The sequence below is a fragment of the Talpa occidentalis genome, unplaced genomic scaffold, assembly GCF_014898055.3.
Source record: "Talpa occidentalis isolate TD23 unplaced genomic scaffold, MPIMG_talOcc4v2.1 talOcc4.3, whole genome shotgun sequence".
In the NCBI taxonomy this organism is placed as follows: Eukaryota; Metazoa; Chordata; class Mammalia; order Eulipotyphla; family Talpidae; genus Talpa; species Talpa occidentalis.
In genome coordinates, this window is record NW_023603184.1 from 110,404,600 (window position 1) to 110,522,425 (window position 117,826).

Here is a 117,826-nt window from a genome sequence, read left to right on the forward strand (position 1 = left end):
CTCCCTACATCACAGATGCTCTCCGGTCAGTCTTACCAAACCAGAACGCACAGATAAATATAGCTGATGTTATTGGTTGTGGCTTACCTTCCATGGTCATTCATCTCTTTGGTGGCTGAATGTGAAATAGCTAAGGTGTCTGCCTTATAAGTTATTACAAGAGAAACGAAATGACTCCATACCCATACCCTGCCCCCAACTCTAAAAACTTCCTGTTCTGTGTTCATCAATAATGAATGGTCCATCCCTGCAATGCTCAGAGGTAGCTTACATTGCACTTTTAAGCAGCTGGTTAGTAATGTACAGTGGATAGAGCCTTTCTTTCAAATCCCAGGGCAGTGGGTCCTTCAAGGCTAGCATCGCATTTTCAATTAGCTGCTGAGTGAATGCTTGGCATGTGTATTAGAGAAGAGGCACACAATCAGCTTATTGTTCTTTTCTGTATTGTGCTGAGAGGATCAAGGGATTGGTAGGAGAACCGGCAAGCCAGGCATCACGGTGGATGTTGAAGAAGGTTACTCGGATCCCAGCATCTTCACTTGCTTGCTCTGGAATTACAGCTATTTATTACAAAGCACTTTCTGTGGCTGGGTGGAGTGCGGCTAAGGAAACACATCCCAGACACCACTTGGGGTTAGTCTTTCTGAGCCTTTCACGTCTCTGACTAATTCTCATCATTATCATGGAGCCCAACAGTCCCAAAAAGATACAATTTGCTGTGCCTTTATTCCAGAGTCAGATTGCACCCGAAGCAGCAGAGCAGGTAAGTGGAATTGGGTGGGGACCAGTTCCTATACATAAAAAATACAAACATGAATTTTTGCTATTGACTTCTCTATCTCGTGAATTTGCCTAACTTTGGAACTTTCCAGGATATGTGGCTAAGAAATTAGTCAGTTTGCATATGCACTTATATTTGAGTTGTGTTGGGGAAATATTGGCTAAAATGCAGCACTTTAGGTAATAAAAACTAGCACCTATTAAAGAAAAATGGTTATATTACTAATTCACAGTTGGATCCAAAAATCTATTTGCTTTTGTTTATTAAACAGGTGCAATTTAGAAAAACATTTAAAAAATTAAAATTAGCAACTTTTAGTTTATTATTTATAAAAAATGATTGAGTTAGCAATGAAAGTATTAAATCCTAGAATAATTTCAGGATATAGATTTAATATTTTATTTTAATGTTTTTCATTACATTCAAAGCAATAATTATATATGAAACATAATTGATAGGATTTATAGATATAGGCATAATTTAAGAAGCATTTTATCCAAAGATTAATATTTGACATTTCCTGAATTCCTTTTCCATGTCTACCATGTCTACTTTTCTGTATTTCTCCTCTCTTTCTCTCACATATGACTGGTTTATATCTATATCACCTCTAATACTCATTTACTTAGGCTCCATACAATGAAACCACTTAAAAAAATCATATGTGAAGAAACTACAACAATGTAAGCAAAAGCAAGGAAATATACTAGGTCACCAAGCTAATTCATTTATTTCTTAAAGCTTTAATTATCCATGAATCCTTTCCCAAACATTATATACAAAATCTTAAATATAATTATTGAGTCTGAGACTCATATCTTTCTAGGTTTTTCGATTACCTTGAAGTAAATCTACCCAGGTTTAGGCCAAATTAATGCAATCTTGAACATGTATCTATATTGATTTTATCCTTGAGAAGATATTACTGGTAAATTTTGTGTTCTCCCTTATTGACTTATACTTTAGGAATTTATCTATTTAAGTAGTTATGGATATATTAGAGATTCTAATCATAATATGTTCCTTTATCTTTAAAAATGAGAAAAACCCACAACAAACTAGTAGTTTTAAGTTGATTACAAACTCCCATAAAATCCATATTCATTCTTTGTCAATTTGTTCGAAATATTATGCTAGGAAAAACAACTAATGCTGTTTAATTTAACCTGGAAGTTTGAGTTTTCTAAGCTTCTCTTATCAGGTTTAGAAATAGAGATAATGGATCTTAAAAGCATCACCAGTATTATGAGTTTCCAGGAGAGTCAATAAAATGAGCAAGTCATCCTCATACCCTCATTGCATAATAACTTTCAGTGATGTGATTTGGTGATAAATAACTATGTCTTCTCTATTAAAATGTACTTTTCTCCAACAGAGAATGTGATACTAATATATGATAGTTCTCCTGTCTGGCTTTCTATTATTCAAAATAAAATTAATGAGCACCTACTGCGTCTCCTCCAGAAATTTGCTTTTGTTTTGGAAAAGATAAGAGAGTAGGATATATTTTATACTTTTTTAAAGTAGAGCAGCATCCGACTCTCACTGATGTTCATGGGGGTCTTTGTTTTTCACAGATCAGGAAAAGAAGACCGACTCCAGCATCACTTGTGATACTCAATGAACATAATCCCCCAGGTAAAGCATGATGTCTTTTGCACTGATGGCGCAGACTAATTGTTTGAAGAACATCACAGAGTATGTTCTTGCCATTTCAGTTGTCAATAATCTAACAAGCTAGTGTAGAAAAAGGCTCATAAACAAACAAAAATAATATTATAGAAACTGTCTCAATTGTCTGCCTGCTTTTCCTGTAGAATGACACATTGGTGATGATATGCTATCAAATATTTTGTTACTGTTTGTTGTCTTGTGTACAGGTGTTTGTAATCTGGTTCAGTGTTTTTTAATTAAATTGGGTAGAAAGTTGTTTAATTAGGTTTCAAAGCTCAAATTACAGGTCTGGAGATGCTTATATCTTTACAGAATAGGATTTTTTGGTTATGAAAGGCTGCCATGGGGTAGGAAATGAGCCAGCAATGGCTTTAGCTTTGCTGCTGATGTCATCTCTGAATAATGCAATTGACAAGTAACCAGATCAATTTTCAGCACTGCCCATTTGAAAGCCATTCTGAAGGGTTGCATCCATTTCTTGAGGTTTTATTTTCCATTTCCTGTAAAAACTAAAGCTGCATTATTATTCCTGATAATACACAAACATTTACTTATTGAATGGGGATGGTTTTAATCTTACATTTAAGTGCTGCTTCTAGGAATATAAGAAAGACAGCAAAGGTCATGGCATTAATTTGTAACCAGACAGGAATTGGTGCTGCATTTTTTTTTGCAGGTATAAACAATAAGCATGGACAGAAGGAATATGAACAGTGGAAACATAATAAGCCTAAGTATAGGGTGTGGCAATGATCCATTTAAGAATAAAAGGGCAAATAGTCTTTGACTTTCAGATTTCTTACAAGTTGGAGAAATACACATATATTAAGTAAAGTTCTAGTAAAATTTTGATCATAACCCAAATATAGGAAGGTATTCAAATGATGGGAAATAAGTAAACTAATTTATTCCTACTGAAAACAAAAAGTTATAACTTGATCCTATATCATTAAGGTCCTAAGGCATTTTAAATAATCATTACACTTAATGTTAATTTGCTTTTATTTGATTAAATAAGATATACAATTGATGTAGAATTACAGTTTGCTAATAAATACAACTTAATAAACTTAATAATGAAATCTTTTCGGTTTGGAGATAATAATAAAGCAATCTTCCACCGATGACTTACTAATAATGTCACATCTTTCCATGGCATCCTACTACTTACCTTCCTATGACAACCTTCCTATGACAGTCCTGCCCAGTTTGAATTTTAGGTCTCCTCTGCCTCCTAAGGACAACTTTCAGATTCTATGGGCTTTGTTACTGTTTTTTCATGTGTCCCCCAAACAGTAATTTCTGGTCCTTGAATGCCAAATATATGTCATTTTACAATGTGGTAAGTGAATATCAGAAATGTGAGTAATTTTTGCAGGATTTATTCCATCATAACAGAAAAAATTCAGACAACTCTGATTCTAAAGCCAATGTATTTTGGAATACAATCTTTGTATGTGATATATTGATATGATAATTAAGATATAACAAGAACAGAGTCTTCATAATCTCACCTGTACCAAATGTTTCTGCCCTATCCCAAAATTCTTTATGGTCCAGGTATTATCTAAACACTTTCTATCAAATACAGCAAAACAAATAACAGCAACAACAAAAGAGTCTTATGACTATTAGATGACTTTTTCTGAGCAATTCCTTCTTCTAGCTTTTAAAAGCAATACATTTATGACAAACAGAAATTGAGTTCAGCTTTAAATCTTGGTAAATTAATAACTCTTCAATTTATTAAAATTGCCCAGGAAACAATTAAGTATTCTTGGGTCACCTGTCATTAACACTGCTTGAAATTCAAATCCCTGAAAATCTTTCTTTATTGCTAATTAATGAAGCAAAGAAAATTAAATTTTCCATTGTAGAGACATAATTAACAGACCCTTCCAATTCATATGATGGTGTGTCGTGATTATTGTTAAATGAATTAGACATAACTTTCTTCTTTTTTTTTAACCGTTTCAGAAGTTTGCAGAAATAGTCAATTAAAAAAGAGTACTTGAAAGATGATTTAATTTTATATTTAGAAATTCATATCCATTCTGGGGAAATAGAGCAGAAGTGGGGAAATAGAATAGAAAGAGATCTCATCATATAAATCTAATTTGTTTGCTTGCTAGTTTATCTATGTTGGTCTAAACATTTAGACGATTGAGGCACCTGATTGGTAGGATTTCAGAAGCAACCCAGTGTCCCTTTAGTCTCTTTCTAAGAACTGGACTAAAATTCTCAGCAGTAGAAGCACTATGGAAATAGATTATACTTGCTAAGTATATATCACCCTCTGACAGAGATTAATGTTTTGCTCAAAAAAGTGGGAACCAGGATTCAACATTTTAATTTGAAGGCATCATGCCTGGGAAAATTTAATAGCGAAGTGTGTATTTTTATGGTGGAGAGGGAAGAAACTATATTTGCTGCTAGGAATGACATGAAATAACCAGATGTCAGTAAAATAGCCTGCAAGACTATAAAGTGGGTGTAGGGAAACACCAAAGGCAAGGGTTATTATTTGCAAATGATAACCAGATAGGGCAATGCTTCAAATAAATCCTCTCCATAGACATAAATGGCAGTACCCATTTTTCTGCATTTTATTTCATCACATTCTGGATTTACTTAAACTTTACTTGTCTTTATTTATTTTTAAAGATCTATTTATTTATGCAAACAAGAGCTGGGGTACATGGCAGAGATGCGGGGGGGTGAGAGGATTCACCAGAGACAGAGTGGGGAACAGAGCAGGCAGACTGACCGAAACACACTGCTGAGGGGATTAGCGGGCAATTTGGGTCTGCCTTGCCATGTGGGTTTCTCCATGGCCGACCGGGGATTGAACCCGTGCCGCAGAGGCTACGGATTTCCTCATAGTGCGGTTCTCAACCCCTTGCGCCACCAGGGAGGCCCTTTATTTGTCTTTAAGTAGACTAATCAGAAGGCTGTGTATTTGGTTACCAGTACTAGCAAAGTAGAATTGAACAGATATTCAGAAAATACCGACTCTAACCACACATCTTCAAGAAAGATGCACTAATCAACCCAAGTAACTGAGACTTGCTCCTCTTTTTCAAATCTCGAAGAATTCCATACTTACTAGTTCTTAATTGGAATTAAGCACCAATAACTTCAAATGTTAGAATATACAGCTTCTTATACTCAACTAAAATAATGCCCCATTGGAGTCTAAAAAACTTTTACTGTAGACAATTAAAATTCATTTATTAAACTTTTCGAACACAAGTTTCCCCTACTATTTGAAAGTGCAGGGCAGCAAGAGGCACTAAAACTGGCCAAGGACAGTGACCAAATAGTTTAACGGTCACTGTCTGAGTTCTTTACCCATGAGCACAATTGCAGGACTAAGGTTCAGAGAACAACAATAATGGTATTTATTTCACAAACCAGGGTAAAACAAAGAGTCACTGAGGCCACAAATGGCTGTTTACCTCACCCGAAGCAAAGCAGTGTCAGGTGTTTTATAGTCCTCAACACTCCCAAGATGGTATGTCACTACCTGTGGGGGCCTAGAGCATGCATCAGCCAGACTAGAGCCCGGGATCCAACTCACAAAGACAGCAAAAGACACAACAGGAGATGCTCACAGAGCTGCTGAGATGCCCCAGCCCAGCACCAGACAAGCGCCTCTCAAAACAACAGGTATGGCAGCCTAGTGACCCAACAAATAGGCACACTCACACAGCTCAGCAAGGTGCCCAGCTCTGGGCCTTCACCTTTCCTTCCAGGCTGTAACAGCAGCAAAGCTGGGAACAGTTTCAGTCACATGGCTATCTGCAAAGCCTCTGAACTTTTTTTTCTCTGAGGTTGACTGTTGGAAGTTTCTCCTCGTCTTTCAGAGGCCCACAACAGCCTTCTGGAAGATCAGCATGGTAGGGGTAGAAATGGATGACCCTGGAATTTCTGAGGATCCAAAAGTGCTGAAATCCCAAACACTCAAATCCTGAACCCTGAATTTTAGGGGATGCTTCTGCAGTCCCTTACATTTCTTGTGAGGGTCTCCACCCACTACCAATACTTTGTTAGCATTTCACCTGGGGCTACCCATCCTCACTGGCAGCCCGCTCCAGGGGCACCACCTGTTACAGTCTGGCTTCAGATGCATTACAAAACCTTTTGAAAGCTGAAATGTTCTTAAGCAAAGAAGCAATTACCATTAATTTATATGGAAAACATTTTATTATTCCCAGAAATAGCCTACTATATCGTACCAAATAACACATAAACCCTAAAATAATGCTAACGTAGTTAAAGCAGGAATGATTGGATAAATACACAGGCTATATAAAGGAGTTTGACAGTAACTCTCTTTCTTGCTGCTCAGGGTGGGCACTGCCTCCCCCAGGCTGCTGCTAAAGAAATACTGAGTGTTATTTTAGCATTTTGACTTTTGTTATAAAAGGCATGTACTTTTTGTTGTTAAAGTGAAACTCTTCATCAGATTTATTTTGATTAGTGGAAAAAGGTACAAATGTACATCTTTTGTAAAAGCCAAGTGGTGTAATGTGAAATTTTGAGAAGTGGGGGATATGTGTACATAAAGGAATTCTTCATTATTTTCTTCTCTGGATTGAATAGCTCTAGTGTCTCCTAAGGGCCTTAATGAACTTTATTCAAATTTTCCTTGTCTCTTGACCTTTGGGGCTCAGAAGTGGATACAGCCTTCCAGTAAAATGCTAGCCTAGACCAGGCTTTGTGAATATTAAAGTTTGCGGCGTCCATTCTTTTCCATTTACTGTTAAGCAGAGACAATATGGTTACAATTAAATTTAATGGCCTTGATGCCTATTAAACATGAGTGAACTGTAAAAGGTCTGGAGCAAAGTGAATATTTGGGCAAGTACCCAGAAGTTTGGCGTCAGTTAAAAGCCTGTGGTACATCTAAAACGTGGGACCAAAAATATAATGTAAAATGGTTTGGGAGGGATATTTATTGAACTTCCTATCACAGTTTGATTTAGGTGAGAAGGGCTTTCTTTTTGACACTTTCAGCTCCAAATATTATTAAATGTTAGGGAAAAAAGCAAAAAGCTTTTTCACAAATGACTCAAAATCCTAAAAATTAGTTACTGTGAGACATATGAATTAAATAACACCCTATGTTCTTTCAAATTTGCAAGTAGATCTAGTTAGTAGAAAGAGGATTTCCAATCTATTAGTCTATTTGACTCTACAGATTGGAAAAGAAGCCATAGTCCGTCCTGGATGAAGCAGTTAACTTTCAAAATGAGGTTTGTACTTTTGAGCTGTGACTCTAAATTAAATAAAGAGATTTTGAAATCTCTGGATTTATAATCCTTGCAGATTGGATAATAGAGAATAATGTTGTGCTTTGAGTTGGTCAAAATATAAAAACTCCAGGAATTTCTGTTGATGGGAGGTTTTGTAGGGTCAACATAGTTAATGCGCAGATTATTTCCAGTGTTAGGACATTCATACACATAAAATCTTTTTTTCATGAAGACCCTCTATTTTTAAAAAAATGAATGATTGTTTGGTCAAAATTTCATATGAACCTTAAGTGAAAGGTTCAGGATTCATACTGACAAATTTCTTGGACTCTTAAAGATGATTAAGACATTATCAGTCCCAGACCTGGAGGTTCCCATTTATCTGGGGATCTCCAGTCAAATGTTTTCCAGTCAAAGGGTGTGCTGGATTCATTGTCACATAATTTTGTTTTATTCTAAGTTTTCTTACCTTCTTTGGGAATGTGGTTGTAATTCATTCTGACCCACGATCCTTGCTGATTGTTCCACATTTCTTTAGCCCTAACAGGATTAATGAAAGCATAAAACAGAGAAAGGTCCAATAGTTTTAGACCATTCAAGAGGTAAGTGGTATTAATTTTAAGGATTTGTCAGGAAAGTCTATTTTTCCCTTATATTTATTTCTGAGTTTTTGAATGCCAAACCATGCTGAATGATTTAAAGATTTAAAGTGACGCATGTGGTTTTCAGAGATTCATGTTCTGTACAATTGACTTATTTTCCCATAACTGTTCAGTCTGTGCAGCCAAGTAGCCCAATCAATTGGAATAATATGAGCCAAAGATGAAATTCCGGTTTTTTGTACTGTCAAGATTTGCTATACTGTAAGAAGTCAAAGGAACCAGTGTAATCTTCAAATTAAACGAAAGAAAAATAAAATGGCAAATTATAAATCTATGAAATAGCTCTTTTTAATTTCAGCAATATTTCTACTTTTATTTATTTTGAATAATAGCACATATGGATCACTTTTTATGGTGATTTTGGTTAGAAAAATATCAATCAGTTAGAATAGCAATCAGGTAAATTCATTCATTTTTCCTGATCTCAACTTCTCTACTCATGACGTACACAGGAAATAAAAATAATTTTATTTATTTTCTTTAAGATTTATTTATTTATTTATATAAGAACTGGGGTACAGGTCAGAAGCATGGGAGGGTGAGAGAATTCACCAGAGCCAGAGCGGGGAGCAGAACTGGCAGATAGACCGAAGACACTGCTGAGGGGAGCAGCGGGCGAGGCAGGAGAGGTCTGCTGCGCCATGTGGAGTTCTCCCTGGCCTCCAGAGAATCAAACCGGTGCTGCAGAGGCTGCAGACAGCTTCGCAGGGCGGCGTTCAACCGCTGTGCCACCAGGGAGGCCCCGGAAATAAAAATAATTTGAAGATACGTTTTCATGATATAGAAGGGCAGTGTTTGTAGTGGGTAAAACACTGTTTTTGGAGTAAAAGCTGGGTTTGAATTCCATCTTTGCCATTTGCTGGTGATTAGACATTGGATCTGTATTTAACCCTTATGGACTTGGTTTCTTCCTTTTTAAACAGCCATTGAGGTGTGAGAAAATTCATAGCCCAGTTTCTGCAACCAATTAGATGTTAAAGACATGTGACTCTCTGTGCCATTATATCCATGCTAAGAATAGCTAGTTGGCTTAAAACTTGCACTTCTTAGCATAAGATTTTTCACCATTTGTTTCTGACTCTATTAGGCACTGTCAAACAGTGTCCCCAAAAGATGGAGGTAATGATAAGAGAAAAGATGGCCAATACACAATTCATCAGGAAAAGAACAAAGAATTATGGAATTGTTATAATCTAAACTCTGGTGTTTGTTTAATTGAGCATGTCTTATTTACAAATGTCATTTTCTTGGGCCTCCCCGGTGGCGCAGCGGTTGAGCGCTGGGTTGTGAAGCTGCCCGCAGCCTCTGCGGTGCCTGTTCGATCCCGGGCTGCTCCCTGGCCACTGGAGGAGGGTCCCACATGGTGCGCAGACCTCTCCTGCCGCCCGCTGCTCCCCTCAGCAGTGTACTTCCGTTCTTCTGCCTGCTCTGCTCCCTGCTCTGGCTCTGGTGAATTCTCTCACCCTCCCGTGTTCTGACTGTACCCAGTGCATGTATAAACAAAAAACAAACAAACAAACAAATAAATAAATAAAACAAAAACATGCGTCTATTAAAAAAAATAAATAAATAAAACAAATGTCATTTTCTTGGAACAAGAGTCCTTTAGAATTTTCTCTTTTTATTAAAGATTTTTTTAAATTTATTTTATTTATTTTGCATAAGAGAACTGATGTGTATGCCAGAGGTGCAGGGGATGAAATGATTCAGAGACAGAGTGGGGAGCAGAACAGGTAGATATATTGAAATACACTGCTGAGGGGAACAGTGGGCAAAACGGGTGAAGTCTGCTGTGCCATGGTGGTTAGCTCCCTGGCTGGAGATCGAACTCAGGTTATAGCAGTGATGGCACTGAAATTTAACCCATAGGCCACCAGGAATGCCCTTGACTTAAAGGTTTTTAAGGATTAAGGTAAGAATTAAAATTTTCCTATCTATTCCAAACTGCTGGTAGAGTACATATAGATGTCCATGGATTACTAAATTTCAATGCATTAAAAAAAAAATCCTCGTTAGAAATCCATCAAACTTTGGGTTTGATTAAGCTGTAGAATTAGCTACTGGGTATGCAATAGTTAAGTCAACATCCCTAGTCATATGGAGAAACCTCTGTGAGATATTTACAATTTGATACATGTATATTGATAGTAAAACCAATAGCATACGCCAAAAATATTAAATATATTTCAATACCAGTACAGAAATATTTACCACAGGACATATTTGGGGTTTAGATTATAATGCTGCAAAAATATAATGCACAGATGAAATGCTTGATGAAAGCTAGGTTCTAACCCACATATGGTGCAGCAGACCTCTCCTGTCTCGCCTGCTGTTCCCCTTAGCAGTGTATTTCAGTAGATCTGCCTGTTCTGCTCCCCTCTCTGTCTCTGGTGAATACTCTCACCACACTTCCCTCTCCACACCTCTGGCCTATACACCAGTTCTTGTATGAATAAATAAATAGACAAATAAATAAATAAATACATACATACATAATATTAAAAAATAAATTTAAGATAGAAACAGTTACTTTGTTTTTTGGGGCCTCCCCAGTGGTGCAGCGGTGGAGCGCTGGCTTGCGAAGCTGCCCGCAGCCTCTGCAGCTCCGGTTGGATCCCTGGCCACCAGACGAGGGTCCCACATGGCGCGCAGCCTTGTCCTGCCGCCCGCTGCTCCTCTCAGCAGTGTACTTCATCACTCTGCCTGTTCTACTCTCCACTTTGGCTCTGGTGAATTCGCTCACCCTCCCATGCCTCTGACTGTACTCAATGCCTGTATAAATAAATAAATAAATCTTTAAAAAAAAAAAAAAAGAGGTATCTTAAAAAAATAAAGAAACAATTACTTTGTTTTTTTTACAATTACAAAAGTATTTTCTAATTGCTTCCAATTGATAGCCCTATTCAAGAAAAACAGCAAATTAGTGGTATTTGTTGACCTTCAGAAAAAAATATAGTCATGCTATGTAAATGAAGAACTGCTCTGAAGTTCTGCTTTAGAACTGCTCTGAAGAAAGCTCTTAAACCTTGGGATTTTCTACTCTTTCTTAACATTTTCTAGTCATGACTTTAATCCAGAAAGTAATATGACACTCTTCTAGTAATTCCAGGCACAATTCAGCAGCAGAATTTATCAGGGGCTTATATTGAAATGCCCTGGGGCCTGGACAGGTCATGTAGAAAAGGTCCTAAGCCCCTGTAGAGAGCAAATTGTGATGAGGACAATGGTCTACTTAGAAGGGGCAGTTTCCATTCCAGGATTTCAAATTAAACAAACAAGAAAAACTACAAAGAAAAGGGTGCTGGAAAACACTGTGTGAGACGGGGGTACCTAAATGGTAAGATTGTAGAGATGCTAGAAAATCTCTCCCTGAATCAGTTTCTATATATCTGAAATGCATTCTGAAGTTGTTGTTACTATCATTATATTCTATTTTCCAGAATGCAAGTACTTTGACCACATGTGATATACTGTCCTTGACCTTTAGAAAAATAGCTACCCAAAGCTCAGATGAATCTGTGAAAACCAGAAGTAGAGGAAGAGGAATGTCCTGGAGCAAACGAACCAGTTCCAAAGATTTAGAGACATTAGAATTCATCTCCTCCCTCCCAGGCTGCTGCTGTCACTGCCTTCTCCACAATCTGTCCTTTTATAGCTTCCATAGTATTTTAGGGTCCCCTAACACATGTTGGGAAATGTTACCTCTGTATCTGTTATTTTCTGTGCTCTGCGCAGATTATCTTAGAATTTAATTTTGACTTTGACTTTGTATCACAGAGTAATTTGATATAGTGACAATTATAGTGCTTAACAAAGCTATTTGTGAAATAAGTTGCTAAAATCTGCATCACCAAAGAGAGATAAATTGACAGTCTGGCTAGAACACAATTACAGTTTGACCTTGGGAATAATGCTGAGGAAAGAGTACTATGTAAACTAAAACTAAAAAAAAAAAAGCTAAAAAATACCCCAGGAAACTAAAGCTATGTGAAAAAGAAAAAGCTAGGAAATTTGTCATAGTCCTTTTTTTTATTCTCTAGAAGTTTTCCATTATTATGGGACAATTTTCAGAACCACAATGTTTACGTGTAAATACATAATGATCTGCTTGTGAAAACAGAACTGAAGTCACAAAATGGAAGAATGAAAACAATAGTTATTTTTAGAATTTGATTTTAGAATGATTTGCCTCAATGCAGCATCATTTTATACTTTTTTTTCCTGTCTGAAAAATATTAGAAAACATATACACAGAATTCTACATGTACAAACACATTTCATGTGCACATATTGTTACAGGGCAGAGAGAGGGGCACAAACCCCGCAAACCTGCTCCACCCTCCTTTTCGGTGGGGCAGAAAACCTGGAACCTCCCCCTTTCCTGGGGACCACCCTGTTACAATATAAGTCAGATGCCCAAATACATTCAAAAATATCATTTAGGGCCTCCCTGGTGGCGCAAGCGGTTGAATGCCGCACTGTGAAGCTGTCCATAGCTTCTGCAGTGCGGGTTCTATCCCGGTTGGCCGGCGAGAATCCCACTGCTCCCCTCAGCAGTGTATTTCAGTCAGTCTGCCTGTTCTGTTCCCCACTCTGTCTCTGGTGAATCCTCTCACCCTTCCGCGCATCTGGTCTGTACCCCGGATCTTGCATAAATAAATAAATATTTTTAAAAAAAAATTTAAAAAATATCATTTAGTCAAAATATCCATGTAATCAAATCCATCTCCCTAAGTGATTTTGATGGGGGAAAGGATGTCCTGAGCAAACTCCATACAGGCTTTGTGGACTCCACTCTTATGACACTGGGAACTACAAATCCCATGATCACCGAGGGAAGATTGCAAGGACCTGAGGACGATTTAAGCAACTAGGCTCCTGGTTTGGGTATTTAACTGGCCATGTGGTGGGGGTGGGGGTGGGGGTGGGGGTGGGGGTGGGGGGGGTGTGGGGGGGGTGTCACTCTCTTGGCCACAAGGCGTGCTAGGTTTTTGCCAGCTTGGTGGGTCATTGGGATTCCAGGTCAGCGGAACGGGTAGGATGCATTTACGAACTTATCTCCCTCTTTTTCTCCCTGAGTTATTCATTTCCCAGTTCCCCTTCCCTTGTAAATAAACCTTTTATCAACCTTTTGTGTATGTCTGCAGTTTTGCATTAATAAGTCCCCTTGAAGTGTGCTGGTGAGGACCCACAGTCAGGCAACCCCATTTTATATAGGGGTTTGCCCTGTAACAATCTGACTTAGAAAAAATACTTTGGCATCAGCCAAAATATCTAGAAAAGCTGTTTAAATTAAAGTTTTTAATGGAATAATGCTAATAATAATTGTTTAAGTTTCTAATCCTTCGATTAGATCAAAAACTAATCACATTATTTGAAAATTCATGAATAAAAGGCATTGAAATTACTGGCATTGAGTCAAATGGTAAGGTTTAATAACTTATTTTTTAATTCAGAAGAATATTTTTAAAAAGAAGTAATATTTGTTGAATATTAATTGCTTAAAAACGGTCTTTTCCTTTGGGTAGATTTCCCATGTCCATATTTATAATTCTTGAATACAAAGAAACATTATAGTTTGATACAGAAAGTGAGATCCTTCTTTAACCACTGGTAAGTTAATGTCTAAGTGAAATGTATCATCCAATTTGAAATTAACTTTTCAACTTCGACCTCAGCATTTCTGATAATGGTATCCCCATTTTTCTAATTGTCAACCCACACAACTTTGGAATCATCACTCACTCTTCTCTCTTTACCTTGCCCCTGTATCTACTTCTTTTAAATATTTTTTTAATTTATGTATACAAGAACTAGGGTACAGGCCAGACGTGTGGGGGGTGAGAGGATTCACCAGAGACAGAGTGGGGAGCAGAACAGGCAGACTGACTGAAATACACTGCTGAGAGTAGCAACAGGCGAGTCAGGAGAGGTCTGCTGCATCATGTGGGCAGCTTGAACTTGTGCTGCAGTGGCTGCAGATAGCTTCATAGGTTGCATGTTAACCCCTTGCACCACCAGGGAGGCCCATTGTCCCTGTATCTATCAGTGTCATTTCTGTTGGTTCTTTGTACAGGTATATTTTTAAATATTTAGTTTCTCTGCTCAGGAGAAATACTTGTTGCTTTATTCCAAGTCATATCATAGCTTCCACAATGGTTTTCCATGACTTTAGGTGGTTTTTGTAGCACCAAGTGCCCTGACCTTAGAGTCAGTGAACATGGTATGTTTGTGAATCTCTGAGTCTTGATTTCCAAACCGTGAGGCAGAGAGCATGGTAACTCCATCACAGGTTGTGCTCTTAGAATCAAATAACTTGATGTTTGCTAGCAACTTTATTGATGGTACATTTATTCTGTCCCCTGTCTGGTTTCTGTGAGAGGCTTTTGGCAGACTTAATGGTGATTGACTGGACTGATTTATATTTTATAGTTTATTTGTTATGAGCTCTAATGTGTATCCTGTAATTTACCTGTCCTTGCTTTTAATTATCTATGATAAGGAACATAAAGTCTTCTCATGAAGAACTCAGATATTTCATCCTAATCTGCCCAACATTTCTTTTTCTTCCTTTAAATAAGTCAGCAATTTCCTCCTTGCTGTAGTGAAAACAATCTTTATTACACAATTTGTTAATAATTGTATTAAAGCTGAGATTTAGTTTAAGGAAAGAGAGGAAAGGAAAATAACTGTGCTATATTATAGTTAGCGTTTCTGCTTTATGATTTCTTTCCTATTTCATTCTTTATTTTTCACTAAGGGATCATAAAGCAGAACAAAGAAACCTTGTTCATTTGCCCTCAGTACCTGCATATTGAAAATAACTTCAGTGAGTACAGGGTTTCAGAACACGCAGTACTGACTCAGACTACACTTGTTTTCCAAAGCACCCTAAGAATTATCTTCTCTTCCTTCATGAATCCTAAGTGCTGTCCATTTGCTTCCAATGAGTGAAAGGTTTTCAAGAAATAATGCCAGAGACCAAGTCACTATCACATTTTACTCAAATAAAACATCCCAAAGGACTATGCTAAAATGGCCATCTTAAATTCGACTGCAGGTTTTTTCACTTGATGAATAGCTCAGAATTCCTGCTTTGCTCAGTGAATGAAGAGCACATTTTTGCTTAAGTTCTTGGAGACGGTCAAAGATATTTTCATACCCTAGCTCTACAGGTTGCTGTTATTGTTGGAAACCAGGCAAATGCCAGCAATATTGTGTATATGGACAGTTAAAGTGTAAGTTACAGTTTAAGTATACATTAAAAGTATTTTTAGGTACATATGGTACATAAAAGACAAGAAATCCCTCTAAGCTAAATAATGCTAAGTGAAATAAGTCAGAAAGGTTATAAGGAAGCTGCTCAAAATAAAGGAAGTTAATTAGCTGAAAGGGCTAAAATTTAAGCTAAATTGTCTATCCAAAATCAGTCTACTTTTCCTCATGTTAATAACATTTTTATTTCTACAAATAAACAACATCACTCTGCTGCGATTTTATTTTTATTTTTCTCATGAAATGAACTGTAAGAAAGTTCCTCATTGTCAGTTGGCCCAGAGGGATGCTATCCGATGTATCTCAGGATGCATCTTTCTGCTCAAATATAAGTGATTTTGTTTTGGAGTGGTGATTCTATAGCTTTTTTCCTTTTCTTTGATAATTGGTTAGAGGAGACTTTAGATTTGTTAATGCTAATTTTTTATTATATAACAAAATAAAAAATGACACGTCCAGAAAAATAAATCTAAGGGCCTCCCCTGGCGGTGCAGGTGGTTGAGCACAGCGCTGTGAAGCTGTCCGCAGCCTCTGTAGCGCCAATTCAATCCTGGCCGGCTGGCGAGGATCCCACATGGCACAGCAGACCTCTCCTGTGGCTCCCGCTGCTCCCCTCAGCAGTGTATTTCGTCAGTCTGCCTGTTCCCGCTCTGTCTCTGGTGAATCCTCTCACCCTCCTGCGCATCTGGCCTATACCCCGGTTCTTGTATAAATAAATAAATAAATCTTAAAAAAAATAAATCTAAAATTCCATTCTTGGAGTTAGGCCCCCTTTTTGTATCTTTCTTTGCCTATCTTTATAGCTACTCTGATTTGAAAAAAAATATATTATTCTGACTGAAAATATTAGTTGGAAGCTGACAATTTACATTTGGATTCTAACTGACCTAAAACATAACTGACTTGTATTCACTCCGGGGCTGCAGTGGCTCCTTGCTACCTATGCTAATTCTTCTTAGCCCTCTTAGACTTAGATCAAATCACTCTCCCTCTATGAAACCCTAGTTTAACACCCAGGTGGAAGACTTTTCTCTAAGAGAACAAATGAATTACTCTGGATCCTTTACTCATTTGCTTCAACTAATTCTAGAAGATTTCCGTGACCTAGTAATGCCCTGAAATGGATTATAGAATTAATACATTTTGATATGAGATAGGTCAGGAGGTCCTTTATGTATAGCAGGTTTTAGCAGGGCTGCAGAATAGGGCTCTCAGGGTCTGGGATGGTAGGAGGAAACTTTACTGTGAAAACCACATAAAATTAATCTGAATATTTCACAGAGTTTATCCTTGTCTTCACTTTTCACAGTACCTAGAAATGCTGGTGAATATAACCCATTGGATCTTGAGTTCTCATGTTAAATGTATATGGGACTAATGTAAAATGATCTTTGTATTAGAACACACAGGATAAACAATAATCTCAGCAAGGATAAATTTTAGGTGCAGAGAACTTGAGCTGGTTGTTCCATTGTTTTAGTGTAGACATGCTCTATATTAAGTACCACAGGATGACTGTAGATCCATAGACAATTTTGTATAATGGTGATTTTGGAACTTCCTACATTTTAGCATACAATTGAAAACCTATGCATGTTTTTTCTAATGACTACTTGTATTCGTTTGCTATCTTAAATTACTTGAATCCAATTTAAAAGGTCAGTAAAATGGTAATGATGGAAAACTGAATATACAATCAATTTGACTGTTTTTCTGCAAGAATAGAGGGGTTCAGTATTTCAACTCAATATTATCAAATAGCAGCGGTCTCTAGCCCACTGAATGGCTATATACTTTTCCTCTATGTTGACTAGCTTATGGGGCCTAGATTAATAAGAACTAGTCTTTCTTTTCATTTTCTTTAAATTGTAAAATGAACATTTACCCAGTAATTCTCCTTAAACTATTTCCTCTTCTTAGTAATAAGCTATCAGGGAAGAACTAGTAATCATTGTCAATACCAAAACTGAAAGAGTTTATTACTGATCAAAAGCATTTAAATTAAACAATTTCACCTAAAATTCCATTTGGCTGGTTTGCATTAACATTTCTATGTAAGCAGAAACTAATGACTGAAAGAAAAATAATTTTAGAACAGACCTTGTACCTTATCTGTTCCTTCACTTGCTTCTTACACAAGGAAACCATAGAAACAACTTACTCTGGCTCCAGTAAATTATTTGCAAACATATCTATATATAGCTCCAATTACAACATTCCAGCTGCTTTATTACTTTCTGAGTGAGTCAGATAAGATTATGCTCTATGTATTTCTGTTGTCTGGGTATTTATTAACATGTCTATCGTTACGGGCATATTACATAAAATGAACTCATTGCAGGTATTAACTTCATTTCCTTATTTCTAACTTTGTTTGGCATTCCTGGCAATTTTTCCAGGCATAGCACAGTCCATTTCCTATTGTGAGTTTTTTTCGCTTTTAATATTACATTTTTCTATGTAACAACTATTGCAGAATTTGGAATTGACCTCATTGTTTTTAGAGCTATAGACCTTCATTTCACTTCAGTGAAAAATCTGAAAGACTTTTGCATCAAACTACTGTGAGAAAATAGTTTTCTTAGATATGGGATAAACTTAAAACTGACATAAAATAAATCAAGAAGAAATAGAATATGATTTGCTATTTCACATAGCAAATCTAAATCTAAATAAGATTCCTTAGTCTGACAGCCAATGTCCTTGATAATTTGGGCCAAGTCAAATTCTCCCATTGTACTTTATTCCCAGGCCTAATCTGTATCTCTGATCAAACTGGTTACTTGTCTTCTAAACATTTGCACCTAAGATCTTTGAATATAATTTTTACCTATTTAGATGTCCTCATTACTACTGCATTTTGCAAAAACAGTTGTATTTATACAGATACAGAGATCTTTTCCTTTTCTTTCAATTTTAGACTTGGACATTTGTCATTCCCTTTTCTAGAATCCTGGAATTGAAACAAAAAGGAGGTTTTTAGATAAGCAAAGAAAAATGAAATCAAATTGGTAAAACCATGATGTTGATTCTATTTTGTGCTCACTCCTCTACTGCATTATTTTCTTCAGAAATTCCTGTGATGATTAGTCAGATTCTACTTGACCAGTTCTCGTGATGATGAGTTTAACTCTCCTTGAAGCATCCATGGTTATGATTGGCAGCTCTAAAATTAGAAAGTTCTTCCTTGTATTTAGTTAAAATATCCTTAAATTTTTCTGCTTTTATTCTTGGCATTCCTTCTAAAGGATCTCAGATAGTGTAATAATTCTTCCAGCTGAGAACCCTTCAAATATTTGGGAATGGACATAGTGTTTGCTTCAGTTCTCTCTTATCCAAATTTTTCTATTACTGTTAGATTTAAAATTATGACATAGTTCTTAGACATCTTATTATTCTGTTCCATAGTGATAGATTTTTCAACATAGAATACAAAATGTATTCATTTAACTCATAGCTATCAAACATCTATTGTAAGCTAGGTAGTATGCTAAGAGTACAGATTCACAATAAAAGGTGATAACTTATGTGGTAGCAAAAATTTGATAATTTAGAAGTACACATTAGGAACACAACCCCATCAGTAAAGTTTCCATGGTCATAGTCCAATAATTTGTACTAAACCCTGAAGGAGAAGACAGGGATGTCGTTTAAAGACAAAGGGGAATGCAGGGACAAAGTCTAAAAGTGGGACAAAGCATTGCAGATTCAAGGAACTGAGGTAAGTCCAGTATGTTGAGCATGGAGTGGCATCAAGTGGAGGTAGAATTAGACAGTTGGGTTCTTAAGGAATTCTGACTAGGAACCACTAAATAGCTTCAAGCAGGTGTGTTCACATGTTCAGATTATATTAAACGTCCTTACGGACACAGGTAAAGGAGGCTTAGAAGGAAGAAATTATGAATGTATTGAGAGTCAGTGGACTTGATTAATTGGATGACAGAAAAGATGGTGATAAAAATAAGTTTTAGTTAAGCCTAGAGTCTTTCCTAAGAAAGCAGAGCAAATTTGGGTAGAAATAGGGGAAGGTAATGAGTTCAGAATGGAACACATTACTTTAGATATAGTGGGTAAAATTGAGCGCTCTCATTCTAATTCCATGTGAAATATTCATAACATACTGGAAGTAATGCCTCAATAATGGAGTCACTGGTATTAAAAACCAATTTACGAGAGCCCTTTAAGAATAAGCACATTCAATGATAAAACAGGAGAGTTTACCTAGTAATTATTACCTTAATAATGTTGGCAATATTTCTACTCCAAGCTCAGTATAGCTCCTGGAAAACAATTATTACTCTTAATCATTGAAGAACTCTAATTAGACACAGACATCATTAGCCAAGCAATTAAGATTAGCCACTCGCATCTGCTGACCTTCTGAGTCACTAACAGGCTGTCTGTTAATTTGGGCATGTCTGTTATTCTACCTGTGACCACCTTCCATAAGCATGGAATAGAAGGAAAAGCTAATACTAAACTGATAACTTCAGTTCAATACATATTTTAAATTCAAAGTTCAATTGGTGCATGTTTTTTTATTCTTCTTTTGTTAGTTTTATGTCGTTTTCATTTTTGGTGTTTAATCAAGTGAACATGTGTGGCTGAACAAATTATTTAAGTACAGATCTTGGAAGTTTTGAATATTTGTAAAATCTGAAGCAAGCACATTGTTTCAGTCTATAAAGGAATTAGTTATATTCTATATAAAGTACATATATTCTGTCATTTATGTTAGTATTCCATTTTAGGTTTCACATAAATGCCTGACTACTATACACTTTTTCATTCTCTTGTTTTCAGTTTCTTTCACCTTTTTTTTTAAAAAAGATTTATTTATTTATGCACACAAGAGCTGGGGTACAGGCCAGAGATGCAGGGGGCAAGAGGATTCACCAGAAACAGAGTGGGGGAACAGAACAGGCAGAACAACTGAAACACACAGCTAAGGGGAGCAGAGGGCAAGACAGGAGAGGTCTGCTGCGCCATGTGGGCCTCTCACTGGCAGGGATTGAACTCGTGCTGCAGAGGCTGCAGACAGTTTCATAGTGTGGTGCTTATCCCCTTGCACCACCACCACCAGGGAGGCCCCTCTTTCACCTTTATCTTAGAAAAACTGCATTTCTAGAAATGTGATATAATCAAAACATGTAACCTTTGGAACAAGAAAGACCAAGACCTGATTGCCAACTCTGCCACTTGGTGGTTCTTTGACTAAACAAGTCACCCAGCCTCTTTGATCTTCGGTTTTCTCACACATAAAATGTAGCTAATAATATTTACCTCGTAGAGTTCTGAAAATGAAAGCGGTGAATGAAAATGTTAGGCATTATAGCATCACAGTGTTAAAGCCAAAGCAGTAAAACATTATTATTTTGGAAAGTATTGAGACAAAGATTATGCGCTCTTTCCTTTCCTCAACTGGAAGTCCTGCCAAGTTGGTCGTTGTACTTTTGGGTTATGTTTGATGGTAATTATGAATTAGATGAAGTTCTATAAAGGTCATCCGTTGAAAATAAAGAACTGGCAGCATAAAAGTCATTTAAAAGGAATTTGGACTAATTTCTGCTATCACTGCCTAGGATTTTACTAGAGAAAATAAAAACTCAATGATATTTCTTAATTGGCCTTTGGGTATGAAAGATCAAGGACATTTGATCTTAACTGGTGGTATCTTTTGAAGATTTCTAAAAAATATTGCCTTTTAATTTCTTAGTCAGAAAATAAGGATTATATATGTGAGGCCAAAAGTGGATCTTAAGTTAATCAAATCTGCACAGATGGTCTAGAACATTGATGAAATAAGTAGATTTCTTTAGAGCATGGTATTTTAGCCATTTTGTCCATATTTGTCTATATTTTGTTCTCATGACTGAAAGATAAATGTTACTGTTAAATATGGTTACAATTTTGAACAAAATTGCATAAACTCATTTAAAAATTGTCTTAAAATTTCCTGACATTTCTTCTGTCTAATCATTAGTTAACAGAGATTTTGAGTTTAAAGCAGTTTCCTCCAGTAAGACAGATCTGTTGAAACATGCATGCGATTGAAGCCAGGTGCCATTGTGACTAAAACACGAAGACGTTGAAAGCCAACCTTACACATGCAATTATTGAAATATTTAAGCAATTTTTAAAATATTTAAGTTATTATAAATAAAGCCAGAAGCTTAATGTCTTGGGCAATGATCAAAGTGAAAACCACAAAGTGAAGAAGCATTGAAATATCAGGATTCAAATGCTGTAACCTGGTTCTCACTGTTGCTAATGGTTTTCAGACTCATCACATTAGTCTTCAAAATGAGGATGTAGGGTAGGAATTTCCTTGTTTGAAAAGAATCCTGGTTAGGTTATTTCCTAGATTATCGTATTTCTTTTTTAGAGGTTGTTTGCTTTTTGTTAACTTATTTATGGTAAAAGCGTAGCAATAATTTAAAACTTTTTAAAAAATAATAGCTTGTGTTCTAGGAGTCAGGAAATCTGGATTTTAATTTTAAGTCTTCCATGATGTAGCTACATGAAAGGGTTAATCACCTCATGTCTTTGAGGGTCATTTTCTGAATCTATGAAATAAGATTTGGCAAGAAGACATTCAGTCCTTTCCTTGTATTGAAATGTAACAATTTTATAATTATTTTGGGAAAACACATACACACAGTCAATCTACATATATATTCTAACATATGCATAGCTAATTGCTCATGATGTTCCATCATTCTATGATTACATATTACGGTTTGCTTTTGTTAGAAAATAGTAATATTAATACTGATACTACTAATACCTTTGCTATGCTTCCTTTCAAATCTAAGTGTTATAATACCCGATTGAAATTCAACTCTAAGTCTAAGTTTCATAGGAGAGATCTACTTGAACATAGATTCCCAAATCTGCCTTGTACCTAATGTCTTGTATGGAACTTTACGCTTTTGAGAATGGTGATATTGTGAGTCATATTATGGTGAAATAAAAGAAAACTAGATAATAAGGGCTCTTGGCCTGACTTCCACTACCAATCAGCCTAGATAAAGTACTTTGCTTTACTGTTACCATTGGCATTATTTCCCCATTGGCCAATAAAAGCATAGTGCTTGGGGATTATGATTTCACCTGGGCTGACTGAAAATGTGGGATCTGAAGATTTTAAGTGTATTAAGTGTATTTAAGTCTATTTCAAAGTATTAATCACTGTGTTTGCCTAGATGTCTATAAAATATACTGTTGTCTAGTTACTTTCAATTTGAAGAACATAATTATAAACAAATTGTATTTAATGTGGGCTATGATAGGCCCCTCCAAGTCACTGCCTGTGTGTTTGGTAAAAGCATATTGATATAGAGAGACAGTCTCAATGGTCACTCAAAGGACACTCTCATCCATAATATTTTACAATTACGTTCACTTTTTTATAATGCTTTTATTATAATTTTCAATAGTTTCAAGTCAAAGAAAACTTAGAAAATATACTTTTGTGATAATTTGATCTTTGATGGTAGTAAGGCAAAGCAAAAGGGCTTTAGAATAAGATAGAAGTGGTTTTATACTTCAGTTTTACAACTTAGCAGTTAAGGGATCCTGTAAAGTGATATAATTTTCCTGAAATCCACTTTCTTCATCTGAAAAAGAGTACAGGGATGTTCACCTCAATGTGAATATTAAATGAGTGTTAAAAATGAAACAATAGTGGTAATTCTTAATTACCATTCTTTTTTTTTTTAAAAAAGATTTATTTATTTATTTATACAAGCACTGGGTACAGTCAGAAGTCGGGAGGGTGAGAGAATTCACCGGAGCCAGAGCAGAGAGCAGAACAGGCAGACAGATGAAGCACACCGCTGAGGGGAGCAGCAGGCGGCAGGAGAGGTCTGCGTGCCATGTGGGACCCTCGAACTGGCGCTGCAGAAGCTGCGGGCAGCTTTGCAACCCAGCGCTCAACCGCTGTGCCACCGGGGAGGCCCTTAATTACCATTCTTAATAAATAAAATGTTTTCAGTTTAACATAAAAGTTGATTTGGCACTTTATAGAAATAATTATGTATACATTTGAAAGAGAAACTGATTTCTTTGTTGCTAAACTTTGTTAGCATTTCAACTTCTTTAAACCATAGGCATCATTTAGTCAGACTAAATTCTAATTTTGTCTTTGTCATAACTAACTATAAATGTGTGGGTTCCTGATTATATGGTCAATTGCAATTATCCCTCTATTAAATACTTGAAAGTGGTTAGACATCTGTTTCATTTTTATGTCACTCTTATAGGGTAGGCTCTAAAATATTAAGTTTGTGTGATTCATAGCCAAATTTCCAATTACAGTTTTTTAAAGTTTTAATCTCACTTTCATCCAGTGTCCAAAAGGAATCTTTCCTTGTCATCACAAATACATGATAGTATATAGTTTAATCCCTTTCTGAAGAGGTTTCACAATCTTTGAAGTCTTTGCCAAATACTTGGTAGGCCAACAGGTTTTATATGATTCCACTAAATGTAGATGCTACAATTGGATCAATTGCATCTTTAGGATATTTATTTACTAATTTATTAAGTTAGTATGAATATAACAAATTAAGGAAAAAATGATTATTTCTGAAAATGCACACAATTATATGTTTATATATATGAACATACATAAATATATGGATTTGTGCATACATAAATACTTATGTATATGTACATATGTAAATACAGGCAATAAAGACATTTCAACCCATTTTGGAGTTACTTTGTGTTTTGTGACAATACAGTTAGTAGAATTCTAGCATAGGTCTGTTTCCAATTTGCTATGGTGCTTAACAGGTTGATCTGCCTTTCTAGGCATTTGGTTTGCTCCTATATAAGCTGGAGTCCTAGCTGTTCTCCTTGACAAGATGAGACCCGTGCCCAGGTTAAAATTAAGGTCAAATCGGGCCTCCCCGGTGGCGCAGCAGTTGAGCGCTGGGTTGCTAGGCTGCCCGCAGCCTCTGTGGTGTCGGTTTGATCCCCGGCTGCTCCCCGGCCACTGGAGGAGGGTCTCGCATGGCAAGCAGACCTCTCCTGCCGCCCGCTGCTCCCTTCAGCAGTGTACTTGGGTCCTTCTGCCTGCTCTGCTCCCCGCTCTGGCTCTGGTGAATTCTCTCACCCTCCCGCGCTTCTGACTGTACCCAGTGCTTGTATAAATAAATAAATAAAATCTTAAAAAAAAATAATAAAATGGTTAATTTTATAAAAAAAAAAAAATAAGTTCAAATCAAGGTCTGGCCAGAATTTAGATGCAAGGTAAATGTGAGGAAGATAATGGAAGTTTGTTCAACAGAGTAGGTCTGAGTGGAAGTGTCCAGAAAACTGGGGAAGACTCTTAAAGCGGAAATTTCTTTACTGATTCATTGGATAACAACTTGGTGAGTGTCCTGCTTAGCTATTGGTGGAAATAAGCAAAATACAAAGGACATTTACATCATTGTAGAAATTCTTAAAATCTCAGAACTGTGACAAACTATTCTTGATGCTTTGACAGACCATATATGTTGTGTTGTCTTCATCTTTGCACCTGTCTCAAAAATAAAAGTATTGAGGATGCAATTATTGAGACCAGTATGTTAGGTATGCTTGATTTAAAAAAATCTCAAGGATCTTATTTGTGAGCTTATAAACTAGTTTTAGGAAACAACAAAAGAAAATTAGAATAAATAATAGAAACTGAATGTATTATAAAGGAATTATAATACAATGGCAGATAATTCATTATTTAATAAATAATGTAAAAGGAAAATACTTTTTATTTTTTTACATTCAGAGGAGTGCAAATTCTCATAAGATTTATGATTTCAGTATTGACTTTATGGAGGAGTTGGAATTCCACTCCAGGAATAACGGGGAAAATCACAGTAGTAGAACATGTGAAGTTGATTGCTCAGGTCAATCAAACTGGAGCAGATGGTTACCCTGAGAGACCAATGACAATTTAGGGGCAATATGAGGATTTTGAATTTGTGTTGCAGAGTGGGAATTGCTGGCATTGTTGATTTAGAACACGACGTGGTCAAATGAAGCTGAGTTTTAGGACATGCCAGGTGGACTGAGGAGTGTCAGGAAGGACACTCGGGAGATCGATGAATAGTCCAGGAACGAGGGACAAGGATCTAAACTGGGGGATGGTGAAAGTAATGGTATTGCAAATGATGCATTTGTGAAGTATTGAGAAAAATGAATTGATTGGTTGTCTGAATCATTGATGGCCTAGATGAGTATGAAGTATGAAAGCAGGACTCCAAGTATAAGTACAGGGGGATTGGGAAACCTGGAGGAAGGAAATGATTTTGTGATGAAAATGAAATTAGTCATAGATGTAAAAGTAATAGCTATGTATCTACATTATAACACATTAAAATTGTATTGTATGCATTGTATACATTGCTATGTATTCATTTATAGATATTATATTTATAACTATAATGATCCCATGAAAAAATGCATATACACAAATATTCAACTTCAAAAATAAAACCAAACAATAGACTCTATTTAAAAGCAAGATGTTTTAAAAGTCTAAGGCATATGATCATTCACATAGCTTCAGGTTTCTGAGGTCTTGCCAATCTACAGATAACAGATGTGATCTTAACAGTAATTCCTGAAGTTTGCTTGTGTGGTAGCCATTACCAAATAATGTAGGCTCTCCAGCTCTATGTAAAATGTTTTCATTAATTAAATATTTCCTTGAATCCACTGGGTGAAATCACACATGTGTTCCACTGCCTAGTATTTTAACACAGCTGCTATTATTTTAAGCTGATTCAACCAGCGGCCACATTTTTTTTTTTTTTTCCAGTTTGTAGCCACTCTCAGCCCTAAGCCTCCAGATGATTTCGGTGGCACCGTGCTCTGCTTGTTCAAAATTATTTTCTCTTCCAGGTATTAATCCTATCAGTGGGACTCCAGAAACACTGGAAAAGTTTATTACAGAATATGGTGAAGTATCTGTTTTAGGTTTTACCTATAGCTCCTTTTCCCATTTTTGGATGAGAAGATGAGCTCAGAAAGTTTCAATCAAGTGTCTAAATCCTTACAACAAATCCGCGGCAGAACTGGGATTCAAACAGATCTGCCTGACTGTAACTCCTGTGCTCTTAACCACAAGTTTTTAATAATTATGAATGCCCTGAAGTCTCATGAGACAGCATGGAAATAAGTTCTAGGGACCATAGTTAGAGGCTCATCAAGTCCATACACATTAACAGAAATCCCTCAAGTTAAGCTTAATAACTAATCAGTAGTTGCTAATCATATTTTCAGTAACTATCAGTTCCCTGAAAATATGAGCATGTTGAAACTCGTTTGACATTTAATATTGAGGACTCATTAAAACCATAATCAGTTCTCAGATTAGAGAATGAGATTACAGACAACCGAAGCAAGAAAGGGAAATTTTAAAGGACTAAAATAACTTCTAGGTATTTAAATTACAGTAGCATTATTTTGATATTTGATTTGGTAAATTGTTTCACCTCAAATTTAAAAATTTATTGCTTTATAGGACTATCTGAGGTAAGAAGATTTTATGTCTTAATTTTCATGTTATCATTGCACAGAGTTAGAGAAAAGAAGAGCAATCAATACCTTTGGTAATAAATAGTACTAAACATTTCACATGGATTTTGGAGATAAAGAATGAGTAAAGATATACAACCTTTCCTTTTCTATCTCATTTCTCAAAAACAGTGTTTCTTTTGACCATGAAGGATCTAAGGATATAGGTAAATGTTTGAAGAAAACTAAGGATCCATAGTCTCCTGAACACTATTTTGCATCTGTTTTCCCTGATAGCCTGGGAAGAAACCTTATTTATTGAATGAATGTTTATACACATGATGTTCACATAACACATCTTCTTATTATGTAGTTTCTCCTCTTATTCTTGGACTCTTTTCTCTTCTTCCAGTAAGAATTCTTAATCCCCATCCTCTCTGGTCTCCCTATTCTCTGCCTTTCTTCTGCCTTGTAGCATGCAGAGGAGCCTGTATCTCAAGAAGAGAGAGAAAACTTGCCTTGACAATCGACAACCCCTTGATTTCTGTCTGGCTGTTCATGACTCAACTTTTCAAAGTTTATCTGCTCTTGTTTTTAGATTTCCATTTGTCACTCATCCCTGTTCAATGAAGCTTTTATCAGATCTCCCTCGAAGGTTACTTGAGTCAAACACACCATCTTTGTTCTGTGATAGTCTTTCTTAATCTCTCAGCTGCTTTTGAAACTGCAAACAATTCTCTTCATGACATTTTCTTTCCATGTTTGCTTCTGTGATTCTGTGCCCTGCTCTTCTCTCATAGAAGAATGTCTTCTCTTTCTCAGCATTTTTTAAAAGATTTATTTATTAATTTATTGCATAGAAGAACTGGGGGGTAGGCCAGAGGTGCGCCAGTTGAAAGGATTCACCAGAGATAGAGCTGGGAGCAGAACAGGCAGATTTACTGAAATACACTAAGGAGAGCAGTGGAAAAGACAGGAGAGGTCTGCTGCGCTATATGTGGAATAGCTCCCTGGCCTAGGATGGAACTCAGGCTGTAGAGGTAACAGCGCTGAGACTTAACCCCTAGGCCACCAGGGAGGCCCTCTTTCTCAGTATTTTTGAAAGGTCACCCCCTTCCCCCACCATTCAACAAATGGCAATTTTCCAGGACTTAAATATTTATTCCTTTCTCTGCTTCAGAATTAGTGTCACAAACTGCATGTTTGTCAACTTTCTATAGTTCACCCATTGTATTTTCTATCCCTTTGGTATTTATCAACTTAAATAACAATTATTATCTTTTATGTTGTAGTACAAACAGCTGTATTTGGTTTTGCATTTATTAAGCTCACAGCAGTTCCCCAAGATAGTTTAATGTCTGGTTTGTAGATTAATATACTGAAATTCAGACAGGATAGTCTAAGGTGTGGGAATTGAGTTTAAAATGATATGATTCCTGGGCCTCCCCGGTGGCGCAGCGTTTGAGCGCTGGGTTGCGAAGCTGCCCGCAGCCTCTGCAGCACCGGTTTGATCCCCGGCTGCTCCCCAGCCACTGGAGGAGGGTCCCACATGGCAAGCAGACCTCTCCTGCCGCCCGCTGCTGCCCTCAGCAGTGTACTTCGGTCCTTCTGCCTGCTCTGCTCCCCGCTCTGGCTCTGGTGAATTCTCTCACCCTCCCGCACTTCTGACTGTACCCAGTGCATGTATAAACAAAAAACAAACAAATAATAAATAAATAAATAACATGCCTCTATAAAATTAAAAAAAAAAAAAGATATGATTCCGTCTAACACTCCTCTTACTTTATTACCAAGATTTTTTTTTTTAAATTCTGTTTGTATGCAAAAAACTTCTATATACATTATTTGCTTCTTTAAACAGTGCTGACAGATAGGTTAATCATGTGTTCTTATAATTTCTCTTTTAATGATAAGGAAACCTGTTCTTGGAGACCTAGATGATTTTCCTTGAGAAATAACAGGGTTCCTCCTTAAAGCCAAATATTCTGATTCCAAATCACTTTTTTCCCCTTATTTATTATTCGGGTACATAGATATGTTCCTTTATAATTTTCCACAAGTTGTTTCATGAAGTTTTTTTGGGTCACCATAAACTGATTTATTAGGTGAGATTGTTCTAAATATAAGATGGAGCTAATCAATTCTTATTGACAGTATGCCTACTTTAAAATAATTTTAGAATTGAGAATTCTAAACATATATTAAATTTAGAGTTTTGTAAAAGGATATTTATAATTTTAATTGTTTTTATTACTCTAAAAATTCTCTGGGTTATTTCTAGCTAAGAAATATGCCTGAATTTGAATGGTGCACCAAAACTCATAATTTGATTTAAAACTTGTTCTTAAAGTATGTTTAAAAAGCAAACTTCTGAGTACATTTAAATCACACACATAATAGAACTGTATATTTATTTTGACTATTTTCTGACAGAGGCAGCAAAGATTTTGCTCTGTCTTAATAAGATCAGTATAATCTCATAATTTTCCAGAGAAAGTCAAGTTCTCATGAAAAGGACACAGTAGAAATTAGCAGTGATCTTAGAAAAAAAAAAATGACAATTAAAAAAACGCTTAAGAGACTTTTTTTAATCATCTAAAATATGTATGATTTACAATAGAGAAACAAAATGCATAGTTCTGATGCAGACATACCAATAGTTGGATTGAAGTTGTAAGGACACATTCTTAGTATAACATAACTTTATATTATAATAATAAAAATCTCCACCATGGGGAAGAAACTAGAATGTAAATAAATGTTCTGTAACTCAAGCAGAATCAAATGATCATCTTTCAGATATGGGGTAAAAAAGAGTCTTCTGGTTTTTTTTAGGAGGGTGGAGGTGAGGTTCGGGAGTAGACTCTTAAGAAGTTTCTTATAACAGTAAGAATCTATGAATATGCACAAGTGATCTAACCTTGTTTATTGAATGAATGTTTATATATCTCTGAAGGTTTTGGAATTTCTAATATAGGAAAGCAGATGTTAGTTATTTCTCTTTTGTTTTATTTATTTATTTTAAAAAAGGATTTATTTATTTATTTATACCAGCACTGGGTACAGTCAGAAGCACGGGAGGGTGAGAGAATTCACCAGAGCCAGAGCAGGGAGCAGAGCAGGCAGAAGGACTGAGGTACACTGCTGAGGGGAGCAGCGGGCGGCAGGAGAGTTCGGATCGAACTAGCACCGCAGAGGCTGCGGGCAGCTTCACAACCCAGCGCTCAACCGCTGCACCACCGGAGAGGCCCTCTCTTTTGTTTTAAAAAACTTGTCCTGTAAATAACATTTAGGCATAAGAGAGCTAATGAGGTAAAAGGAAGTCAGATAAAGGGGCAACTAGCAAACTATAGGAAGTATCAAGGAGATATTTACTCCTTCCCAGAAAAAACAGGAAGAGTCATTGCAAAAAAATGGACCAGCACTTTAGATATCAGAGTTACTCACCTGGTACATTGTATATGATCAACAATTATCTATAAATGACCTAGAAATAATAAAAGGAAGCGAGACCACAGTTGAATAGCTGTAAGTTAATATGGGTCGCTGATTCTGCAATGGGTTGTCAATGAATAACTTGCAAGTAGATATTTCTTTTAGTCTTACTCTAAATTATATATATATATTTAAGATTTTATTTATTTATGCATACAAGAACTGGGGTATAGGCTAGAGGTGTGAAGATGAGAGGATTCACCAGAGACAGAGTATGGAGAAGAATAGGCGGATCTACTGTAATACACTAATGAGGGGCGCAGCGGGTGAGACAGGAGAGGTCTGTTGCATCATATGGGTTAGCTCCCTGGCTAACGCATGGCATGCCGCAGTGGCTGGCAATAGCTTGACAGTGCTGAGACTTTAACCCCTGTGCCACCAGGAAGACTCTAACTTATATGTTTTTTAAAAAGAAATGTTAAATAGAATTGAAAGTCAGTATTTAGTTAATTTATGCTATTATCCAAATGAAACAAATAATTTAATTAAAGAAACATCTCCCCTCTTCCCACATTTTATAGGACTCAAATTGCTGAAAAAAATTTTGGGTAATATAATCTTCACACTCAAGTCAATTTACATTTTCATTTAAATTTAAAAGGTATTTACTGAGCATCAGGTGACCAGTGTAATAGGCTCTGGGAGGAACACAAGGATAAGGAAAGCATAGCCCCTAACTCTGGATAAAGAAAATTTAATAAAGCCGTATTATAGATTGTCCCTCCTTAATTCTTTACAAAATGTTTTAAATTTAAATCAACAAGAAAATAGATAGAAACTGGTAAAAACAAAAAGAATAACTGAAAAAAATATGTCATGAACTTTAAAAAGTGACTGTCAAGGAAGAGATCATTCTATCTCAATTCACAGCAGTTTCCTACTTCTCCTCCATACCAGCTCCATATCTAGTACTATATATACTATGAATTTTTATTTAAGACATCTAATTTGGAGACACATCTATTTGGGGATGTCCAATAAAAATTTAAGGGAAGAAAATAAAACCCTGAAAAGTTGAAGCTATCATTCACTGCTATAAAATCTCAGGATCTGAGTAGAAGCTTAAACATCATTAAAGATGATCATTTCCAGTCTTTCACATTTAATGGGAAGACTATAGCAATGCACATTGATAACTGGTAGAGCAAACCACAACGTGGAGAATTAGTAAGATGTTGAAGAAATAGCAGAATTTAGACTAATGAAATTTTCCTTTCCCTTATTTCTTTTATTAAGACCTTAGGTTATGCACAAGAATAATGATCCACAATTTATCAAATAAAAAAATAGAATGGCAATCTTAACACAAAATAAAAACATAAAAACTACAATGCAACTTGCTAAATAAAGATGAAGAAGTCAGAAGAACAAATGCAAGGAAAAGAAGAAAATTTACTCATCAGTGCTCAATGATACAAAAATACTTATTATGATTCCCAAGCTAAAACCTGAGATGTCAGGGTAGAGAATGAAATAAAAGGAAAACTGTAGATCAAAATGACGCTATTATAGAATAGGTAATATGTTAGTGGAGATAGCTAAAGACTTGCTGGATTTATTGGACACAATTTATATTATGAATGTTTCGTTCCTTATTTTCTTTGTCAAATAATTAGATTTCAATCTTACTGCAAATTAAACACTAATGCAATTCATTAGCCATTCATTGTCATTGTCTGGCCAGATCTGGTAAAATATTCTCCCAGAAACATTACTGGTTATAAATTGTGATGTGTAATCTTACTTTGAGAGCTAAATATACTACGATGTTTTGTTAAAAACAAAAATGATGGGTGCCCACTTAGAAAGTTTGTATGGATATTATCATGCAGTTGTCCAAGTTCACAGAGTGTACAACATCAGTTATGGACTTGGGGTGACTATATTGTGTGAATATAGGTTTATCCTTGGTTAAAAAAAAAATGTACCATTCTAGTGAGTGATGTTGATAATGGGGCAGATTATGGGGACAGGAGGCATATAGGAAATGCTTTTACTTTTCTCTTAATTTTGTTGAAAATCTAATGCCCTAAAAAATAAAGTCTTGAAAAAAATAGAATAAAGGAATTGTGCCCAATCTTAAACTGGCAATCTTGGTGGAAAAAGTTGGACATTTTGGTGCCCTTTCCATGGGAAGTCCCTGTGTCAGCTCTAAGTTTGAGATTTGTTTTGCATTGGTACAAGGCCAGTTGATCTTATTCACATTTAAACTTGTTACAGTGATGCAACACATCAGCATATCATTGTAGATAAATATGGAAAATGGTCTGAAATTGTTCATTGTTCAGCCATACCCCCAGGGGAATAACCCTCTCAACTGAACTAATGCAATCTGATGAGGAGATAATATGTTGGGTTTTTTAGGGCTGAACATCAGCTACCCACTTGTTTCCAGACATTCTTATGACTGACTTCTTTATCACTTTCAAGTCCTTGCTAAAATGTCAGTCTCTCAATGAGACTGATACAGATTTGCAAACCCATTACCTTGTTTTCCTTTTGTCCATTACATTTATTACCATCTAGTATACTATATGATTAACTTATTGTGCTTACAGTTTATTTTGTCTCTACTACTGGGTGGGGAGGAGCTGCTGGGAGGCAAATATCTGTCAGGTTTTTGTTGATATATCCCAAGGCCTAGAGCAATTTCTGGAACATCAAGACCCACCAAGCATCTAATATTTTTATTAGAATGTATGCTTTTTTTATCATTTCCTTTGACCCTGTGTATACATCATTCTACATATGCCTATTCATCGTTTTGTATATATGTATTCATTAGTTTATTCTTTCAGTGAAACACTTTTGATTATCTATTATGTCTTAAAATCTGTCCTACTTGAGGTAGACTCTCTTATAGAGTGATCATTTAGAAGGGGAAATATTAAATAAATCAGTACACTAAAGATTGATATATGATAATTATGATAAATCTATAAAGAAAGATTAAAAGGTACAATTAGAGTACATAACAAAAGATATAGATGTAGCCTAGTCTGGAGAATCAAAGTAGACCTTTTTATGAAATTAATATTTTAAGTGTAAAATCAGAGCAAGGTAGAACATAACATTTTTTTAATTTTTTTTTTTTTTTGTGGGACCCTCGCCGGCGGCCAGGGAGCAAACCGGCACTGCAGAGGCTGCGGGCAGCCTCGCAGCCCAGCGCTCAACCGCTGCGCCACCAGGGGAAGCCCAGAACATAAAATTTTTAAGTTGAAGGAATAGCATGTGCAAAAAGCCTGATTAGCAAAGAGAGTATTACTACTGAAGAACTGAAAGTAAGCTGTTAGGATTGGGAAGCAGAGATTGTTCAGGAAAGTGCCCTGAGATGAAGTATTTACCATAGTATGTAGATACTGTTTCTCTTACACTGACTATGTGCTACTGAGGGCAAGACTGGTCTGACTGATCTTTAATCATTCATATCTATTAGAGCAACAAAAACCAAGTCTGGTCAATTTAAATACAGTATTTAAATTGGGAGGATATAAGGGTGTCACAGAAACGATGGGAATGCCGGTGGACATTATTCAAATAGATGCTGGGATGTAGGCGGAAATTGCAATTTCCACATTTATACAAAGAGGAGAAATATGAGTACTTTAAATTTATTACGTTGCATTGGAAAAGAAAACGTGATGCTAGGACAACAGAATCAACAAATGGCCACAGTTTTCATGGTCCTTACCACACATCAGGAATGCAATGAGAGTTTGTTGGAATGAGCTGTATTACCTCTCATGGTCCCTTACCTTTAACATAGTAATTGTTGCACTACATTTTCACATTTTCTTGTTTGGTATGTGTCCTCTTGAGAGAAAGGACTGTATATCATCTCATTTTGTATTCCCAGCACCTGCATGTAGCTGTTGCTCAATAAAAACTTGGAAAGGAATGAGAAGTGACTATATGCTCATGTACCCATTTGTGATATTGCTCAGCAGTCTGAGAATTTGGCTCTTCAGCACTACATTATGTTGCCTTTTCCCCAGCAGGAAGCAGAATACCCAATTCAGAGAGAACTTTTTTGCCTGAATGAATGAATGAAGAAATGATTGTTATTAAACACAGTTAGGCTTAAAATCAAATGCTTAAGCAAGTATTTTCACAATAACTCATCAGTTTTTAATACTTGAACAACTTACTTTTTGAGAATACTCCTTTAACTAATCATGTAAGTGATTAGTTAAAAAAAAAATTGCCATGAGGAATTATATGTAATTTTTTTCTGTGTAGAATTTACTTCTTGGCATTCTTATTGCCAACTTTAAATGCCTTAAGAGGGAAAAATGAACTTAATGTGTTTCTGACTAATCCTAAAATAGTTCTAGTATAGGACCTCAGCAGTACTCACTCATTTCATTGTGCTTTCAAACACATCATTTTTTGCTTATTCATAATTAAGGAGCATGACTAAGTGGTGGAAGGGAACATAGATTTTCCTAACAAGTCATTTCAAGAAAAGAGTTACAACAATGGAACTACAAATTCAATCCAAATGGGTTTTAAATTTATTTGGTAGCACAAATGTCCCCTCACCCTCTTAAAATCTCTGTAATTCTAGACAATTTCCCCTCAGAACACCATTACTCAGATCTGGTTTCAAATGCCAATTTCATCATTCACTATTTGATTTGTCTCTTTTATTGCATGTGAATTGAGGACAATGAAAAATGCTCAAAGGTGTTGTTGAAAGGATTAATTAGGATAATATATGTTAAAATGTTTAGCACAGTTTTGATACAAAGTAAGAACTTATAGTTGCTATTGGATGTTATAATTTATTGCTCATTTTCATATACATATTTAAAATTTAAAAGCATTTTAAATATAAAATTCCTACACATGCATACTAACATTCAATTTTGTTTCTCAGTATAGATATAAATTTTAGTATTTGGGCAGTTGTAATAATCAGCTAGGACATAGTTATCTAGAAGATGGTCCCTAAGATATTTCCGTATGTTCCATTATCAACGTTTCATAATTCTAAATTTATTGAGAATAGATGCAGTGTAATAATTATTACTTACATTGCCTGACAAAGTTTTGGAATGATGTATATATATTTTTAAAGATTTATTTATTTATGCATACAAGAACTGTGGTACAGGCCAGAGGTGTCGGGGGTGAGAGTATTCACCAGAGACAGGGTAGGGAAAAGAACAGGCTGTTCTGTTAAACACTGTTTTCAAAAAGATTATAGTTGTGCATTTGTATATCTAGCTCTCTACCATCCATCTATCTATCCATCTGTAGTATTTAATGACACATTTTTAAAGTATTTGCACTTAAGTTGCATTTTCAAGATTTCATTTGCACTAGACACCTCAAATGTTTAAGTAAGAATAAAGTCTTATATGTATTTTCAGGAACAACAGAAAGATTATAAAAAGGAGGCCTAGAGTAACACATGAATTTCAAGGAGTTGTGTGGATTTGTAAGAGTTATATATACCAGGACAAATTGAGACTTGAAAATAAAACATTATAAAGCACACACATAAAATAGCTTTTAGATTCTTTAGGAACAAGGAAAACAAGAACAGTACTGATTGTTTTGTTTTATGATACTGTCATCTTAGCTTAAAGACAAGAGAAAACAAACAAAAAGACAGAGGTCTTCAACTTTTATATTTCTCTAATTTTTGCTACAAGGGAAATTCTCCTTGTAGGATGTACTGTGAGCATTATTGGAAAAGGCTTAAAGGTAAGGCTAGTAACAAATATGAGAACTTACTATTTTAAGTTCACATCCTTGGCTCAGAAAAAAAAGAAAGCAGCTATAATGAAAGAGCTATTGATGCCAATGTTTTAAAAAAACAAGTGAAATAAGTGATCTGCCAGAACACATAGAGAGTATGATGTTGAGAAAACAGTGGAATTTAGGTGTCACATACCTGTCATCATGCACTGTACTCAGCAAAGTATTTTATTCAAATTCAACTGGGCTATGTAGCAGTATTTGCTGAAAAGTCATCGCTAGACCAGAATAAAAAGCTATGAATCATTTGCTTTTCAATAAATTTGGTAAAATCCCAGTGGAGAAAAAAATGGGAATGGATACTTCTTGATCTTTGTTTAATTTATTCCAACTATGTATTATTCCATGTCACTGATAAAACGCTAATTAAAAGCAACTTTGTTTGGATTCTTTAGAATGCAAAGCCTGAGAAAAAGATTTGGAGCTATGTACTCGATCTGAAATGCAATCCCAGAAAACAAGAATAAATGTGATTGGGCTGCTTAACAAGGCTGCTGCTATGGAATGGAGGCTTGCTTGTGTTGAGAACCCTTGTGAAACACATAGACTGCCTTTCTAGAACTGCCCATCTGAAGAACATGAAGCAGGAACATTCATCAATTGTTTTCAGTCCCCTTCTCGTGCCAAATTGTGTTCATTGAATGTTAATTCCACCTGAAATTGGTTTTCCTAGAGCCAGAGATTGTCTTAAAGAGAAAGAGGGCTGATGAATATATCATTACTTTTTCAGGAGGAATGCAGAAAAGAGCATTAGTGCCCTTTACTAAAATAACAGAAATATAATATCATGTTCTTGCCATGAAGTACTCAGTTTTGTACACCAGCGTTTTAGAGAAATCATGACATGATGAGAACAAAGAATAACAAAGATTATGGAAATCAGGGCACATGGAAAATCACCATGTAAGATAGAGATATTAGCTGTAAGAGAAGATAAGAGAATAAAGTAGATTCAGTGAGTTAGGTATGAAACTGGGTTTTTAGAACCATTTGCTGCAACTATGACTGAAACAAGTGTTAGGCTGATGGGATGAGAATATTTATCTTAAAGCTTTCACTTTAAACTTAATATTATGGATGCAACTCCAAACAATGAACCACCAGAGAAATCACAGGAAGAACTGACCAGTAACGGATGATGGACAAATATTAGAAGAGCAAAATAACTCACAAGTCAGCATTTTTTCAATTCAGTTTTCATAGAGTTATATTTAGATGAGTGAAAAATGCATTTGGTCAACCACTTCATGTTCAAATTTATGTGTATGAAAGTAACTTTGATCCATCTGTTTTGAATTATTTTTATAAACCACCAACATTTTATTTTACAAGAACTGATTTCCAAGGAGCCTTATGATTATCTCCAACCTTCTGCCAAACCTGCTTAAAAATTCTGAAATGTGGTTATTGTACAGAAGCTCCTCAAATGTACTGTTTTTCAAATTCAAAAAGACAAAGAAACAAGCAAAAGAATATCTTACTTATATGATACAATGCCATTCATGTTGAAATCAAGCATAAAGCATGAAAAAAGGAGAAAGATCTACAAGTATCTATTTTTACTATATATTCACCCAGATATGGAATAATATAAATAATCTACCTAGGCAACCAGCCATGTGTAAGCAGTTTACAGATGCGGCACTTATTTATATGTGGAATAGATGACTCAGAACAAATTCATCAACACTCTGAAAAAAGACATCTTATAAAATAGAAATGAAGTTCCCCATCTACCCTTTAGCTACTCCTTTCTCTCCATACAGTCTTTGTTTCATCACTTTATCTCTCTCTCTTTTTTAAAAAAGATTTTATTTATGCATACAAGAGCTGGGGTGTAGGGCATGAGAGGATTCATCAAAAACAGAGTGGAGAGAACAGGCAGAAACTGAAATACACTGCTGAGGGGAGCAGCAGGGGAGAAAGGAGTGGTCTGCTAGGCCATTTGGGTCACCTCCCTGGCTGGCTGGGATTCGAACTTCTGCTGCAGTGGCTGGCAATAGCTTGATAGTGCTGTCTTTAACCCCTGTGCCACCAGGGAGACCCCTAATCACTTTGTCTCTTCACTGTTCCTGTTACTCAGGGTTGCCTTTTAGGTCTCTGATTAACCACCCCTCTTTCTGACCATTGTCATCCTCTCCCAACACATCTTTCACTATTTAGATGCTGATGACTCCAGATGATAAAATCATTAACTCTCATTTTTTTCTTTATGACTCCTATCCCACATCCCATCACCCTCCAACTCCTGTCCTATCTCTCTCATTAACATTTCTCTTTCCTGGTTCCAGTCATCATTTTCCATCTCCTGAATTACTGTAACACCTTCCTAACTCATCTAAATACAAGATGGATCCTCCAATCTTTTCTTCATGAGAAATCTGATCATGCCTCTTTCTGTTTAAAACTCTTCAGTGGTTTCCATCGCTTTTAACAACAAACATCAAACATCTCAATATAGTTGCAAAAGTATAAATGATGCAGCCCCTTCTTAAACCTTCAACCTCATCTCATCCCTGGCTTTCCACAGTCCAAATATTTGAGTTTTATTGTCAATTTCTAAAACATGGCTATACTGTCTCACAATTCAGGGATATTTCTACAAGCTGTTTATTCTGATTAAAATCTCCTTTTATTCCCAGTTCTACCACACCTGACTTCCTTGTCCCTTCAACTTTCCCAATGCCACCTACCTTTGTTCACTATCTCAGCTTACTTGTCTTTTCCTCCAAGAAGCCTCTCTGGCTTTGCCAAAGCTAAGTCACATACCTTTGACATGTGCTTCTACCACACCTGTGCTTCCATTATTACAGCTGCTATTTATCATGGTGTACTGTGGTTGTTTCTTTGTCGTCTTCTTCAATGAAGTTTAAATTCACAGATCCTACTAGAATGCTGAGCACATATTATATAAATAAGTTTTTAAAATATTGGTTACACTTTAGATTCTTGGTTATAGTGTCACACACACTTTTTCTGCTTTCTGATCTGAACTTGGTGCTAAACATATTGAACTAGCATTAAATTACAGTTCTTTGTCACTTAATAGTTCTTTCATATGCCTATTATAGTCTTTGCTCTTTAGAACATACTGTACATTCCTCAAATAAATTACATTTGAGACAAGAAAATTGAGAACCTGCATTAAAGTTAAGATTTCCAGGACAGATAAAATAACAAGAGTTGGAAAGAGAACTAAATTACACAGATATTTAATCCTTCATAAAAGTGAATGTATAAAGCATCATTTTTTGGGACAAATATTAGTTAGATTGTGAAATGAATGTTTTTAGATAACCTAATGACAAAAGTTAACTTGTGTATTTTTCAAGTCTACAAAAAGTTACATAAAGTGGAACAGGATTTTAAAGATATAATTCAAATGATTTTTTTCTATTATTACTAAAAATGTATTTACCATTGATGACAGGTAAAGTCTTCAGTTGACTAAGCAATGAAAGTCTTCAGCTGACTAAGCAATGAAAATATTACTATGTTGCTTATTAGTACACACATGTATTTAGTATGTGAAGGGACACCTTGAGACTTAAGGGCTATTTCTTCCATTATAATTAAAAAAGAGAAGTTTGCCTCTTGTAATACAGAATTTACTTTAAAGGAGAGGGTTGCTTTATTTTATGTCATTTTGTAATGATTTGCTCAGATACCCAGATAACATTTTAACATTCACAATGTTTTCTATTCACAGTCCAAAATGCACAGGATTTGGAAAAACATATATTTTTCAATGGAGGTTATCAAATAGCATGTCTGAGAAATAAATATATGACACAAGAAGTATTTTATTTCATGAGGACAATTTTTAAAAGTTTAGATTTAGATTCTGTATGAAGCAATTAATTTAAAACTACAGAAAAAGAAAAAGAAAAAAAAAAAAAAAATCCTTTTAGTTAGCAATTTGATTAAGTCAGAGTCCCCAAATTGTCAAATGTCCATTATATTATCTGACTTCATAAAAATACACTGAAGCCTAATTTTAAATTTAACTTGGCTTCTCACTTTAACACATAAAATGTAGCCCTCAAATTGGTCCTCAAAAATTATGAATTAACAATTCAAATTAGAAATACATTGATCAGAATTTCAAGTTGATCATTCCCTATAAGTAAATTTAAGATATATAAAGAAACATCTCAGAATTTTACCTTCAGATTCCTTTATGTTTTTTTAGAAATGTAAACTATTACACTTTCTCTATTGACTGGTATAATTTGCAAAGCAGATTTATTAAGTCACTGCCAATGTCAGTAGTCAGTGTGAAAATATGAAAAAAAAAAGGAGAAAACATGCTATGGAGTTGAAGAGTACTAAATATTCCAAACATTAGTAAGCATCTGATTCTATTCTAACTTAAATTCCTTTCAGACCCATCTCTAAAGTGGGTAATCTCAAATTCCCTATAATCATTCAACTGATTAAACTCCAAAAAATTTTCTCATGCTCACCTTAATCACTTCCCTTATTCCTTATAAAGCACCTGGTTATGGGACTTAATCTGGGCACTCTGTTAAGTATAACTGTGATATTCTATGTGATAGAATAGTGAAATTTTAGTATATTTTTAATTGACTAGAACCAAAGTTATTGAAATCCTAACTATTAAAAGATTTTAGTTTAGTAAGCCTAATTACAAACAGCAAACTATTGGGGAGATAGTAAGCGCTATCTCCAATAGCACAATAAATACTTAATTGGTGGCCCACATCGTCTGAAACACCTGTAAATTATTTTTTAAGAAATCTATAAAATTAATATAAGTATGATACAGGACTAATTCTCCAGACAATGCTATGAAAAGAAGAAGGAATTTTTAAAAATCAGAAATAATAGAATAAAAGTGAGTGTTTAAACTGATGTCATCTCAAAAGAAAACCCATGCACTAAATGAATCCATTTATTTCTCTAGAGCAAATGTGGGAAATGCAAATTCAAAACAGGCAGACAAACGTAGCTAGTGTTTGAAAATTACAACTGATAAAATGATGCAATGGTTCTTAGACCCTCATATAAACTGGTTCTGTGGTAGGATAGTTTAGAAAAATTGAGAATACTAATGAAAAGCAGACTTGAGGTTTCATGTGATTTGACTTTCTGTTCTTCTATTATGTTTGGAAGTAGCAGCAGAAATTATAAAATATAAGCATAAATATAAGCACAAAGGTGGAAGATTTCAAAGTTGTATGTCAATTACCATTTGAGTTTTTTCTTTATAAACCAACATGATCCATCTTGTGCTTTGTCATCTCCTTCACTGTTTCCATAGAGAATTCTTTGTGCACCCAGTTTTTATTGGCTGCATTGAAATAAACCATTTTGTAGGGGACTTAGAGATAAAAATTTGTTTGACAATGAGGTTATGTTCTTACTTTCATCAATTAAAAGTGGAAAGCTGTAAATAATATTGGAAGAAAAATACAGCTGTGTGAATCTTGGCACAATAGAGTGAAACTAGTCCTACTATTTGCTTCTTTTCTCCACCCCGCCCCCCGCCCCTTTCCAGTGCATATAAATTCAGAGCTCTGGTGGTTTCAATATGGGCCTCAGTTTTGACTAAATCTGAGAGCTTAAAGAAAAACACAGCTGAAACCACTGCCTAGTGGCTTAACTCACAGCCCCAAATGATAGACCTCCAACAGAGCGCTGCAGGCTTTCAGCAAAAAGGCTTATGGCTTGAGGTCATTTTGGAAAGGGAAGCATGATAACAAATGAGAAAAGATGTCTTCACCGCTGCTGTCTTAGGAGATTTTGCATAACCCTACTAAAAAGAAACAGTGAGTATTATAGTCCCTTATGATATGTAAGAAATACAGGATACATTTCTTTGGCATTTTGAATGGATTCTATGCTAGATTGCCAAAATCACAAGGAGATGACAAATTTACATGTAAAAGGAGGAGCTGAGGTGCATACAGGAATTTCTTTGTTTGTATTTGACTTATTCAGTTCTGAAGATGTCAGTGTTAACATTTGTTCTTGAACTAGTGAAGTCCTCTATGAAATTTTTGTCCTCCAACCTACAGCCCATTCCCCTCCCCCTATTGCTAACTATAGATGATTTTGCCAATCATTGTGATACAAGGGCTTCTGGGAAAAAAGTTTTTCTATGGTTATGTATGTTAGATACAAAAATAGAGAACCAGCTCAAGTGCTGAAATGTTATAATTTAGATTTCACTGCTGTTTTTCAACACCTGATGGCAAATTCCTTGTGAGGCTGTCAATGATGGTAGCAGTGTCTGATTAAATCTCTAGGGCACTTCAAAAAGCAGACCATAAATCACTTTTCTCTGTTACTCCTCCTCTACAGATTGGTATTAGCTCCCCACTCCCCAGCGCAGGCCTAGAAAATGTTAAAAATGCAACTAAATGAAAATAGGCTAAGGATTTAGGAGAGTATCTTAGTTTTCTGCCAAGGCAGGGAATCCCACGTATTAAATAGAGGAGTGGAACATATAACAGAAAGATACCCTGAGCTTTCTTAAAGGCATTATGCAAATAAAATTGCAATAAACAATTCTTATCAGAAATATTTCAGGAACACCGAGTTTACCTTGTGACTCCTTCACCTGTCATCCATTACCTCATTCTTTACGGACCTCATCCTTCTGTTTTTTCCTCTATAAGAAGTGCCAGACCTAAACCTGTGCTCCCTGAATTTTAATTGCCTATTATTTCCAGATAAATGCATTTTGGTTTACAGGTAAGAAAAAGAAAAAAAATATTCCAGGGACCATTTGCATAATCATACTCAAAGGGAAATTAGAGTTATAGGGTGATTATGAAATTCACTGTGGTCCAGATACCATGCAAATCTAGCTTCACTATGATTCTACTTTCTTCCACTTCCTGAAGGAATGGACTTTCAGTTCATGAGAGAGAAGAAAAATGTTCACTGACTAGTCACCACATACACATACATTGTAGGTGGAAAAAGGAATTTATGTTTATGAAAAGAACAGCAACAGTATTTTAAAGTCAGAAACTAGACAAGGAGAACTACAAATTAAATTGTGATCCAAAAAAAGGAAATATTTAAAGCACATCTATCTTAAGAGAGGCAAAAGTCAATAGTTTAAAATTAGTAATTGGATAAGGAGCTTTACTACTTCATCTTGACCCAAAGAAAGGAATGTGTTTTAAAAAATCCTTTATCTTAGGCTTGATTTGATATTTCATCTTCATTTTGGAGTGATAGTTTCACTGCATATAGAAATCTGGGTAGACCAATGTTTTATTTTAGTAGTTTAAATGTTTATTTCACTGTCTCCTAGATTCTATTGTTTTGACCCACATCTCTATGCTTTTTGAAGACAGGTTTTTTACAAATTGGCTGTTCTTAAGATTTTTTTTTTTTTTTTTAAAGATTTATTTATTTATTTATACAAGCACTGGGTACAGTCAGAAGCGTGGGAGGGTGAGAGAATTCACCAGCGCCAGAGCGGGGAGCAGAGCAGGCAGAAGGACCGAAGTACACTGCTGAGGGGAGCAGCGGGCGGCAGGAGAGGTCTGCGCGCCATGTGGGACCCTCCTCCGGTGGCCGGGGAGCAGCCAGGGATCGAACCGGCGCCGCAGAGGCTGCGGGCAGCTTCGCAACCCAGCGCTCAACCACTGCGCCACCGGGGAGGCCCTGTTCTTAAGATTTTTTTGTTGTCTTTGACTTTCAGAGGATTTGCTGTGATGTGCTTTATATGAAATTTTCATTTTTGCTTTGCTTTCTCTCTTTATTTTTTGGTCCTTATACCTGTTTGGAGTTTGTTAAGCTTTTTGAATCGGTGTCATGTGGTGTTTTCTTTCTTTTTTTTTTTTTAAGATTTATTTATTTATGCATTAAAGAACTAGGGTGCAGGCCAGAGATGTGGGAGGTGAAAGGATTCACCAGAGACAGAGTGGGGAACAGAACAGGCAGACTGACTGAAATACACTGCTAAAGGGAGCAGCAGGCCAGTCAGGAGAGGTCTGCTGTGCCTTGTGGATAGCTCCCTGGCTTGGGATAAAACTCCTGCTGAAGAGGCTGTGGATAGCTTCACAGTGCTGTGCTTAAGCCCCTGTGCCACCGGGGAGACCCTTTTCTGTTTTTTAATTCTCAACTGTTATCTCTCTCTCTCTTCTTGTGGGAATCTAATTACATTTATTTTATAACTTTTGACTGTGTTCCAGATGTCTGTTATCCTCTGTTCTGTTTTCTTCCAATCATTTTTATTCTCTGTGTACTTCAGTTTGGATAACTCTGTCTCCTAGTTCATTAAGTTATTTTCATCTTCTGCTAGGTGCAAAATGCTTTTAATATCATCCATTGGATTCTTAAATTAAGATCTTGTCTATTTTAGCTAAGCTTTGGAAACAGCCCAAATGCCCAAAAATAGATGACTGGATCAGGAAGATGTGGTCCATATATACCATGGAATATTAATCAGCATTCAAAAAAGATAAATACATGCAATTTGCAGCAACATGGATGGCGCTGGAAGGAATCATGCTCAGCGAAATAAGCCAGAAAGAAAAAGAAAAATACCGGATGGTCTCACTCATAGCAGGAATCTAGAAAACTTAAATAAGGGCCCAGGAAAATGAATAACTATAAGAAAGTGAAAATCAAAATCAACAAAAAACTATGAACCAGAGACACTTTTTGGGGTGTGGGGGGCGGGAGGGGAGGGATTGGGGTCAGAATGGGGGGGTTGCAATTGTATGGGGAATATAAAAATAAAATTTATTATTAAAAAAAAAGATCTTGTCTATTTTGTCAGTGTTTCCCTCTAATTTTTTAAAAATATTTTATTTATTTATTTATTTATTTATTTGGTAGCCGAATATTTGTTTATTTTTAGGAACTCTCAGAGAATGAAGTGGTTGGATCTTATTTCTCTGTGAAGTCTTTCTTTTGGAGGGTAATGTCTAAATCCTTTATATTAATACTCTTGACTTTTGGTTCTGAATAGTTATTTGAAAGTTAAATGTGAATTGAGAAATTCGTTTTTTAAAAACAGACTCTCAGAGAGCTGTATTCATTTGTCTTCTTTTAACTTTTATTCTAAGTCATCTAGGTGGCTGATTCTTCATTTGTAAAAATTAGGATCTTCATATATTTATTTTTTTATGCAAGAGCTGGGGTACAGGCCAGATGTGTGGGGGCGTGTGCGAGGATTCACCAGAGACAGAGTGGGGAACAGAACAGGCAGATTGACTGAAATACACTGCTGAGGGGAGCAGTGGGCAAGACAGGAGAGGTCTGCTGCGCCATGTGGGAATCTCCCTGGCTGGCCAGGAATTGAACCTGTGTTACAAAGTCTGCGGAGAACTTCACAGCATTGTGCTCAACCCACTGCGCCACCAGGGAGGCCCTGTTTGCCTCTATTTCTCTTGAACTTATTAATCATAGTCTTTGACTGCCAACTTCAATATGTGAATTACATATGAATCAATTTCCATTTTCTCTTAATTTTCAGTTTTTTTTTGGACATAGTCATTTTTAATGAATGCTGGGCATTTTTATTTAAGAAATATTAGCAGTTCCAAAACATTTTATAAAAATTAAGTGTTTAAATGGTTTACCCAACCTTCCACTAGGCAGATAGAGTGACCATGAATCCAAATATAAGCTATGCTAGGGTGAGACAAGATTTCAGTTTTGCTATGACTCAGTTTACCTATGTTTTATATTGGTTCTAGTCCTTTCAATGAAGAGTCATGAAATCATTGCCTCTTTGGGATTTATGTTCTGCTCTCAAGAGGATTTCTAATTATTTATTCACATATTTTGCACAGCTTTAATCTCTCAAATGTTTTAAAGAGAAGACAAGTTATATGTTTGAAACCATTCAAGTCTTCAGTTTTGTTACTCTAGTTCCACAGTGGCCAAAATATCTTTTGGATTCTGTTTTGCAGTAGTCCTCTACAAAAGCAGCAAATATGATTTGTTGATCTTTCACTGAAATAGATTACCTCTCTGTAGTTTCCTTTGCTTTTGCAAGTCTTGATACCTTTTGTAATTTACCTTGGTTTTCTCGTACTGATAAACGATATCACTGGTCTGATGTGAACTGTTCCACACCACCCTAAGAAAACCTCGACATCATAATAAAAAATAAATAATAAATAATAAAAACCTCGACCTTAATCAAGGCAGACTTTTTTTTTCATGTTTGCTTTCTTAGTTTTGTGATTCTCCACTGTAATTACTGCTCAGTTTTTCAGTCACTTCTTCTCTCAGAACTCTAACTCTTGGATTCTGTGCCCAGGTTTTATTGCTTGGTTTCATGGTAGTAGATCCTTATCACCTATTTATATAACTCACAACTTGTACTGTACCTTGAAACAGTAATTCCAGTCTTTACACTGAATTCCTCTTAGAACCATAATTCACCTGCTGATTTTGTTTTAGTTGTTCTTTTAGATACAACACTGCTATCTCTAAATCCACCCTATACTCTTCAAGTCTGCTTGTGCACCTTTCAACTCTGAATAGCATCCCGGGACTACCTGCTCAGAGGCCATTCTTACCTTGTTCTCTTGTGTATCGCACTCTGGTATTGCCATATATGATCCCACCATCTTACTTTTTTTTTTTTTTAAAGATTTATTTATTTATTTATACAACCTCTGGGTACAGTCAGAAGCGCGGGAGGGTGAGAGAATTCACCAGAGCCGGGAGCAGAGCAGGCAGAAGGACAGAATTACACTGCTGAGGGGAGCAGCGGGCGGCAGGAGAGGTCTGCGCGCCATGTGGGACCCTCCTCCAGTGGCTGGGGAGCAGCCGGGGATCGAACTGGCGCTGCAGAGGCGGCAGGCAGCTTCGCAACCCAGCGCTCAACCGCTGCGCCACCCGGGAGGCCCCATCTTACTTATTTTGTTCTCCAAGACTCTTGCCAAAATAAGTACTAATCTTGTTTCACTTAATCATATTTTGCTTCACTTCATCTACCTGTTATCCATAAATCAGGACTTATATTTTTACAAGAAAGTGGAACGTAAAACACATGCAAAGCTGGGCCTCCCCGGTGGCGCAGCAGTTGAGCACTGGGTTGCGAAGCTGCCCACAGCCTCTGCAGCGGCGGTTGGATCCCCGGCTGCTCCCCGGCCACCGGAGGAGGGTCCCACATGGTGCGCAGACCTCTCCTGCAGCCCGCTGCTCCCCTCAGCAGTGTACCTCGGTCCTTCTGCCTGCTCTGCTCCCCGCTCTGGCTCTGGTGAATTCTCTCACCCTCCCGTGCTTCTGATTGTACCCAGTGCTTGTATAAATATAAACAAATAAATAAAAAATATTAAAAAAAAAACACATGCAAAGCTAAGAGAAAATTTCAAAAGAAAACTTTTTTAACTAGGTAGAATTAAATAGACACTTCTCCAAAGAAGGCATATAGATGGCCAACATATGAAAAAAATGCTCATCATCATTTCCTATCAGGGAAATGCAAATCAGAATAACAATGACATACCACACTATACCTGTGAAAATGGTCACAATAAAAAAGACCAGAAACAATAAATGTTGGCCAGGTTGTGGAGAAAACGGAACCCTCATCACACTGGTGATAGGACTGTAAGCTGATCCAGTCCCTATGGAAAACAGTGTGGTGGTTTCTCAAAACATTAAAAGCAGATATACCATATGATTCAGCACTCAATTCCTCCCCTAGGTACCTAATTAAGAATACAAAACCACCAATTCGAAGGGATATATTCAGTTCTCAGTTCATTGAAACATTTACAACAGTCAAATTTTGGGAAAAACTTGTGCCCAATGAGTGGATAAAGAAGATATAAACACAACGGAATACTATTCAGCTGTTAAAAAAAAAAAAAGATGAAGTCTTGCCACTTAGAGCAATATGGATGGAACTGGAGGATTATGCTCAGTGAGTAAGTCAGAAGGAGAATGACAAATACCTGATAAATTCACTCAGGTGTGAAGCAGAGAACACAAAGCAAAGGAACAGACCAAAAAAGCACCTTAAAACCTGGTTGCAAAGCAGAGGCTACCAGAAGGGGAAAGTGGGGACTAGGAACAGAAGGGAGTGGGGATCGAATGAACAGGAGGATTTTGGGTGCCTTGGTGGCTGGGGCTGGGGCGGGTGCGTGGGGGTTTGAGTGTTGGCAAGGAGGGGAGGGAGGGTTATATGGTATTATTCATCCGAGAGGTGTGAGCTTATAACCCTAGAACATACAGAGCATTGCAAACCATTTTTGCTCCAGTAAATATAATTTACAAAAATATTTTAATGCAGAAGATTTTTTCCACTTCATATATTAGTTTTGGTGTTATTTGCATGCACTTCCTAGAGTGTGAGTACCAGACACATTTAACTGCAACTTCAACCAGATTGTATTATAACAGTCATACACTTCCTCTTGACTAACTTTAAAAAGAAGGGAATCAAAAACATTCTCTCTGAATGTTTTGGAGACACTTCCCTGAGAGAAGGGAGTACATTCTGCTTTTAAACAAAAACAAAACCACAGCAGCAAAGCCTTTTATAAACCAACAAAACACAAAGTTTAGATGTGAAAATAACTTATCTTCTGCTGAATACTTCTAGATTTACTGAGGAAATTGATGTGGAAAGATGCAGCATTTGTTGGAAAAATCAGATTAACAGGACAGAAAAAGAAATGGGGAAATAATATTTGCATGATTGAGACTTACTCTGCAATTTCATGAATATTTTCAGTGAAGATGTATGATTAGCATCTCTTCAAGAAAGGTAACTTAGATGCTGGCTAGTGTATAAAGTCTGTGAAGGTGTAGCATTTACTTTCTTGTTAGATGAAGGGAGATTAGGAAGTAAAGGGATAATATTATGGCAGCTGGAATATTATGCTTTAATGAGGGACTTTTTCAGTGTTGAGTTTATACAGGGCAAGTGATAATAATCATAAGGGTTAGTCATAGTTTTTCTCGATAACTAAATGCACCACCACATCACTTGCAGTTTTTCCACTGATGAACATTTAGTGGGGGAAAAAAAAAGCTAATCAATGAGTTATTATTTTGTCACAGTGTTTTATAAACTTATACGACTTCTGTTTTTCAACTCAAACTCTGTATGAAAGTTGAATTCTTATAGCTATGCTAGATGAGTCTCATGACCTTAGAGAACACTTAGAAATATTTTTTAGTCAAAAATTTGATTAGATTGTAGGCAAAAATATTGATAGCTGAATAATGACCTCTCTGTATTTATACCCCACTCTAAGAATATTTAAACCATTTTGTTGGATTTAAAGGTAGAGAAGATATGTTTTATGTTTAGTGGAGATGGTTAAAATTTTATAATGATTTTTTTTAAATATACTACATCTTTTTGAAAAAAATATACAGAATCAATTCTAGATTGGTGATTTTTTAATGATTTTGGTAGAAAAGATATTAAATGGCACTGTATCAAACACAAATTTTAGTAAGATAAATTTTTTTTAAAAAATAGTGATTGTTCCATTATCTGTATTAACACATAAACCTTATCACAGTCTCCTGGTGCCAACATTTTATCAGTTTGATGGAAGTGAAGAAACTTTATCTCCCTAAGTTTCTTTACTATCTCTCATTTATGATATTTTCTTAAATATTTCCTTCACATACATTGAGAACTGTGTCAGACTGTTGAAATTTTTCCTCTCAATTGTCAATCATAATGTAGAAAACTCAAGAAGACAAAGTTATATTTACTCATTTCACTTCCATTATTTTTTTCCTTCCTTCCTTATGTTCCAAGATTCCTTTTTAAATTATTTACCTTTTGATTAGAGAACTTCTTTAGCCATTATTTTAGGGTAGTCTATCAATGATAAAAAAATTTTTTTTCTTTTGCTGTGGTTGTTTTTATTTTCCTTTCTTTTTTGAAGTATAACTTCAAGGGATATGGAACCGCAGAGTTGACAGTTTTATTCAGCATTTACAACATGTACCATTTCCTTTTGGCTTTCATGGCTTCTGATAAGAAAAAAGAATGCTGTTATTCAAATTGCTTTTCCCTATTGGCAACGTGTCATTTCTCTCAGGTTGCTTTATTATCACCAGGTCTTTGTGAAAGTGCCACCTTGCCATTTGGCTTCCTGAAACAGGAAAGAAGAGCAGTTAATGTCCAAAAGTTTTTGTGTTTAGAAAACAGGCGTCGTTTGATTAGAGCAAGTAGGCTTCCTTTAGAAGAAAGAGAAAGAGAGCTTCTCTTTTTGTCAGTTTTTATTAACATTTCGCAATTGCTAGGTTCTGAGTCAACGGAAGCCTGTGGGGGACACACTGCGTTTTGATGGGGTTCGGAGTCCCTCACTGTCTATTTTCTTCTCTGTTTTGGAAGGAAGCTCCTTGTTTGTTTTATGTATAATGTCCAAGATCTTTTTCTTTTTTTCAATAGTAATGTCACACTCCCCAAACTCGACACCCTGCCCTATTGCTTGATTTATTAAATGACGTCTAAAAGTCTTGTTCATTTGCTAATTTTTTCCCTCCCACTAGAATGCAAGCTCCAAGGACACAACACCTAAGATTTTAAAATTTTACTCTACTTAAGTCAGTCTAAGTTTTATTGCTTTTTATTTCTGAATTTTATATTTCCAAATGTTATATTTCTAATTGTTTATTTTTTAGGCCCACCTGTTCTTGATTCACTTCAGTTTAGGTTTGTTCTAATATTTTGTGATTTTAAGAAAATTGGATGTACTTCTTTGTCTTTTTGTGGGTTTCAAGTATACTGATTTTAAAGACAAACGTTTTCTAATTGTTCTGAAGTTGTCATTTCATCTGGAAGGAATTCATCTTCCAATTGCTTTTTTTGGCAGTCATTCTTAAATGTTCTTTATTCTCCTATGTTTTGAGATTTTAATTTTCTACTCATCAGCAGTGAGATTTGCCCCTACCCCATGATCACCATTCCTTGTTCATATTCCTGAGTCATTCTCCAGTCATTACTACAGACTCTAGAGTCAGGTCTCAGTTTGGACCTCAGCACTCCAGTTTCAAGGTGAACTTAGAAAGAGAGCAGAAGTAGTCCCTGAGCACATGGTGTTCCAAGATGCTTTCTCCTGTCTCCCCTGATACACAGATTAGTGTCTTTTCTCAACATAGCAAGAGAGTTCTGCTTCAAGCTAAAGTCTGCACGCCTGGCTTCTGTTCTTTCTTCACATGAAGTTAGTCTCTTTAGTCAGTCAGAAGAACCCCCAGCTGACTGCCTGCTTGGAGAGCTAACATCTTTCCAGCCCATGGTTTCTTACTTGCTTTTTGCATTTTGCTTTTCTTATGTTTATGGCCCGTAACTTTTGACTCCGATTATATCATTTTAGTCATGTCTTTTTATAGTTAATCTGTCATTGTTATTTCTTTTGAGCAGTGGAGTCTTCAAAGCCTCTTTTTATTGGAAGTACTCCAGTTTCCTCTAAACTGACTTTACCCCTCACATTTCCAAAATAACTGCTGAAAATAAAACCTCAAGTGACTCTGTTATCTAAACTCATCAAAATTTTGTTTTATTCTTAGAAATTGGATCTCCCTTTACCAAACCATTCTATATATGGGTTGGTGTTCTTTTGTAGTGAATATCCTGAGTAAATCATGCATTTCCATGATTTTAGTTATTGAGTGAGGCTGATATTTATAAAGAACATATTAAATTTGACTTTATATACCACTTATTTTTAATTTCTCTTTAAGCGTGTGTGTATATATAGATATGTACATATCTATATATGTACATATCTATATATACACACACATATACATACACACATAAATCCTTGATCCAGATAAATTCTCAATCTCTAGGAACCAACAGAGAAAGGTTATATATACATAAGGTTACATGTCTTTTTTCCCTCTAAGATTTCATTTTTTAATGACTTAGGTAATATTGTAAGAAATTGAGGGTTTGTACCATTGGGACCCAGTAAAGTGATAAAAATACAGAAGTTGTGGTCTCTGCCTTTAGAAGTTTGCAAATCAAGTACTTGTGAAAATTGTTTATTTACACCTAGTATGACCAAGTACTTGTACTACTGCTGCATTTTGTAATGAAGAGACATAGCAAGCAGAGGGTCTTCTTTTACAAAAAGTAGGCATTAAGATTTATCTATATGGCGAGCTGTTATTATGTTTTGGTTGTGCTGCAGTGCTAAGAGCTGTAGAAGGATCACACGGTGAGGCTAATTTCCATTCTTTTAGAGATAGTTGAGGAAATAAAATGGTAAAGACCATAGTGTTGTGTCTGCAAACATGAATACAATAGGACAGTTAGAACAGTCATAGAGAAAGAACTGGTCATAGGCAAAGGAGGGTAACTTCCAGTTTGGAATGGGAAAGCCATGAATTAGCAAGGATTTTCTAAAGGAGATGTCTTTTGAATTGAGCTTTGAAAGGTGGTAGGATGTGGTGTGATGGAAAAATGATTTAAAAATGGGTGTGTGGGATTATGTATAATCAAATGGGTATATGAGTATTTTTGTAACAGGGTGGTCCCCAGGAAAGGGGGAGGTTCCCTGCCCCACCCAAGGGAGGGTGGAGCTGAGCAGGGAGAGGAGAAGCTGCAGAGGAGACTGAGGAAGGAAGCAGGATGGAGCCAGAAGGAGACCTAGAGGAGTCACATGGAGCCTAGAGACACGTGAAGAAACTGCACTTGTCTTTTGGTTGTGGACTGGGTGACTCAGATGTGGGTGAGACCCGTGGGGAGGTGACAATGGCAGCTTTTATCTTGATTTTGATTTTGCTCTTTTCCTTCTGGGCTTGTCTGGTTGTTTCTGACCCTTTTCTGTGGGTCCCCACTGGAAGATGCTTTAGACTTGGGGCAGGCTTTGGGGCCTTGCTCTGGGCCAATCCCATTTGGATGGAGTTTTACCCATGAAGGGAATGAGTAACTTTGGGTGCTTGATTTAGAAACTAGATTCTTTGCCTTTCCTGTATTGTTTCCTAATTGTATTAAAGTTCCTTCCCATTAAAGTCTCCTATGTTTTGTGTTGATGCGGCGGATGGCAGAACCCATTTAGAATAGGCAGGTTTGCAGGGTTTGGGCTGCCCCTCTCCCTGCCCTATAACATTTTCTTTTATATTTATTCTTTTTCCACATTTAATCAGCAAGTAAATCAAAGTAAAGAGCTCTCATTATCATTGCACTTGTTTGGAAATCTTTTTAGTTCTCTTTTTCCACAAACATTTCTTTGCTTGTATCAACTTTCAACAACTTTAATTGAACTTTAAAATCTCCTTCTTGTACCCTTAGTCCTACTTTCTCCCAATGATCCTTAACTGACCCCATAAGACATTTTTAAATCATGTTCTTTCATGAACTTCTTTTCAGTTATATTTCTTATTGTCATAATGACTATCCACTCTTCCAGTCACATACAGAATCCTGACCACATAACAAAAATATGTTTTATTTATGGTTAATGCTTTTTCTTTCCTTTTTTTTTTTGCTTAAGTTTTTATTGATAGACAGCTTTGTATGAAGAGCTTTATACTTACAGAAAATTTAAATAGAGGGAAAATTGAGTTGCCATTTATTCCCCTTCTCACAGTTTTTATTATTAACATCTTACATTGGCATTAAAGTATTACAGTGACCCAACATTAATGTGTTATTTTAAACAGAAGTTCATAGTTTTTTCATTTTTTCTTAGTTTTAACTTAATATTTTTTTATATTTTAACATCTCATTCAGGAAAGCCCAGCATATCTATTTATCACGCCTTCTTAGACTCTTCTTGACTGTGACTTAGACTGTTGTCCACTTCTTTGTCTCTTAGAGCTTTTAATAAAATTTGTCTGACATTAGTATGGCCATCCCTGTTCTCTTTTGGTTACTTTTTTCATGGAATTACATTTTCTGTCCTTTCATTGCTACCTGAGTTGTCTATTTATGTCTAAAGTGAGTCTCTTGTAGACAGCACATATTGGATCAGGGACAGAATTGCACAAAGTAATTGAGAAGGTAGGAAATGTTGCCCTTCCTCTCTTCAAGGGAAATATATGTGCTCCTCTTCTGCCTCTTTCTCTTTTTCATACTCCTTTTTAGTCAGATAGTGTGGAAGTTGCCCTGGCGTGGTAAAAAGAAATATTTCTGACAAAGTAACTGATTCTTTCCACGGTCTATATATAGAAAAGTGGGTAAGGAGGTTGCTTCTACTTAGCAGCAAGCCTGAGAAAAGGTGACAGAGGCTTCAGTCAGGATGAAAGGGAACTGCTAAGAAAAGGAAAATCTTTCCCTGTTAAGAGTCATAGACCTGGAAATGTAAATAACAAGTTTGCTTCCTTAATAAGCATATCTAAACAAGGTCAGGCAGCCTGCTAGGATGATTGCTCTCCCAGGCCATCCTCAAAGATCTGTATCCTTCCTCTTTTCCTGTGTCAAGAATTTGTTTACTAACTAACCAACTTTATCAAGTAAAGTGGTTATGTGTAAAAGAAACTCTTTGTCTCTAGACCAGTGCTCAGACCTTATGGGACTACCCAGGTCTGAGACCTCATGCATGAGTAGTAAAGCTTTCCTGACCTCACCATTCCTAAAGTACCACTTGTTCTTCCCCTGCCTGGGCAAAAGTCTAGAATTTATTTCTGCAACAAGCGAAGATCACTCATGCCTCAGCTTGTGTGCTTGAGACACCAGCAGTTGTTCTGAGGGTCCTCTCCATGGCCCCCTTTTGGGCTGTTGGGCCATATGGGATTTCAGGAAGAATGCTTTCTAGTAAACCTTTGGGAGGTTATTTCAGAAGGAAACCAGTTCTTCCCATTCTCCTATCCTGCTCAGCCATCAAACTAAGACACATATAATAAATAAGCATAAGGCAATTATTAAATCATTTTGATCTCTGTTGCTGAAAATGTTACTATGCATATTATAAGGAAGAATATCACCTCTCTAATATATTATGCCTACTTCTCTTGCAGAAATAGATGACAAGAGGGTGACTAGCACACAAGCAGAAGTAAGTTTTCTTATATTTTCTAGAATAAGTGTTCAAGTTAACTGAAAACACAGTCTGTTTTGATGTAATATAATATGTGATATCAATATAACTGTGATATAAAAATGATTTAGTTTGCTTTTTCTGACTGAACAAACAGTACAATTGTGTCATTAAATCTCTGCCCCTAGGTTTATTTGATTCACTACTTATGAAAACCCCCTGAAAAAACTTCCAAAATAAACTATTGCATTTAGTGCCAAGATGCAGTATTGATCATTTCTATTTAGTGGCTAGCTGTATCTGGCCATCAAGACTGGGGCCAGTTAATATTGAAATTTTGGAGCTAGAAGCTGGGTACCCTGGCATGTGAAGTCAAGAGCAGATCCTGAGGTCAAAGTCTCCACATATACACATAATAGTTAAGATAGAAAATGAGAAATATAGTAGTGGGTGTGGTGTGGTCACATACTTCTGAGGAGGTGTGGACATATTCTCCCAAATTATAACAATGTTACCTCAATGCAAGAAAAGAAGTAAAGAAGGGAGGGAAAGAGAGAATGGGAGAACTGATGACACAGAATATACAGAATACAAGGAAGTGAGTAAACTTGCACCCAAAAGAGGCCCAAATATTGAATAGGATGTGTACCGACTTAATAGTCAATTCCAATGGTCACATGAGTAGACATACGGCAATACTCAGAAGAGAATACAGAAAGAACAAAAGAGCAAACGATGTCTTTGAGAATATACTGACATTGTAAATGTGAAAATGCATTGAAAACTCTTATTATTAAAAAAAATTTAAATAGTTTTTATTATTTAATCAGCTTTACTGCTATGGTACTAAACAATCAATACACACATTTATCATGAGTGTAGACTGAGTGTCAGCCTTTCTGCACCTATACAAAATATATGGGAACCTAAAACTCTATTCTAGAGAAATTTTCTTACGCTGTTTGTTGGTTGATATAGATTTGGCAACTATTTGGTTGAATTTTTTCCTTTTTAATAGGTCACTTTTTAATTAGGTAAATATAATATCTTGATGTTATCCTTGAGGGCATTTAAACGCATGCACAAGGAAAGAAGCCTTAAGTTCTAACCATGAAAGTGTTTCTAGTTTTTTTTTCAACTACATTGTGTTACTTATAATATGGAAATGTAAAACCTAGAACAATCCACCAAAAGTAACTCATAACTATTAATATTTGAGCTTTTAAAAGCAAAGATAATTTTATGTTCCAGACAGTAAAATTCACTGATTAAACACTTACCTTTGCCATATTGAAATATAAATTGACACATTATTGAAAGGGAGTTTTTGACATAATATGCTTGGGGTATAAAATATACACACACACATAAATATATATATGTATTTTATTATTTAGTAAATTAAGCTATATATGTATATCTAGCCATATAATTACTTGTAGTTTGACTCTGAGACATGTTCCTGTGCCAAATTTTATCATTTTTAATACAAAATACCTTCCTCAGTAATTTAATCCTGATCCATTCTGTTTCAGTAAGAGTGTTAAATAGAAGTTTTGTTTAAAAAAAGGACTTCTCTTTTGAACATAGAAAAGAATATTGTGTCAATATTGCAATTCCAAGTAAATGGAGATGTTAGATTAGATGTATCAATTTCAGAGGGGTTTATATTGGCATTATTTACCAAGGATTCTCACTCTCTAATAATCCCTTCCTTCTTCAAAAATCCTATGAACAGGTATAGTAGCCCTTCACACATGTCTTTTGGAATATATTTTGTCTTGGCTCTTAGGTTTTCCTCAAATGGAATGATTGATTTCTCCTTTTCTCTATCTTTTAAAAATAAACTAACAGTACTCAGGAAATAAAAAGAATAATTTCAAGACTGTAATGGATGGAAAGCTTTGTGGTAAAATAGAACCTATAGTTCATATATCTCTTAAGGTTGTGGTATTGGGGAACATGTGCATATTTTCTCATTAATTAGAGATGTAGTTCCTGATGGGGGGAATCAGAAAACTCTTTGAAATATGATATGGTGCTTATTTCCCTCACAGGGCTGCTGACATTGTATCAAATAGAAGTCTTACTTTTTCTCTTTGTCCACAGTCACAGAATGCATCTCCTAAGCAAAGGAAGCAGAGTGTTTACACACCACCCGCCATGAAAGGTACTGTTCAGGTACTGTTTGGGGTGTTTGTGAGTGTTAAATTCTTGGATGGCAGACTGTTCTCAGGACCTTATGCTTGATTGTAAACTGCGCTTATTTTCAACTCTACAACTGAGTAATGTGACTTTTTTTTTAAAGATTTATTGATTTATGCATACAAGAGCTGGGGTACAGGCCAGAGAGGCAGGGGGTAAGAGGATTCACCAGAGACAGAATGGGGAACAGAACAGGCAGATACACTGAAGTACAATGCCGAGGACAGCAGCGGGCGAATCAGGAAAGGTCTGCCTTGTCATGTGGATTGCTCCCTGGTGGGCTGGGGATCGAATTCATGCTGCAGAGGCTGCCAACAGCCCCATAGTGCAGTGCTTAACCCCCTGAACCACAAGGGAGGCCCAGTAGTTCACTTTTTTTTTTTTTAAATAGAGGCATGTTTTATTTATTTATTTGTTTGTTTGTTTGTTTGTTTGTTTTGTTTATATATGCACTGGGTACAGTCAGAAGCGTGGGAGGGTGACAGAATTCACCAGAGCCAGAGCGGGGAGCAGAGCAGGCAGAAGGACCGAAGTACACTGCTGAGGGGAGCAGCGGGCGGCAGGAGAGGTCTGCGCGCCATGTGGGACCCTCCTCTGGTGGCCAGGGAGCAGCTGGGGATCGAACCGGCGCCGCAGAGGCCGCGGGCAGCTTCGCAACCCAGCGCTCAACCGCTGCGCCACCGGGGAGGCCCACCAGTAGTTTACTTTTAATAAGATACTTTATTCATTTAAAACTTAGTTCCACTGAAAGAAAAGCAGGTAGCTGAACTACCTAGATAGTTAACTATAGATAACTATAGCTATCTCAGAATCTCAGTCTGGAAATTCAGATTTTCCAAAATAATTACTTTTTTTTTTAACTTTCCTTACATATTTTCTCTGAGGGACTTTTCCACAATCTTGCCAGTATTGACAGATGTTTTTCTTTCTTTCTTTTTTTTTCTTAGTTTAAACAAAGTAGAATAATTTGAATTTGGGGCAGATTTAATGAAAAGAGTTGCCTCATTGCCTGTGTCAGAAGCAGCTCTAAGAAACCCAATCAAACAACTATTAGCTGTACATGTAGCAGCTGCTGACATAACAATTAAGAATGCTAGTTCAGATTCTGGCGTTTTCCCAGAATTTTCCCCTCAAATTGGAACTGCCACAAGAACGTCTAAGTGCCTCAGAATTTTGATCAACATCAGTTCTAGGAAAGGCTTCTTTTATTTCTCACACAAAATTGTGCCTGACATGAAGCAGAGTGTGTCCAGTCCAGTAGCTCATGTTCCAGTCTGGTGCTTGGGCCCTCGGCCCAGTGGTTCATCATGTAGTCATCCAGCTCAGTTTCAACTACAGGAGAGGCCAGCTGAGCAGCTTCCTCTGGAGTCTGGAGAGACGTCTAAATTGGTAGTGAAATTTTCCACTCAGTATTCTCTCTAGACTTGGGGCCTTTTCAGAGAGATAGAATAGAAATGAACGCATTAATAGCTACTACTTTCAGTAAACTTCCTTCCTGTGCTGCTATAAAATACCATGCTTGCATGTTCATAAGATTGCAGTCAATAATGCAATCATCAGCATTGTAGCTTATTCCAGGGCAATTTTTGAGTCCACCAAGCATCCCTCTCTGACGATAAATGCCTTCACTTTGAAAATGTTTTCCCTCTTGTAAGTCATCTTGTACTTTCAAGACACACAGTTTTGGTATGAGCAGGCAACAAGAAAATACATGGTCACTTATTTAATGGTTTCTTCTGTTCTATCCTGAATTAATTTAACTAAAGTAGTACTGTTCTCATGTCCTCAGATAATAACAGTATTATTTTTAAAGGGCAATCTTAAAATCAAGGCCCCAGGGGCTCATGATTTTTGTTATATTTAGCTCAAAGTATCATAAGAATGTGGGATCCAAACATTTAGGAAATTTAGTCATATTGCATCTTTTGGCATATAACTGTATTACTGTATAGCACTCTGAGATGGCCACTCAATGACTATCATTTTTAACCATTTTAGTTAAAAACTTGAGAAAGCACAATAATTATTTTTTTATAGATTTATTTATTTATGCATACAAGAACTGGGGTGCAAGCCAGAGGAGCGGGGGATGAGAGGATTCACCAGAGAGAATGGGGAGCAAAACAGGCAGATGTACTGAAACATACTGCTGAGGGGAGCAGTGGGCGAGACAGGAGAGGTCTGCTGTGCCATGTGGGTTAGCTTCCTGGCCTGGTGTCGAACTCATGTTGTTAGTGGCTGGCAGTGGCTTAGCAGTGCTGTCTTTAATCCCTGCACCACCAGGGAGGCCCCCAAGCACAGTAATTCTTTCAAAAGACTTTAGGATATTATTATTAGCCACTAATTTCCTCACAATAGCCAGTAAATAGGTAAGTCTCTTGCTTCTGATGAAAAAAAAGTTAAAGCTAAATCTACATGGTTAATTCAGTACCTGTCCCTGAGAACTATAAATGAATATTTAAAGAGACAATTAAGCAATGGTAACATATGGTGATCACAATGGTAACATATGATGAACACATTAAGACTCTTCAATCCTAAGAAAGTTGAATTAGCAAAGGAAAGGTGATCGAGATACTAACTAAAACAAGGAAATGTTACTGAGATCCTAAATACAATAAAGCAATTGCTCTGAAATGTGTAATTCTTCAAATTGCAGTGAAAAATGTTGCTATTGAATATAAAAAGCATTTACTGGGAGAGCAAAAAAGAACATATGTGATTAATGGTTCTCTGATGAAAAAAGACCAATCAGGGCGTCATGAAAGACCCCGTGAACAACTTGTTGGTAAAACAAAGCAGAACAGAAGAAAATAACCAGCAAATTCCTAACTTTTCTTTTACTAGGCTGTGAGCAGTTACTGGTTACAGAGGTCAAACTGGCAAGAAGTGAAAGATGCCACATCCATCTATGCTGTGTCAACTAATCCACAGACAGACTACTCTCCTGCTTTCTAAATTCATTTACTTTTCTCTGTTCCAGATACTATGATACATATGGGTTCACCAGACCTCCTTCTTTGACTTCAGCTTTTATGCTGCCCCTTATTTTTTGGGATCCAATCTCATGGCATTTTTGCTATTTTTTTAAACACCCCAACTTTTCCATTTCAGAGCATTTGTACTTTCCATTCTCTCTGCCTGGAATGCTATTTACCCAGGAAAATGAGACATGTCCAGGATACCTCTTCTGATGAGGGCTTTATATGAGGCACACAAACGAAGAAATAGAGCACAGGAAACCATTTTAGAAGGCATTCTGTCAGGCCTGATATATAGATGACTCCCAAATTTGTATCTGTAGTTCTAACACATTTCCTGGACTTCAAACTCTGATTTCCAATTGTCCGGTGAATTTCTTTACTTGATTGTTACTAGGGTTCTCAAATTGAATATGTCCCAAACCAAACTCATTGTCCCCTTTTTTTCAGTTTTTCCCTTCTCAAAAAATTGTATGTAGTTGTTGAGAACAAAAACCTCTGTGTAACCCTGATTCCTCTTCCTTACCCAATCCATTACTCTTGTTAATGCTAATTGAAAATGCATCCCTTTTGTGACTGCTTTCCATATCTTCCACAGCTACTAATTTGTACACAGCACCATTCTTTCTTGCCTGAGCTACTGAAGTAGCCTACTTACTGGTCTCCCTGCTTCTGCTCTTGCCCCTTTATAATCCAGTTTCCACCTAAATGCTAGAGTAATCCCTTCAACTCAAGAATGTGATCATTGCATCCCCTTGATCATAATTTTCAACATCTTCCTGTCAATTAAAAATCCAGCCATAACTTACAAGTCCCTGCATGACTTGCACCAACCTCCCTTTTACCTCCTCTTTCTCACTGCCCCTTGTTCACTGGTGTCCAATCTCAATGATTTTTTGTTGTTGTTATTTTTCAAATATCACAAACATATTTCCATTTTGGAGTTTTTGTAATTTCCAGTTTCTCTTCCTGGACTTCTCTTCTACCAGTGGTCTCATGGGTGACTAACTAAATTAAAATTACCTCCTAAAAGCAGGTCTCAATAAATGCTTGTCGTATAAATGAGCTGCTATGAACTGAGAATTCCAGTCACATTGTCATCTGCTCCTGAGCCTTGTACTTTTAATTGTCATTCTTGTAATTCTTCTTCAGTTAATCTTTGCTTCTCTCTCTGCCTAATTCTCTCTTAATCTTGTGTTCCTGCTTATCCATCTACTTCTGTTTTTCTAATTTTACTTCTTCCCACTCTTGTTGTCTCTGGTCAAAACAAAATTCTGACTTGTTAAACTGCTACTATCCAGAATGCTGCATCAATTGAGCTAGATTCCTAAGACCATCATCTCACAGACCGCTGGAGCCATTGGGTGGTTGCCTTTGACAAGGGCTTGATTCCTGGATCTGTCGGTTTGTGACCAGGTGGCATCATATAACACAAACTTGGCAATGTAAATGGAAGGCACTAGATAGGACTCTCTTCTTTCAGACATGTTTCATGACTCATCTAGCATATTTGTTCCTAGAAAGTAATAATACATGTAGAACTCAGTTTGTCCGTCTTTCCACTTATAAAGGTATAGGCACGTAACATTGTCAACGTGCAATTTTAGTGTGTTAGTGCAAAATTCAATGATCATTGAATTTTTTCCATTGCATCTAAGCTCAGCACATTAAATTGGCTATGTTCTCTAGAAAATTCTACTACATTAAGCCTGGGGTAGAGTAAGATAATCAAAAGTTCCAGGGGATTGCAGAAAGTCTAAAATATCCAATTGCCTACCTTGCATGTCCTTCTTGTGTCACAGGTTGACACCTGATGGAGATAATGAGATGTAATAAATATGTTCAAATCTTTTGATATGTTTCACATCAAATAAACTTTTTCTCCACTGTTTCCCTGTACTGGAAGTAGACTTTTCATCTGCCTAGGTGCTTATTTCTGAGTTCTGGGAGTCTCCAATGACTCTCTTCATCTTCCTCATTCCCTAGAATAATGGAACACCAGGTCTTGTGGATTATACCTCATTAGTATCTCTTTACCTTCCCTCTTCTATTATTTCCAGTGCCACCACCATATTTCAAGGCACGATCATTTCTTTGCTAGGATATAATTGGTTATTCTTCTCCTTAATTGGTTATTCTCTTTTTGCTTTCCATCTGTTTCAATGCTGAGCCAAAGTGAACTTCTAAAACACAAAACTGCTTGATGTCATTTCCTAGTTGAAATATTTTCAATAGCTTTCCATTGGCCTTAGATAAAATCTTTATTCCAGAGCAAAGTTTTGAAAGCCGACTGCTCTATGACTCCAATCTGTGTTTTACCCACGGGTACAGCTATTCTAGCATTCTACCCTCTTCAGAATACATCAAGCTCATTTATCTGATTCATCCCTTCACCAAGAATTTTGTCCTCTGCTTTCCCTCATTCTTCATTTGGCTAATTTCTACTCATCATTTAAACCCTCTCTTTAAATGTTAGTTGCTGAAAGGAGCTTTTCTTAACCCTCTATTCTAAGTTATCTATAGCTATCAACTCTTCATTTGTGGTTAAAAATTCTCCATATTCTTTCATTGCAAGAAATTACAATGGCCAATTATTTCTTTGGTATCTTTCTGTAATTAGAGGTTGTCCATATAGCTGCAGTGAAATATTCCATTCTTTTCACTATCTTTTCTGCAGGACTTAAAATGCACTTGGGATAAAAACAGTGGTTATAAATATACTTTTAAATAATTAAAAAATATACCAAACACACTAAAGTTGGTAAATGAATCTTTTCCTTAAGATATCTACCTTGTCTCTGGGCAGTTTGACTATTAGAAAGTCCTTTTCTCTTTTGAGACCTGCAGCCATAGATTCTTGTCCTGTATTTTATTATTTGTGGTTACTTTAAAAATTACAACTATTTAAATATTTCAAGACATCTACCAGGTCCTTGTTTCTTTCTTGATATCCTTCTTTTCAGATTAAAATAACTGATGTTAGCTATGCTTGCCATTTAGTCCTTTCAAAATCATTCTCCTAATAAGCCTCACATTGCTTATATCATTCTAAAGGTACGTCATTCAAAATCAATCTAATATTGAAGATGTGGTCAAAGCCAGAACAGGGTGGAGGCTTCACTTATGCCTGTTACCTTATTTATGCCAAATAACTGAATTCTATGAATGCAATTCAAAATCCTATCAGCTTTTTCTGGTAGCTATATACATAGGTGACAAATAGTGAGCTTACTATAAATTCAAGACTTCTAAGACTTTTTCATGTATTAATTTTAAGCCATATTCACCATGCATCCCCTATTTTAAAATTACACCTTTTTTAAAACCAAGAAGCAAAACAACACTGTCATCCCAATTGAGTTACCTCTTATTAGAGTTAGGTTGTCCCACAAATATGTCGTGTTTCCTATCATGAGTCTATCATTCATTCTGTTTTCTACTATCTCAGTTCTGTGTCAACCATGGAGAAAATATATTTACCTTTGCTATTTTTATCCAGATCTGTAATATGTATGAAACAGATGAGGCCTAAGAGGAAGTCCTGTGGCGTACATATTTCCCATCACAATGATCTCCTGAATAGCACCATTCAACCAGTCATCATCCACTAAAACCAGAGGCATTATTAATGCTCTTATTAAATATATTGTTGTACTTCAGATGTTTTGTTCTGACATTTACTTCATCTATAAGATGAGACAAATTAATAATATATTTTATACATAAAAATAACAGAAATAAAAGTTTACAGAGAAAACAGATTTACGTTTTCATTACCTTGTGTAATGTGGTGTTTTATGATGAGTAGAAACCTCTGAAAATCATCAGAAAAATGATAGCTGACTGCTGAACCTATGACTTCTCTTCTGTTGATATAGTCAGCCATGTAATTTACAGAACAGTCAATTAAATTATTGTTGGATAGCTTGAATCTTGTTTTCAGAAAAGCATAGTAGGTTTGAATCTTGAGATAGGAAATGGCTGACTTATTTCCACTCCGTGTGTGTGTGTATGTGTGTGTGTGTGTCTTTTACTGGACTGAAAATGCCTTTAGCCGAGGAGAGCAAAGCAAGTGCTATTGATTTAAAAGGAAATTTGAACACGAAGCAAAGCAGCTTATTGAAGATGGTTTTGTACAACCAGGATGATTAGTATTACATTACCGTTCTTAATGCATAGCAAGTCAAATTTCATGTACTCCTGAAAAACATCTTCCTCTCCTTTTCATAATTTCTTTAAAAGAAAATCTTAGTTACTTCAGTGTCCAGAGATCAGTCATCTGATATGTCAACCAGATCTTCTTTGAATGCCTGTGGCAATGTACCACCAACATTTTTTCCCCACCGATGGCATATAATCTTGATATTTTATCTGAATTTGACCTCTTTTCATAATAAATTAGTCCCTGCAAATAAAGAATAATCCAGGGGAGGAAATGAATCAACCTGACCCAATTAAAAAGCTAATGTGGTTTTTGGAAGCTGGTAAATGACAGTGGCGAGGATGTGACATATAAAATTACTGAAAGATAATCTTCAAATCAGGGAAAGTTGTTGATCATAATAAGAATTTCATGGGACCCAACATGATTTGGATTTTGGGGTACAAGAGAGCAGAAATTAATTTCAAACCTCAGTACTATTGTTATTAACTGCTCAACTTCAGCAAGTTACTGCGTTTAGCCTGCCTCTCTTCTCTCACTGGCAAAATGAGACAGGATTGCTATAGAGACAAAGTGAAACAATACATGTTAAGAGAACGAATGCTTGGAACAGGGACACAGCATGTGGGGACTAGTTCGAGTAACTGAATCCTGGCTTGACTGTCAAGTGCACTCTTCTCTTTCCACCTAGTTTGACAGGGGAGGAAAAATGAAGATGGGAAGAGACAGAGGTGGGATGAAAGGACTTGAGGAACAATGAAATATCTGCCAGAGCTTAGTATTTATAACAGTGGGAATTGAAAAATTAGAGATATACATGCCAAGGTATGCATGCAAATTACTAAGTGTGGTAACATTCACTTCACTTTTATTTGCAACAATCACAGGTGCTTTGTGGAGTTAATCTTTGACCTGTCATTCCTTTTCAGCAAAATCTGGCTTTTGCTTGGGATCACCTAACCCCTTCCCTTAGAATCCCTGTGTCTATTTTCCAGTGACTTAGTAGGTCTCTTCGAGGTAATGATCTTTAAATTAAATATTGTATTTAAGAACAAGATGATGGTTAATGATGAATTTGGGGTTGCTAAAGCAGAAAATAGAATAAATATTTCTAGCCAGAGGACTGAGCAAGAAATCATATTATTTAAATCCAGCCTATAATTAGGCAACGTAAGTAAACTAATAATGATTATGTCAAATTATAACCAATTTACTTGCCTTGATTTCAGACCTCTTAATAGTTATGATTTAAAAAAAAAACACTCAAAAGGCATTGACCAACCTATTGTTATCATCCTCTGCACATTGAATATCAAGAACAGGGAGCAAAGAAGGTAGAAAGAGCTATTTGTTTCTCATCAGGTCATCTCCTCCACACTGCATTCTATTTTAAACATGTCTGTCCCTCTGCGGGTGTTCAGGTATTTATCACATTTGCCTTTCTAAATCTTGGCTTTTTTGTTTGTGCTAGCTCAATTTATTTATTGGGTAGGGTGGAGCTTATTTGTGTAACCCAATAAACATTTTAACAGATTTCTAGATAACAAGGAACATTCTAAATATATACAAGTCTTTCTTATGTCTTTTAAAACAAGAACACTTCTATTTCCAGATCTACTTCCTTCACTTCTCTTTAATTTCTTCTACTAAATTTTATGTTCATCTTTCCTTCTGTCTTTGAATGTAGAGGGTGGGGTGAGGTTGGAGACTGATCTAAGAATGTACTTTTCTTGAAAGCCTCTAACATGCCTTTTTTCCCCCTGAGATCAACATTGAGAAAGAGTGAAGCAAGAGGATAATATCAGCAAGTGTGAGTGGATTTTATGGCATTGTCATAGATGATCAGGTTGAAAGATCTAAAAGCTTTTGAAAGGAATTATATCACAAATTTGAAATTGCACAGTCCCACATGGTGCTACTTGCACTTTTACCAGGACAGCACTATTTGGCTGTAACCCCAATTGTTTATATTCTCTCTTGTTTTTCTTATGTTTTTTCTTGCTGTTAGAGGTGAAGGTGAATCTGAAAGACCTCACTGAAACCTGGATTGTTTTGCCTCCTGGTCAATTTTACTCCATTTGTCTATATATGTTTACACATTTTAAAATTAAGATTTTTAAATTATAGCCCTTAATATTAGTAATACACAGCTTTTAGAATTGCTTCCTATCTTAGAAGCAGGGGAAGAGAGAAACATTTTCATTTGGTTTGAACAGATGAATTAAGACATTTTGTTGTTCTGTCTTTCCCAAATATTCAAATGATATAAATCAATTGTATAAGCACTAACATATACAGTCATAAATCACAATTGTACTCCCACTGTGTATCAAGCAGGACATTGAAATTGTATGACTGCAGAGATGAAGAGCAAAATCTCTGCTGTCTGGGGAGCCAGCTTAGAGGGAACAATACACAAGCAGACAGGTAGAGACACAGTAAGTCCTTGATTATAGGGTTCAGTGGTGCTCACTAGAAGAAAATAATTGGACTTATTATTATCAAAATGAAGTTTATTCAAGGGTAGGTATCATGATCTGGGTTCATGATCAAGGGATAGTCTTAGAAGGTATACCATCAGGGCCAGAACACAGGGAAGTTTTAAAGGATCATTCAGGGACAGGGTCTGAGATTAAGTCATTTGTAGCAAAACTTTTTGGTTGATTCATGAGTCCTTTTGTCTGTTTCTGACTGCTGGGGAAAAAAAATCTCCAGAACAGGAGGCTGTAATGTGGAGAGTCTGTTGTTACAAATAGCAGGTGGACGATCTCTTGTTTTAATATCGTCACTGAATGACTGAGTCAACCTATTTGATTTTCATGGGAAAGTCTCAGCATGTCAGACACAAGATGGAGTGGGTTTGACTTAAACTAGGTCCCATCCAGAGTTATCAGGAGATGTGAATAGACCTGAATGAGGCCGGGGTAGTGGTGGGGGGGAACAGGAGACTGAAACTACTTTCAGATTACAAAAGGAGCAGCCCTGTTTGCACTTGTGTCTGGAGAGTAAAGCGGACCCTGTCATGGAAATATGGACTATGCAGCTCACTGTTTTCATTCCTCCTGCTCATATAACTTTCAAAGCATTTAAGATGATGCTGTAATGTAGACAGTTAAGTCCTGCTGGATCATCACAAAGACCTTTACTGCTGCACCAGGTCTAAACAGGCCCCACTAATGGACTATATAGACATCCCTTTCCAAAGCATTGGAAGTGTTTGATTCCATTTTAAACATTTTAAACATTCTAGTTCACAATCTTTGTCTTTCCTCTTAATAATATTATTTTAAAAATAGAACAAGTTCCAGCTCAAAATGCATTTTAAAACTTAACCTTTATATAGTTTTAGATTTATAGAAAAATTGGGATTGTACCAAGAGTTCCTATTTACCCTGCAGCCAATTACCTTTGTTACAATTAATAAACCGATACCAATACATTATTGCTAATTAAAGCCCATGTTTTATTCATATTTACTTAGGTTTTGCTGAATTTCTTTTTTCAGTTCTGTTTTTTTTTTTTTTTGAGATGTACTTATTTCCAGAAGTGTGGGGGATGAGAGGATTCATAGGAGACAGAGTGGGGAGCAAAACAGGCAGACTGACTGAAATACACTGCTGAGGGAAGCAACAGGCGAGTCAGGAGAGGTCTGCTGCGCCATGTGGGTAGCTCCCTGGCTGGGATCAAACTTGTGCTACAGTGGCTGTGGATAGCTTCATAGGTTGCATCTTAACCCCTTGTGTCACCAGGGAGGCCCTTTCAGTTCTGTTCTTGGATCCCATCTGGGATACCACATTGCATTTAGTTATCGTGTCTCTTTAGGCTCCTTTTGATGGTAATAGTTTCTTACATTTCCCTTGGTTTTGATGACCTGGACAGTTTTCAAATTATGGGTTAGGTATTTTCTAGAATGCCCCTCTTTTGGGATTTGTCTGGTGTCTTTTTCATAACTGGACTAGAGTTATGCAGTTTGGGGAGAAGACTGCAGATAGAAAGTAACCTCTTCATCACATAATTTCAAGTGGGTTCTAGCAACATAACTTACCACTGTGATGCTGGTGTTGATGACCAAGCTGAGTCAGCATTTCTCAGGCTCTCTCTGCATTTAGTCCCCTTCCTCACTGTAGGCATTGGAAGGAAGCCACATGTGCAGCTCACACTTAATAAGTGGGAAATTCTTCTCCACCTCACTGAGGATATATCCTTATAAATAATTTGGGATCTTCTGCACAAATTTGTCTCTTCTCCCCCATTTATTTATTCAATTATTTTTATCAGTATGGACTTACGGATATTTATTTTATACTATGAGTTATAATTCAACACTTCTTTTTTTAAAGATTTATTTATTTATTTATTTATTTATTTATTTATTTATACAAGAACTGGGGTACAGTCCAGATGTGCAGGAGTGGGAGAGAATTCACCAGAGACAGAGTGAGGAACAGAACAGGCAGACTGACGAAATACACTGCTGAGGGGAGCAGCGGATGCAACAGGAGAGGTCTGTCGCGCCATGTGAGACCCTCACCCTCCGGCTGGGATCGAACTGGTACTGCAGAGGCTGCGGACAGCTTCACAGGGCGGCGCTCAAGTGCCTACGCCACCAGGGGAGGCCCTCAATAGTTCTTTTGCCCAAACCATTCCATCTTTGGTCAGTGAGAACGTTTGCAATTGATTTCTTTATCACTTTGACACCACCATAATTGTGGTTTTGTTTATTTGTTTTAACATAGCCTTACTTTCCGGCACTATAAGGTACTATAGGGTCACTTCCATATTTCCCTCCCCAGTCTTAGTAGTACCAGCCATTTCTATAAAGAACCCTCAAATTACAACTTTAATTCCTTTTTGAATCAGTATACTATAGAACATACATGTGGATCAGTATCCAATTACTGAAAATAGAGAAATCTATCTCTAGCTCTGCAAAAATGTTTTTGCATCTTATCCATTAGTGTTTAGGAGGGATAATGCTACATTGTCAGCATGCTAAGATGTACACACTCCACTCTCAGTAATGCTAATGGGAGTTCTGGGAAGAAAAAAAAAAAACAGACCTAACAGGCAGATGAAGTCTTTATGAGCTTGCCTTGCTTCATTTATAGTGTTCCCTGATTTTTCTGCGATGAGATTTGCATTACCCTCTTTGCAGAGGTGGAATTAGTAGGTTTGTAGACTTCTTGGAGATTGGCTGGTTGCTTTAATTAAATCAGAGATTTAAAATGGTAATGTTTATACCACCTTATATTTGTGCAATAGTACTTCTACATATGCACTGTGTTTCAATATAGTTTATCTGTTTTTTACAGAAAATCATGTAAGGTAAGCAGGATCTTTCATTTTAGAGGAGAGTGATATTTACAGAGGAGCATGGCTCCCATGTTCAATGTTGCTCCACTTTAAAGACTAAATTGTAATATGCCTTTTATCTGTTGGTGGCAATTGCTGTCATTTTTTTCCATTTGATCATTGTTGACTTTAGTTAAAATCTAGAGATTCTTCAGCCTTATAACTTAATGGAAAGATTTTTTTTTAAACATTTGTGCTTTATTTATTTTAATTTATACAAGCACTGGGTATGTCAGAAGCATGGGAGGGTGAGAGAATTCACCAGAGCCAAAGTGGAGAGCAGAGCAGGCAGAAGGACCGAAGTACACTGCTGAGGGGAGCAGCAGGAGGCAGGAGAGGTCTGCGCACCATGTGGGACCCTCCTCCGGTGGCCGGGGAGCAGGCGGGGATTGATCCAGCGCTGTAGAGACCGCGGGCAGCTTCGCAACCCAGAGCTCAACCGCTGCGCCACCAGGGAGGCCCTGGAAAGATTTTTTTAATGGAAGACTTATAAGATTTTTTATATGAAAATTCTACAAAATGCTTAATACCTTTGCTTTTAATCTTTTTTTTTTTGTATTTTAATCTCATATTATAGATCTGTCAGTAATAACAATTTTGTATTCAAACCTAAATTACCTTTAATTTTATCTCTTTCTAATCACTTTCCCCCTACTCCTTAGAGCTAATCACACAAATCTGACCCTGTGTTTTTTTTGTTTTGTAAACCTTCATATGTGCACTAATTCCTTTAGAATATAGGTCTAGAAATAGTGTTCAGGACTAGTTATGATCTGGACCCTCATACCTGTCTTGGCCCACCTCCTGCTGCTCTCTTATTTTATGCTGTAGCAATGCTGCCTTGTACTTAGGTCTTTGAAAATAATGTGGTTGTGGGCCTGTGTGTTTCTTTTGCAGCTTCATTTGCATAGGTTTTTCTCTGTCCCCTCTACTTCTAAATTCTTTGATCTGTGCTAATCTGAGACTCAGAACACATTACACATGTATCTATTTATGCACATCTTTATTCCCCTCTAGCTAGACTGGATTCTTTGAAGACAGAGTAATGTCTTATTTATCTCCTAGTATTATTCTTATTTGTCTTCCATTTGTATTGCAGAATGCTCTTAATAATTGCTGAATCAGGGAGAGACTATTTTTTTTAACTTGAAGTATGAGTTTAAAGCTAATTTTAGCCAAATTGAAAAAAAATTATAAATGTTGAATATGTATTTTATTCTCTCATCCACTCACTTACTCACTCTGAAAACACATAAAATGCTTACTCTCTACCAGATCATGTATTGGGCTTATTTATTCAGGATGAGCTAAATGCAGTCCTTGTCCATAGGAACAATATAATCAAGTAGAAAAGAAAGCTATGTAAAAAAAACAAAAACAAAAACAAAAAACAAAACCAACAGTAAGTTCCTTAAATGTTGACATGGACCATGGTATTTGAATGTGGATGAGACAATCACTAGCTCACCCAGCGAAAGTGAAGACTTCCAGAGAAATCAGTGTTAATCTTAGTTGTGGGAGGGGTCAGGTTTTCAGAGAGAAACCTGAGAGCTGGATTCCAAACAAAGGGTTGAGCAGACACAGAGGCAATTTTTACAATTAGTTGATAAACTGCTGTGTCCTCTTGAGTGCTTTGACAATACTCAGGGAGGAGGGAAGGGAAACAAATATTTTTCACAGTTAGTTTTTAAAAGCTAGACTACTTCAGATTTTACTTGCCTCAATTCATTCACCTATTTCCAATGCTCTCATCTATATAAGAAAGGCTAAACTGTTAGCATCAATCTCATTTTCCTTTTCTTTAGGGCATATAGACTTTCTAAACAAGAGCTATGACTTGTGAGAATATGAAATACTCATCTTAATTAACTGCTGGAATAAAATAATGAAATTCCAGTTAGAAATGTGTTATAAAAATGTCAAGATAAAGTGAAAAATTGGTTATTAGTGAAACAAATACTTGTGCTGTCTATAAAATTTTCTAAGCATGTTCCCTCTTAAAATCTTATATTATTGTCCGAACCTTAAAAGATAGTTTTATCTGCAAGATAATTTTAGAAACAATTTTATTAATTCCTTTCTTGATAGCTCCTGCTGGCAAAATATCCCACAATTTAGCTGTGCCAGGGTTGGTCTGCACTATCTGTTGAGTGCTTTTTGTGGCATAACAGAGGGAGAGCATTGCTGCCAGTCAGTATACAAATATTTGATAAATGTGAACCCTGCGCAAAGCTCTGAACTGTGTGTTATTTTAAACAAATGAACTACCAGTTTCTGAAACCTTACAGAAAAAGTGTTCAGGGAGATTTACTATTTTATTTTATTTATTTATTTTTTAAGATTTATTTATTTATGCATTTAAGAACTGGGGTGTAGACCAGAGGTGAGGGGAAATGAGAGTATTCACCAGAGAGAGTGGGGAGCACAACTGGTGGATCTACTGAAATACACTGCTGAGGGGAGCAGTGGGAGAGACAGGAGAGGTCTGCTGCACCATGTGGGTAGCTCCCTGGCCTCTGGGGATCGAACTCGTGCTGCAGTGGCTGGAGATAGCTTGATAGTGCTGTGTCTTTAGCCCCTGTGCCACCAGGGAGGTCCAGGTTTACAATTTTAAATTTTTCATTAAAATAAAATGTCAAGTAGAGGTAAGAGTACCCAAAGTTTACCTTTTCAAGAAATTACTAGGCCCATGAGGTAAAAATTACATAATAATTGCATTTAGGATCTATATTCTGCATCCTTTCTCTTCTGTATAATTATCAGTGGGAGTCATAGTGTGCTTTCCTTACCCTTGAGAGGGATGCCCCAGCTGTTTTTTTTAACAGAGATTTTATTCCATGTACCATTGCAATCTTTGTAAGATATTCTCAAAGCCAAAATTATCTTATTGACTTCCAAGAAGCTACATTAGGGCGATTTTTACATATTTCTCTCTATATAACAACCAAAAGACAATCTTAGCTTTAAATACAGTTGGATTAGAATTGATAACAATTTGCTCTTCTGAATCACACTGTTGCTCAGTCTGTTATCAGATATTAACTTCTTAAAAGTTTGTTGGTTCTCTTAGGCTTTGAAATCTAGAGGTAAATGGAAAAAAGAAGTAAGCAGAGAAGTAACAAATAAAATGACTGCAAGAGAAGTGAAAGCTGACTCTCTAAGGATGGACGAAGCAAATTTATGCAGCTATATCACTGTGCAGGGCAAAAGATGATCGAAATATAGGCACAGAGAAAAAAAAAATTTCCCTTCCCCAGGTTCTTGTTAAGCTTGGTTTAGCAACCTAATTAACTTCAGATAGATTAATAGGTAATTCTGCTTAGATCAACACATTACCTCTTACATGCACCAGACGTTTCCTTTAAAATCTTTCTTAGAAATCTAAAGGTAAACACTAGTTTCCAAGATGTCTTCCATCCCTATAAAGCATTTTTATCTGTTTTGGAAAATTGAAAGGGTCATCTTAAACAGCAGAAGGTGTTTCACTTTTCCTTTTGGAGTGGTGAACTCTTAAGCCAAATTACCAAAGTCATTTTCACAAAAAAACACATTGAAATGCTCTTTTTATGGACAACCCAGAAAATAGTTAACAATTATAGTAATAATAAATATTTTTTTTCATGGTATGATACTTGGAGAAATATTTCTCTTAATATTAAGTTCTTGTTGACTTCTGACTGTGTAAGAGTCTATGTCCATTACATGTAAAATTATAGTGTCTTAGAATTCTAGGACTAGAGTTTCTATTTTGGGTTCATTTGATGATCTCTATTATCACCATAAATATTATCATATTAATATCACTGATGATTTCTATTATTAATTTTTATTCAACTTACAATAATTCAATGAGCAATTAATATATTTCATGTGTTGAAAATTACCACTGGATGATCAAGCTTCAATGATGTAACATTAGGTCGCCCACCTCTAACCAGATCATTATTCCTTGATGTAATTCCCCCTCCAAACAATAATTAATTAGTACTTGTGCAATAATTTCCTTCAAAATATTTTTCTATTCATCTTCCCAATTATGTGTGCCTGTAGTACCTTGCTCATGCTATATTCTTCAACATTGTAATTTTTCAACTATTAAGTAATCCAATGGGATTTTAAACAACACACCTGTAAATCCTAGCATAAAGAAATATGGGAGATAGATTCATTTGCCAAAAATTCTTAGCCTATTTGATAATGTTGATCTCCATATATTCCTTTGCACCAGTCTTACTCATCTTAAGCTTTACGAAAATCAGCGATAATGGCACTAATTTTACTTTGAGCATGCTTAAAAGATAGTGTACAAATTGTCATTGGATTGTTATTTAAATAATATTTTATAATTATTTGATTATGCAGAGGTCTCCTGGAAGTATGAAAACATAAAAGCTTTAGTCGACTTTCAAATGAAAAAAGAAGTGCAACATGAATATTCACTTCAAACGACTATAAAACTAAAACCAAAATAAATGAAAGCTAAAACTTCACCTCAAAGAAATCCAAAAGCATGGAAAGATATGTTTCAAGTTTCACATAGTTAAACATTGATACATGAAGTAATTTGTTTTGAAAAACTTGAAGTGTCATGCACTTAAATGAATTTTTTTTGTATTAAGATCCATTTTCTATGAGCTAGACCAAGATAAACAGGAGAATCATAGTCTTAATTTTAATGCAAACCAATTTTAATTGACATACCAATTTATAGAAATTAGCAATGAAGAATATTCCCAAAGTAAATATTACAGGGTCTTATTGTCAATGCCAAGTTTTCTTTTCATCTTATTAAGATTAATTAATTGTTGCATCACCACAGTTCCCATGTTTTAGTTGTAAGGCCAAACCAAAGAATTCTTTGCATTTCTATCAGCATCCCTAGTTTTATAGACAGGCATTTTAATCCCTTCTGATCTCTGAGATAAATATATTTTTTTCATGTAATTATATAATTACTCAATAGACCAGAACAGATCCCGTGGAGCCACTCCAGTATGTACTGTGTAAACAATGTTCTGTTCTACCCCTGGTAATTGGCCAATAGATCCCCCTAGGAGTGTTTTGATCTTTTAAATAAACACTATATGGGCGAGGGGGTTTTTATTTTCTTCATTGGCAATGAAACTGGAGAACAACTCACATTCAGTGCTTATTACATCATTTTAAAAAGAATAAACTGCTTGTGACTATATAGCTCCCTCTGCTGTGTCATGTAATTTTAAAAGTGCAAGTAGAAAATGTTTATGGACTAGAGCCTCCTCTTAGGAAAAAATTTTAAGTATGCAATGGAATTAAACTAAAGGAATAAACAACAGAAAAGCTTCTTGTTTTTGTATTTCCTAAGTTGTAAGCTATGTTACTACTATCAGTCTTTAACCATTCAACCATTATGTGTGCCTCTACGATCTTGCTTTTTGTGATAAAAAAACATACTCTAGAACAACTGCAGGTCATTTTTCTGGGCAACTTCTACCAAAGTAATCTTCATGATTGTATCAGTTAACTCCATTTAAAAGGATGGCAAATGATAGGTGTAAAGAAATGACCATCTGTTTCAAGATAACCAGTTAAAATCCACTGCATCTCATCTTTAAGGCACTGATAGCCATCTTTATTTGTACAAACTCAAAGCAGCTAGAAAGGATATGAATAGGAAAAACATAGCATTAAATTCCAGCTCTGATGATTAAAATCTGTGTAGCTTCTTCCATTTATCTATCTTCTGCTCTTTCATAAATATGTAAATTATATAATATTATATATTAGAATAAATAATTATTAACAATATACTATATTATCAAGCAAATTATATATTATATATAATTATAAATATATATTGAGTAAAATATATACATAAATAAATAAATTTGGAGATAAATTTCTAAGAGTCATTGTGAGTGTTGAATAAAATAATGACTAGAGATTGGCCTGTAGCAGATTATACTTATATAATCCTTACTTATATTAACATGATCCCTGAGAAATCTGGGTTTTGTACCCCAACCAAATGACCCAGACAGAACTTTAAAGAGAACTTCTCTTCCAAAAATTCTGCAAGTGTGGTCACATAATATGTGCACAATCATATAAAATGTGTAGTTTTTATTGAAAGACATTAATTATGGTTTGACTTTACCATAGTGACACAATATACAATTCAATCCTATTTATTTTTTGATACAGTGACAAGATCAGGAACGTAACTAGTAACCCTCCAGAGATGTACCTGCCAGAAACCATTAAACAAGACTATAAAAGAAACTAAGTAAACAGTCTTTACTGATGGAGAGGGTTTAGATAATGAGTTGTAGATTTTAACATAGATTATTACAAATAAATTCATGTCTTTAATAGCTCTTTTTGCTGGGTGTATAATAAATGTCTTTATTTTATTATATTAGCTTTTGAAAAGACAATAAGCAATGGTTTTATAATCAAATAGATAGGGAAAAGTGGCTTGGACCTAACATTTCTATCTTCTGAGTAACAATTTGCCTCCAGGAAATATTGTGCTGTCTCTAGTTCTACGTACACAGGCTAGGTCACTCTTTATCATCGGGTAATTAAAAAAAAAATAGAGTCATACAGGTAATGAGGAAATGCAAAAATCGAAAGCCAGAAAATCTGGGTTTGGATTCCAGCTCTACTTAGATGTCTGACCTTAAGAGAGTACATAGGATGACTCATCTATGTTTTACTTTCTTCACTTATAAAATGTTGACATAAAAGTGTACTCTTTACATTAGTTTCCAAGGGCTACCTTAACAACACAGATTTGTGGCACAACCACAGAAATTTTTGCTCTCACAGTTCAGGAGGCTGGAAGTCTGAAATGTGGCTATCAGCAGGCCATACTCCACTGAAGACACTAGGAAAGAATCCCTCCTCCCCTTTGCCTCAGTCTAGTGGCTTCAGCTTTTTCTTGGCGCGTGGCCATGTAGCTCCAAGTGCTGCCCCTCTCTTCATGGGGACTGCCCTTCTGTATCTCTGTGTGTCCTCTCCTCTTCTAAGGAAGACACCAATCATTGGTTTGATGAGATTAGATAACTCATCTGGTATGACTTCATTGGAATTCCATCTGCAAAGACCTTGTTTTCAAATAAGGTCACATGGTGAGGTTCCAAGTATATTTGGATTTTAGGGGCAAACTCTAGAACAGTGTGTCTCACAGACATAACTAAAATGTAGCCTAAAATTCTATTTACATTTCAGACTGTTTTATCCCCAAGTTACAGATGCCTAATTGTGAATATCAGATGAATAGCTTACCTCAATGGCCCATTGTCTTTTAAATTAAAGTTATCTAAAACTGCTTTTATTTTTACCACTGGATTCTCAAATTCTTTTAATGGCATTTATAATTCTTTGTTGTCCTATCTAATTAACCACTTGGTCTTATAGAATGTACCTTGAGTAAAGTCACTTTTTATATTCTCACTTTTCCTTTTCCTGGTCAGGTCTCTTTAACACTTACCCAGATGAGAAATAGTATAGTGTGATCACCCAATAAATCATGGTAAGCATATATACACATGTGAATGCACACATGTATATTTTAGAGAGTAGAAAATGACTGTATTTCTTTTGCTTCAGGCATTAAGTCTACTTAAAATTTTGATTGAAAATATGGAATGTATGATGAGGTGGATTTACTTCATGGTTCTTGTGTAAATTTGCTGTATTATAGAGAAAATAAAAGCTTTGAGGTGGTAAAAAGAAAAGGATTTACTATGCTTCTAATCTATAAAATGTAGACAAAGATGGTTTCTGCCCAGACATGTTACAGTTCAGCCTTGAGATTATATCTACCTATAAGGTTGTCATAAAAAGTAAATGAGAAAATTTTATGTAAAATGTTTTAGCATAGTACTGTTCCTAATACACGTACTGTAATTGTTATTTAATAGATGTGATTTTAGAATCATTTTGACTTATAGTCTCTAAAATTCTTCTACCTATCTGGTTGCTGCTTCATTTCATTTAAGTGCTGCATTTTAGCAAGGCACTGTGTGTAATGGTTAGGAAGAACTTGACTTTTGAATTATTAGTAACTTTTAGGTAAATGTTTAGGCAAGGCGTGCTCTCTTCCTGAGTCTCATACCCTGTATTGCCCTTATCTATATAAAAGACATAAAACTAAATAGCATAGAGGTAGCACTCAATATATTATGGCTATCAGTATTATATAATTTTTTTTTTCAGTCTCAGTTTCTAGATGAAAGCCAAGGGGTATGCTTAATTTCTTTTCATTCTTTTTCAAAGACATAATGCAAATCATTATGGTATAGAAGTTATATGAGTTGTCTGGACAGAAAGCATTAGAATCTTATCATAGAAACTCTTAAAAACTTTATATTTCTAATGCTATAATAATCAAAATATATTCAGCCCCTATTGAATATTGAGATTCTGAAGAACATTGGATAAGGTGAAAGCAATCACTCGGTAAAGTTAATGAAAGAGCCTTAATTTTGAGCTACAACAAGCAGGGGTAAAATAAAGGTAATATTTCATAACCTCTGGTGACGACTTTTAAAAATACTGTGCCATCAATAGTGATTACACTTTGCAGAAATAACATTGACTGAGTCTTCTATGTGTTGTTGAAAAGCCACTCAGACAACTCTTTCACACACCTCATATCCTGCAAGCATATGCCCATTTCACTATGGTTGCATGTTTTATTTTGTCAATCACCAACTCCCCAGATAGTGAGTCTTAATTGTCAGGAACAGAAGTCTCATGGTCAAAAATTTTGTTGTTAATGGGAAAAAGAAACACCAAAAGTTCTAACTGCAAACGCACACGTTTTTTAAAAAAATGTGTTTTTTTGTAAATAAATAGGTTAAAGAAATAAACATAGGGCATAGGGATATTACTTTAACAAAGCAGATTTTTTAAAAGATTTTTTAAAAGATTTAAAAAATTAATTTATGCATACAAGAACTGGGGTGAAGGCCAGAGATATGTGGGGTGAGGGGATTCACCAGAAACAGTGGGGAGCAGAACAGGCAGAGTGACTGAAGTACACTGCTGAGGGGAGCAGTGGGCGAGTCAGGAGAGGTCTGCTGCACCATGTGGGTCACCTCCCTGGCCAGGGATTGAACTCATGCTGCAGTGGCTGCACATAGTTTCATAGGCTGCGTCTTAACCCCTTGTGCCACCAGGGTGGCCCCTGACAAAAGCAGATTCTAACATGAGATTCGAGCAGGCTTCATATCTTTCTTTACCAACTATGCTGTTGCCCATAAGGACACATAAAGATATTTTTTGCTCAAAGAAATTTGTATGTCCATTAGGAATTCACTCTGTAGCCATGCAAATAACAGTGACTGTCATAGAGCAATAGAGAAATGTATACCTGTGATAATGGAAATCATTTTCCTTTAAAGTGATAAGTGATGATCAGAGGATCAGAGGAGGTTCACTTAGGAATATTTTTGGTAGCAAAGCTCTCATGTGGTTTTTAAGGATTCAGAATATATCAGACAAAACCATGATGCACAGTCTCTAAAGCACATGCATGTCTATGGCATAAAAATATCTGAAGGACAAAAGGACTGGGCTTACTGAGGGGTCAGTTTGAACTGGTGAGATGAACCTTCGCCATCAGGAGGTCTGATTTTAAGCACAGGGTCCATCCTGTCCCCAAGACTTGTTTCTTTCTCTGCCTTTTGGTTGGTCCTGTGTCTGAACCCTAGAGGAATAAGAGCCTAAGCAAAGCTGAATATATGCTGACAATACCAGCAATAGGAATATAAGAGACCCCAAGGGTAATATAAGAAACTAAAAGATTGAAAGAGTTATTTCAGTAAAGGTACTCTTGGACATTAAAGGCCTAAGCAGTATTACTTGGTATCTCTGTAATCAGGCACAATATGAAGGGAGAAAGAGTATTTTTTCCTGCTTTACCCCAAACCACCCTCTTTGTTGGTGTCTGGAGGATCTAGTTGACAGCCCTAGATACACCTAATAGGAAAACACAGAACTTAGTGGAGTCTGGTGACACCCAGTGGGAGTCCATGGTACCTAGTGGGACAGAATCAATATGTCCCAACTGGAATATACTTTCATGTGCACAACGTTAATGCTTATAACCTAAAACATTTTGAATCCATTGGGACAGGAATAGGGCAGAATGGATTTTTAAAGAGGCCTTAGGTAGATTCAAGATTCAGAAAAGAGATTTGAAGTATTACTGATGCTAAGAGTTCCTCAGGTTGCTAAAGTCTACAGAAAATGAAATTATGAAAATAAGACTTAATTTTCATTTTTCTAATCATAAGTTTTTGGTTTCAGTCTTCCAATGGACAGAATTGTATAATGAGGTGAAAAGTAAAAACTAATTTTTTCATACCTGTTTTATTTTGCAAATTTTCCCTTACATGCAGTCATCTTTATGCATATAAACAGACTTCTCGCCAATAAAAATAAATTGTTCTGAATAATCATCCTTTAATTGTAGAAAATGGTTAGTTAATAAAAATTGTTTTCTAAAATGTTCATCAGTATTTTTTTTCAAGATTTATTTATTTATTCATACAAGCACTGGGTATAGTCAGAAGTGTGGGAGGGTGAGAGAATTCCCAGAGCCAGAGGGGAGAGCAGAGCAGGCAGACTGAGGGGAGCAATGGGCGGGAGGAGAGGTCAGTGCGCCATGTGGGACCCTTGCCCGGTGGCCGGGGATCGAACCGGCGCTGCAGAGGCTGCGGGCAGCTTTGCAAACCAGCGCTCAACCACTGCGCCACCAGGGAGGCCCCATCAATATTTTATGTAACTATCTCCCAGCCCCAAGGAATATAAACATGAATATGAGTGCTAAAGATGATACTTATAAAAGATGATTAAATTCTGGGTCAATTCATTTTAGACAAAATAGAAAATATCTTATACTTGATTGCCTCTAGCTTCTGATACTAAAACCATCCCCAAAGAATTTGATGCATGGAATGATTTTGTTGCCTAAGGCAACTGTCTGTTTTGACTGTATGGCAGAATTGACTGTAGTTATATTCTTGAAGTTCAAATATTTGCTATTTCTTCAGTGAGCAAACTATACTGAAACAAGCCACACGGGAAACTGTTTTAGCACATAGAAGAGACAGATAAGAAAGCTGATCACATAGCACACATGCTTAGTCTACTTTGCCCTCCAGTATATTTTAGTTTTGTGGGGGTTTTTGTCAAATGAAAGCCTATTGATAAATATGTGAAAAACTCCACATAAATCATAGAATAATAAGTTTAAAATTATACTGTAATATAACCTGAAGCTAATGCAGATACATATGAAATACTGAGTGTAGAAATGGAAATATCATTACAAAATATATTTATGACCAATACAAATTAATGTAAGAATTTAAAAGGTAAAAAATTCTTTATAATAAATAGAAAATAATTCTGAAAGCCAAAACATTATTGAAAGATTAGTGGAGACTGGAAAACAAGGCAAATAAAATGTTATCTTCATTATAACAAGAGCTCTCATTAATCAAGGAAAAATCATGCTAACACTTTAAAAGAAAAATGAATGGAAGGTGTGAACATGTTATAGAAAAATGTTAGAGCCACAAACACAAAAGCTAAATCTTCATAATTAAAGAAATGCCAAATAAACAACCCATACATTATTATTGGAATATAAATTAGTACCAATTTTGCAAGAAATAAAAATGCTCAAACCTCTTGTTATAAAATTCTGCATTTATGTATCTGCTTAAACATGATATGAAGAAAATAACCATTATAAAACATTAAGTGAAAAGAGCTGGATTCATCATGATACCTGATACTAAGGGTTCCAGTGTGAAAGGCTATTTTATTTTAAATAGGTAACAACTGTAGTCTTAAAACGTAGAACTCTACATATGTACACTACTTCCATGAATATATATGTGTGTATCTATATATTTCTTTATATATCTCATGATATCATACAAACATAAATTCATAATTATCACAGTAGCCACCTATGTAACAAGTCTTGTAATAACTCCCCATTTCCTACTCAGCGACTTTGCTATCATTAGATTCTGACTATATGCTTTAGGCTATTAAAAATAGATATATGGGGCCTCCCTGGTGGCACAAGGGGTTAAGCACTGCACTATGAAGCAATCCACAGCCTCTGCAGCACGAGTTCAAACCCGGCCAGCCAGGGAGAAACCCACATGGCGAGGCAGACCTCTCCTTTCTCGCTTGCTTCTCTCCTCAGCTCTTCTGCTCCCCACTCTGCCTCTGGTGGATCCTCTCACCCCCCGCATCTCTGACCTGTACCCCATCTCCTGTATGCACAAATAAATAAATCTTAAAAAAAATAAAAATAAATAAAAAAATAAAAATAGTTATATGACACAGATTTTTGCAACTCTTGCCATGAAATTTTCAAGCCCACAACTAAGTTTCAAGAGATTAGTAATTCGTCACTAAAATGGAAACCACAATTTGATGAAACTTGGAAGACTGTTGTTGATGTTCATCCTTAGCCCCCCAGTAAGTGGTGTTTATCTGCCTGCTTATTCATCCAAGTTCCTGGGTAGCAATCCTGGTAATGGCGACATAGAATGAAGCTATAACCAAAGAATATATGTGATTACCCTTGACTAGAAAAGATGGGCAATCAGGTAAGGTTGACTGAGGGTTTCAGTTCCTCTTACCCTGAGAAGGTATGTAGCTATTTCCTCTACTTTGATTATTTCTTTGTCTCCATTCCTTAATAATGTGTTCTTTCTTTTACTCTGCATGTTTGGTTTAATGTAATCAAAACAAATTTGCTAATAGAGTTACTAGTAGCAAGCATATAAACGTGCTTGATATAAACATGCTTGACCTAAATGAATCACTCTTTCCTTGGTGCACACAGCATTTCTTATTTAAATTCATTTACACTATCTTAACAATGTCTCAACAGAAACTAGACCTCTGCTTTTTTTTAGCAGAGACAATCTCAAATGCTAGAAAAAGAATGAATGAGCATTTGGGTTTTTTTCTATCTAGCTGGTCAAACGAGCCCTGTGCAGGAATGCCAATTACATCTTTATTTTGTAAACTAAATTCTGTGATTGCAGTGAAAATCTAGCTCTGAACAAGAGATTTCCCCCCCCCACCTCCTTCAAATGCATATCCAGCTGGAGCCAGACAATTCTGAAATAGATCCCAGCTGTTTAGATGATCTCAACCTAAGAACAAATAAATACTGCCATGGGAAAGATTATAAGAAGAAAATTCTGGTTTAAAGTGTAGGTGAATAGAAAGTCAAATTCTTAAGGACCACTCCCACTCAGTAACAGCTCATAAAGGATAGCAACAAGAGGAGGAGATTAATTCTCAATTGTGGTCTTAACTGTTTCCACTAAAGCAAGTCTCTTGGTATCTCAAATTATTGGAAGCATGAGCATTGCTAGATGTGCATATTTCCAAGTTGAAAAGCTAGATCTTAACCAGGAAATTTAAAATGTTGCCACTTTTGGGTGAATGGTTCATGTATTTCTTCAGTAATCATAACTGCTTTTGGATTCCTTATTTTTTTTTCATATTTAGCTGTTTCACTTTTTTATAATGCAAGCAGGAATAACCATTTGTATAATCTCATTTTCATTGCACAGAACACTGCACAGAATTTTTATTTAAAGTATACAAAAATACTCAGAGTAATGGTAGATCAGCAGATGGCAATTTCCTTTAGCCACAATAAACATCACTACATTGCTAATTAATTCTGGCTTAGTCATATATTTTCTTACTAATAAAATGACTAATGGTACATATCAATCTTTGAAAATTATATTAAATAATTTTATTCTCTAACAAATCAATCTGTTTTATGATCGGCATTATCTTTCAATATACAAATATTTTAAAACAATTTAAATTTATTTAAATGTTTCATTTTTACATGCTTATATTTTCTCTTAATACTCACAGATTCATAAACTACATGTTGGAATTTGGTTTTTATTTGAATACCTAGCCAAAGGAAATCATTTCAAGTATAAATATTTAGTCTCTGAAGAAGAAATGGATTCATTTTTCTCCAGTATATGTGCTGTATATTTTGTTTGGACATTGTTGTCTATGGAGACTTAACAAACCTATCTAATAGAAATATGTTGTATAAAGGCAAATGTCGCTTCTGATTGGGTAGAAGTTCAGAACGAAAGCCAAAATTCCTTTTGCCACCTGATGTTTTGTCAAATTAGCATTAAATAATTCTGTTGAACTATAAATGTATGCAAGGGTGTATGAATGAGAAAGAGGGAGATGAAACTATATAGTTGAAAATACTTGTTTAAAATAAGACTGTAAGGAGTTAATTGGTGACTAATGTTTTTTTAATATAAATAAACAAGTAGTAAATTGGGTGCCATTTGCTATTTATAACAGATGAAAACCAAACAAGAATTTCTTTCTTCTCTAACCTCTAATGACTAGATAAGTTCCATTTCTTTAAATGTTGTGCTTAATATTTAAAATGAATCTTATTTGAAAATATAGTCTTAGATGAGTAAATAAAAATATTCTAAATGCAATCTTCCAGAAATGGCAATACAATCTTCATTTCACTAAGAATAAATTTAGGCAATGTATTAGGTTTTGAAAGCCAAATGCTTTTAGATAATAACTGGTAAATTTCCCATAACATGCAAAGTTTCAAACTAAAATTTTAATATCCAAATTCTCTATTAAAGTATGTATACTCTTCACTGATTCCCAACATAATTAAAAGAGAACAAACAAGTACATAGTTTTCAATAAGTTTTTTTTAATATTTTATTTTATATAATTCTTACATCATTTTTCATCTTTGCACAATGTATGCATTGTCATTTTGGTTATATTCCCCATACAATTGCACCCCAGCCCCCTTATTTTGACTCTAGTCCCATTTATACAAGCACTGGATACAGTCAGAAGCACAGGAGGGTGAGTTCCAGAGCAGGGAACAGAACAGGCAGAAGGACCAAAATACACTGCTGAGGGGAGCAGCAGGCGAGATAGGAGAGGTCTGCATGCCATGTGGGATCCTCCCTAGTGGCCGGGAATCGAACTGGTGCTGCAGAGGCTGCGGGCAGCTTTGCAGCCCAGCGCTTAACCACTGCGCCACCAGGGGAGGCCCAGTTTTCAATAAGTTTTGTTTATGATACCGGTATTGTTGGAGGACTTTTTACTAACCTTAAAGACAAAATGCACTAGCTTGGGAGAATACTAAACATTTAAGAAAAATGTATTAACAGTAGAAGGACAGAACAAAAGGAAACTGAGAAGGAGGATTAATTAAATGCAGTAGCACAACTACCAGTAGAATGACATTCAGAAGTCAGGAGACACTGCGTCCTCAAGAAAAGCGGACATTTAGCAGTGGCAAAGACTTGGGATGGTGAAATAAGATAAAGTTTAAAGGCCAACAAAAAGTCATCAATAGCCAGTTTGGTGAGGAGATCGGAGGAGAAATCATATTGCACAAAGTAGATGGGTAAGTGAACAACAGGTGAGCAAGTGAGATCAGCATCTCCTTTCTTAGGGGATAAGAAAGAAGCAAGAGGAATATGCATGGTTAAAGACAGTTTAGCTTGGTTATTTTTATTTAAAGATTTATTTATTCATGCATATAAGAGCTGGGCTATAGGCCAGAGATGGGGTGGGGGGAGCTGGGAGAGGGTGAGAAGATTCACCAGAGACAGAGTGGGGCGCAGAACAGGAGGATTGACAGAAATACACTGCTGAGGGGAGAAGCAGGCTAGTCAGGAGAGGTCTGCTACGCCATGTGGGTATCTCCCTGGCTGGGAATTGAATTCCTGCTGCAGTGGCTGCAGATTGCTTCATAATGCTGAGACTTAACCCCTTGCACCACCATGGATGCCCTGGCTTGGTTATTTTTAAGATTTTATTTATTTATTTTTACATAGAAGAACTGGTGTACAGGCCAGAGGAGGGGGTATGTGTAAGAGGATTCATCAGGGACGGACTGGGGAGCAGAACAGGTAGATCTACTGAAATACACTGCTGAGGGGAGCAGAGGGCAAATCAGTAGAGGTCTGCTTTGCTATGTGGGTTAGACTCAAGGATCAGACTCAGGCTCTTGGGGTGGGTCTTTGCAGTAGTAGTGCTGAGACTTAACCCCTAGGCCACCAGGGAGGCCATGGCTTGGTTATTTTTAGAATCTAAAGTATTTGTGTATATTTTATAAACTGGGGGGAAGTAGGCAGTAGAGAGAGGTAAAGAATGAATTTCTAGATGAAAGTCAGAGGCAGATCCGTAAGAAAAATGTGGTTGCAGATGTGTGTAGACATCCTCCCAAGATCATAAGGACCCCTCTTACCCTGCTTTTTTCATCTTTCTGTGTAACATTAATTAACTTCTATAATACTATTTAATTCATGTTTTTGTTACACTTATCACTTCACCTCTTCACCCTCAATTGCCTTTGTGATCTTTTCATTTTCTATTATTCCCACATGTCCTTTAAGTGCAGTGTCCTCCCAGGGCCTACATTATCTTTGGTTCATTTAATTTTGCCACAAATGCAAACATTTATTAACAAGCAGTTTCTTTCCTTAAAATTATAAATTGTTCCAAAATATCCATGCATCTCAGCCCTCTGACTTTTCAGATTCTCCCACAAGCAATTTCTGTGCAAGGTTATTCAAGGCAAAGGGGGTAATTTCCAAGTGGCAGGATTATTTTAAACTTCTAGACAGAATCAGGTGATAAAGACTCTACACCGAACAGATTAGAATTCTTAGACTGGAGTTGACTTTGAAGAATGCATGATATTAAACTTACTAGATTTTAAACCTCATTTATGAAAATGTATGTGTTACCTGTTCCACCTATCTAACCAATAGGCATATTTTGAACACTCATTCCCTAAAGAAAAATTATTTCTGGCATATTATATGCTAATTAATAAACTTTCTGTTATTGATTGAAGTTACAAATGGTGCTATTCTGAAGTACATTTTCCATGAGATTCCCTCAAATGTTAACTCTCCCTGGAGTGTTAGCCATGATTAGTGTACTTGAAATATTAATCAACCATCCCAAAGGGGTAGATATAATTAACACACTTTCACTCTTGTATATGTACATTCACATCTCTCATTCTCCATTCTGATGTATTTTAAAGTAAATCACAGGAAAATGATTTCCTTATAACAATTAGGAATCACTCATACATAGAACAAATGACTGAGAATTCTTCCCTACTTTACCCCCCCAACCTCGACATCCATACCAAGTTGGTATGTTAGTTTACTACTGGAAATAAGAGCATCTGATTTACCCCTTTATTCTTGCAATGGAACCTGTGCGATTTGTTCCTAGCACCTCCTGTTGTAACTTGAAATGTATTTGGTCACAGAAACAAGGTCAGTCTTGATTTATCTTCAAATGAATTTGTTGGGTCTGCATTTCTGGGTATTTGTGGGTTAGGTAGGCAGTGCAGTTTCTCTGAACAACTAACTATCATGAAATCCAAATTATGCTCCTCCCTTAATTCTTCTTGCTTGTGTGCGTATATACACACAAACACATTATATACATCATATACATCATATACATATATATTATATCACACAGGTTTAAGAATCAATGTGGAATTCACTGATAATTTCATAAGTTACACTGAGGTGCAGGCTTAATATTTAAACATTCCAAGATAAAATCTCTGAAAATCCTTAGGACACATTTCTCTTCTCTTCGTTCAGTTCTCTTCTGCTTCTGATGTGATACAACAAAAGTCCTTTCTTCCTCTTTTCTTCCCTCTGAACCTACTTAGCTCATGCTACTTTGTCCTTCTATTTCAAAAGCAAAAGTGTTTCTTTTCTTTCCCATGCACTGTAGCCCTACCATTTTCTCCAACCTACATTGATAGCACAGGCTCCAAACCCTAGTTTCCACTATGAATGAGTTTATCAAAACAGCAAATGTAGGTCATTTCTTCTGAAGGATTTGTCAGTAGCCTAGAAAAATAAAACAAAATTTCCCACATTGTTACATCTGCACTTATAGAAAAATAGTGTGAGTCCCAAATACTTTGCAAACATATTTTTGGAATAAAAATCTCTTCTTAATTTGGAAACTTCTTGAGTAATGGAAATTTAAAAAATGTTCATTAATTTTGGATTTTTCTTCAAATGTGATGGATGTGGCCTCTTATGATGATATTTGGTATGTAACACAAAAGTACATGCTGTTCTGTCTTCACACATACTAATCTAGTTATTTGCAATAGAGTATTAACCTAAGAACAAATATCTAAAAATAATTGGAAGATCACAATAAGCTCCCTAAAATAACTTTGTTGGAAAAATACGTGAAACACTTGATTCTAGTAATTGACTATTCAACAGATGTAATCTCTCTTCCCACATTCCTTTAGTGATCATATTTTGTAAGGAAAAAAAACCCCCAGGACTAAGGTCATTTGCAATTTTGCAATAATATTGGTGCAGGAAGTAGTTCAGAAAGATGTTGGAATTCCTAGGACATTTCCATAATTTATTGGGAAAGTACTGCAGAATATTTGAAATTAGTGCTCTCCTAGAAAAATGTTTGCCTTATTCCTAAGTAGCCCCAGCCCTACAATTAGGCAGGAAATAGGGACAGAGCTAAATAATATGTGAAGGAGCAGCTCAAAGTCCCAATTTCCTGAATCATTTCCACCTGGCATGGTTTTCCTTGATACCTGGATTAAAACTGCCTTTTTTTTTGGACCTTTCTTCAGAGGTATGAGAAAAGAATCCATATTCTTCAGGGAAAAAAATCATTAAAATATTAATCATATTATATTGCAGGGGGGTAGGGGAGTATCCTCAAAGAATAGCTTGTGACTAAAATCATGAAATCTTGGCCCAAAGGTAAATGAGAAATTGGATATCATAGTGGGAGAAGAACTAGACTAGAAATTTGGAGCTTTTGCTAGTTCTGATACTGACTTGTCAAGGGATCTTGGGCAACTAGTTTAATTATCGGTAGAAACAATTTCCCCAACAGTGAAATCCCAATAATAGCCCTTCCCATTTTACAGTGTTATGAAAGGATAAACTGAAATATATGTCTGTTGTGAAAATTGAAAAGTGCTATAATAATATAAGGTATTACTATCAAACAAAATGATAGAATTAAGATCAGGCAAGTTAAAAGAATGACAAAAGGTAGCCCTGCTTTAAATTAGCTTGTGTTAACCATGAATATTGATAATCTAGAATGAAGTTGCAAAGGGGAAAAAGTGGACTCCTGGCCAATTTATAAAACAGTCTTCCAACCCAGGACAGATTGGGTGCCCCACAGGGAGACTGGGGTATGTCATATCTTCACTTTTACACAGAATTGGCTATGCTCATAATGTAATATAAATTAGGTGAGTGGAAAATATAGATGAATCAAAAGAAGTATAACATTGAGAATAATAGATTCTGTAAGCCACATTGAAATACTAATGAGGAGTAAGTTCAAGATCTAATTCATTTGGGGAATTCAAAATATTTTTCTTTGCAATGTTTTCCTAGAATCTTCAGAGATCGCTTTTAATCTGTTATGACATCCTGTGTTATCAGTATCCACAATTTGCTAAGGTAAATGTTTAATCTGAAGAAGCTGATAAATTTTAAGTATCATAAATCCTAGGCTGAACGTTTCTGAACAAAACACTTATTTTAGAAACACTCAACTCTTCCATTTGACTGTTTACAAATCCATACAAAGAGAGTTGACCATAAATGTTCAGGGTTTTGTAGTAATAAGATTATTGCCTCAGGAAGTAAAGGAAGAAGCATGATTTGACCTCTGAACTGCAAGTCTATGATATTTATCCATTCAAAGTTGCCTTCCTACAGGGAGACAATTACTGATTTTGTAAAAAATAAAATAAAATCCTGGTTTTTAGTTATTACTTTAATTCTGGTAATGAATCTAAAATTCAGATGTATGTTGAAGTATGCTGTAGAGACACGGCAAAATATTTTCCATCTTTTCTGGTTCCCAGCTTTTTATAAGTTTCACTCAAAGCTGGAAGTATACTAAGGAATCATTCTGGTAGCTTTTTTTAAAGTGCAGTGATGTTTTGGTCTATACTTTCAAATTTATTCTTATTTATGGGGTGGGAATGTTCCTTTTAATTGTAGTAACAAGGCTTTGTGGCATTGCCTAGGTTACAGCTATGCCTCATTGATGGGTGACATGGGTTTGTCTTGACATGTTACACTGGGTTTACCATCCAGTGTCTGCTAGCTTTCGAAGGAGTTATTTTTTATTTTTACTCTTTACATTTTATTTTTTTAAAGATTTATTTATTTTCATACAAGAATTGGGGTACAGGCTAGAGATGCGGGGTGTAAAAGGATTCTCCAGAGACAGACTAGGAAACAGAACAGGTAGACGGACCAAAGTACACTGCTGAGGGGAGCAGCAGGCGGGACGGGAGAGGTCTGTCCCGCCATGTGTGTTTCTCCCTGGCCAGCCATGGAACTCGTGCTGCAGTGGCTGCGGATTGCTTCATAGGTTGCGTCTTAACCCCTGCGCCACCAGGGAGGCCCTCTTTACATTTTAAAAGGATAGGTTTATTAGGAAAAGGAGAAAGGAAAAAAGAGAGACACCTGCATAGTCATGGGCAGTCAGGGAAGAGAGCTGGGAAAGAGCTTACATGAATAATGGTAAAACTTTGGCAGCATAGTGATAAACAGGTTATAAAATAAGACTGGTTGGCTGAAGGGAACATAAGGTCAGCCTGTCAGGAGCTCTGAGTTCTAACCCCGGTGTTCCCAGTAAGTACTCATATTCCCTTTGTCAAGTCATTTCATTGTGATTTCCCCACACTGGCTCCCTTAACTTCCCAACATTGCCAGGAGAGCCAGAAGCAATAGGCTACAAAAATAGAAAAGTACTTAGTGAACTTAAAAATCTTGCTAATAAAAATCAATAAAAAAACACAAAGGAAAAGCCAAATAACAATAAGCTGGAGGTGTGGGAAAATGAAAGGAATAATCCTGTTTTCTCTCATTTTCTTTTCTGCCTTCTACCCCAAAAGGAAATAACAGAGAAAATATAAAATGAACAGGGAGAATCAATTAGTTAGGACACTGGGTTTCACATATACAAAAACTAAATCCAGTTAGTTTTTGCAATAGGGGATTTATTGAAAATATTAATTAGTTGTTTCATGTTATTAAGGGAATATAGAGAGGAAGGAAGCAACTGAGCCTCAGGAAAGAAAATCGAGGCGGCCATGTCTTTCATTTTCTTCACGTTGCCTGTAGCTTCATCCTCCCCATGGGCCTCTCTAGATCAGTTGTCTCCTTAAGCAGAAAATCTGGTCATTCAGAGCAAATATGTCCACTCATTACACCATCCATAGTTTTAAAACTCTCTTGTGATGACTTGTTTTCAGATAGCAAGATCCTGGGGGAAGGAGTATGATTGGCTCTGAGGGGGTCAGCTCCCCCTTTTAGTACAGTGACTAAAGAGTAAATTAATATAAGAGCCAGATTATTATTCGCCTGTGTTCAGAGTGGGAGGAGTAGTTCCCTGAGTAAGAGGGGAGAATAGTCATTCCTTATAAGAAGGGCAGAGTAGAGAGTATTGCTGCAAAGCCTGATAAGCAACAATCAGGAATATCTGGGGGATAATGTTACTTTTTGAGAAATATACAAATCTTTAGAAACGTTGACAACTCTCCCTCTTATTTCTGCCCACTTCTAGTTATATTTTAGTAGTACTGCTGGCAAATTACCAGGACATATAATAATCTCCAAATGTAAAAAAGGATTGTGTTCTGAACACTGACTTGTAAGGGATCAAAGGCCAGTTTAGAGAAGCAGAATCCATCTTATGCCTAAATTATTATGCTAACAGTCCATTTCAATCACCAAACATCTATTAGAGCATTTTTCTAAAGAGTCTAGCTCTGAAAATCATGGAATAAATATATTTTACCTCTTAGCAATAGGCAACCAGGTTGTGGTTGGATAAGAAAAACAGGGAAAGGAACTCTGGCAGGACACCCCATGACCCACAATTTATTCAACCTTTGTGTCTGTCATGGTAAGATGTAGAGAAAATTAAATAAATGTGCAACAACCTATATTGAATAACTGCTACTGGCTATGTGACTTCAGAAAACAGGTCTTGGTTTTCACATCTCGAAATGAATATGATAGAGGGTGTGTGTGTGTGTGTGTGTGTGTGTGTGTGTGTGTGAATGTTGGCAGGCAGTTGGATGGCTTTTTAAATTCCAGATGACTGTCTAAAACTCTTCCAACCCTAAAAGGTTATGTTCCTATGAATGAGATAAAGCATTTCCCCACAGCACTATAACTGCTTTGAGAGAAGGCAGTTCTAGGCTGACAGTTATATAAGGAGGGAGCTTAAGTCAGTGGAGCAGGGATATAAGCTGTACTTCTTGGATGGCTTCTGTTGTATATAGAGTCTTCCTTAGTAAAATCTTCTAGAGGACCAGGGAGTTCTGGTCAATCTACTTTTTTGAGCCTCACTATATTAAAAAGTAAAAGAATGCCAAATCAGGATTGAAAAATTAATGCAATTGTTTTTGTTTTCATTTGACTTCAAAATACATGATATAATTTTCATATTTTAAAAAATATAGAAGTTTTATATTTATAAAAAAGAATATTCATGATACAATTCAGATTATATAGTCCAGTAAACAGATGTATATGTGAAGGTTTATAAGTTACTTTAAAAAATATTGTGACTATAAAAAATGATGACTACATTTAGTATACTGAATTGTATATTTGAAAAGTGCTTAGCGAGTAAAAAAAGTTCTCATTACAAGAAAAAAATTTCAGCTAAATGTGGTGACAGATGTTAACTAGATTTTTTTGTAGTGATCATTTTGCAATATATATATAAATATTAAATTTTTGTGTTATTTACCTGAAATTAATATTTTGTCACTTATACATCACTTTTAAAATATTGTCGATAAGTATGTCAGTAAGTTTGTTATTGTATATATAAATTGTTTGGAGATAATAACAAAAGTCTAATTCGTGGCTAGTTTTACACACAAGGGCCTGACCAAATGACCCTCCGGGATTATCTGTGAGAGGCCATGTTCCTTGGCCATGTTCCTTGGTATTAGTAAATTGGTGACTGTTTCTATGCTAGTGTATCAAGCCAAAACTAATAGTGCTGTTTCACATATCTATCTGTCTAAACAGTTATACATCTATACATAACCCCTTACCATAACCCCTTATCAGTTATCAGAGTAGTTTCTACAAGTTGAATAAGAAATAAAAGAGTGAATATCTAAGTAAAGATATATAGACTAGATGCACAGTGAGTTTGGGGAATAAATTTATTTCAAATCATTTAATGGGTCAAACAAATATTCTTCAAGAGAATTCTTCCCCTTAAACTGGGTTTAAGTGAAACTAAGCATAGGTTTTTTGGGAAATCTTACATTCACTTTTTTTTTTTTTTTTTTTTTTTTTATTTTTTTATTTTTTTATTTTTTTATTTTTTTATTTTTTATTTTTTTATTTTTTTATTTTTTTTTTTTTATAGAGGCATGCTTTATTTATTTGTTTGCTGGTTTGTTTGTTTGTTTTTTTGTTTATACATGCACTGGGTACAGTCAGAAGCGCGGGAGGGTGAGAGAATTCACCAGAGCCAGAGCGGGGAGCAGAACAGGCAGAAGGACCGAAGTACACTGCTGAGGGGAGCAGCGGGCGGCAGGAGAGGTCTGCGCGCCATGTGGGACCCTCCTCTGGTGGCCGGGGAGCAGCCGGGGATCGAACCGGTGCCGCAGAGGCCGCGGGCAGCTTCGCAACCCAGCGCTCAACCGCTGCGCCACCGGGGAGGCCCTCTTACATTCACTTTTATCAATAATTTTAGAAGTTTTCTAACATAAAGGTGACAGTGATTCAATGTAGTGTATATAAACTGAAATGTTGTTTTCCCTTACAAGAAAGGAATTTGGAAATTCATATTCTATGCCTTAGATCAACAAAGTTACAATGTCTGAGGGGATAGAGTGGAAGTTTTTCTAAGTTTGGAATTAAAAAAAATGTCCCAGATAACTAACACTCATGTGTTGAGAAAAAAAAAATTGATGCCATAAGTAAACTGTTTTCCTAGTTGTTACATTTGATTATTATAGGATAGAAATAACAGAAAATTGTTATTTTATGAAAAAACTTCTTTACCATTTTTCTACTTCATATAGACAATATAAAGTTGCTACTCCCTGTAAATTTCAGCATATAATCATTCCTTTGTAGCAAGTACTTCAAAATTAAAAAGAAATAAAGGCAATGTTATTAGTTTAGCTAAAGAGAGTTTGTTAAAGAGCTATGCAAAAAGAAGAGAGGTTGCCATTTTCAAGTGGGAGACAAGTCAGACAGACCAACTGCAGGGAAGCAAATCAAAGAAGAAAGTAGGTCAGCAGCCCCTTGGCAGTGCAATGAATTGCTATTATTTAAAGGGATGGTCAGAGAGTAAAACTGCCTGTGACCAAGAATGCCTGAGAACAATGCTCAATCTGACAGAAAAGCCGCGACAGAGCAAAAACAGTTGCAAAGCTCTGAATGTGAACTACTTGTCCTTGGGTCAGGCAAAGGATGAAAAGGCAGAACAATCTCGCCATTCAGAAGCTTCCGGGTGGCCAGTAAGCTGAGCAATGAGAAACAAACTGAGCTGAGGCCCTCCACAGAGAGAGGAAGAAACTACCCTTGGTCAGTCATTTTTTTCTATTAAAATGCACTGGGCATCTATGATGTTCAGGCATTGATTGGTCAGTGAATAAAACAATGTGTTGGTTGATTATCATGAAGTTGACATTTTAGTGGGAGAACATACCACAAGTCCATAAACAAAATATGATACAGGAACTGAGAAGTGTTCTTTAAAAAGAGAAACAAAATTAGATAAATCACAGCAAACAGATAGACAGTAAGGGAAAGAAATTGGGGTACTGTAATGGGATAGTCAGCAAAGGCCTGTCTGACATGGAGCCATCTGAAACATGATTGGCAAATGAAATGAACAAGCACATTGGTTGCAGGCTCTGTTGTTATCAGAGGGTTTCTCAGTGAGCTTAGAATCAGAGCAGAATGACTTGTTATGTGACTGGGTGCATAGTGGCTTCAGTCTGTGGTCGTGTGGAATGACCAGGGCTTCAACAGGAAAGCTCCTGCCTGGGGGACAGAGCCTTCTCAAATGCCAGCACAGTAGATCATTCTGTGGATACAGTTAAAAAACACAGACAGCATTTGTTTCTGTGACTGTAAATGCAGCTCTTCTTTCATTTTATTTTTAGTGCTTTCACAGCTAACCACTGACTCCTGCTGATTGATGCATTCTTTATTTTAGATATACTCTTGTGTCCGATCAATGGCAGTCAAGTCTTGCAGGCTAGGGAGCCATTCTGTCTCTGTCTAAAGTAAAATTGTCCAACGCCATTTAGCTCCATAATGTGTAGGCTTAAAATTTTAAATCTACTTCAGAGTTTATGGGGAATGCATTAGCTTCAAAAGAAAAAGATTGTATTAGGAGAGCACTTGACTGTAGAGGACAAAAGAGGCACTCAGGCTACCAAAGTGATTTTTATCCTAGGCTCAGTAGCAGGGTCCTTGCAACATACATACATACATACATATACATATATATATGTAAAGATATTATTTGAATTTATTTTGAATAAATTCATTTGAAAAATGAATTTATTATTTGAATTTATTTTTGAATTTATACTTCTAGCAATTGCATGTAATTGTACCTCCTCCCTACCTTCTCCTTATTAATTACTGCTAAACCTTTCTCCTACACTTTATTATCAGCAAAAGATTTAGTAAAATATCAATATATAAGTAAAAATATACCCAAAACATAGAACACTTATGAATACTTAAAAATATCAGGTGAATATTCTGCTCCTATTCCCGTATATGATAAACAGAGAAACATACTGCGGATTTATTCTTTTGCAAAGAAATGCTTCTCTAAGTAATGGGGAATTAAATAACACTCATGTGTTCATTTGCTGTTTATATTAACTGACCAGTCACTGTATTACACAGAGGTTAGTGGCACAGACATAGAATTCACTTCAAATAGGAAAGAACACAGTATATTTAAGGTGAGTTCAGGACATGTGTTTAGTTTTGGAATGAGATTAATGTCACTTGATTTCTGTGAAACTCAGTGTGTCAAGAGGATTAACCCAAATACATGTGAAAACATTTTGGGAAATGTAAAGCACATTTTGAATCAGAGAGATAATAGACCTTTACCAAGGGACATTGATGTTCCATATTACAGGCTAAATGATGCTCTTAGAATATGTCTATTGATAGTATGATTATTCGGATAAACTTCAGGGATCAATATTCTAGAAATCATTAAAAGCCATCATCCTAGTGCTACTGAAATCACTCTTTTGTATATAGTGGGTGCTGGAAAACTAATATCCATTGAATATATTTTGCAAATAGTTTTCTCATCTAGAACGCAAACTTGCTGTTGTCCTGGGCCTATCCATTGTATTGCTCAATAAACAGCTGTCCAGATAATTATCTCTCACTTTGGAGCTTTTCTTTCCCAAATCAAATCTCTCCTAATGCACGATTTGTCCTCCTGTCCAGAACCCCTCTTCTTTGAGCTAATTTGCATTATGTGCACACAATCCTTGACTATGTTCCCACCTGATTGGTAGTTGTGTCTCTCTCATGCTCAACACTCAGTAAGGACTTTATTTTATTTTACTCATATTGCTTTATAGTTACTATGTCTGGTCTCCACAATTAGACCATATATTTTTCTGTGTCTCCCAGAGTCCCAGTCCCATGTCTGAGGAAAAATAGGTGGCAGGTATAATGTGATAACATAAATCTGAAGAGTTGTGAACCTATAGCTCTGAATCATAAACAGTGTTGCAAACCAGTGTTACCTCAATAAAAGAATTACAGGCCCAGGTTTGTGTCTCAACCTAATAAAATACTGCAGTGCGAATTTAACCAAGTCCCTTTGCCATCTGAAATTATTCCTTCATCTTTAAACCAAAGTGATTAGGTTTAGATTAGACTAGCATTCACATTCATGATTATTTGGAGGTCAGAGACCCCTCAGAGTTTTTGCAGAAAATTATGGACCTTCTTTCTGGAGAAGGTACAAATACTACTATAAATGGAATTCCAAAATGGTCACAGTTTCTCTAAAATTCACTCACAGATTCCCTAGAGGACTGTAAAATTATTTCTAAGGTCTAAAGTGTGGAGAGGGGGAAAAAAGGAATAAACTTACATTTGCTACTCTCAATGTGAATTAGCTTTAAAATGTGAATTTGTGCCACACGTCATTTGAAGATATAATTGCTTTTTTTGGGTAACTTATAGCACTCACCAGAGAATAAATATTTCAGTAGAACAAAATATCTCCTCTGTGGATTAATAACATCTCAGGGTCAGTGAAGTTGTTAGTTTGCCCTGCTCCTCATTACAGAGATCCCTGTATAACCTCAGAGACCACAATTTAGCTTTGGCTTGAACATATGCAGAGATGGGGGGCCTCACTCATGTTTATTGCTGGGCAAACAAAGAATTTAAGACTTTTCTTCTTTATATTGAGCTATAATCTTCCCTCGCTACATAAATGTAAGTCATTGGCCCTATTTTTGCTTTCAGGAACTGCACAGATAAACTTTATTTTTCCCCCAGCTTTCAGGAATAGGAAGGATCTTATATCCTTTCAGCTATCTCTATGTTAAACATTCCAGTTTCACATACAATTTCTCTAGAAAAGTGATTTCATAAGACTTCTTTTAATTCCAATTACCTTCTTTAAAAGAAATCTTGAAAAGCAGAGTTCAGAATCAGGCAATATAATCCAGACAAGATCCGACCACCTTAGTGAGCAAGCAGTTTCCTATTAAACAGCTGACTCAGCTGGTAGGAAAGCCACTAACACTGTCAAGAGCTCTGTTCATAGAAGCAGGTAGTTACCTGGCCATGTTGAAATTGTCAACCTTATGCTTTAATCTTAACATTATTGTATTTACAACCAAATGAATATTGCTGATAGGAAAAAACAAAGATTCAAAACACAAATTGACCAACCATCCATTACCTAGTAGAAAGTCGACAATAGTCTGAACTACTTTGAGAGCAAAATAATTTGTGTTTCTGCAGAGATGTTGCATAGAAATGGCCTATGGAATAGCTCTCTGATAATTTATCACCAAATCCTGCTTCATCAAAACCTTCCCAGCTTTGCCTAAGTGAGTGATTTTACTTTATTTATTTATTTCTTTAAAGATTTATTTATTTATACAAGCACTAGGCACAATCAGAAGTGTGGGAGGGTGAGAGAATTCACCAGAGCCAGAGCAGGGAACAGAATAGGCAGACTGATGAACAAATGCACTGCTGAGGGAAAGGTCTGTCGCGCCATATGGGACCTTCTCTGGTGGCCGGGGATCGAACCGGCGCTGCAGAGGCTGCGGGCATCTTCGCAGCCCAGTGCTCAACTGCTGATCCACCGGGGAGGCCCTGATTTTACTTTAAAAAGGCTTTCTCATATAACGTTTTGATCATTATTATTGCAAAAATAAATTTATGGGCCTCCCCCGTGGTGCAGCGGGTTGAGCACAGTGCTGTGAAGCTGTCCATACCTCTGCAGCGCAGTTTCAATTCCCAGCCAGCCAGGGAGATACCCACATGGTGCAGCAAACCTCTCCTGTCTCGCCTCCTGCTCCCCTCAATCTTGCTTTCAGTCAGTCTGCCTGTTCTGCTCCCCACTCTGCCTCTGGTGAATCCTCTCACCCTCCCATGCCTCTGGCCTGTATCCCAGCTATTGCACAAATAAAAAATAAATCTTTAAAAAACAATAAAGTTAATGTAAGTTAGGGTAAGCAAGTAGACCTATATTCAAACATGGGAAGTAGCTGACTAGTGATTAATAAATTGGACATCTTGGTTATCATTTTTTAAATGTTTGTCCTCCAAACATGGGCAAATCAAAGTTGGTATTAAATCATTAACCCAAATTGTCTTGAACATAACTTCATTACTGTGTAGTTACCTTGTGGATGAGAGGAATGAACTCTGGAGTAAATAGAAACTTTGAAAACCCAGAGAAGTACAAAAATTCAGCTCAGGTAAAATAGTGGCAGCTGGTTGAATGATTTCTTTCATATTTCAGAGGAAATCCCAACATCCTCCAAACCAGTTAAGTGCTATTCTAAACATATAATAAATCCTAGAGAATGCGAGAAAAATCTAGGGCAGCTTGCAAAAAGCTAATGGGGAAACTGAACTGCAATCTTTTGACAATGGACTCTTATGATTAGTTCATTCATTCAGTGTATATTGAGGGATTATGGTGTGTTAGAACTTTTCTGGAAACTATGCTATCTTTATAACCTTGAACAAATCACTTGTCTTGTCAGAGTCTAAATTTTATAATCTTGGTATTTATATCATGGAATTATGAGATTTTGTGATACATATATAAGACTTAGTGTAATGACTTATTGGAACTCAATGAAATCCTTTCCCTTCTCCTTAGCAATTAGATCTCTTTATTTTCCCTTATGTACTTTATAATAATATGAAATAAGTTCTATTTCTTAATAACAAAGGTCTCTCTACAGTCTTGGGTCAACAGGAATTACAAGTGATCTGTGTTTGCAGATGAAATTAAAGTATTTAAATATTATTACAACTGATCAAATATTTTTGCAAGATAATCCACCAAGTCCAAGGATGTCATTCTTTGCCAAATAGTGTTCTGAGGCTTGCTGACCAAAGCACATGCAAATATGTACCTTTTTTTCAGTCTCTTTGATTCATAGCAAATATGAGTTGTGACTTCCTTTCATTTACCCATTCTAAATGAAATTTTTTAGTAATACTTAGAATAATTTCATAAACCTATATTCTGAAGTACCAACTGTGTACAAAATTTTCCAACTTAAGCATCACTATATACAGTATCAGGTAGTATGATGTTTTAGCACAATAATCAAAATGAAATGGAAAATGATTTTACAGATTGAGTAGGATTATAATTGTGCCTTCTGACATGTACTCCAAATTTGAATTATTAAGAAATAATCTGAAAATATATTATTATGGAACAGCCAAAGCCAAATAGCAAGTTGTTTATTCTTTCATTAATTCCACCAATTTTTTGTGCAACAAATATTAACAAGCACCCATTATTTGTCAGATACTGTGCTTGGGACCCCAAAGTGAAACAATGTGATTCTGACATCAAGAAGTTTGCTGTAATGAGAGAGATACGTAAACAAATACAATTCTGTAGTGTAATTGATACAAGGGAAATTAAAACAGTGCAGAAATAAGAGCAAGATCTAGCTAGGTAACTATTTGGGAGTTAGTGGAGCCTTCACAGAGCAGGCAAGCTGAGACCTGAAGGATGAGTGGAGATTCTCAGGTAGGTAAATGGGAAGACAATATTTGGCAGTGAGAATAGAAGAAGAAAAGCACCAAGGCTTGAAAGAGCCTGGAGTGATAGCAAATGTGGCAGAGGAGGTTAGCATGGGTAACCTGTACATGACTGTGAATGGGGCACTGGGAAAGGACTGATGAGAAGTGAAGCTGAATAAGGTGGAAGAGAATAGCTCATACAGCTATGTAACAGGCAAAAGTATGCCAATATTTTCCTTTTGGTGGGTGATGGGGGAAGTTATTGAAGAATTTTGAATGCAGAAGTTTCATAATTAAATGGGAATGTTCTGATGCCTCAAGAAGATTGACAGTATCGTGAGTCAGTTGTTGACAAGTTACAGAGATGGCACACATACTGCTTTGTCCTAGGGATTTCAATGGTTCTCTTTGTAATAGAATTCAGGTTGCCAAAAGAAATATTTAAACTAAATGATATATCAGAATTACCATAAGAGCCCGTGAGCAGATTTTTACTTAACATACAAGACTGTGTATGTTTAATAGACTGTGATGTAATTCTTAATGGAGAAGATTTAATTATGGAAGACGATCTGTCTCTAATGGAAGTTTGGCTATGTGTGCTTTCATTCCTCAGTGAATAAAAGGTTTACATAGGATTATGTTGTTGAGATTCTTGGAAAAAAGCACATGTACACCTACAAAAACTTTCCACTCATTATCTTTTGCAGCAAAACAGTTAAAATCTATCAGAGACAGATTTTACTTAAATTGAACATACACTTTATAATTGCAGGGGTGAAGCATCTGAAAGGCCAGAATGAATCAGCATTCCCTGAAGAAGAAGAAGGTGTAAATGAAAGAGAGGAACAGTGGGACCATTAGTTATGGGTCCCCAGCAAGAAGGCTTCTTGGGAATAAATGAACTATTAACTTTTCTGGATATGGAGCATCACAGAGCACCGCTGCTTGATTCCAGAAGTATTCTACATCTCTGCTCTCCACACACATACAGTAGTAGTACACATCTGGGAAGCCCTCACTGATTGAACTTTAGAACTAAGTAAAGTTGTTCCATATTAATTAATTGAAGAATAAGCATTTATTTTATGGTAATTTTTCTTTTTAATGACATAGAAATTTGCAAACATGTGAGTGTTCTAACTTTAATAATGCAGAGCTTAATCCCCGTTGTCCTACTCATATGATTATCTTCTAAGGTCAAATGTAAATACTATTATCACTTTAAGAATAAAAAATAAATGCATTTAGTCATGATTGTGTGTCTGGGTTTGACTTGCAGGTCTTTTAACTTCAAAGCTTCATGGAATACTCTCTGTATTTCTCATGTTTCTGTGTACAGAGTGCTACTTAGAGTGCTACTTCAATTCCAGTACTTATTTCAAAATGATGCAGATGTCAGATTTCTTGATGCAAAAGGTCAATATGTTAGTCTTTTTTTCCCCTCCAACAATACAATATATTTTTTTTTTTTTACTTAAGGACTACAGAATTCTCTTTATTTTCTCAGATGTGAAGGACAGTTTCCCATCATTGCTTCCAGTTACTTGAAAGAAAATGTTAAATCTATATTAAAATATGCCAAATCTCCTTGCCACTTGTTTTGGTTATTACTTGAAATATGAGCTATCTATTTGATGTTGCATTTTTATAAGTCATTAGAATTTTACAAATCTATTATAAAATAAAAAATCCATTAGTTCATACACATAGTCATTCATTAATCCAATTTCTATTTTTTATGAACTTATTCCTAGAAAGGCTCTTTACTAGAGGTTATGGAGATAAAGTTCTCTCTTATTGAACTGACAGAGAAGACAAAGAATTTGCATGAAACAAGGTTTTCCTTATTTATTTATTGAATATGGTTTGATAACTTAAAATTTTGTTCTTCTGAACAATACCAATTTCTCATGACATATCAGTATAAAGTATCTGCATCATAAAAGTTAATCCATCCATTTTTCATGGATGAAAAAATATGAAAAGATTTCTCAAGTTAGTGGACTAAATTAAGACAGAAAAAAAAATCAAATGTGAACTCACTGTGGGATCTTTATATCAAGATTGAAAATGTAAAGCCGTTGTTTTTTTTTAATGTGAATATGAATTTTATAGAGAGATTAAGAAAAATGTGTGAATTTGTGAAAGAATGAAATAGAGATAAAAATCACTTTCCTTAGTATATTTTCCCCAAGAAAATAATGCAAAACTCATTGATAAGTAGTGTCATACATATGAATGTCTTACCTCCCTCGCTACCTCCCTCCTCTCCTCTTTATCTCCCTGTCATTTTTTTTATTTTGTTAAGCTAGCTTCAACCAAAACTTTCTGGACTTTCTAAACCACCTGCTATCACTGTTTGTTTGATTTTCTAAGCCTCTCTCTACTTAAAACCTGATTAAGGCACATATTTGTTTTAAGTAATTTTGAATTATTTGTGTTTGGAAAATTCCTGATGCCCCTTGAGATAGCCTGAGGTGCTAAAAAATAAAATGATCTGTCCTTCCTTTTTCTTAAGGAGGACTTTAATATTTTTTTCCCCCCACAGGATTCAGACAAACACAAAGAAACCAATGTTTTTGCTGATTTTTTAACATTACTTGGGGGAAATGAATAACTTGGTTTCTGGATTCTTCTATTTTGATGTCCATTCTTAAAAACACAACAAGATTAAAATTAAAAGCATAAGTTTTCCTTAGGAAATGTTGGTTTCCTCTATTCTTTTGTCCTCTCACAACACAGAGATCACAATTAAAAACATAAGTTTTCTTTGGGAAATGTGATGACTTTCTCAGAAATTTGAGGGAAACAACAGAGATAATGAGTTTTCAATTTTCTTTTCTCACAATTATAGTTTATGGCAACTGTTTTTAAAAGAATACTGTTTGTTTTTAGCCATATGAGTAGTCAAAGAAAACTTCGGACCAAAACAAAACAAACAAAACAAAAAACTTTTCTTTCCTAGACTACATTTGTAATATAATGAATAGTTAGATGGGCTTTGAGTCTCTCTGACTTTGTTTCACATTTACCCTCTATCAGATTTTAGACTTCATTTCTTCAACTTTAGAATGAATATGACCATACCTACCTACTGGGTTATTGTGAAAATTAAATCATATAAAATGCTTAGCTTAGTAAGCATTTAATAAGTGGTGTCTATTGTGATTAGAGTGACAAAATACCTGAAGCCATCTGCTAAACATTATGGATTACATGATTCATGTATTCAACATCACAGAGGGGTGATAGATCCCTCCACATAATTTATAGTAACTCCAACTGTAACCCAAACCAACCAAAGAGCTTTACCTGTTCTTTAGTGTGTTAAACTATCGCCTTCCCTTTGTTACAAGCCATTTCCATCTCCTAAGCGTCTCTTCTCTGTGATAAAGTATCATCCATTTCTCCCCACCTTTTCTCATCACTCTGATTGCTTGTTTTTGGATCCTTTTCAACTTTGGTTATCAAATGTAAGAAGGTTCACGTCAGGTGTATAGGTTGGGAATTATTTATTCTCAAGACATGAGATACTGAAACATAGACTATGGCAAGGGATAGCAGTTTTTTTTTTTTAAATATTTATTTATATAAGAACTGGGGTACAGGCCAGATGTGTGGGAGGGTGAGAGGATTCACCAGAGACAGAGCAGGGAACAGAACAGGCAAACTGACAAAATACACTGCTGAGGGGAGCAGCGGGCACGACAGGAGAGGTCTGCGGTGCCATGTGGGACCCTTGCCTGCCGTCTGGGATGGAACCAGCACTCCAGAGGCTGCGGACAGCTTCAGAGCGCTGCGCTCAACTGCCTGCGCCACCAGGGGAGGCCCAGGGATAGCAGGCTTTTATACCAAGTTCTTCTCAAAGACAATGATTGGTAACCCTATTTTCTTCCCAAAATGTCCAAGGAAAGGATCAGTATAAAAAAAATTCTCAAACTATTTTCTGTCCTTAAAATTTTCACTCTCCATTTTTAATAAAAATTTTATTGAAATAGAGTTGGTTGACATAGATTTCTAGTTTCATCATCTGCCTATGCTGCACTATGATCACCACCAAAAGTCTAGTTTCCATCTTCTACCACACACCCAACCCCTTACTTGTACGACCACCATTTTGGTCTTATAGTCTAAGAATTTGTTTTGTTTGTTTTATTTTTTAATTTTCTTCATGAGTGAAAATATACAGCATTTGTCTTTATCCATCTGACCTATTTAATTTTTAATTTTAATTCCATTAGGCCAATATTTTCCATGTTTGAGAAACAGATTCTATTAAGTTGGCAAGGGACAAATTATATTTATGTTTACACTTATAATTACTATTATATATTGAAGATACATAATGTGAACGTTCACATATAAATACAAACTGAATAATAGAAAAAGTACATTTGAATACAGTGTTAATGCTCATAAGTAATTTTGAGTATATGTTGTCTCTGAAGTAAAATGAGGAAAGACTATTAGTTTTCTAAGTCTTTAATTCTAAAAACCAGTTCTCAAAATTTCAGCTGGTGTATAAATTATCTAAAATGTCTATGTTGCTAAAATGTAAACACTAATAAAGAAATTAAGAGATTCATAACATTTTAACATTGAAAAAGAATTAAACATCAGAGGATGAGGAATTTTAAGAAATTCATAACATTTTAACATTGAAAAAGAATTAAACATCAGAGGATGAGGAATTTTAAGAAAATGAATAGGGGACCATATTTGATTTCAAATAACACTGTAAGTAAGTTGCTAAACTTTGCAAATATCCCATATAATTCTCACTGCACTGGCTAAATGTTTCCTCTTTGCAATGTTGTGTTAATAAAATGAAATCATCCACTGCATAGGTGCCTCACTGCATTTTGTAACAAGGCAACCATTCAATTATAGAACTTTCCTTAAAATTTATATTGCAAGACTCCTACATTCTGTGGATATAGACATTGGTGTGGTCACCTCCTCACTTCATTTTATACTTAGTTTATGCAAATAATGGAGACATGGTCTTATGAACATACTGTAAAATGTTCTGTGAATGACCTCTCCCTGCTCTAGTAAACAAGAGAGCAAGGCTTCTGTATAGACTTGAAGTCTGTGAAACAGCTATGTAAAATCTGCTGCCTTCTTGTAAAGACAGTCTTTGTGTCTCCACAGTTCATTCCTTAAAAAGGAAGAGATTAAAGCCCAGCATTGTCTTCCTTTTGCCATAGATGGCATCAACATACCTTTCGTTTAAAAATAACTTAGAACCAGAAGCCACCCTCTCAACAATAATTGCATTCTTAATGTCAATGACTCACTGTTCCTACCTATATAAACTAAATTCAAACTTGTGATTACTGGAACAGTTTTCACAAAGTAAAATCTGTCAGATTGCTTCCTGGTTTCAAATCCTTACTTTGATTACCTAATAAGCACATTGTATGACTATCATTGAGACTTTCACTCCAATTAATAGAGGGAAGATGAAGATGAAAGTGAGCTAGAGAAAAAAGTAGACAAAAGTGATAGCTTTAACTAAAGAAGCCTGGGAATTTGTGTGCATCATTTTATGCATTGCAATGCATAAAAACATGCATTATATATCATACAATAAAATGTCCAGGGCTGGAATTATGGCTCACAATACCAATCAATGAGCATTCAGATATTTTTCATTTTTCTTTACATTCTCAAAATTGTAAGTTTATTGTCCCAGAGAAGCTACAGTCTCTTCCTTGAAAAAGAACAGGAGGAAAGGGAAGAGGAGCAGAGAAGCAAAATTATCCCACAAGCCCTCAACTAAAGTTTCATGGACCTGAACTACATCAGGAGACCACCCTTGATACAAAGAAGTTGGAGAAAGTAAATATTTTTAACCAGGTACATTATCATTTTCCAGCTAAACTGGGTTCTCTTTGTAAGGTACAAAGAGAAAATGGATATTAGTTGAGGAGACAACAGTTTCTGCTTCCCAAATGAGGAGAATTTAGGAAATTTCCTCTTCCCTGGGGCATCAAAGGAAAGCAAAGGTTATTTACACATGTCTGTGAGTTTAAAACATTCACATTCCTTAGATATTTTTGCTACTTAAAATGAATAAATTAGTCAATACTTACAATAAACCTGTAGCTCAATAAACCAATTTAATATTCTAAATTACCCTATTTTGGTTTTCATGGTATAATTTCAGATAATTTTTAAAAGTCTACATTGAAAACAAGAGACCAATATCCTAGTTCATTTTTCAGCAATAATGAATGAATGCCTATATGCCAGATGGTATTTAAGTGCTGAAAGTACAGGATTAACAAGATATTTAAGGTCTTTAAGTCTATGGATAGTTTGTTGCTTGAAGACTGACAATATACATATAAATCAACAAATAAAATCATTTCGGAGAGTAAAACATTCCAGGAAGGAAATAAAATAAGGTGATGTGGCAGTGGGTGGCACTCTTTTATCATAGCTGTGATAAGTCCTTTAATCAGGTCATAATTTAAGATCGGTAAAATGTGAAGAATAATACAGAGTGACCAGATGGTCTTGCAAGTCTCCTTCCAATGCTAAGATCTGTTTTTCTCTCTAATTTACTTTTAGGAATTGCAGACAAGGAGCAAAAAAGAAAAGAAGAGCTAAAAGCAGAAAGCAGCAGCATTAAGGAGAGATGGGTTCAGAGATGGGTCTGACAGCTAACAGAAGAAAATTGTTTGAGTAGAAATACACACACACGGATGTATGTGTGCATGTGTGTATTTATGTAATAGTGTTAGCACTGTAGCCAATTATATTTTCTTCCTTTTAAAACTTTCCCTTAGAATATTATCGAAAAAGTGATGGTCCATTGTTTTGTTTGTTGTTCTTTTTAAGATTTAAAAGTGTGTTTCCAGAAAAAAATTCCTCCTGTAAATCACTAATTGGATAATTTACTCTATCCTAACACACAAGCTTTGTTGCTGTTAAGCACTGCATACCAGATTTTTCCCTTTACAGAAATTTATGTGACATGGTATTTAATTCTCTGGAACATTTCCACTCTGTTCTGGAGTACTAAGTTGTTTTCTTTTTCTCCTCCAGGTGCAATATGGGTTGATAACAACCAGAAGCTAACTTGTCAGTGCTGTGCTTCTACTTGAGTTTGGAAAAATACCAACACAAACAAACACCACAACCGCCATCACCTCCAACTCCATCATGATGTATTATCTTCTTCCGCCTGCATCGCTTTCTCAAGGCCCTTATATATTTAATGCATAATATTGACCTGTTTTCCAGAAACTGTTCCTTCATTAAGGGTTTTCCTAATCTTTTATGCTATGCTATTTGCCAAGGTCTTTCTTTTGGTTTTCACTTATTTCTCTCTATAAAACTAAAAGAGAGGTCTTGAATTTGGGTAAATTTCGAGTAGCTCATTTTTAATTTTTCTGTTTGGAATCAATGCCTTCTCTTATATGAGGAAGTCTTTAAATGTATCTCTTTTGTTTTTTTTCAGATTTCATTGTTTTATTCCTTTGCTTCTATTTCAGATAACATTGGTCTTGATTCAATTTAGTTCCACAAATATTGATAATCTACAACATGCAAACTATTCACATAAGCATCACTTATAAAAATGAAAAGGCAATTACCGTTGCTACTATGCTGCTAGTAAAGGTTGACCACTTTTTTACAATTAATAAAGTGGCCTCACCTATGTTTTCTCAGTTAATAATAGCATTAAATAGGTATGACAGACAGGATTCATTTTTTAAAATTTCTATATTAATTGAGCATTCATTGTTCTAATAATAAATGGAGCAAAATATATCTGACATCATAAAAATTTCTTTTGTAAAATAATAACTTTCTGAGTATATTTTTTATAGAAGTGTAATTGACATACAACATTATATTAGTTGAAATGGATAAAGGAATTCAAGATCAAATTATCACAATTTACCACTCATAACATAAATAAGTCACGGGGATTCATTTTATAGATTGGGAAACAAGAGTCTAGAGAAAATAAGTGACACTCAATGAAGAAATATTCTACCATGCCCTTCTACTAGCATATGATCTGTATAAGAAGCAGTAATTTTTAGAATAGAAAAGCTGAGGGTCTCCCTGGTGGCGCAGCGTTTGCACGCTGGGCTGCGAAGTTGCCCGCAGCCTCTGCAGCGCCAGTTCGATCCCCGGCTGCTCCCCGGCCACTGGAGGAGGGTTCCGCATGGAGTGCAGACCTCTCCTGCTGCCCGCTGCTCCCCTCAGCAGTGTATTTTGTCAGTCTGCCTGTTCTGTTCCCCACTCTGGCTCTGATGAATTCTCTCACGCTCCAGTGCTTCTGACTGTACCCAGTGCTTGTATAAATAAATAAATAAATCTTTAAAAAAAAAAAAAAGAAAAGAAAAGAAAAGCTGATTCTCTTTAGAACCATAGACATTTATAGTATCTTCTCAGAGTATCTTTTAGATGTAAATGCTTTACATTTCAGACAGAAAGCACAGGAAGATCATTTCGATAACCAGAACAGTCAGGAGAAGGAGAGTCTGAGTTCGACTTGAAGTCTTTGACATTGACTTCAAACTCAAGTCACCTATGACCAAAAAAGAAGCAAATTTGAAACTTTTTAAAAAAAAAGTGTTTGACTCATTTAAAAATATTTTTTGTAGTTATTCAGTCGTGCTGTGTGTCTCCCTGATACACAGGAGGAACACGTGCTATTATTAAACTTCTGCATGCCTTTTGCTCTTCTCAATCTTCCTGATACTCATTTGATTATTTGCCAACCTAAAAGAACCCAGAGGGATATGGGATTAATTCCCTTGGGTTCTGACAATTTGGCAAGTTAGCCAGGAGACCTATCAGATGCCCGGACCTGCTTCTTTCCCCAAGATGGCCACAGGAGAGCTGAACATACTGGCAAGTAAGGTAAAAACTTTACCACGAGACACTCCTGGTCCTTCCCCCTGCAGAAATCTAATGGAAACCAAGTGGTGAGAAATTTTTAATTTCTCTAAGTTTATAATGGGTAAGAAAAAATATTTTCAGGTAAAATAGTTCATTGGTATTGTGATTTTTTTTTTCACTTTAAAAGACTCCATCCTTATTGCTTAACCAGGAAGGTAATTTTCTGTCTCCTATTTCTCTGTTAAGACTTTTCAAACATCATTGCTTGGTCTCAGATGAATAAGGTAGGACTTTTCTCTCCCAAGGCTTTTTGAAAAGTGGGACTGGATATTGGTGAAGCTAGGTTTTTTTTGTAATTCTTTAACCTTGAAAACTTAGTTCTTAATGTTGGTTGATTCACTGATTTTTGTTTCTCCATTGCGTTTTGAGAAGTGAGTTTTGTGAGTGAGTTTTGCATGTGTGTTGTTGGTAGAATGTGTTATGTGCTGTTTTGTGACATGTTTTTCCTACTCAAGGTTTGGAATGGTTTCAGTCTTGGGCCCTGGAGATTTTAACAGCAGTTAAATGGAACACTTTTTCTGGCATGTAGTAAACTTAGTTTTCTTCTATATTGGAAACTTTGATATAAAAGTATATATATATTTTTTAATAGAGGCATGTTTTATTTATTTATTTGTTTGTTTGTTTGTTTATTTGTTTTGTTTATACATGCGCTGGGTACAGTCAGAAGCGCCGGAGGGTGAGAGAATTCACCAGAGCCAGAGCAGGGAGCACAGCAGGCAGAAGGACCGAAGTACACTGCTGAGGGGAGCAGCGGGAGGCAGGAGAGGTCTGCGCGCCATGTGGGACCCGCCTCTGGTGGCCAGGGAGCAGCTGGGGATTGAACCAGCGCTGCGGGCAGCTTCGCAAACCAGAGCTCAACCGCTGCGCCACTGGGGAGGCCCTAACAGTATATTTGATATCAGATGATTTCCCTAGTAGGTGGATTACAGGGAAACTGAACAAAAGTTCAGGAAAAAGACAAAATTTGCAGGCAAACCATAGATTTGAGGTATATAGTAGCAGCAGGGGAGGGAGAGGGATCAAAACAGGGGAGGGAAGAGCCCTAAGGGATATGGGGATTCTCTGGGGAGAGAATTATGGGGACTACATGTGAGGGGAGAAATCAAATATTGTACAAAAATAAACAATAAAAATAAGTGGATTAGAGATTGACCCCCCTCCCTGCCCTGCTTACAGGAGAAAACTGCAAGCCCCAATGGGTAACTCCATTTTTAATCTATTCTTTTATCTCTACTCAACTAGTTCCCCAAATCTCTCAATGAGAAAATTAAAGTTTTACTAAGTTTAATAATGAATGAATTTATTAAATAATTAGTTCATTCTGACTGAAATTACTGAAATTTTAGTTTTTTCAGTCCTTATTGTAAGGAAGCTAACAAATTTAATGTTTTTAAGTAAAATGTGCCTTTGGTCACCTAGAAAAATTGAAGCATGAGTGTGGGTTTTTTTTAAAGATTTATTTATGCATACAAGAACTGGGGTACAGGCCAGAGATGTGGGGGGTGAGAGGATTCACCAGAGACAGAGTAGGGAACAGAACAGACAGACTGACTGAAATACACTGCTGAGGGGAGCAGCGGGTGAGACAGGAGAGGTCTGCTGTGCCATGTGGGTAGCTCCTTGGCTGGGGATTGAATTTGTGCTGCAGTGGCTGTGGACAGCTTCATAGTGCTGCAACTTAAACCCTTATGCCACCAGGGAGGCCCTGAAGCTTGTGTTTTATACATTGTTAAAAGTCATTTGTAAGTCTTTCCATTTAAAAGGATAATGTTAACAGTTTTTATAATTGCTTACAATCTAGAAATTAGGAGCTTAGGGTAATTAAGGGTGAAGAGTTCTAATTAAGGTGTAAAATTAAGGGTAAAGGAAAGGTGGAAACTCTGTATGTAAAGATAGTATGATGTGTACTTGTTGAGTTTAATGCCAGGAGACAAACTTCCCTAATCTTATACATAATTTTTCCCCATTTTATTTGTTTTCCACCTCTGTCAAGTGGAACACGGGGTGAGACTTTTGGTTTGAGTTTTAATATACTTTCCTCCTTCCCCAATTTAATATCAAGTGATCAAATTCAATCTTGAGTAAGCCAAATTTACACCAAGGTAACTGAAATCAAGGAATGAATTATGGAGTTAGTATGAAAAAGGAGGAATAACCTAACCTCCAAATAACCCTATAAAATGGGTAGGAAGCATGCTGAAAAATGAGCTAAAAAGAACAAGGACCAAGACATCCTGGAAGACAATTGTGGCTCTAAGGCAGCTCAGGCCCTAGCTCCTAGAAACCGGGTGATAACCAAGGGGACTCTGCTTTATAAAGCAAGATCTCACAGACACGGAGGTTAGCGAGCTGGTGCGAGGGAGGGACGGGCGGTTGGGATGAGTCAGGAGGCGCAGCACACGCACGTGCCACGAGGACGCCCCCGCGCGAGCACAGGGACCACAGTGACCTTGGCACCGTTAAGGTAACTACCGCAAGGGGAAAATGGCTTCCAGCTTTAAGAAGTCAAACGTGGCCCCTGTTAGCCTGAAAAAGAAGTTGAGTCCTAAGCCTGAACTCACTGAAGATCAGAAGCAAGAAGTCCGAGAAGCGTTTGACCTCTTCGATGCAGACGGAAGTGGGACCATCGACGTGAAGGAGCTGAAGGTGGCCTTAAGAGCGCTGGGCTTCGAACCTACGAAGGAAGAGATGAAGAAGATGATCTCTGACATAGACAAGGAAGGCACAGGGAAAATCAGCTTCAATGACTTCTTGGCCGTAATGACGCAGAAGATGGCTGAGAAGGATACCAAAGAAGAAATTTTGAAGGCTTTCAGGCTCTTTGATGATGATGAAACCGGGAAGATCTCTTTCAAAAACCTAAAGCGTGTGGCCAGTGAGTTGGGGGAAAACCTCACTGATGAGGAGCTACAGGAAATGATAGACGAAGCTGATCGGGATGGAGACGGTGAAGTGAACGAGGAAGAGTTTCTTCGGGTCATGAAAAAGACCAGCCTGTATTAAAGTCAGCTTTTCCAGGAGGATGTGTAGGGAAGTCGAGTGACTTGCTGGTTCCTGTCTCTGCTTTATAAAACCTTGTGTTGGAGGACAGTAGTTATTTTATCTGCTCCCCTACCCCAATTTGTCTAGAAACATCTATATTATCAATCTCTGGCCTCAAGAGTTTCAAAGATAATATTTTTAAAATTTTCTGTCCTTAAATCTAGCCTTCAATATCTAAAAATAGAGGTTTGATGAGTTTATGACAATCTTAAGTATTAAAGAACAAGGCATCCATCTTTTTAAGTTGCTTTTTCCTAATTTCTAATAAATTGTAAAATGAAAATGATTTCACAGATTTCTTTTTTATTATCTTACTCTCTCTCCCCACCTCCCACATTCAGGATTTGAGGAATGATAATTTTCATTTATCACTCCCTGATTTTGTTTTGCCAAAGAGTAAAAATAATATAAACATGCTTAATTACCCAGACTTAAATGCATAATTGTGGACTTTGCTACAGATATTATGGCATTAAAAAATAATATGCTATTTAATGAGGAGATGAGAGTAGATTCTAGCTGCTCTATCCTCAAGCTGAGGAATGATTTTCACTGAATTTCAAAATCCTACTCTTCCCAAAAAAGCATCAATATATGCCACGTTGGCACATTGATTATTTTAAGTTGGAGTTTGAGAAAAGTGAAGAATCAGGAAGGTCGTGCTCACCTTCCACCCGCCGTTGTCCCCTGAAACAGACCGCAACCCACTTGTGTGAGGTGCCTCCTCAGTATACTTAGAGGAAAGGAAGATCTTTGTCTCTGAAGACAAAGGGGCACTAAGAAGAATTCTAACAAACAGGTCTTGTTAAGTCTCCCCAAGTTCACAGCACTTCCTTATATTCCTTATCATATTCCTCCATAACTTTCTTTCTTTCTTTCTTTTTAAAGATTCATTCAATCCATTATTTATTTATTTATTTATTTATTTATCTATTTATTTATTTATACAAGCACTGGGTACAGTCAGAAGCGCGGGAGGGTGAGAGAATTCACCAGAGCCAGAGCGGGGAGCAGAGCAGGCAGACTGAAGTACACTGCTGAGGGGAGCAGCGGGCGCCATGCGGGACCCTCCTCTGGTGGCCTGGGAGCAGCCGGGGATCGAACCGGCGCTGCAGAGGCTGTGGGCAGCATCGCAACCCAGCGCTCAATCAACCGCTGCGCCACCGGGGAGGCCCCCTCCATGACTTTCCATTCTTCGTCAATTCCAACACAAAAAAAACTCGAATGTTTCTTTAGATTTTCATTTGTCTGTGAAGGCTCCTATGCTGCATGGGAGCTATATCTTTTGTTGCATAGGATGCTGCATAGGATCTATATGCATTTCCTATGCTGCATAGGATCTATATCTTTTTTCCTATTAATCTGTCTTTTTTAGTTTAATTTTCATTCCTAGCCAGAAATCCTAAGAAGGTTAAGGAAAATGTTTCCCTGATAGAAGCAAAGGCACAACATGGCTTTAAAAGAAAAAAAGCAATGGTACAGTAAGGACTTTAAAACAAAATAGCTCATAGATGGGTTAAATATCTCTTTAATAATTACAGAAGAATATCTTCTTCATTTTTTAAGGAACCTAACATTTTTCAAGGCATTGTAATAGATGCATTTGTTTCCCATTACATTTCCCCTTTAGCATAAATTCTATGGATGCATTTTCTTAATAACACTCATTATATTACCATATGTTGCTCGCATCTTTCTTCTTTTCCCCTAATGTGACACAGATTTGCTATTGTGAACATGTCATTTATTTGCTATATTCATTACATGTTTTAAACATAATACAGGTCCTTTGTTTGCTTGTGAGAACAGTGAATAGCCTAAAAATTAAAACATGATATGGTCAATTATACTACAAAATTGGGTTTATAGGTACCAAACTTGAGCTATACATTTTTACTATCCATATACATAGGGTTTCATAGAGGAGGAAGCAGTTCACTAAAACTGGTTGATAACTAAATGAAATTATTTAGTAATATTTTCATAATATGGGCAGAAAAGTATTAAAAACTAGACATTGTCATTATAACCCTCAAAAGCTGTATGTGTATAAAATAATTTACTGCAACATTTCAGGGAGAATATAATTGACAAAATAAAAAAAAATGATTTAATTTACAAATTGTATGCTTTTCCCTATTAATCTATTAATTAAAATGTTTTTCTATTTCAGTGTATAATGTAGAGCTGAATTTTTAAGTGCGTATATTTAGAATCTATATGTGTGTGTGTATATATACATGCACATATACAAATCTATAATGTGTACAAATATATATGTTAAACATCTTGCTATATAACAACTTCATCAAAATAAAACTTTCTTTAAAGAAAGAGGAAATACTTAACTTGCTATTAAATGAAGCACAGAGAATTAAAACTTTAAATGTCTAAATTATCCCTTCCACATTTAATTTAGGAAAAGCTAGGTGAGAATGGAGGATATATCAATAGACTAAACTAGACAAAAGGAAGGAGATGAGGACATTCCATGGGAACGTGAAGAGCTGAGGCAGAGCAGGGGGTGAAAGAAGAGACCTGCAAAAGAGGCACGGTCAGTTCTTTGCCTCTCCCTGTTTCTGGCCACACAACTTGCCTTAAGAAGCCCAGGCCTGCTAAGTCATCTCCCTCTGAAAGTCTTCTGCAGGTCACTTCTCTCTGGTGGGCTTGAAGATTTTGGTTTCAGTGTTGACCCACTCAGCTTCTGGATCACATCTCACTTACCACATTTTGTGGTCCATTCTTCTCATTCAGGAGACTTTCACATTATGAAAGATCTTATCCTTTTTGGTTTCCTCCTAAGGAAGCCTTTTTTACTTTTTAGTGAATATTCTGCAAAATTGGTGATTGCTAGAGTGTGCTTGTAGTTTGCTTTTATGAGAAACTGCTATTGTTGCTGCACAGGGCACCTGGATGCCTCGTAACATGCTTTAACATGCCATTCAGGAAGGAGAAAGGTTATTGTTATTTTAACTTTATGCTGATATTTTTTCTCTTTAATATTTAGAGTAAAACATTTCCCCTAAAATTGAATGCCTGCATGAAATATATCTATATAATGTCCACATATATACACACATATAACGATCTCTACATCAATCTATATCTCTGTCTATATAATTTTGCCTTTCTGCTCCTCAGGCAAAGATATAAATGCTAAAGTGATTGCTACCAAGCAATGGCTGGCCTGCTCTTTACATGGAACAACCTTCCCATCATGTGGACTGTTAGGGTATTGCTACTTAAGTTAAAGCCACAATATGTTTTCACTTCATCATTTCAACAATTCTATAAAACAAGTGTTATTATCTCCATTTTGTTGATAAGAAAATTGAGATTGCCCAATATCCCAGAGACCATAAATGACTAGTCTAAAATGGAACAGAGTGTCAATTTGGATAACGTATTTGTTGCCTCAGATCTTCTACATATAATTTAACAAGAAATAATGCCATCTGCATAAATACAAAATAATAATTTATGTTAATTCAGAATCAACTATGTGGCAGGTATGGCCTCCATCCTTTATATATTTATTCTTCATATTATTTTACCACTCTCAGAGTCTTTGTAATGATTAGGCTAACAGTTACCAAGTGTCAAATACATGCTATGAATTTAAGTCATTCTTTTTTAAAAATTTTGAGTAGACAGAGGTGTGGGAGGACGTAGGACAGAGGTGTGGGAGGGAGGAGGAGAGAGGGGTAGGAGGATTCACAGAGTCAGAGCAGGGAACAGAACAGACAGATAGACTGAAATACAGTGCTGAGGGGAACAGTGGGCGAGACAGGAGAGGTCTGCTGTACCATATGTGAGTTAGCTCCCTGGTCAGGGATCAAACTTGGGCCGTATTGGTGATAGCATGGAGACTTAACCATTAGGCCACAAGGGAGACCCTTAATCATTCTTGCTCCAGAGCTTGTATAGGTCTACTATCAAACACCAAGCCCATAGGAAATCAGCTAGGAAATATGAGCTCTTCTCATAGTAAAGTTCGTAAGATTCACCATAATGCATCTCTCTCTTACTAGCAGGCCCACCTCCCTAAGGGCAGATAAGAGACAGATGGGGAGATCTTAATGTTTCTCTCATACCATTCAGGTTGGCTTTTAGTATGCTTTTAGGAATTAATTAAGAATTAATGCTTCCCCCATTTGTCTGCTCTGAGAAAAAACACAAATGGCTTTTTTGGAGCGTGCAGATCTAAAGTACTTGTAAAGGAGTCTGGTTTTGATTGATTTAAGTAGAGAGGTTACCTGAAAGGGATGAATTCAATCACGTATCAAACAAAACTAACAAGAAGTATTCTTCTTGCCTTTATGCACTTATACTCATTAATTCAGCCATTATTCACTGAACATGGTGTATGGTGTGGAAGGCACAGTGTTGTTGTTTTTTTACCTTAAATTCTCACAGAAAGCCTATGACATGGAGAGTTGAAATTTTCTGGTACACAGGAAGAAGAGTACAGGGTACTTCCAGGAAGAAAGAATTGAGAGCTCCAGCCAGAGCAATGAGAAACACTTTGTGGGAGATCTGGGAGCTGCACAGATGCTTTGAGGTAGGGGGGTGGGAAGTGTTGTAACAGGAGAAGAAGGCTAAGGGAGTGGCAAGTCCACTCAGGGGAGCTGCCCCTTGCAAGGCATGATATTCATCCAGGAACAACAAATGGTGTCATGAAGGCTGTGGCTAAAACAACAGGCTATAATGAGACTGTGAGGGACTTTTATTATTATGCTAAGGAATTGAAGCATTGTCTGTAGGCTAGAGCTTCTCAAAATGAGATCTCCAGCCCAACAGCATCTCTAGCATCTTGGGCCCTACCCCAAACTTACCGAATCAGCATCTGTGGGCGGGGCGGTTAGCAATCTGTAGTTTAACAGATGCTCAGGTGATACTGACACACACCAATGGCTGAGAAGCGGTGCTGTACCAGTCCTTCTAAATTACTTTCTGTGCTGTGAATGTGCGGTAGAAGTCCTGGATATTGTTTGCCACAGTTTTTATGGTGTGTGGGCAGGCCGCGGGGAAGCTAGGGCTGCTGGGATGGCTGCTGCTAGTGTCCACAGCCACCCCACCCCAACAACCCCCACCTTCTACCCTGGGGTCCCAAGCTTCTAGATCTGCAAAGGAAGCACTGTGGGAAAAAGACGTGGGCCCCTGGGTTGAATCTGCCATGTGGCCTTCATTTAAAAGCTAAGAATAGCTTTTACATTCTTAAAAGTATTATGTAAGAAGGAAAGAGGAAGAAAAAAAATGAGGAAGGAGGGGGAGGAAGACAAGGGGAAGGAAGGGTCGGAAGAGGAGGAGCAGTAGGATGGAATGTGATAGCAAAACCTAAAATATTTTGTCTGATCCTTTACAGAAAATGTTTGCTGACCTCTGGTGTGAAAAAGGAGAAATTAGT

The 117,826-nt window shown here is 36.2% G+C and overlaps 2 protein-coding genes across 3 annotated transcripts; both read left to right on the forward strand.

Moving 5' to 3' along the window:
- The first annotated feature begins 428 nt into the window (after positions 1-428).
- On the forward strand, positions 429-101,714 carry PPP1R1C (protein phosphatase 1 regulatory inhibitor subunit 1C). Of its 2 annotated transcripts, none has more exons than XM_037521860.1 (5): positions 429-763; positions 2,359-2,419; positions 55,311-55,348; positions 57,440-57,500; positions 101,219-101,714. In XM_037521860.1, the coding sequence occupies exons 1-5, from the start codon at positions 683-685 to the stop codon at positions 101,305-101,307; spliced, it is 330 nt and encodes a 109-aa protein (XP_037377757.1). In that variant the 5' UTR covers positions 429-682; the 3' UTR covers positions 101,308-101,714. The 2 variants fall into 2 exon arrangements, with proteins under 2 accessions (XP_037377757.1, XP_037377756.1); XM_037521859.1 differs by having other exon boundaries at positions 683-765; positions 2,340-2,419; positions 101,219-101,514.
- A 10,077-nt stretch (positions 101,715-111,791) lies between these two features.
- Positions 111,792-112,704, forward strand: LOC119254797 (centrin-1). Its single transcript, XM_037521861.2, has one exon. It carries the CDS (start codon positions 111,862-111,864, stop codon positions 112,378-112,380), a length of 519 nt encoding a protein of 172 aa, XP_037377758.1. The 5' UTR covers positions 111,792-111,861; the 3' UTR covers positions 112,381-112,704.
- Positions 112,705-117,826: the final 5,122 nt, after the last annotated feature.

Excerpts from the sequence above, each read along its gene's own strand:
- PPP1R1C (XM_037521859.1), top strand. The coding sequence starts at position 683 with ATGGAGCCCAACAGTCCCAAAAAGATACAATTTGCTGTGCCTTTATTC. Across the intron at positions 766-2,339 it reads CCCGAAGCAGCAGAGCAGGT|GGGTCTTTGTTTTTCACAGA; the intron begins AAGTGGAATTGG and ends TGATGTTCATGG. Across the intron at positions 57,501-101,218 it reads CACACCACCCGCCATGAAAG|GGGTGAAGCATCTGAAAGGC; the intron begins GTACTGTTCAGG and ends TTATAATTGCAG.
- LOC119254797 (XM_037521861.2), top strand. The coding sequence starts at position 111,862 with ATGGCTTCCAGCTTTAAGAAGTCAAACGTGGCCCCTGTTAGCCTGAAA.